Consider the following 144,179-nt stretch of genomic DNA (forward strand, 5'->3'; position numbering starts at 1 on the left):
ATTATAACTCTTGGAGAGCAGGTATTTTTTTTCCCAATTAAGGAAAGCAAATGGCGAACCCAGCAGTAAAGCGTAGCTGGGTGCGTATGATTTAGCAATGTTTTTCACGCAGCTCACACGTCTACACAGGCGTAAGGACGGACACAGGCTGGACAAATAGATTTGTTTTCAGTTTTTTCCCACCAACAGGCAGCACTGCGTATATTCAATGAACCTGCGAAGTTTAATAACTGCGCTGTGTCCCTGCTTATGTGTCACAGAACGTGAGGGTAGCAGAGTTATTATAACTCTTGGAGAGCAGGTATTTTTTTTTCCCAATTAAGGAAAGCAAATGGCGAACCCAGCAGTAAAGCGTAGCTGGCTGCGTATGATTTAGCAATGTTTTTCACGCAGCTCACACGTCTACACAGGCGTAAGGACGGACACAGGCTGGACAAATAGATTTGTTTTCAGTTTTTTCCCACCAACAGGCAGCACTGCGTATATTCAATGAACCTGCGAAGTTTAATAACTGCGCTGTGTCCCTGCTTATGTGTCACAGAACGTGAGGGTAGCAGAGTTATTATAACTCTTGGAGAGCAGGTATTTTTTTTTCCCAATTAAGGAAAGCAAATGGCGAACCCAGCAGTAAAGCGTAGCTGGCTGCGTATGATTTAGCAATGTTTTTCACGCAGCTCACACGTCTACACAGGCGTAAGGACGGACACAGGCTGGACAAATAGATTTGTTTTCAGTTTTTTCCCACCAACAGGCAGCACTGCGTATATTCTATGAATAATAACTGTGTTGTGGCCCTGCCTATACAATTCTTTCCCTGCAGTATCAATGGAGGGTGCAATGCTCTGCAGAGGCGATTTTGAGAAGCCCAAAAAAAATGCAGCACAGCCAACAGCAGCCTGGACAGTACTGCACACGGATAAATATGGCCCTAGAAAGGACCGTTGAGGTTCTTGAAGGCTACACTCACTCCTAACACTCTCCCTGCCTATGCAGCACTTCTGTCCCTAATGCCAGGTGCAACGGTCTGCAGAGGCGATTTTGAGAAAAAAAAAAAAATCCCACTGCTAACAGCAGCCAACACACAGCTATCAGTGGCCCTAATAAGGACCTTTGGGGGGTCTTGAAGCCTACACTAACTACCAATTCTTTCCCTACAGCAGCTCCGGTATAAACAGCACTGTCCCTCATCTAACTCACACCGCATCTGAGGCGAGCCGCGGGAGGGGCCGACTTTTATATTAGGCGAACACCTGATCTCGCCAGCCACTCACAGCAGGGGGGTGGTATAGGGCTTAAACGTTGCAGGGGGAAGTTGTAATGCCTTCCCTGTCTTTCAATTGGCCAGAAAAGCGCGCTAACGTCTCAGGGAAGGAAGTGAAAGTAACCAGAACACCGCATGGTGTTCGTCACGAATAACGAACATCCCGAACACCCTAATATTCGCACGAATATCAAGCTCGGACGAACGCGTTCGCTCATCTCTATTGCTTACATAATACTTACATTTTACTAGACAACAGTGACATTATAGCTTAGTGCTGCCAGCTTCTTAGGAAGCTATATTTTCTATGGGAATATAAAATGAATAATGTAACAATAACACGTGTAACACAGTATCAATATTGCAATAAATTTTAGAAATGGATAATAAATCACAATTGGCTAAGAAATTTACTATTCATGACAGGGCAATTGAAGTTGTTTGTACTGATATATAAAACAATATAATGTATAATAGTCTAGAAACTCTTATTAAAGTAGAAAATACTGCAGGTATTTATGTAACATGCAGTTATAAAATCGGAAAATCTACTTACAGGCCTGTTATAGTCACATTAACAACAATATTACGGATAATGAGCGTGTAGAACATATTGTATGAGTTATAGTGTCATGCATGACAGGCTGATCTAGTTATTATGGTCACAGACTATTAGTTAAGGGAGACTGGATGGCTGATTAATTTTGTCATAAATCTATTAGAGAGATCCTGTTAAGAGATAAATCTCTTACTGATGGCTAATCGGGATAAATGTTGATTTGATCAGTGGACTGGGTGGCATAATCGCTTATTTCTATCCCCCTTAGGAAGAGGGGCGCGGACACTAAAGCTGCTCATGTAAAGCCTGGTATTATTAATCTGAATTAATATTGTAATTAAATTAAAGCTGAATGACAGAGAATGACATTGTGTCCATACAGCAGCAGACTGTCGCGCTGGCAGAAGCAGCCGAACAACTCGTCTCTTCTTCACACCTTTCATTCTGTTCTTTTCCCTTCCTCTATCACATGTAGTTGTAGATTGTAAATGAATTGTGCTATGAGGTATAATAGCAGCTGAAAGTGATTGCATGACATACTTACATGCAAACTTGTATATTGTAGCCTATTGGTAATGGCTCAAGAGACTGGAAGCTAACGCCTGCAGTATAATGTAATATCACAGTATGCCACTACACTGCAGGAGTGATCAAATAATCACAAGTTCAAGTCCCCTATGGGGACTAAAAAAATGTAAAAATTAGTTTAAAAAAGTTTTAAAGATAATAAAAAGATATAAAAAAAATAAAAAAATAATAAGGACACATGCAGTTACAACTCCGTGTGGACCCACAGCATGGGTGGGTGCCAGGAAGCCACCGACGGTACATAAATATATCCCATTGCATTGCCCATCACAGCTGAGGTAATGTCATGTTTAATGCAAGTGGGCATGGGCCCACACTGCATGCCCTAGTCAGACTGGGGTTCTTTAGAAGTGGACACATGCAGTTACGACTCCGTGTGGACCCACGGCATGGGTGGCTCCCTGGAACCCACCGGCGGTACATAAATAAATCCCATTGCAGTGCCCAACACAGCTGATGTAACGTCAGCTGTAATGCAGGTGGGCTAAAAATTAATTGGATTACACTGTAGGCGAGGGCCCCCACAAATTGGTGTACCAACAGTACTAATGTACCTCAGAAAAATTGCCCATGCCCAACCAAGAGGGCAGGTGAAACCCATTAATCGCTTTGGTTAATGTGGCTTAATTGGTAACTAGGCCTGGAGGCAGCCCAGTTAAAATAGAAATTGGTTCAGGTGCAAGTTTCAACGCTTCAATGAGCATTGAAACGTATAAAAATTGTTTACAAAAATTATATGACTGAGCCTTGTGGGCCTAAGAAAAATTGCCCGTTTGGCGTGATTATGTGAGGTTTCAGGAGGAGGAGGAGCAGGAGGAGGAGGAGGAGGAGGAGGAATATTATACACAGATTGATGAAGCAAAAATGTCCCTGTTTTTGATGGTGATAGAGAACAATGCTTCCATCCGTGGGTGCAGCCTACGTATTGCTTAGGTATCGCTGCTGTCCGCTGGTGAAGAAGAGAAGTCTGGGGAAATCCAGGCTTTGTTCATCTTGATGAGTGTAAGCCTGTCGGCACTGTCGGTTGACAGGCGGGTACGCTTATCCGTGATGATTCCCCCAGCCGCACTAAACACCCTCTCTGACAAGACGCTAGCCGCAGGACACGCAAGCACCTCCAGGGCATACAGAGGGAGTTCAGGCCACGTGTCCAGCTTCGACACCCAGTAGTTGTAGGGGGCAGAGGCGTCACCGAGGACGGTAGTGCGATCGGCTACGTACTCCCTCACCATCCTTTTACAGTGCTCCCGCCAACTCAGACTTGACTGGGGAGTGGTGACACAGTCTTGCTGGGGAGCCATAAAGCTGGCAAAGGCCTTGGAGAATGTTCCCCTGCCTGTGCTGTACATGCTGCCTGATCTCTGCACCTCCCCTGCTACCTGGCCCTCGGAACTGCGCCTTCTGCCACTAGCGCTGTCGGATGGGAAGTTTACCATCAGTTTGTCCACCAGCGCCCTGTGGTATAGCATCATTCTGGAACCCCTTTCCTCTTCGGGAATGAGAGTGGAAAGGTTCTCCTTATACCGTGGGTCGAGCAGTGTGTACACCCAGTAATCCGTAGTGGCCAGAATGCGTGTAACGCGAGGGTCACGAGAAAGGCATCCTAACATGAAGTCAGCCATGTGTGCCAGGGTACCTGTACGCAACACATGGCTGTCCTCACTAGGAAGATCACTTTCAGGATCCTCCTCCTCCTCCTCCAGCCATACACGCTGAAAGAATGACAGGCAAGCAGCATGTGTACCCTCAGCAGTGGGACAAGCTGTCTCTTCCCCCTCCTCCTCCTGCTCCTCCACCTCCTCCTCCTCCTCCTCAACGCGCTGAGATATAGACATGAGGGTGCTCTGACTATCCAGCGACATACTGTCTTCCCACGCCTCCGTTTCCGAGTGCAAAGCGTCTGCCTTTATGCTTTGCAGGGAACTTCTCAAGAGGCATAGCAGAGGAATGGTGACGCTAATGATTGCAGCATCCCCGCTCACCATCTGGGTAGACTCCTCAAAGTTTCCAAGGACCTGGCAGATGTCTGCCAACCAGGCCCACTCTTCTGTAAAGAATTGAGGAGGCTGACTCCCACTACGCCGCCCATGTTGGAGTTGGTATTCCACTACAGCTCTACGCTGCTCATAGAGCCTGGCCAACATGTGGAGTGTAGAGTTCCACCGTGTGGGCACGTCGCAAAGCAGTCGGTGCACTGGCAGATTAAACTGATGTTGTAGGGTCCGCAGGGTGGCAGCGTCCGTCTTGGAGTTGCGGAAATGTGCGCTGACCCGGCGCACCTTTCCGAGCAGGTATGACAAGTGTGGGTAGCTTTTCAGAAAGCGCTGAACCACCAAATTAAAGACATGGGCCAGGCATGGCACGTGCGTGAGGCTGCCGAGCTGCAGAGCCTCCACCAGGTTACGGCCGTTGTCACACACGACCATGCCCGGTTGGAGGCTCAGCGGCGCAAGCCAGCGGTCGGTCTGCTCTGTCAGACCCTGCAGCAGTTCGTGGGCCGTGTGCCTCTTCTCTCCTAAGCTGAGTAGTTTCAGCACGGCCTGCTGACGCTTGCCCACAGCTGTGCTGCCGTGCTGCGCGACACCGACTGCTGGCGACGTGCTGCTGCTGACACATCTTGATTGCGAGACAGAGGTTGCGTAGGAGGAGGAGGAGGGTGGTTTAGTGGAGGAAGCATACACCGCCGCAGATACCAGCACCGAGCTGGGGCCCGCAATTCTGGGGGTGGGTAGGACGTGAGCGGTCCCAGGCTCTGACTCGGTCCCAGCCTCCACTAAATTCACCCAATGTGCCGTCAGGGAGATATAGTGGCCCTGCCTGCCTGTGCTTGTCCACGTGTCCGTTGTTAAGTGGACCTTGGCAGTAACCGCGTTGGTGAGGGCGCGTACAATGTTGCGGGAGACGTGGTCGTGCAGGGCTGGGACGGCACATCGGGAAAAGTAGTGGCAACTGGGAACCGAGTAGCGCGGGGCCGCCGCCGCCATCATGCTTTTGAAAGCCTCCGTTTCCACAAGCCTATACGGCAGCATCTCCAGGCTGATCAATTTGGCAATGTGCACGTTTAACGCTTGAGCATGCGGGTGCGTGGCGGCGTACTTGCGCTTGCGCTCAAACAGTGGCGCTAGCGACGTCTGGATGCTGCGCTGAGAGACATTGCTGGATGGGGCCGAGGACAGCGGAGGTGAGGGTGTGGGTGCAGGCCAGGAGACGGTAGTGCCTGTGTCCTCAGAGGGGGGTTGGATCTCAGTGGCAGGTTGGGGCACAGGGGGAGAGGCAGTGGTGCAAACCGGAGGCGGTGAACGGCCTTCGTCCCACCTTGTGGGGTGCTTGGCCATCATATGCCTGCGCATGCTGGTGGTGGTGGCTCCCCAGCTGATCTTGGCGCAACAAAGGTTGCACACCACTGTTCGTCGGTCGTCAGGCGTCTCTGTGAAAAACTGCCACACCGTAGAGCACCTTGACCTCTGCAGGGTGGCATGGCGCGAGGGGGCGCTTTGGGAAACAGTTGGTGGATTATTCGGTCTGGCCCTGCCTCTACCCCTGGCCACCGCACTGGCTCGGCCTGTGCCCACACCCTGACCTGGGCCTCCGCGTCCTCGCCCGCGTCCACGTCCTCTAGGCCTACACCTACCCCTCAGCATGCTGTATTACCTGTAGTGCAGAAACAGAACGCTGTAATTAAATATCCCACTTATTGGCCTGTGGTTGGAGGCTGACTTCGCTTACAAAACGCACAGCAGAGCCAGGAAATAATTTTGCGCAAGCCTGCTGTAACACTTAGCTGGCTGCGTATGAATTAGGAGGACAACTACACCCAGCGCAGACCCAGTACACTGAGCACAGTCACAGGCAGCCCAAATAGATTTTTTTTCCCAAATGTTTTTGGAAAGGCCCACTGCCTATATTCAATAAATATGTCTTCTGTCCCTGAATCACCACTACTGGCCCTGGAGTATGTAAAATAACTGCAGACTGTGGCACTGTGGACAGGAATACAGTGGTGATGTAAGAGGCAACACAGAGCCAGGAAATAATTTTGCGCAAGCCTGCTGTAACACTTAGCTGGCTGCGTATGAATTAGGAGGACAACTACACCCAGCACAGACCCAGTACACTGAGGACAGTCACAGGCAGCCCAAATAGATTTTTTTTCCCAAATGTTTTTGGAAAGGCCCACTGCCTATATTCAATAAATATGTCTTCTGTCCCTGCGTCACCACTACTGGCCCTGGAGTATACAAAATAACTGCAGACTGTTGCACTGTGGACAGGAATACAGCGGTGATGTAAGAGGCAACACAGAGCCAGGAAATAATTTTGCGCAAGCCTGCTGTAACACTTAGCTGGCTGCGTATGAATTAGGAGGACAACTACACCCAGCACAGACCCAGTACACTGAGGACAGTCACAGGCAGCCCAAATAGATTTTTTTTCCCAAATGTTTTTGGAAAGGCCCACTGCCTATATTCAATAAATATGTCTTCTGTCCCTGCGTCACCACTACTGGCCCTGGAGTATGTAAAATAACTGCAGACTGTTGCACTGTGGACAGGAATACAGCGGTGATGTAAGAGGCAACACAGAGCCAGGAAATAATTTTGCGCAAGCCTGCTGTAACACTTAGCTGGCTGCGTATGAATTAGGAGGACTACTACACCCAGCACAGACCCAGTACACTGAGGACAGTCACAGGCAGCCCAAATAGATTTTTTTCCACAAATGTTTTTGGAAAGGCCCACTGCCTATATTCAATAAATATATGTCTTCTGTCCCTGCCTCACCACCACTACTGGCCCTGGAGTATATATAATTACTGCAGGGCGCAATGCTCTGCACGGCCGATATACAAAAAAAAAAGTGCAACACTGCAAAAAGCAGCCTCCACACTACTGCACACGGTTAGATGTGGCCCTAAGAAGGACCGTTGGGGTTCTTGAAGCCTAAAATACTCCTAACACTCTCCCTATAGCAGCTCCGGCACCAACAGCACTTTCCCTCCTCTATGTCAGAACGCATCTGTGGCGAGCCGCGGGAGGGGCCGATTTTTATACTCGGGTGACACCTGATCTCGCCAGCCACTCACTGCAGGGGGGTGGTATAGGGCTTGAACGTCGCAGGGGGAAGTTGTAATGCCTTCCCTGTGTTTCTATTGGCCAGAAAAGCGCGCTTACGTCTCAGAGATGAAAGTGAAAGTAACTCGAACATCGCGTGGTACTCGTCACGAGTAACGAGCATCTCGAACACGCTAATACTCGAACGAGTATCAAGCTCGGACGAGTATGTTCGCTCATCTCTAGTCATAACCCTTCCCAAGCACTTGGGTGAAGAACATTTGATTTTATGGCACTCTATCAGGACTCGAACCCTCAAGTTCCTGTGTCCTAGGTGGGGACTCTTTCAGCTGTTATTCTGCCTCAGGTATCTCTTGATGGACTTTGTTCCCTGTTCCTTGCTCCAACTTCTGTTTCTGAGTAGGTTCCGCCCACTTTTCATTAATTAGTATGGCTATGTAAACTAGGCACTCCTCAGGCACTCCTCACTGATCAGGGAAATTTGGTGGAAAAAGTATATTTTGACTTTAGTAAAGCATTTGACAAAGTATCTCATACCATCCTAATTGGAAAAAATGTCAAAATATGGGATTGACAAGGCAACTGTTAGATGGATTCACAACTGGCTGAGTGATCGTACTCAAAGAATAGTCATAAATGGCTGCACAACCAAGTGGAAGAATGTATCCAGTGGGGTACCTTGGCCCAGTGTTGTTCAACATTTTTATAAATGATCTGGAGGAGGGAATTGATGGGAAACTGATCAAATTTGCTGATTACACAAAGCTAGGAGGGATAGCTAACACGAGGGAAGAGAGAGAGAGTATTCAAAAAGATCTAGAAAAGCTTGAACAGTGGGCGGGGACTAACAGAATGGTATTTAACAAGGAGAAATGCCAAGTCCTACATCTGGGCAGGAAAAATGAACAAAGCACATACAGAATGGGAGGAATTGGGCTAAGCAGCAGCACATGTGAAAAAGACTTGGGTATACTAATAGATCATAGACTGAACATGAATCAACAGTGTGATGCAGCAGCCAAAAAGGCAAACACAATTCTTGGATGTATTAAGTTTAGCATAGAGTCTAGATCACGTGAGGTAATTATCCCATTCTACTCTTCCTTAGGGTAGCTTCACACAAGCGTGTTTTTGTGCGTAGATAGAAGTGTACATAAGTGTGCACCCATGTACGTGCAAAAACACACGTGAATGCAGGTCCGTGCATTGCCTTCAATGGAGCCGCGGCTGCTACCGGCGGCTCCATTGAAGGCAATGGTCTGCAAGCACCCCTGAATTGTTTTTCAGGTAATAGCTTTACATATAAGCCCTTCCCTGAAAAAACAGAATTTTAGCGTAGAAAAAAAATAAAAATACTGCACACATTGTCTTCATCAATTCATTAATGGGTGAGTGAGTGCTGCCTCTGATTGGCTGTGTGCTGGGACCAATCAGAGGCAGCTCTCAGCTGTCATTTAATAGCTGAGAGCTGCCTCTGATTGGTCCCAGTGCTCAGCTAATCAGAGACAGCCCATTCAGCAGCCCATTTTAAACCCCCGCCTGCTGAATAGTCCTCACAGCAGTGCAGGAGAAGAGCCAGCTGGACGCGGCTGAGCCCCGGCAGCTGAAGAAAGGGGAGTATAGATTTTTTTAAAATTTCTATCACCATTTTTTCTTGATTTTTCAGGGAAGGGCTTATATTTAAAGCCCTTTCCTGAAAAACAATTACTGAATGCAGGCAGCTGGATCCCCTACCACAGCTGTCATCTGTGACAGCTGTGGTGGGGAATTCTTTATTCCCCACAGGGATGAAGAATTCCTTTGCTGCATCTGTCAAAGATGTGGCAGGTGCAGCAGGGAATTATTTTTCCTTGCAGGGATGAAAGAAACATCTGCCGCATGTGGCAGATATGTTCTTCATCCCCGCGGGGACACGGCAGCTGCGGACAGGTAAGTTTTGTTTTTTTTTACACTAAAATTCTTGTTTTTTAGGGAAGAGCTTATATGTAAAGCACTTCCCTGAAAAACAATTCAGGGGTGTCGGCAGACCATTGTCTTCAATGGAGCCATTGGCAGCAGCCGCAGCTCCAATGAAGACAATGCATGCATTTCTTATAGTGAACTCATGTCCTATCTTTACAGGCATGCACCTGTAAAACACAGACATGTGAACACACCATAGGGAATGCATTGGTTCTAATAGAAGAATGTTTTTGTGTGTGCGTACTCGGCTGAGCCCCGGCAGCTGAAGAAAGGTGAGTATAGACTTTTTAAAATTTCTATCACCATTTTTTCTTATTTTTCAGGGAAGGGCTTATATTTAAAGCCCTTTCCTGAAAAACAATTGCAGGATGCCGGCAGCTGGATCCCCTACCGCAGCTGTCATCTATGACAGCTGTTTTAGGGAATTCTTTATTCCTCGCAGGGATGAAGAATTCCTTTGCTGCATCTGTCAAAGATGTGGCAGATGCAGCAGGGAATTCTTTTTCCTCGCAGAGATGAAGGAAACATCTGCCGCAAGCGGTAGATGTGTTCTTCATCCCCGCGGGGACACGGCAGCGGCAGACAGGTAAGTATATATATTTTTTTACACTAAAATTCTTGTTTTTCAGAGAAGATCTTATATGTAAAGCTCTTCCCTGAAAAACAATTCAGGGGTGCCGGCAGACCATTGTCTTCAATGGAGTCATCGGCAGCAGCCGTGGCTCCATTGAAGACAATGCGTACATTTCCTATGGTGTACGCATGTCCTGTCTTTACAGGCACGCACCTGTAAAACAAAGACATGTGAATACACTAAGGGAATGCACTGGTTCTAATAGAAGTGTGTTTTTGTGCGCGTGTATGGGCGACTCGAGCATTTTTGTATATCACCGATGCTCTCTAAGGTTTTCATTGGTGAAAATCTGCAAAACCCAAGAAAGTGCTGGAAACAACACAGTAACGGATAGGGCAGGCGATGGGCAACATGCTGGGCTGCATTTCAGGTTCCCAGGTCCCACTATTCAGCCACAATAGCAGCAAGAGTGCCCCCCCCCCCCTAACAATTTTTACTTTGGACAAACCCTCATTAGCAAGGCATACCTTAGCTAAGCACCACACTACCTCCAACAAAGCACAATCACTGCCTGCGGGACGCACCCCTGCCTCTTCTCCTGGGTTACATGCTGCCCAACTCCCCCACACGACCCTGCATCCACAGCGCACACCAAAGTGTCCCTGCACAGCCTTCAGCTGCCCTCATGCCACATGTGGCCTCATAGCCACACCACCCTCATGTCTATTTATAAGTGCGCCAGTCATGAGGAGGAACCAGAGGCACACACTGCAAAGGCTTGGCAGGGCCAGGCAGCGACCCTCTTTAAAAGGGGTGGGGCGATAGCCCACAATGCTGTACAGAAGCAATGACACATCCAATCCTGTGCCACCTCCGTCAGGAGCTGCAAACGTGGGCATAGCAATGGGGAATCCATGTGCCACACAGTATTCATTCTGTCAAGGTGTCGCATAGCTCAATCCACACTGCAAGGGGAAAGCCGTCTGCGCTCTACCCTCTACCTAAGTCAGTCAGTGTCTTTGTGCCAGACAGGTCAAACACCGCGATGGGAATTAAGTTTGCACCAACAGCATAGGAGGGTCCTAGGAAGCCCAAGACATGAACAAAAAATTGATCTGAGCGGCCAAACATGGCAGACTTGCACCATGCCCACGACATAGGCCTCGGCCCACAGCTTCAGCAATCGTAGGCAGGAAGCAGACTTTCACTGCACCAAGGACATAGGCCTCTGCACAGACCCTCAGCAATTGCGGTCCTACAGTGGACTCCTATGCTAGCGTAGCTATGCACGTCTCATTAGCGCTGTATTGCTCCTGTAGTTTATCCCAATGCAGTGCCCCGGATAGTAGAGCTAACGTCAGATTAAATACAGGTGGGCTTCGGCCCACACTGCATGCCCCAGTCAGACCGGGGGCTTTTATAAGTAGTCACAGGCAGGTACAACTCCGCAATGGGAATTCCGTGTGCACCCACAGCATGGGTGGCTCCCTGGAACCCACCGGCGGTACATAAATATATCCCATTGCAGTGCCCTGGACAGCAGAGCTAACGTCAGATTAAATGCAGGTGGGCTTCGGCCCACACTGCATGCCTTAGTCAGACTGGGGTTCTTTATAAGTAGACACAGGCAGGTACAAATCCCCTATGTGAAGTCTGTGTGGACCCACAGCATGGGTGGCTCCCTGGAACCCACCGGCGGTACATAAATATATCCCATTGCAGTGCCCAGCACAGCTGAGGTAACGTCAGATTTAATGCAGGTGGGCTTCGGCCCACACTGCATTCCCCAGTCAGACGGGGTTTTTAATACATAGACACAGGCAGTTACAACTCACTAATGTGAAGTCCGTGTGGACCGACAGCATGGGTGGCTCCCTGGAACCCACCGGCGGTACATAAATATATCCCATTGCAGTGCCCTCGACAGCAGAGCTAACGTCTGATTAAATACAGGTAGGCTTCGGCCCACACTGCATGCCCGAGTCAGACTGGGGTTTTTTATAAGTAGGCACATGCAGTTACAACTCCGTGTGGACGACAGCATGGGTGGGTCCCAGGAAGCCACCGGCGGTACATAAATAAATCCCATTGCATTGCCCAGCACAGCTAAGGTAACGTCAGATTAAATGCAGGTGGGCTTCGGCCCACACTGCATGCCCCAACCTGACCGGGGTTTTTAAAATTGTTGTACCGACAGTACAAATGTACCCCAGAAAAATTGACCATGCTCAACCCAGAGGGCAGGTGAAACCCATTAATCACTTAGCGTACTGTGGCTTAATTTTTAACTAGGCCTGGAGGCAGCGCAGTCTAAAACACAATAGGTTCAGGTGGCAGTTTCAATCCTTTAATGAGAATTGAAACAGATAAATATTATTTAGCAAAGTTATATGAGCCTTTTGGCCCACAGAAAAATTGCCCATTCGCGGTGATTACGAGAGGTTGAGAGACATTGCTGGATGGGGCCGAGGACAGCGGAGGTGAGGGTGTGGGTCCAGGCCTGGAGACGGTCGTGCCTGTGTCCTGAGAGGGGGGTTTGATCTCAGTGGCTGGTTGGGGCCCAGGGGGAGAGTCCGTGGCGCAAGCTGGAGGCGGTGAACGGCCATTGTCCCACTTTGTGGGGTGTTTGGCCATCATATGCCTGCGCATGCTGATGGTGGTGAGGCTGGTGGTGGTGGCTCCCCGGCTGATCTTGGCGCGACAAAGGTTGCACACCACTGTTCGTCGGTCGTCCGGCGTCTCCGTGAAAAACTGCCACACCTTAGAGCACCTTGGCCTCTGCACGGTGGCTTGGCACGAGGGGGTGCTTTGGGAAACAGCTGGTGGATTATTCGTTCGTGCCCTGCCTCTACCCTTGGCCACCCCACTGCCTCTTCCAACCTGTCCTGCGGCTGCAATTGCCTCCCCCTCTGAAGACCGATCCTCAGTAGGCTTATCACACCAGGTGGGGTCAGTCACCTCATCGTCCAGCGGCTCTTCCTCTGTGCGCTCCTCCCTCGGACTTACTGCCCTTACTACTACCTCACTGATAGACAACTGTGTCTCATCGTCATCGTCCTCCTCACCCACTGAAAGCTCTTGAGACAGTTCCTGGAAGTCCCCAGCCTCATCCCCCGGACCCCGGGAACTTTCCAAAGGTTGGGCATCGGTCACGACAAACTCCTCCGATGGGAGAGGAACCATTGCTGCCCAATCTGGGCAGGGGCCCGAGAACAGTTCCTGGGAGTCTGCCTGCTTCTCAAAATGTGTCATTTTCATGGAGTGAGGAGGCTGGGAGGAAGGAGGTGCAGCAGCCAGAGGATTTAGAGTTGCAGCTGTGGACGGCGTAGAAGACTGGGTGGTCGTTAGATTGCTTGATGCACTTTCTGCCATCCACGACAGGACCTGCTCACACTGCTCATTTTTTAATAAAGGTCTACCACGTTGACCCAAAAATTGCGATATGAAGCTGGGGACCTCAGAAACTGTCCTCTCTCCTACTCCCACAGCAGCCGGCTGCGATTCACCTGGACCAGGAACTCGGCCTATGCCCACACCCTCACTTGGGACTCCGCGTCCTCGACCGCGTCCACGTCCTCTGCCCATACCCCTACCCCTCAGCATGCTGGATTAAGAATCGAGCAGAGACAGAGCGGTGTAAAAATGTTTGTGAATTATTGCCGTGCAGTTGCTGGCTGCCAGCGGTAATATAACACTAAATGAAGCCAGAGATAAATTATAAGGAAGGATGCAAGCAGGACTAGCAGTGCACCACTAGCAGTGACATTCACCTCCAGTCCCACAGGCCACGCAGTTATGCGCACTGGGTTACTAGCAGACGTACAAAAGGATCCCTTTTTTTAAAATTTGTATTTTCCAATGCAATGCAGGCAATGGAACGTGTATTGGACTCTCCCTCTATGGCTGTCTGGCACCATACACTGCGCCAGCAGCTGTCTGGTAACTGAGAGTGGAGAAAAATACGAGTGCTTTTTAAACGTGCACTTGGATGCAGAGAGCGCTTACGTAACGCTAACTGCCCCCAGCAAAAAATGACACGGAAGCGTAAACTGAGGCCTTGCTGTGCACTATGCAGTACACATTCACCTCCAGTCCCACAGGCCACGCAGTTATGCGCACTGGGTTACTAGCAGATGTACAAAAGGATCCCTTTTCTAAAATTTGCATTTTCCAATGCAATGCAGGCAATGGAACGTGTATTGGACTCTCCCTCTATGGCTGTCTGGCACCGTACACTGCGCCAGCAGCTGTCTGGTAACTGAGAGCGGAGAAAAACATGAGTGCTTTTTAAACGTGCACTTGGATGCAGAGAGCGCTTACGTAACGCTAACTGCCCCAGCAAAAAATAACACGGAAGCGTGAACTGAGGCCTTGCTGTGCACTATGCAATTGACATTCACCTTCAGTCCCACAGGCCACGCAGTTATGCACACTGGGTTACTAGCAGACGTACAAAAGGAACCCCTTTTTTAAAATTTGTATTTTCCAATGCAATGCAGGCAATGGAACGTGTATTGGACTCTCCCTCTATGGCTGTCTGGCACCATACACTGCGCCAGCAGCTGTCTGGTAACTGAGAGCGGAGAAAAATATGAGTGCTTTTTAAACGTGCACTTGGATGCAGAGAGCGCTTACGTAACGCTAACTGCCCCCAGCAAAAAATGACACAGAAGGCTGAACTGAGACCTGAGGTACTACAACTCCCAGCAACCACGGAGTTAAATGCACAGGTAGACAGGATTCCACACTACCACTGTCCCTGCCTCACCAATACTTCCCCTATACTACTTAGTACAGACTGCAGCCTGAGAACGCTATAGCTGTAATGGGGCTGCACGCCCGGTATAGCAAAAAAAAAAAATGGCTAAACGGCTCCCAGCACCCACCACGGTAGTGCACTAGGTGAGCTGTGGCCCTAAGAAGGACCGTTGGGGTTCTTGTAGACGCTAACACTCTTGGGGGTCACTTGATCTCGCCACCCACTCACTACATGGGGGTGGGATAGGGCTGGAACGTCACAGGAGGAAGTTGTAATGCCTTCCCTGCCTTTCTATTGGGCAGAAAAGCGCGCAAATTTATCAGGGAAGGAAATGTAATGGAGTCGAGTACCGCATGGTGCTCGCCTCGAGTAACGAGCATCTCGAACACCCTAATACTCCAACGATCATCAAGCTCGGACGAGTATGCTCGCTCATCTCTAGTTACCAAGCTGGTGAGCGGTCTGCAAATCATGTCTTATGAGGAACGGTTAAAGGACGTAGGAATTTTTAGCTTGCAAATAGAAAGGCTGAGAGGAGACTTAATAGCGGTCTACAAATATCTGAAGAGCTGTCAGAGTGCAAAGGGATCAGCCCTATTCTCATTTGTACAAGGAAAGACTAGAAGCAATTGGATAAAACTGAAATGGGAGAGACACAATTTAGGTATTAGAAAAAAACTTTCTGACAGTGAGGCTGGATTCAGACGAACGTATATCGGCTCGGTTTTCACGCCAAGCCGATATACGGTGTCCTCATCTGCAGGGGGGGGGGGAGGATGGAAGAGCCAGGAGCAGGAACTGAGCTCCCGCCCCCTCTCTGCCTCCTCTCCACCCCTCTGCACTATTTGCAATGAAAGGAGGCGGAATGGAATTTAGCCCTGCCCCCGTTCTGCCTCTGCTCATTGCAAATAGTGCAGAGGGGCGGAGAGGAGGCAGAGAGGGGGCGGGAGCTCAGAGCACTGCTCCTGGCTCTTCCAGGCTCCCCCCCTGCAGAGAGAGACGATGTATATCGGCTGGGCGTGAAAACCCAGCCGATATACGTTCGTCTGAATCCAGCCTGAGGGTGATCAATGAGTGAAACAGGTTACCCTGGGAGGTGGTAAGTTCTTTAATGGAAGTATTCAAGCAAAGGCTAGACAAATATCTGTCTGGGATGATCTAGTGAATCCTGCAGAATTAGCGTCCAAATTTTATGTACATAATCTAATTCTCTCACTTCCCGATGTCATAGAAACTTGAAATTTGGCATGAGCACTGATTATCTCATAAATAGGAAAATTTATTGGGTCCCAACTCGATTATTCAATTCTAAGCGCAAAAGAATTAGCGTCCAAATTTTACGTACGTAATCTAATTCTCTCACTTCCCAATGTCATAGAAATTTGAAATTTGGAACAAGCATTGATTATGTCATAAATAGGAAAAGCTAATGGGTCCCAACTCGATTATTCAATTCTAAGCGCAAAAGAATTAGCATCCAAATTTTATGTACGTAATCTAATTCTCTCACTTCCCGGTGTCATAGAAACTTGAAATTTGGCACTAGCATTGATTATGTCATAAATAGGAAAAGCTAATGGGTCCCAACTCAATTATTCAATTCTAAGCGCAAAAAAATAAGCGTCCAAATTTTATGTATGTAATCTAATTCTCTCACTTCCCGATGTTGTAGAAACATAAAATTTCGCACGAGCATTGATTATGTCATAAATAGGAAAATTTATGAAATAAATAATACGTAATAGTATGTAATCTAATTCTCTCATTTCCCGATGTCATAGAAACTTGAAATTTGGCACGAGCATTGATATGTCATAAATAGGAAAAGTTAATGGGTCCCAACTTGATTACTTAATTCTAGCGCAAAAGAATTAGCGTCCACATTTTATGTACATAATCTAATTCTCTCACTTCCCGATGTCATAGAAACTTGAAATTTGGCTAGAGCATTGATAATGTCATAAATAGGAAAAGTTAATTATTTAATTGTAAGCGCAAAGAGAATTAGCATCCAAATTTTACGTACCCAATGTAATTTTGTCACTTCCTGATGTCATAGAAACTTGAAATTTGGCACAAGTATTGATTATTATTAGAGATGAGTTAACGTACTCGGTAAGGCTGATTTCGCAATCGAGTACCGCAATTTTTGAGTACTTCACTACTTGGGTGAAAAGTACTCGGGGGCGCTGTGGGGCGGGGCGTGGCGTGGTGGAGCGGGGGGTAGCAGCGCGGAACAGGTGGGAGCTCTCACTCTCTCCCTCTCCCCTCCACTCCCCTCTGAAACCCCCCGCTCACCCACAGCGCCCCTGAGTACTTTTCACCCGAGTAGTGAAGTACTCGAAAATCGCGGTGCTCGATTGCGAAATCAGCCTTACCGAGTACGTTCGCTCATCTCTAATTATTATGTCATAAATAGGAAAAATTAATGGGTCCCAACTCGATTATTCAATTCTAAGCGCAAAAGAATTAGCGTCCATATTTTATGTACATAATCTAATTCTCTCACTTCCCGATGTCATAGAAACTTGAAATTTGGCTAGAGCATTGATAATGTCATAAATAGGAAAAGTTAATTATTTAATTGTAAGCGCAAAGAGAATTAGCATCCAAATTTTACGTACCCAATGTAATTTTGTCACTTCCTGATGTCATAGAAACTTGAAATTTGGCACAAGTATTGAATATTATTAGAGATGAGTTAACGTACTCGGTAAGGCTGATTTCGCAATCGAGTACCGCAATTTTCGAGTACTTCACTACTTGGGTGAAAAGTACTCGGGGGCGCTGTGGGGCGGGGCGTGGTGTGGTGGAGCGGGGGGTAGCAGCGCGGAACAGGTGGGAGCTCTCACTCTCTCCCTCTCCCCTCCACTCCCCTCTGAAACCCCCCGCTCACCCACAGCGCCCCTGAGTACTTTTCACCCGAGTAGTGAAGTACTCGAAAATCGCGGTGCTCGATTGCGAAATCAGCCTTACCGAGTACGTTCGCTCATCTCTAATTATTATGTCATAAATAGGAAAAATTAATGGGTCCCAACTCGATTATTCAATTCTAAGCGCAAAAGAATTAGCATCCAAATTTTACATACATATTCTAATTCTCTCACTTCCAGAAGTCATAGAAACTTGAAATTTGGCACGAGCATTGATTATTTCATAAATAGGAAAAGCTAATGGGTCCCAACTCAATTATTCAATTCTAAGCGCAAAAGAATTAGCATTCAAATTTTATGTACGGAATCTAATTCTCTCACTTCCCGATGCAACAAATAATTACACACATTTTTACCGCACAAATGTGCAATTTGCCATGACCATTCTTTGCATACTAAATATTTGAAATTTAAAGCGTTGCAATTTGATTATTCAATCCTATGCATAAAAGTAAGTGACCCCCTATGTCATATAACTAATAACACACATCTGTACTGCACAAACTTGAACTTTAGCATGACTATTCCTATGTTATGTAACTAATAACATATCTGTACCCCGCAATATATGATACAGTCATCTTCTCAGCAAAACAAAACGCATTTAGAAATATGAGTGTATACTGACAGGAATAAAACTGACTGTCGTATGTATTGAAAGGCTGTAGAGTACAAAAAGAAGTGGACATGGACTGCTGGAATGGAGTATGCCTTTAAGTATAACGAGGGGCTCCAACCTTCAGTCTGGGTAGGAAATTTGAATAAAAAGGGGCGTTACCTTTCAGGGTAAAAATGAGGAGAGTGTGTGAGGTGGCACATTCTGTGGGGTGATAGTTTCACATATAGTCTGAGATAAATGTCTCTCCTATCTGCCTATACACTGAGAGTAATCTAACACCAGATAAACACAAGTACCAAATTAACTCGGGCGAAGCCGGGTATATCAGCTAGTCTGGTATATAAGCTAGAGGCATTACAACAGGGTACTAGAGCCTCCATGCCCACCCATATCCCATCTTGTATCTTAGCTAGAGGTGGTACGACAGGGTACAAGAGCCTCCCTTCAAGTGTTCAGTTTTCCACAAACAATTATCCTTTTGCTCTAATATTGTAATTACTTACTTATATCAATGTTACAATCACACAGAGAGTTTCATTCCATTTCGACAACTCCTTCCAGGGGAGGGATTCTTTTTCACAATAATTGTATAAATAAACTACTAACGACCACTTGTTCAGTTTATGTATGTGTGTGAGTGCTTTTCATGCTCCGCCTCTAGTGATGTCATCGCTCCACCCCTGGTGACATAATCGCAGGTCCTACAACATATATAAAACACAGAGCCTGACCGACAGAAGAACAACAAAGTTAAAGCTCTTGGAAAGGGAGGACAAAAATAACAAAATGAGAATACAACTAAGCTGTTATTATCGCAGACACAACTCAGTGGTCCTGACAGAAGACACCAACCTACCAACACCACTGAGATCCAGGGGGCTGAAGGACCTTCAGTGACATCACTGCTGTGGGAGGAGCCATTGTGCAGTTTGGTAAAAGATTCAGTGGTCTGAAGGACCTGCGATGATGTCATTGCTGTGGGAGGAGCCATTGTGCAGCATGGTAAAACAGATCCGGTGGGCTGAAGGACCTGCAGTGATGTCACTTCTGTGGGAGGATCCATTGTGCAGTTTGGTAGAAAGTACTGTATACTGGATAAGACGGCAACAGCCACTAGGACTTGTGATGACATCACTGTCGTGTGATCATCTGTGTGGGTAGAGTCAGGGAGCACATGACCAGGGGCTAATCACTGTATCCAGAAGTCTGCTGAGCTGGTGCTGTCTGGAAATCAGCATGGATGTGATGTGTGTGAATCAGGATGCATGTAGTAGAGCTCTGTGTGTGATGTGTGGGGATCATAATGGATGTACCATGTAGCACAGCTGTGTGGCACATCGTACTATTAATTTCCTAATACTAGTATTGTTCATGTTTATTAATCCAGTAAGCTGTATCCCTAGAATTATCAAAGAAAAAAGTCTCTTCCTGCATCACAACTCTCAATGCCATACAAAATAGCACACTGAAATCAAATTTCGCACCTAGCAAACTAAAATTGGCAGTGAAATCATCCTGCCGTGCCCTCTTTCCCCAACTAATAGGTTGTTATTGTTGTTGGAAAAGAGGCTGCAAATGCTATTAAACATCTGTAACAAGAAAAAATGTTTCACTATCTACGTAACACAAGAAATAATTTTTACATTTTGTTATCTATTTACTTGAATGTCCCTGCTGCTTACAATACATTGGATCACCCAGACTTTAAGAAACTGGATCAATAAGCACAGATCTAATTCCACAAATGGCTTTTTAAAACATGGTATCTTTAAACACGCCACGATTACCCATAGCAAAGATTCTACCGTTTTCTCTGCCACCATTTTGGAACAAATTGCACCACATATAAGTGATAGATTAGAGGCGCTAACAAACAGAGAGAGATGTTTTGGATCTTCAAGCTCATCACCCTTGTTCCATTGGGGGTACAATGAAAGACTGTAAAATATTTATGAGGGATGACACTCATCCTCCCCTCATCCATCTTTCCCCTTTTTTTCTTTCTTCCTCCTCCTCTTTTATTTTATAGTCCCCAGTCATTCCTCCCACTTGAACTCTTTCCCTTTGTGCTTTACTTAACCATAACTATTTTTCAGAATTGTATTTATATATACATTCATATATTTGAATTAGAGATGAGCGAGCACCAAAATGCTCGGGTGCTCGTTACTCGGGACGAAATTATCGCAATGCTCGAGGGTTCGTTTCGAGTAACGAACCCCATTGAAGTCAATGGGCGACCCGAGCATTTTTGTATTTCGCCGATGCTCGCTAAGGTTTTCATGTGTGAAAATCTGGGCAATTCAAGAAAGTGATGGGAACGACACAGCAACGGATAGGGCAGGCGAAAGGCTACATGTTGGGCTGCATCTCAAGTTCACAGGTCCCACTATTAAGCCACAATACCGGCAAGAGTGGGCCCCCCCCCCCCCAACAATTATTACTTCTGAAAAGCCCTCATTAGCATGGCATACCTTAGCTAAGCACCACACTACCTACAACAAAGCACAATCACTGCCTGCATGACACTCTGCTGCCACTTCTCCTGGGTTACATGCTGCCCAACCCCCCTCCCCCCTGCACGACGCAGTGTCCACAGCGCACACCAAACTGTCCCTGCGCAGCCTTCTGCCCTTATGCCACACCACCCTCATGTCTATTTATAAGTGCGTCTGCCATGAGGAGGAACTGCAGGCACACACTGCAGAGGGTTGGCACGGCTAGGCAGCGACCCTCTTTAAAAGGGGTGGGGCGATAGCCCACAATGCTGTACAGAAGCAATGAGAAATAGAATCCTGTGCCACCGCCATCAGGAGCTGCACACGTGGGCATAGCAATGGGGAACCTATGTGCCACACACTATTCATTCTGTCAAGGTGTCTGCATGCCCCAGTCAGACCTGGCTTTTTAATTCATAGACACAGGCAGGTACAACTCCCTATTGTGAAGTCCCTGTGGACCCACAGCATGGGTGGGTGCCAGGAAGCCACCAGCGGTACATAAAAATATCCCATTGCATTGCCCAACACAGCTGAGGTAGTAATGTCGTGCTTAACCCCTTAACGACCGCCCCTCGGGAAACTACGTCCTCAGAAAGTGGGCCTTAATCCTAGAGGACGTAGTTTTATGCATCCTCTTTGGATTGATGCCCACTGGCCTGAGGACGTGACAGCTCCATGCTGTCGGTGCCTGCAGGTAGCCGACAGCATGGAGCTGTCATCCCAGGATGCGGGCAGTCCCCCCCCCCCCCCGGTATTGCGATCGGTGCTATAAAATGAATAGCGCCGATCGCAAAAAAGTAAATAAAGCAGTGTAAAAAAGTAGTAATTCAGCTGCTATGATGGATCGGATCCATCACGGCAGCTGAAAATACTCACACGGCTTGTCGGCGGTGTTCCCCGGAGATCTGGTCCTCCCGGACCCGCCGGCGGCCTTCTGCGCATGCGCGCCAGGCGATGACGTCACGCGCACGCGCAGAAGCCCGGGTGTCCCCGGCAAATTTAAAATCTCCTGGCTCCCGGGTCCTAAAGGTAGCCGGGAACCAGGAGGTGTTACCAGGGACCGCTGTGAGCGGTCCCCGGGCCTGCGATTACCGCTATCCATTGCGATAGCGGTGATCGCGAAAAAGTTGAAAAAGTAAAACAAAAGTAAAGTTTCACCTCCCCTCATGGATCGGATCCATGAGGGGAGGTGAAGATACTCACCCCCGGTCCTCTGCGATGTCCCGATGTCCCGGGACCCGAAATCCCCGTCTGCGCATGCGCGCCCGATGATTGACATCGGGCGCGTGCACAGAGGGGCTCGAGCCCCGGGAAATTCAAAATTGCTCTGCTCCTGGCTGCCATGTGTAGCCAAGAGCAGAGGGATGTCACCAGGGACATGATTTTTAAAGTTTTAAAAAGTTTAAAAAAACCTTGCGTTTCATCTCCCCCCACGGATCATATCCGTGAGGGAGGATGAAATGACGTACCTTATGCCCGCAGATTTATCCGCGGACCTCACCCCAGCTTCTGCGCACGCGCCCTTCGCCAATGTGGCAGGCGCATGCGCAAAAGCCGTGGTTTTTTAAAATCTCCCTGCTCCTGGCTACAAAACTTAGCCGAGAGCCTGGAGATTTCACGGAGAGCCGCGGTGAGCGGTTCCTGATCACGTGTTCGCCGTTATCCAAAGAATAATGGCGATCACGTAAAAGTTAAAAAAAGGGGAAGGTTCATCTCCCCTAACTGATGCGATCGGTGAGAGGAGATAAAACTTTTTACCGGAGGCCTCCATATTTGCACCCCAACGCAATCTTCTTCCGTGAACTTTCCCGTATTCTGCGCATGCGACCCCCGGCAAAACATCGCACACATGCGCAGGAGTCGGGGAGCCCAGGAAACTTAATATCTCCTTGCTCTCGGCGACCAACGGTCGCCGAGGGCCTGGAGCAGTGACGGGTGGCCTCGTTGAGCGTTCCCCGGTCACGTGATAAAAAGGTAGCGATCTACCGAAGGCCGGTCTCACATGACCGGATAGGAATTACGGATTCCGCATGCGTCTGATCCGCGGTAATACGCAGATCAATCGCATTGGATTACACAATTCCGCTCACATTAGCGGGTTGGAATTGTGTAATCCACTCACAGAAAAGAGAACGCAGCAGGTTCTATTTTACCGCGGATATCGGCAACATAGAGCCCATTGTGCTCCGTGCTCATGGATATACCTGCAGCCCATACGCAACTACATTGTATACGGGCTGCGGGTACCCGCATCATCGCTAAGCGACGGTGCGGGAAATACAAACAACAACAAAAAAAAAATGTACTGCGCATGACCGCCCGTGTAAGTACGCAGTTATGCGCAGTACATTACGCGGCCGTACGCAGGCTCACAGCCGGGATCCACCTATGGCTGCGTAAGTCCGGCGTTATTCAGACCGCTACCTGTAATACGCAATTTACAAGAAGCCCCGGGAACACTCGCCTTCCTGCAGTTCCAGGAGCACCTTGTTGAGCGCCTTCTGTGTTAGACCGCCGCACCTCAGCAAGCTTACGGAGACTCACGGAACGCCACTTTTTACACCCCATCCCCGCCACTGAGGTCAAAAAATGACCCCCAAAAAGCATGAGAGGAGGGGGGATACCCGATTTTATTGCCCTATGTGCCCATCCCAACCAGCCTCCGGAATTACCCGTCTTTGGAAATACCACACAGTTCACATTATTACTTTTATCTAAGATTTGGGGAACGCCGAAAAGGGCGTGGAGGGGGGGGGGATTTTTAGGGAGTCAATTTTTATTCCGTACAAATGAGCAATGGGGCCTGGAATGTATTCAGTTGTTCCCTGCAATCCAACGGGTGTTCCCTCCATTACAGGCCTTGCCATGTTTCCTGTAAGTAGATTAGGGCCACAATGGGTATGTTTTTGAACACGGGACAAACGGGGGGATCCATTTTGGGGTGAAGGTCTTCATTCCTATTTACACTGTACAAAAAAAACCTGTTTTTAAATTGACAAAATTGCCAAAAAAATGAAAATCGTAATTTTTTCCTTCTGCTTTGCTGAAATTTATTCAAATACTGTGGGGTCAAAATACGCAGTACACTCCTAGATGAATTTGTTAAGGGGTCTAGTTTTTAAAATGGGGTCATTTGTGGGGGTTCCTTATCGTTTTGGACGCTCAATGGCTCTATAAGTGGGCAATGGGGCCTGGAATTTATTCCGTTGTACCCTAAACTCCAACGGGTGCTCCTTCCATTATAGGCCTAGCCATGCGTCCTTTAAGTAGATTAGGGCCACAAGGGGTATGGTTCTGAACACGGGACAAACAGGGGTATCAATTTTGGGGTGAAAGTCTTCATTCCTATGTGTGCTGTACAAAAAAAACAGTTTTTAAATTGATACAACTGCCAAAAAAATGAAAATTGTAATTTTTTTCCTACTGCTTTGCTTAGATTTATTCAAAAATTGTAGGGTAAAAATACACAGTACACCCCTAGATAAATTCGTTAGGGGGTCTAGTTTTCAAAATGCGATCATTTGTGGGGGTTCTCTGTCGTTTTGGCCGCTCAAGGGCTCTACAAGTGGGCAATGGGGCCTAAATCACCTTCATGCTAAATTTCTGTTCTGAAAGCCACCGACTACTCCTTTCATTTTGGGCCCCGTTGTGCATCCAGACAAAAGATTAGGGCCACAATGGGTATGTCTCTGAACACGGGAGAAACAGGGGTATCCACTTTGGGGTGCAAGTCTTCATTCATGTGTGTGCTGTACCAAAAAAGCAGTTTTTAAAACGACAGAATTGCCAAAAAAACGAAAATCACAATTTTTTCCTTTTGCTTTGCTTCAATTCATTCAAAAACTGTGGGAACAAAATGGCCAGTACACCCCTAGATAAATTCGTTAAGGGGTCTAGTTTTCAAAATGGGGTCACTTGTGGGGGTTCTCTTTGATTTTGGCCGCTCAAGAGCTCTACAAATGTGCTATGGGGCCTAAAACGCCTTCAAGGAAAATCTATGTTCTGAAAGCCACCGACTACTCCTTTCATTTTGGGCCCCATTGTGCATCCAGACATGAGATTAGGGCCACAATGGGTATGTCTCTGAACACGGGAGAAACAGGGGTATCCATTTTGGGGTGAAAGGCTTCATTCATGCGTGTGCTGTACAAAAAAAGCTGTTTTTAAAATGACAGAATTGACAAAAAAACGAAAATCACAATTTTTTCCTTTTGCTTGGCTTGAATTCATTCAAAAACTGTGGGGTCAAAATGGTCAGTACACCCCTAGATAAATTCTTTAAGGGGTCTAGTTTTCAAAATGGGGTCACTTGTGGGGGTTCTCTTTGGTTTTGGCCACTCAAGAGCTCTACAAAAGTGCTATGGGGCCTAAAACGCCTTCAAGCAAAATTTATGTTCTGAAAGACACCGACTACTCCTTTCATTTTGACTCCCGTCATGCATCCAGACATGAGATTAGGGCCACAATGGGTATGTCTCTGAACACGGGAGAAACGGGGGTATCCATTTTGGTGTGTAAATCCTCATTTTCATGGGCTCTATAGGAAAAAAATATGTCTTTAAAATGACATATTTGCAAAAATATGAAATTTTATTTTTTTCTCCCCTAAATTGAACTAATTCCAGAAAAAAACTGGTGGGGTCAAAATGCTCATGACCCCCCTCAGTGAATACACTAGTGTAGTGTAGTTTTTAAAAAAGGGGCCATTTGTGAGTGTATCTATTATTCTGACACTTATGAGCCTTTGCAAACTTGCCTTGGTGCAGGAAAACAAAGTGCTCCTCAAAATGCTGAAAAGTAATGTTAAATTTATACGTCCTCTAAATGGTTAAAAAAAAACACAAGTTTTTCAAGTGTGCATTCAGAATAAAGTAAACAGATGGAAATACATATCCTATCAAAAATTTGTACAGTATGTTTGGACATATTTGAGATATTACGATTGAAAATGTGAAAAAATGACAATTTTTTCAAAATTTTTCCAATATTGGTACTTTTAATAAATATACACAAATTATATCGGTCTCTTTTTACAATCTAAATTAAGTACAACATGTGGTGAAAAAACAATGTCAGAATCACTGGGACATGTAAAGCCTTTACGGAGTTATGCCACGTTGTCAGATTTCCAAAATTTGGCTCCGTCACTAAGGCGCAAACAGGCTTTGTCACTAAGGGGTTAATGCAGGTGGGCTTCGGCCCACACTGCATGCCTCAGTCAGACTGGGGTTCTTTACAAGTGGACACATGTAGGTTAAACTCCGTGTGCACCTACAGCATGGGTGGCTCCCTGGAACCCACCGGCGGTACATAAAAATATCCCATTGCATTGCCCAACACAGCTGAGGTAGTAATGTCGTGCTTAATGCAGGTGGGCTTCGGCCCACACTGCATGCCCCAGTCAGACTGGGGTTCTTTAGAAGTGGAAACAGATGCATTTATAATTCTCTGTGGACCCACAGCATGGGTGGGTGCCAGGAAGCCACCGGCGGTACATAAAAATATCCCATTGCATTGCCCAACACAGCGGATGTAACGTCAGCTGTAATGCAGGTGGGCTAAAAATTAATTTGATTACACTGTAGGCGAGGGCCCACAAAAATTGCTGTATCAACAGTACTAATGTACATCAGAAAAATTGGCCATGGCCAACCAAGAGGGCAGGTGAAACCCATTAATCACTTTGGTTAATGTGGCTTAAGTGGTAACTAGGCCTGGAGGCAGCCCAGTTTAACGAAAAATTGGTTCAAGTTAAAGTTTCAACGCTTTTAAGAGCATTGAAACGTATAAAAATTTTTAAGAAAAATTATATGAGTGAGCCTTGTGGCCCTAAGAAAAATTGCCCGCTCGGCGTCATTACGTGAGGTTTCAGGAGGAGGAGCAGGAGGAGGAGGAGGAATATTATACACAGATTGATGAAGCAGACCGACACTGTCGGTTGACAGGTGGGTACGCTTATCCGTGATGATTCCCCCAGCCACACTAAACACCCTCTCTGACAAGACGCTAGCGGCAGGACAAGCAAGCACCTCCAGGGCATACAGAGCGAGTTCAGGCCACGTGTCCAGCTTCAACACCCAGTAGTTGTAGGGGGCAGAGGCGTCACCGAGGACGGTGCTGCAATCGGCTACGTACTCCCTCACCATCCTTTTACAGTGCTCCCGCCAACTCAGCCTTGACTGGGGACCGGTGACACAGTCTTGCTGTGGAGCCATAAAGCTGGCAAAGGCCTTGGAGAATGTTCCCCTGCCTGCGCTGTACATGCTGCCTGATCTCTGCGCCTCCCCTGCTACCTGGCCCTCGGAACTGCGCCTTCTGCCACTAGCGCTGTCGGATGGGAATTTTACCATCAGTTTGTCCACCAGCGCCCTGTGGTATAGCATCATTCTCGAAACCCTTTCCTCTTCGGGAATGAGAGTGCAAAGGCTCTCCTTATACCGTAGATCGAGCAGTGTGTACACCCAGTAATCCGTAGTGGCCAGAATGCGTGTAACGCGAGGGTCACGAGAAAGGCATCCTAACATGAAGTCAGCCATGTGTGCCAGGGTACCTGTACGCAACACATGGCTGTCTTCACTAGGAAGATCACTTTCAGGATCCTCCTCCTCCTCCTCAGGCCATACACGCTGAAAGGATGACAGGCAAGCAGCATGGGTACCGTCAGCAGTGGGCCAAGCTGTCTCTTCCCCCTCCTCCTCATCCTCCTCATGCTCCTCCTCCTCCTCCTCCTGAACGCGCTGAGATATAGACAGGAGGGTGCTCTGACTATCCAGCGACATACTGTCTTCCCCCGGCTCTGTTTCCGAGTGCAAAGCGTCTGCCTTTATGCTTTGCAGGGAACTTCTCAAGAGGCATAGCAGAGGAATGGTGACGCTAATGATTGCAGCATCGCCGCTCACCATCTGGGTAGACTCCTCAAATTTTCAAAGGACCTGGCAGATGGCTGCCAACCAGGCCCACTCTTCTGTAAATAATTGAGGAGGCTGACTCCCACTACGCCGCGCAAGTTGGAGTTGGTATTCCACTATAGCTCTACGCTGCTCATAGAGTCTGGCCAACATGTGGAGCGTAGAGTTCCACTGTGTGGGCATGTCGCACAGCAGGCGGTGCACTGGCAGATTAAACCGATGTTGCAGGGTCCGCAGGGTGGCAGCGTGCGTGTGTGATTTGCGGAAATGTGCGCAGAGCTGGCGCACCTTTCCGAGCAGGTATGACAAGTGGGGGTAGCTTTTCAGAAAGCGCTGAACCACCAAATTAAACACATGGGCCAGGCATGGCACGTGCGTGAGGCTGCCGAGCTGCCACCAGCTTACGGCCATTGTCACACATGACCATGCCCGGTTGGAGGCTCAGCGGCGCAAGCCAGCGGTCGGTCTGCTCTGTCAGACCCTGCAGCAGTTCGTGGGCCGTGTGCCTCTTATCTCCTAAGCTGAGTAGTTTCAGCACGGCCTGCTGACGCTTGCCCACCGCTGTGCTGCCACGCCGCGTGACACCGACTGCTGGCGACGTGCTGCTGCTGACACATCTTGATTGCGAGACAGAGGTTGCGTAGGAGGAGGAGGAGGAGGGTGGTTTAGTGGAGGAAGCATACACCCCCGCAGATACCACCACCGAGCTGGGGCACGCAATTCGGGGGGTGGGTAGGACGTGAGCGGTCCCAGGCTCTGACTCTGTCCCAGCCTCCACTAAATTCACCCAATGTGCCGTCAGGGAGATATAGTGGCCCTGCCCGCCTGTGCTTGTCCACGTGTCTGTTGTTAAGTGGACCTTGGCAGTAACCGCGTTGGTGAGGGCGCGTACAATGTTGCGGGAGACGTGGTCGTGCAGGCCTGGGACGGCACATCGGGAAAAGTAGTGGCGACTGGGAACCGAGTAGCGCGGGGCCGCCGCCGCCATCATGCTTTTGAAAGCCTCCGTTTCCACAAGCCTATACGGCAGCATCTCTAGGCTGATCAATTTTGCAATGTGCACGTTTAATGCTTGAGCGTGCGGGTGTGTGGCGTCGTACTTGCGCTTGCGCTCAAACTGTGGCGCTAGCAACGTCTGGACGCTACGCTGAGAGACATTGCTGGATGGGGCCGAGGACAGCGGAGGTGAGGGTGTGGGTGCAGGCCAGGAGACGGTAGTGCCTGTGTCCTCAGAGGGGGGTTGGATCTCAGTGGCAGGTTGGGGCACAGGGGGAGAGGCAGTGGTGCAAACCGGAGGTGGTGAACGGGCATCGTCCCACCTTGTGGGGTGCTTGGCCATCATATGCCTGCGCATGCTGTTGGTGGTGCCTCCCCAGCTGATCTTGGCACGACAAAGGTTGCACACCACTGTTCATCGGTCGTCAGGCGTCTCTGTGAAAAACTGCCACACCGTAGAGCACCTTGACCTCTGCAGGGTGGCATGGCGCGAGGGGGCGCTTTGGGAAACAGTTGGTGGATTATTCGGTCTGGCCCTGCCTCTACCCCTGGCCACCGCACTGGCTCGGCCTGTGCCCACACCCTGACTTGGGCCTCCGCGTCCTCGCCCGTGTCCACGTCCTATAGGCCTACCCCTACCCCTCAGCATGGTGTATTACCAGTGATTTGATTTCCCAGGCAGGAAAGAAATATGCGCAAGCCTGCTGTTAAACTTAGCTGGCTGCGTATGATTTTTTTTACGTTCTCCACCCAGCACACACGCACCCAGAACGCTGAGGACTGTCAGAGGCAGGCCAAATTGAATGTTTCCCTTTTTTTGGTAAAGAAAAGGCCCACTGTGTATATTCAATCAATAATATATGTCTTCTGGCCCAGCAAATGTGTCACAGAACTGCAGGGTTGCAGAGTTATTAACTACAGCAGAGCGGTGATTTTTCCCAGGCAGGAAAGAAATATGCGCAAGCCTGCTGTTAAACGTAGCTGGCTGCGTATGATTTCTGTTTACGTTCTGCACCCACCACACACGTACCCAGAACGCTGAGGACTGTCAGAGGCAGGCCAAATTGAATGTTTCCCTTTTTTTGGTAAAGAAAAGGCCCACTGCGTATATTCAATCAATAATATATGTCTTCTGGCCCTGCAAATGTGTCACAGAACTGCAGGGTTGCAGAGTTATTAACTACAGCAGAGCGGTGATTTTTCCCAGGCAGGAAAGAAATATGCGCAAGCCTGCTGTTAAACGTAGCTGGCTGCGTATGATTTCTGTTTACGTTCTGCACCCACCACACATGTACCCAGAACGCTGAGGACTGTCAGAGGCAGGCCAAATAGAATGTTTCCCTTTTTTTGGTAAAGAAAAGGCCCACTGCGTATATTCAATCAATAATATATGTCTTCTGGCCCTGCAAATGTGTCACAGAACTGCAGGGTTGCAGAGTTATTAACTACAGCAGAGCGGTGATTTTTCCCAGGCAGGAAAGAAATATGCGCAAGCCTGCTGTTAAACGTAGCTGGCTGCGTATGATTTCTGTTTACTTTCTGCACCCACCACACACGTACCCAGAACGCTGAGGACTGTCAGAGGCAGGCCAAATTGAATGTTTCCCTTTTTTTGGTAAAGAAAAGGCCCACTGCGTATATTCAATCAATATATATGTCTTCTGGCCCTGCAAATGTGTCACAGAACTGCAGGGTTGCAGAGTTATTAACTACAGCAGAGCGGTGATTTTTCCCAGGCAGGAAAGAAATATGCGCAAGCCTGCTGTTAAACGTAGCTGGCTGCGTATGATTTCTGTTTACGTTCTGCACCCACCACACACGTACCCAGAACGCTGAGGACTGTCAGAAGCAGGCCAAATTGAATGTTTCCCTTTTTTTGGTAAAGAAAAGGCCCACTGCGTATATTCAATCAATAATATATGTCTTCTGGCCCTGCAAATGTGTCACAGAACTGCAGGGTTGCAGAGTTATTAACTACAGCAGAGCGGTGATTTTTCCCAGGCAGGAAAGAAATATGCGCAAGCCTGCTGTTAAACGTAGCTGGCTTCCTATGATTTCTGTTTACGTTCTGCACCCACCACACACGTACCCAGAACGCTGAGGACTGTCAGAGGCAGGCCAAATTGAATGTTTCCCTTTTTTTGGTAAAGAAAAGGCCCACTGCGTATATTCAATCAATAATATATGTCTTCTGACCCTGCAAATGTGTCACAGAACTGCAGGGTTGCAGAGTTATTAACTACAGCAGAGCGGTGATTTTTCCCAGGCAGGAAAGAAATATGCGCAAGCCTGCTGTTAAACGTAGCTGGCTTCGTATGATTTCTGTTTACGTTCTGCACCCACCACACACGTACCCAGAACGCTGAGGACTGTCAGAGGCAGGCCAAATTGAATGTTTCCCTTTTTTTGGTAAAGAAAAGGCCCACTGCGTATATTCAATCAATAATATATGTCTTCTGTCCCTGCCTACACAATTCTGTCCCTGTAGTATTACTGCAGGGCGCAATGCTCTGCACAGCCGATTTAAAAAAAAAAAAAAAATGCAACACTGCTAACAGCAGCCTGCACAGTTCTGCACACGGTTAAATGTGGCCCTAAGAAGGACCGTTGGGGATCTTGAAGCCTACACTCACTCCTAACACTCTCCCTGCCTAACCACCACTTCTGTCCCTGTAGTATTACTGCTGGGCGAAATGCTCTGCACAGCCGATTTTGAAAAAAAAAAAAATGGGCAACACTGCTAACAGCAGCCTCCACACGGATAGATGTGGCCCTAAGAAGGACCGTTGGGGTTCTTGAAGCCTACACTCACTCCTAACACTCTCCCTACAGCAGCTCTGGCACCAGCAGCACTGTCCCTCAGCTAACTCACAAGGCATCTGAGGCGAGCCGCGGGAGGGGCCGACTTTTATACTCGGGTGACATCTGATCTCCCCAGCCACTCACAGCAGGGGGGTGGTATAGGGCTTGAACGTCACAGGGGGAAGTTGTAATGCCTTCCCTGTCTTTCAATTGGCCAGAAAAGCGCACTAACGTCTCACAGAGGAAACTGAAAGTAACCCGAACATCGCGTGGTACTCGTTAAGAGTAACGAGCATCCCGAACACGCTAATATTCGCCCGAGCATCAAGCTCGGACGAGTACGTGCGCTCATCTCTAATTTGAATATACATTCGTACATATTTTGCCTATTCCGACCCACCATCCCTTATGCTCACATGATATCAGCCATCTAGCACATTTACTCCATCATCTGTATCCCATGTGATTCTTATACAAAATTCCCCTAGTTCTGTGACTTCCTTGTTAGAGATGAGCGAACGTACTCGTCCGAGCTTAATGCTCGTTCGAGTATTAGGGTGTTCGAGATGCTCGTTACTCGAGACGAGTACCACGCGATGTTCGAGTTACTTTCACTTTCATCTCTGAGACATTAGCGCGCTTTTCTGGCCAATAGAAAGACAGGGAAGGCATTACAACTACCTCCTGTGATGTTCCAGCCCTATACCACCCCCCTGCAGTGAGTGGCTGGGGAGATCAGGTGTCACCTGAGTATTTAAATCTGCCCCGCCCGCGGATCGCCACAGATGCATTCTGACAGAGATCAGGGACAGTGCTGCTGATGCTGCTATAGGGAGAGTGTTAGGTGTTATTTTAGTCTTCAAGAACCCCAACGGTCCTTCTTAGGGCCACATCTGACCGTGTGCAGTACTGTTAAGGCTGCTGTGAGCAGTGTTGCACATTTTTTTTTTTGTATATCGGGCGTGCAGAGCATTGCGTCCTCAGTCTGCAGTAATTTTACATAGTATAGGGCCAGTAGTGGTGAGGCAGGGACAGTGGGAAAGGTGAAAGAGATATACTGTCTATATAAGCAGTGGGCTTTTTCAAACAAATTAGGGAAAAATACTATCTTTGGGCTGCCTGTGACCATCTTGAGTGTACTGTGTCTCTGCTGGGGGTAGTAGTCCTAATTAATACGCAGCTAAGTGTTACAGCAGGCTTGCGCAAAATTGTTTCCTGGCTCTGCGTTGCCTGTTACATCACTGCCGTCATCCTGTCCAGAGGGAAACAGTCTGCAGTAATTTTGCATAGTATAGGGCCAGTAGTGGTGAGGCAGGGACAGTGGGAAAGGTGAAAGAGATATACTGTCTATATAGGCAGTGGGCTTTTTCAAACAAATTTGGGAAAAATACTATCTTTGGGCTGCCTGTGACCGTCTTGAGTGTACTACGTCACTGCTGGGGGTAGTAGTCCTAATTAATACGCAGCTAAGTGTTACAGCAGGCTTGCGCAAAATTCTTTCCTGGCTCTGCATTGCCCGTTACATCACCGCCGTCATCCCGTCCAGAGGGAAACAGTATACATATATACGCTGCCTACAGTATCTGTCTGCTGTCTCAGCTCAGCCTTTAAAAAAATAGAAGCAAAATACATAAGGACTACTAGTGGCCTTTGGACACTTGACTGCTTCTGCGTTGTGAATTCCACTAGCTCAGTCATACGCACCGACGTCTCACTACAGGCTTGCGCAAAATTTTTTCCTGGCTCTGCTGTGCGTTCCGTAAGCGAAGTCAGCCTCCAACCACAGGCCAGTAAGCGGCACATTTAATTACAGCGTTCTGTTTCTGCACTACTGGTAATACACCATGCTGAGGGGTAGGGGTAGACCTAGAGGACGTGGACGCGGGCGAGGACGCGGAGGCCCAAGTCAGGGTGTGGGCACAGGCCGAGCTCCTGATCCAGGTGTATCGCAGCCGACTGCTGCGGGATTAGGAGAGGGGCACGTTTCTGGCGTCCCCAGATTAATCTCACAATTAATGGGTCCACGAGGTAGACCTTTATTAGAAAATGAGCAGTGTGAGCAGGTCCTGTCGTGGATGGCAGAAAGTGCATCCAGCAATCTATCGACCACCCAGAGTTCTACGCCGTCCACTGCTGCAACTCTGAATCCTCTCGCCGCTGCTCCTCCTTCCTTCCAGCCTCCTCACTCCATTACAATGACACATTCTGAGGAGCAGGCAGACTCCCAGGAACTGTTCTCGGGCCCCTGCCCAGAATGGGCAGCGATGGTTCCTATCCCACCGGAGGAGTTTGTCGTGACCGATGCCCAACCTTTGGAAAGTTCCCGGGGTCCGGGGGATGAGGCTGGGGACTTCCGGCAACAGTCTCAAGAGCTTTCAGTGGGTGAGGAGGACGACGACGATGAGACACAGTTGTCTATCACTCAGGTAGTAGTAATTGCAGTAAGTCCAAGGGAGGAGCGCACAGAGGATTCGGAGAAAGAGCAGCAGGACGATGAGGTGACTGACCCCACCTGGTTTGCTAAGCCTACTGAGGACAGGTCTTCAGAGGGGGAGGCAAGTGCAGCAGTAGGGCAGGTTGGAAGAGGCAGTGCGGTGGCCAGGGGTAGAGGCAGGGCCAGACTGAATAATCCACCAACTGTTTCCCAAAGCGACCCCTCGCGCCATGCCACCCTGCAGAGGCCGAGGTGCTCAAAGGTCTGGCAGTTTTTCACTGAGAGTGCAGACGACTGACGAACAGTGGTGTGCAACCTCTGTCGCGCCAAGATCAGCCGGGGAGCCACCACCACCAGCCTCACCACCACCAGCATGCGCAGGCATATGATGGCCAAGCACCCCACAAGGAGGGACGAAGGCCGTTCACCGCATCCGGTTTGCACCACTGCCTCTCCCCCTGTGCCCCAACCTGCCACTGAGATCCAACCCCTCTCTCAGGACACAGACAACGACCGTCTCCCGGCCTGCACCCACACCCTCACCTCCGCTGTCCTCGGCCCCATCCACCAATGTCTCTCAGCGCACCGTCCAGCCATCGCTAGCGCAAGTGTTTGAGCGTAAGCGCAAGTACGCTGCCACGCACCCGCATGCTCAAGCGTTAAACGTGCACATAGCCAAATTGATCAGCCTGGAGATGCTGCCGTATAGGCTTGTTGAAACGGAGGCTTTCAAAAACATGATGGCGGCGGCGGCCCCATGCTATTCGGTTCCCAGTCGCCACTACTTTTCCCAATGTGCCATCCCAGCCCTGCACGACCACGTCTCCCGCAACATTGTACGTGCCCTCACCAATGCGGTTACTGCCAAGGTCCACTTAAAAATGGACACGTGGACAAGCACAGGCGGGCCACTATATCTCCCTGACGGCACATTGGGTGAATTTAGTGGAGGCTGGGACAGAGTCAGAGCCTGGGACCTCTCACGTCCTACCCACCCCCAGAATTGCGGGCCCCAGTTCGGTGCTGGTATCTGCGGCAGTGTAAGCTTCCTCCACTAAACCACCCTCCTCCTCCTCCTCCTACGCAACCTCTGTCTCGCAATCAAGATGTGTCAGCAGCAGCACGTCGCCAGCAGTCGGTGTCGCGCGGCGTGGCAGCACAGCGGTGGCCAAGCGTCCGCAGGCCGTGCTGAAACTACTCAGCTTAGGAGAGAAGAGGCACACGGCCCACGAACTGCTGCAGGGTCTGACAGGGCAGACCGACCGCTGGCTTGCGCCGCTGAGCCTCCAACCGGGCATGGTCGTGTGTGACAACTGCCGTAACCTGGTGGCGGCTCTGCAGCTCGGCAGCCTCACGCACGTACCATGCCTGGCCCACGTCTTTAATTTGGTGGTTCAGCGCTTTCTGAAAAGTTACCCACGCTTGTCAGACCTGCTCGGAAAGGTGCGCCGGCTCAGCGCACATTTCCGCAAGTCCAATGCGGACGCTGCCACCCTGCGCACCCTGCAACATCGGTTTAATCTGCCAGTGCACCGACTGCTGTGCGACGTGCCCACACGGTGGAACTCTACGCTCCACATGTTGGCCAGGCTCTATGAGCAGCGTAGAGCTATAGTGGAATACCAACTCCAACATGGGCGGTGTAGTGGGAGTCAGCCTCCTCAATTCTTTACAGAAGAGTGGGCCTGGTTGGCAAACATCTGCCAGGTCCTTGGAAACTTTGAGGAGTCTACCCAGATAGTGAGCGGCGATGCTGCAATCATTAGTGTCACCATTCCTCTGCTATGGCTCTTGAGAAGTTCCCTGCAAAGCATAAAGGCAGACGCTTTGCGCTCGGAAACGGAGGCGGGGGAAGACAGTATGTCGCTGGATAGTCAGAGCACCCTCCTGTCTATATCTCAGCGCGTTGAGGAGGAGGAGGAGGGGGAGGAGCATGAGGAGGAGGGGGAAGAGACAGCTTGGCCCACTCCTGAGGGTACCCATGCTGCTTGCCTGTCATCCTTTCAGTGTGTATGGCCTGAGGAGGAGGAGGAGGATCCTGAAAGTGATCTTCCTAGTGAGGACAGCCATGTGTTGCGTACAGGTACCCTGGCACACATGGCTGACTTCATGTTAGGATGCCTTTCTCGTGACCCTTGTGTTACACGCATTCTGGCCACTACGGATTACTGGGTATACACACTGCTCGACCCACGGTATAAGGAGAACCTTTCCACTCTCATACCCGAAGAGGAAAGGGGTTCGAGAGTGATGCTATACCACAGGACCCTGGCGGACAAACTGATGGTAAAATTCCCATCCGACAGCGCTAGTGGCAGAAGGCGCAGTTCCGAGGGCCAGGTAGCAGGGTAGGCGCAGAGATCAGGCAGCATGTACAGCACAGCAGGGGAACACTCTCCAAGGCCTTTGACAGCTTTATGGCTCCCCAGCAAGACTGTGTCACCGCTCCCCAGTCAAGGCTGAGTCGGCGGGAGCACTGTAAAAGGATGGTGAGGGAGTACATAGCCGATCGCACAACCGTCCTCCGTGACGCCTCTGCCCCCTACAACTACTGGCTGTCGAAGCTGGACACGTGGCCTGAACTCGCGTTGTATGCCCTGGAGGTGCTTGCTTGTCCTGCGGCTAGCGTCTTGTCAGAGAGGGTATTTAGTGCGGTTGGGGGAATCATCACGGATAAGCGTACCCGCCTGTCAACCGACAGTGCCGACAGGCTTACAATCATAAAGATGAACAAAGCCTGGATTTCCCCAGACTTCTCTTCTCCACCAGCAGACAGCAGCGATACCTAAACAATACGTAGGCTGCACCCGCGGATGGAAGCATCGTTCTCTATCACCATAAAAAACGGGGACCTTTTAGCTTCATCAATCTGTGTATAATATTCCTCCTCCTCCTCCTGCTCCTCCTCCTGAAACCTCACGTAATCACGCCGAACGGGCAATTTTTCTAAGGCCCACAAGGCTCAGTCATATAACTTTTGTAAACAATGTTTATACGTTTCAATTCTCAATTCAATAAAGCGTTGAAACTTGCACCTGAACCAATTTTTATTTTAACTGGGCCGCCTACAGGCCTAGTTACAAATTAAGCCACATTAACCAAAGCGATTAATGGGTTTCACCTGCCCTCTTGGTTGGGCATGGGCAATTTTTCTGAAGTACATTTGTACTGTTGGTACAACAATTTTTTGGGGCCCTCGCCTACATTGTAATCGTAGTAATTTTTAGCCCACCTGCATTAAAGCTGACGTTACCTCAGCTGTGCTGGGCACTGCAATGGGATATATTTATGTACCGCAGGTGGGTTCCAGGGAGCCACCCATGCTGTCGGTCCACACGGAGTTGTAACTGCATGTGTCCATTTCTAAAGAACCCCAGTCTGACTGGGGCATGCAGTGTGGGCCGAAGCCCACCTGCATTAAACCTGATGTTGGCTCTGCTGAGCTGGGCACTGCAATGGGATTTATTTATGTACCGCCGGTGGCTTCCTGGGACCCACCCATGCTGTCGGTCCACACGGAGTTGTAACTGCATGTGTCCACTTCTAAAGAACCCCAGTCTGACTGGGGCATGCAGTGTGGGCCGAAGCCCACCTGCATTAAACCTGACGTTAGCTCTGCTGAGCAGGGCACTGCAATGGGATTTATTTTTGTACCGCCGGGGGCTTCCTGGGAGCCACCCATGCTGTCGGTCCACACGGAGTTGTAACTGCATGTGTCCACTTCTAAAGAACCCCAGTCTGACTGGGACATGCAGTGTGGGCCGAAGACCACCTGTATTAAACCTGACGTTACCTCAGCTGTGATGGGCACTGCAATGGGATTTATTTATGTACAGCCGGTGGGTTCCAGGGTGCACACGGAATTCTCATTGTGGAGTTGTACCTGCCTGTGACTATTTATAAAAAACCCTGATCTGACTGGGGCATGCAGACACCTTGACAGAATGAATAGTGTGTGGCACATGGGTTCCCCATTGCTATGCCCACGTGTGCAGCTCCTGATGGAGGTGGCTCAGGATTCGGATTTCTCATTGCTTCTCAACAGCATTATGGGCTATCGCCCCGCCCCTTTTAAAGAGCGTCGCTGCCTAGCCATGCCAACCCTCTGCAGTGTGTGCCTGCGGTTCCTCCTCATGGCAGACGCGCTTATAAATAGACATGAGGGTGGTGTGCCATGCGGGCAGCTGAAGTCTGCGCAGGGACACTTTGGTGTGCGCTGTGGACACTGGGTCGTGCGGGGGGGGGGGGGTGTTGGGCAGCATGTAACCCAGGAGAAGTGGCAGCGGAGTGTCATGCAGGCAGTGATTGTGCTTTGTTGGAGGTAGTGTGGTGCTTAGCTAAGGTATGCATTGCTAATGAGGGTTTTTCAGAAGTAAAAATTGTTGGGAGGGGGGGCACTCTTGCCGCTATTGTGGCTTAATAGTGGGACCTGGGAACTTGAGATGCAGCCCAACATGTAGCCGCTCGCCTGCCCTATCCGTTGCTGTGTCGTTCCCATCACTTTCTTCAATTGCCCAGATTTTCACAAATGAAAACCTTAGCAAGCATCGGCGATATACAAAAATGCTCAAGTCGCCCATTGACTTCAATGGGGTTCGTTACTCGAAACGAACCCTCGAGCATCGCGAAAATTTCGTCTCGAGTAACGAGCACCCAAGCATTTTGGTGCTCGCTCATCTCTATTCCTTGTCCATCCCAGACATATATACATATTGTTACTGTTTACATATACATTACCTCCCTTCTATCACACACACTAATGCCAACATAATCACAGTTTGATGCATCTACAAAATGTAGTTCTTTCCTACCCTTTATCCACTCATTTCCATGCATCCACACATCTACAATCATACATGCGCACATTTAAATGCCCCACATTTCATTCCACATAATCCTATGTGTTATTCGTATAGGTCCATGAAGTTCAGCGCTTTTTACACACATCCTTACCCCTACACACTTCATTAGATACATCATTCATTCACATTTCAACACTATATAATATACACATTCATACCTCCATCCGATTACACTTATTACACGTATCCTTTCTTAATCATTACATATTTTCTTTTATTTGTGGTTATAATATATATGGTTGTCACAATATCATTTTCTTCCCCAGTCCCCCACTTTATCCAACATACATTTTTATCCCTCTCTATCCAATGTAAATCCCCATCACTCCACCAGTACCTTGCATTAATACAGTTTTCATTATACAATATTCCTACAACGCTCTGCACCAGTGCATTATCCCCGACACCTCTGCTCCCCACTGCGCATACTCCTGCCCATCCAGCTCTTTTCCCCCTTTTGTTTAGTACATGCTCCCCTCCCTTCACTCTCAGACACTGCATCATCACAAGTTCCCAAAACCTCCTCTCCTGATTGCGCACACTTCCGCCTGTCTTTTCAGCTCCCATTTTAAATCCCTTCCCAGGCATCCCTGTTTACTTCTGCTTCTTTCCTGGTGTCACAGCTGCTCCTAGAAAATTACATTTCCTTTGCAGTCTCACCACTCAGACTTCCCCTATTAGTAATCCCACACAGCCCGTGTTCTGAAGTCTATTCAGTTGTTTTCCCTGCTTTTTCCTTTCTAGGTGTCACCAGCACTTTTGGGCCCATACCTCTGCAGTTCTAAGAGTGATAGTAAGTCCCTTTTCCTATCCCTACTAGCCCTCGATTCCCCTTCCATCTTACACAGCAATCCTCTCATTCGCCAACCACTACACTCACTTTGTTACTACCTATTTGGACAACTAAGGCCAGGCTAACACTGCCATATGCGGAATCTGCTTGTGGAGGCCTACAGCAAACTCCAGCTATGAGCCCAGCCATGGCCCTGTGTACAACCGCTTAATGTACTGTGTATGACCACATGCTCACCAGGCAATCTTGTGTAGTATACTTTTTTTAAAATTCATATTTTCCTCACCGTGGCTTAGCGATGATGCAGGTACCCGCAACCTGCGGATATATCCGCGACAATAGAGCACAATGGGCATTCTATTTTCCGCAAGCGGGTTACGCAATTCCAACCAGCTAATGTGAGCGGAACTGTGTAACATTTCATTGATCCGCGTATTAGCACAGTTCAAGTGCTCACGGTATCCGCTTGTGTGAGCCAAGCCTCAGGCTACCTATTTTTCTCATAAACACACCACATGTTTAGTTTTAATTCATATGTCATAGAATCATAGAATGGTAGAGTTGGACCTCCATGGTCATTGGGTCCAACCCCCTGCTCAGTGCAGGATTTACTAAATCATCCCAGACAGATATTTGTCCATCCTTTGTTTGAACACTTCCATTGAGGAAGAACTCACCATCTGCCTTGGTAACCTGTTCCACTTATTGATCACCCTCACTGTCAGAAAGTTTTTTCTAATATCTAATTTGTGTCTCCTCCCTTTCAGTTTCATCCCATTGCTTCTAGTCTTTTCTTGTGCAAATGAGAATAGAGCTGATCCCTCTGCAGTGTGGCAACCCTTCAGATGTTTGTAGACCGCTATTAAGTCTCCTCTCAGCCTTTTTTTTGCAAGCTAAACATTCCCAGATCCTTTAACCGTTCCTCATAGGACATGATTTGCAGACTGCTTACCATCTTGGTAACTCTTCTCTGAACTTGCTCCAGTTTGTCTATGTCTTTTTTAAAGTGGGGTACCCAGAACTGGACACAGTATTACAGATGAGGTCTGACTAAGTAAGAGTAGAGGTGGATAATTACCTCACGTGATCTAGACTCTAGGCTTCATCCTAGAATTGTGTTTGCCTTTTTGGCTGCTGCATCACATTGTTGACTCATGTTCAGTCTATGATCTATTAATATACCCAAGTCTTTTTCACATGTGCTGCTGCTTAGCTCAATTCCTCCCATTCTGTATGTGCTTTTTTCATTTTTCTTGCCCAGATGTAGGACTTTGCATTTCTGCTTGTTAAATACCATTCTGTTAGTCGCTGCCCACTGTGCAGGCTTTTCTAGATCTTTTTGAATACTCTCTCTTCCCTAGTGTTAGCTATCCCTCCTAGCTTTGTGTCATCAGCAAATTTGATCAGTTTCCCATCAATTCCCTCCTTCAGATCATTTATAAAAATGTTGAACAACACTGGGCCTAGGACAGAGCCTTGTGGTACCCCACTTGATACATTCTTCCACTTGGATGTGCAGCCATTTATGACCACTCTTTGAGTACGATCACTCAGCCAGTTGTGAATCCACCAAACAGTTGCCTTGTCAATCATATTTGTGGTCATTTTTTCAATAAGTATAGTATGAGATACTTTGTCAAATGCTTTACTAAGGTCGAGAAAAACTATATCCACCGCATTTCCCTGATCAACCCAGTCAGTGATACTATCATACAAGGAAATTAGATTAGTCTGGCATGACTTCTTTGTTATAAACCCATGCTGGCTCTGGTTAATTACTCCATTTTCATCCAAGTACTTGCATACATGCTGTTTAATAATCTTTCCTGGTATAGAAGTCAGGCTCACAGGCCTGTAGTTTCCTGGATCCACCTTCTTCCCTTTTTTGAAGATAGGGACAACATTTGCTCTTTTCACATCTTCTGGTACTTCTCCTGTTCTCCAGGAATTTTTAAAAATTATGGCGAGTGGTTCAGCAATTACCTCCGCTGCTTCCTTTAGTATCCTAGGATGTAATTCATCTGAACCTTGAGACTTGAATTTATTTAAGTTATCTAAGTGTTCCCTCACCATCTCTCTGCTTACAGATAGCTTGCATTCTTTTATTCCCCCAATAGCACAGGGAAGATCAGTTGATGTTCCATATAATTTCTGAGAGAAAACAGATACAAAATAAGAATTTAAAAGTTCAGCGTTCTCAACATCAGTCTTAACCAATTCACCATTTTCATCTTGTAAGTTTTCTAAATCACCGCTGGTGAAGCCTTTTTTTTGGATTAATTCTTATGGATCTCGTGAAGGACTACACGAATCACCGCAGAGAGTGAATACCCAGCCGCATAGTTGGAGTGGGGCAGTGGATAGGAGGTGGTGAGCATAACTTGTTTTTTCCTTGGCTAAGGGTTTATAGAGTATGAGATTCCATGCATCTACCCTTCTAGTCAGGGCTTATTCACACGACCATGTTTTTACCGCGTATTACGCACGTGATGCGAGGTGGATGGAGTCAATTAAAGTATATGGATTTTCATTGATCCATTCACATTAGTGTGTAAACATTAAATGTGTAGATACACATGTGAAAAAGAACTCAACATGCTGTATTTCCCTGCGTATCACCCAGGGACAGCCCTTGGCTCTTTCACACAAGCGTCTATTTAACGCTTAAATGGCAGCGCTAAAACAGCATGGCTATCTGAGCGTCAAATTAGGTGAATGAATAGGAGCAAGTATGCCGCTCCCCTTCCCTTTGCCAGCCAGCTCCCATAGGAGTTTATGGAAGCCGCCAGCGCTGTGCAGTCAAAAAATAGGACATGTTCTTTCTTTTGACGGAGAGAAATCTTTTGATACGTTTTTTTTTTCCAGCACGTCAAAAAAATTGTTCATCTGAGACAACCCATAGGAAACCATGGGTTCTTTTAGATGTGATTTTTTTTTTACACACCTACTCAGCGTCAAAACGACACTCATGTTAAAGAGCCCTTATTCTTTTCTATGTGTAGCATATGCAACACTGTCCATGCACAATACATTGCATATGAGCAATGTTGCACATGTAACGCCGCTATGAGACAGAGCGGGGAATTTAAAAAACTGCACAATAGTCACTCACTGCCAGCTCCACAGGCCAATTAAGCGTTGCCAATCCATCCACAGGCCAATCCATGTAGCGTTTTAAGCACATGGTAATATGAATGAGCCCTTACTTGTTTCTCTCACCATGACTGATGAAGAGGAAGACATGTCATTCACTGTCTTTTAATTCACTAAATAAAAGAGCAGTCGGATATTTCATCCTATTAGTTCACGACTTTCATTTGAGAACTGCACCAAAGATACCAGCTTTGTTGTTCCGCATCAAATAGTATGAGGCAGCTCGTAAAGCCCGTAACCTTCTCTTAACGTGTTGAAACTGTATCTGTTTTTTTTGTATGTCCACTGAATAACCTTGAAAGACAGTTACACTATGATGGCTGTCCATAGTTATCTCTTTCTTTTCTCTTGCTCTCTTCAAACTACTGCCCCGATCTTTATAATGCAGGAATTATATCTAAACAGTTCTCGGTGTGGCACCAGGTGGGGGGTGGGGGTGGGGTTCAGCAGAAAAAAGTATCCTCCCCAATAGTGGAATCCCACCAGTTACTTATTATTTATTCTTAGTCTATTTTCCAGATTTTCTACTTTAAATATACAAGGTACAGATAGACTGCTCACATTTACTAATTGTATCTGGCATAGCAACAGTTTTTTCTTCCAGTCCATTAATACATGTCCCTGCCTAAGGGCTCATTCACACTAGCCTGGTTTTAGCGCAGTATAGGCGCGTGAAAAGATTGCGGCCATACTGCACTAAAAATAGCGTGAACGGGCAATTTCCAGCCATCAAGTCCCGATCTTAAATAGCCGTGAAATGTTATCCAGCTCCCATAGGAGTCTATGGAAAATGCTGCACAGTATGCTGTAAGATCGATCAGGTCCTATCTTTTCTCGCAGCACGGACATTAGATGCAAGCATTGCAGTCGCATAATCTATCTTTGTTAGGCCGCAACTACACGGCCACTTTTCTTACGCGAGTTTGTAGCGATGCGACAGTGCTACAAATCGCATGCTTCCCTATGGGTTCGTCTACATGAGCGATGTTTTGTAGTCTGCTACATTGTGAGACTACATAATCGCGGCATGCTGTATAATGGCCTTTTTCACACGGGCTACAAGATTGTCACTACAAAATGCATGTATGTGAAGCTCAGGGTTTCCAATAGGTTCTGTCACATGAAAGATGCTTTGTAGCCTGAAGGAACCCATTGAAAACTACGGGCTTTACATACATGCATTTTGTAGCGATGATTTTGTAGCCCGTGTGAAATAGGCCTTACAACATACAAATCTCGCACAATTTTCTTGCCCGTGTGAAGGTAGCCATAGACAATCTTTCAGTAACTTTCTGCGAATGTCTTATAAATCCAACATCCTCTTTAAAGCTATCAACCTGAGCAGATAGGGAAGCCATAACAGTATTTTTTCCAGTTCACTCCACTTAGAATTTTTTAAACATTTTTCAGTGCATTATATGGTACATTAAATAGTGCCATTGAAAAATACAACTCATCCTGTAAAAAAATAAGCCCTCAGACAGCTACATTGATGGATAAAAAAAAGTTATGATTTTTAAAAAGTGGGGAGGAATAAACAAAAATTATGGGGAAATAAAGGGCCGCATACTTAACATGTTAAGGAGAATAAAAGTGTGGAGTCGACTATAAGTATTGAATTGGTGTTTGATAGCTGTTCATGGCAAATCTCAATATGTAGTTCAAAGACGTGTGAAAGATGTTCATGAAGGCCGCCTGCAGACGAGCGGGTCGGATCCGGCGGCGAGAATTCTCGCCGCGGGACCCGACCCGAGCGCCTGCAGAGACGAGCACGTACTCACCCGCACCCGGCGGCCCCGGCTCTTTCATGTGCCGGCTGCCAGGCAGCCGGCGCACGCGCAGACCGGAGCCGGCGGTCGGGTGAGTGACGTTTCTGTGCGAGGCTCTGCGAGCCCCGCACAAAAATAGGACATGCCGCGGTTTGTTTGCCGCATGAGATTTCGCGCGGCTAAACCGCGGCCGTCTGCATAGGAGTGCGTATTGTAATGCACTCCTATGCAGGCTTTCAGTGGCGGAAATCCCACGGGAAATCCCGCCGCGGGATTTCCGCCCGTGTGCAGGCGGCCGAAAGTGAAGGGCCCTATCATTAGTGCCATCATCATAAGGACACTAGTGAAGGGCACCATCATTAGGCTGGAAAAGAAAAGTGAAAGAAGAAAAGCACTTGCGGGGGTGTCCCATCCCACAGGAGAGTCCAGACATGAAGCACAGAGAGCAGCAAATTAGAACAACCTTTATTTGGCAACTGAATAATGATACAGTCACTTCAAGCTGCATACAAGAATTAACAGTGTGAGCACTTCAATCAGTAAACGTATTTTAATGATACAGGCATTTCAATAGGCTTTTAGGTTTCAGCAGTACGGGCTCAAAAATAAAACAGACACCGCTACAAAATCGAGGAGCTGAAAATCGCTGCAATTGAGCGGCTATCTAAACAGTCCCATTGAAAACAATAGGAGCGTTATACTGCAATTATCGTGGTGCTAAATGCGCCGTACTAATCGCGGTAAAAAACGTCTGTGTGAGGGAGGCCTAACACTGTATTGACTTGCCGGACTTTGCAGAAGAGCAGTCTCTTAATTATGCAGTAATTCCTTTGTACTAACACTGTTTTATTATGTACATATATAACAATACTCTCTTTGGTCCATGTGGCATACATTCTCACAGGAAACAGTGGTAATTAGTAATCTTAGTGGTTTAATATTCCCAGAGGTTTGTATCTGCAATCTTTGTATAATCTCAGTCTCTTGTTATTCAGTCACTTTAGTTACTCAGTTTCTTTCCTTACTTATCTTGGCTTTGTGCCTCTGTGGGCACTCAAATTGTTTGACTCTTTTGCTCTCACAGTCTTTACGATGCAAGTTTTTCTCTCATGGACCCCAATCCAACAGGTCCCTGACCAGAGCTAATGCAGCTACAATGGTCCACTGTTTTCTTCTGGACAGGAAGCTCCAGAATTTCCCTCAGCTAACATTCTCAAGCTGCACCTAGTCTTTTTACTCTCAGCAGGTGCCCAGGACTTCTTTCATGGCTCAGGACTACAGTCCACACCCAACTGCTACTTGGGTTCTTGCATTTTTTGTGTACTTAACCAATGCAGAAAATGCAACCTCTGCTTGTGCACCAAACCCTGCTTGTTATACCTCCACAGGCACCATCCTGCAGGACTAAATGTGCTCTCTGATTCATGGAATCTTATGCTCTATATTAATATCGAAAAATATAACTAAAATAACAACACACAGACGTCAGCATGGATTTGAAAGGCCAGAGCATTTATTTTAAACGGGGTTACCTTATAAATATTAATAACATAAATACCCAACATATATAACACATAGACTAAGTCATACATACTCAAGTCTACACTAATAACCAATCTTTAAAGCATCTTGATAAAGCATCTTGATACCCACCCACAGGCACCCCCATTTAGGCATGCCGCGACAAGTTGGAAAATAAACAAGAGGGCGGGCAGGCTGGACAATCTTGTGGTGCTGTATAAAAAACTGAATCCACTGTCCTGTCAGCACCTCCTTATATCAGCTTTCTCTTTCACTTATCAATCACTCCCACCAATCAGCTCTTGTTGCTTGGGCCTGAGCTTCACAGGAGGATCCCTCAGGCTTCTTCCTGCCATTTTCTTCAGACGAATCACCATCCATCCTAGGGCTCCAAAGATTTCCCTGCAACCTCCAGCACCTTCCAGCTTGCTCACAGTTGACCCTGTAGTGAACTCAAAGAACATCTATTAAATACCTACCTAATAAGCCAATACTGTAATAATTAACACCCAAAAGACCTTTTAAAACCATTTTCACTCAGATTCCATGAGGCCTCAGTCCCTAATTGGCCTTCGGCCGTACATTAGACTCACTTGCTCCTCCTGGTAGTCAGTGAAGACTTGTAGCATGGTAATCAGTGAAGAGCACCAAAAACATGACTATTGCATCTGGGTAAAGGGCCAAATCACAGAATGTCCACCCCCAGCCACAACAGAGAACATCACACTTCTCTAGCTGCCTGGTTACACATAGTACACATCATCAGTCGATTGTAGCCATCAGTTGGCATGTCTCTAATAAACATCAGTAACTACATCATTCAGTTATAACATACACATTTACAAATACCTTATTTACCTATATTATAATATACAATAAACAACATAGCATTTGCTATATCTTAGCATATCTTAGCATTAATCAATTATCACTGTGGTATAACTTGTAATAGGCCTAAGCAATACTCACTATCATTATAGCTTTTGTGCAATAAACACTATGTTTACAGCATCTTTCTCAGTAAACATAATAGCATCACTTTCTTATACATGCATTATCAAATGCCCTGCTCTTTTCACTAAACACTAACATTTGTATTACTCTAGCTAATTTCTGTACAAATACATGCTATCTATAATAACATTTGATTATCTAGTTAGGGTTAACTTTTCACATCTCCCTTACATATGCCCTTGCTTAAACATTGCCATAATCTGCAAACTGCCTGGTATATGCACTTTTATTTATAACACATGACTTTATATACAGTACTTATAGCACATTGGGTATTATTGTATCTTGACGCCACCAGGAAGCTAGAGGTTTGACAGGAGACGGTTAGGGTTAGGGATGTTTTACCTGTTAGCCTTACATCCTTAGCTCTAAATGCTTCCATGTTACACATGTAACATGGAAGCATTTACAGTTAACAATGTTAGGCTAATAGGTCAAACATCCGTAAGTGTCCACGGCAGCCAACAGTCAATACACACTAAGTAGCAAGACATCTAGCACTGCCGTTGATCGGCTGCCACCGCCGCCCATGACAGAGGGGAGAGTGTCAGTGGAGATGAGATTCAGCAGCAGCACGGCCCGCTGAAAACACTTCAGCAGCGTGAACCGGGTAAAGAACTCGGGATGGCAGTTTTGAAGTTGGCTGGCAGCGGCGATGAGGAACGAACGTCAGGTGAGTAAACTGGAGGAGCGGGGAGCACTGCGCCGGGGACAATACAGCAAGAGCAGGGATTATAGTGGCCGAAAGTTACCAATACCACCTGGGAGCAGAGGGCCGGGAGGCTGCAGCAGGAGGGGTGAGAACAGCGCCGGGGACGAAAGGACAGGAGATGGGAGCAGAGGGCCAGGGGCGCTACAGCAGGAGTGGGGACCACAGCGCCGGGGACCAAAGTGCAGCAGCTGCAAACTAAGGGCCATGGAGCACAGTTAATGGCCTGAGAGCCGGGACATGACAGTTATACTGGCCTGGCAGGACCTGCAGCCAAACCTTTTTTTTCCAGCCAATCAGGTACAGGGGGGTGTCACCCCCTGTCACTCTTCTCCCCACCAGGACTTCCTGATGGTGTCAAGATACAATAGTACAAGTATATTGTAAGCACTGCTGCACTCTGTTGGTATTGTCACACAATATTGAAAACCCTTTAACAGAGAGACTCCTGTCCGATCCCTTTATACTATATTGATTTTCAGTTGGAATGCCATCCTATATTTGCTGTTGCACTCATTTTTACTATATATATTAGTTATTGATTACATAAAGATTTTATTAATTATTATTGGTATGCACTCTTTTTTGTAGGTTATATATGTTTGCTGCGAAACCTAATAAAAACCTGTTATGAAACTAAACAAGCAGCAACTGAAGGCAGCTGCAGTAGAAGCCTGGCAAAAAATCTCATGGGAGGAAACAGCATTTGGTGATGTCTGAGTTCCAGGCTTCAGGCAGTCATTGACAGCAAAGAGTTTATATGCCAGTATTAAAACTAATTCTTATATTTAGAATTATGTTAGTTCAAGTATTTTGAGCCTGTGAAATGGATGGATTATAATTCCTGAACAGTCAATGAAAAAAAATTGTTAAGTCCCTGAAAGTACAGCTGAAAGTCTACATGTCAATCACATATTGATGGCTTTATTTCAAAGCCATTATGGTGGTTCCACTTCCAATTCTATATGTTCAGTCGTGTCTGACTCTTGGATACTCTGTAAGCCAGTCCTCTCCATGCTTCTCTATTCTCTATGGCTGCTTTGCAATTGCCTGATGTCCAGTAACATGTTTCTGTTGATGGTGTCCAGCCAACACATCTTTTGTCTTCCCTATTTCTTTTTACCACTGACCATTGCAGGTAGCATCTTTTTCTAGCAAATTCACCTCATCACAAAGTCCAAAGTAAGTCAGTCTCTATCTTGTGATCTTGCCTTCCAGGGATGCCTCTGGGTTGATACGGTGTAGGACAGCTTTGTTGGTGACCCTAGGTGTCCAGGGAATTTGTAGATTTCTCCAAGACCACAGCTCGAAAGCATCAATTTTTCTTCTGTCTGCTATCCTCAACATCCATGTCTCAAAGTCATATGTTGAAATCGGGAAAACGATAGCTGTGATTAACCTTTGTTTGATGGTGACTGAGATATCCTTACACTTCCATATTGACTCCATGCCGCTTTATAATAATAATAATAATCTTTATTTATATAGTGCCAACATATTCCGAAGCACTGAAAAGCTGTCACTCACTATCATTGATAAGGGACCTAAGGCATAAAAAACTTTTGAAAAAAACTGTTTGATTTCATCGTTGTTGACTTTTATTTGGACTTCCTTGTTCGAATATTAGTATTCGATTGTTTTTGGTGGAAAATGACGCTTGGATCTTTCTTCTGTAAGAAACATTACTTTCCCTCTGTAAGAACCAGCAAAAGTCACCCACCATATTTGGATTGTACTTCCCTTTGTAATAGTCTTCAATGACTGAGATGTCTTGTGTGCATAATACAAAGTTAATAGAACTAGAGATGAGCGAACGTACTCGTCCGAGTTTGATACTCGTTCGAGTATTAGCGTGTTCGAGATGCTCGTTACTCGAGACGAGTACCACGCGATGTTCGAGTTACTTTCACTTTCATCTCTGAGACGTAAGCGTGCTTTTCTGGCCAATAGAAAGACAGGGAAGGCATTACAACTTCCCCCTGCGACGTTCAAGCCCTATACCACCCCCCTGCAGTGAGTGGCTGGCGAGATCAGGTGTCACCCGAGTATAAAAATCGGCCCCTCCCGCGGTTCGCAACAGATGCGTTCTGACATACTTTAGGGAAAGTGCTGTCTTGGTGGAGTTGCTATAGGGAGAGCGTTAGGAGTATTTTAGGCTTCAAGAACCCCAACGGTCCTTCTTAGGGCCACATCTAACCGTGTGCAGTAGTGTGGAGGCTGCTTTTTGCAGTGTTGCACTTTTTTTTTTTTTGGTATATCGGCCGTGCAGAGCATTGCGCCCTGCAGTAATACTCCAGGGCCAGAAGTGGTGGTTAGGCAGGGACAGAAGACATATATTGTGAGGCAGGGACAGAAGACATATTTATTGAATATAGGCAGTGGGCCTTTGCAAAAACATTTGGGGAAAAAAATCTATTTGGGCTGCCTGTGACTGTCCTCAGTGTTCTGGGTTTGTGCTGGGTGTAGTAGTCCTCCTAATTCATACGCAGCCAGCTAAATGTTACAGCAGGCTTGCGCAAAATTATTTCCTGGCGTTCCGTAAGCGAAGTCAGCCTCCAACCACAGGCCAATAAGCGGCACATTTAATTACAGCGTTCTGTTTTTGCACTACTGAGGGGTAGGGGTAGGCCTATAGGACGTGGACGCGGGTGAGGACGCAGAGGCCCAAGTTAGGGTGTGGGCACAGGCCGAGCCAGTGCGGTGGCCAGGGGTAGAGGCAGGGCCAGACCGAATAATCCACCAACCGTTTCCCAAAGCGCCCCCTCGCGCCATGCCACCCTGCAGAGGTCAAGGTGCTCTACGGTGTGGCAGTTTTTCACAGAGACGCCTGACGACCGACGAACAGTGGTGTGCAACCTTTGTCGCGCCAAGATCAGCTGGGCAGCCACCACCACCAGCATGCGCAGGCATATGATGGCCAAGCACCCCACAAGGTGGGACAAAGGCCGTTCACCGCCTCCGGTTTGCACCACTGCCTCTCCCCCTGTGCCCCAACCTGCCACTGAGATCCAACCCCCCTCTGAGGACACAGGTACTACCGTCTCCTGGCCTGCACCCACACCCTCACCTCCGCTGTCCTCGGCCCCATCCAGCAATGTCTCTCAGCGCAGCGTCCAGACGTCGCTAGCGCCACTGTTTGAGCGCGAGCGCAAGTACGCCGCCACGAACCCGCACGCTCAAGCGTTAAACGTGCACATTGCCAAATTGATCAGCCTGGAGATGCTGCCGTATAGGCTTGTGGAAACGGAGGCTTTCAAAAGCATGATGGCGGCGGCGGCCCCGCGCTACTCGGTTCCCAGTTGCCACTACTTTTCCCGATGTGCCGTCCCAGCCCTGCACGACCATGTCTCCCGCAACATTGTACGCGCCCTCACCAACGCGGTTACTGCCAAGGTCCACTTAACAACAGACACGTGGACAAGCACAGGCGGGCAGGGCCACTATATTTCCCTGACGGCACATTGGGTGAATTTAGTGGAGGCTGGGACAGAGTCAGAGCCTGGGACCGCTCACGTCCTACCCACCCCCCGAATTGCGTGCCCCAGCTCGGTGGTGGTATCTGCGGCGGTGTATGCTTCCTCCACTAAACCACCCTCCTCCTCCTCCTCCAACGCAACCTCTGTCTCGCAATCAAGATGTGTCAGCAGCAGCACGTCGCCAGCAGTCGGTGTCGCGCGGCACGGCAGCACAGCGGTGGGCAAGCGTCAGCAGGCCGTGCTGAAACTACTCAGCTTAGGAGAGAAGAGGCACATGGCCCACGAACTGCTGCAGGGTCTGACAGAGCAGACGGACCGCTGGCTTGCGCCGCTAAGCCTCCAACCGGGCATGGTCGTGTGTGACAACGGCCGTAATCTGGTGGAGACTCTGCAGCTCGGCAGCCTCACGCACGTGCCATGCCTGGCCCATGTCTTTAATTTGGTGGTTCAGCGCTTTCTGAAAAGCTACCCACACTTGTCATACCTGCTCGGAAAGGTGCGCTGGGTCAGCGCACATTTCCGCAACTCCAAGACGGACGCTGCCACCCTGCGGACCCTGCAACATCAGTTTCATCTGCCAGTGCACCGATTGCTGTACGACGTGTCCACACAGTGGAACTCTACGCTCCACATGTTGGCCAGGCTCTATGAGCAGCGTAGAGCTATTGTGGAATACCAACTCCAACATGGGCGGCGTAGTGGGAGTCAGCCTCCTCAATTATTTACAGAAGAGTGGGCCTGGTTGGCAGACATCTGCCAGGTCCTTGGAAACTTTGAGGTGTCAACCCAGATGCTGAGCAGGGATGCTGCAATCATTAGCGTCACCATTCCTCTGCTATGCCTCTTGAGAAGTTCCCTGCAAAGCATAAAGGCAGACGCTTTGCACTCGGAAACGGAGGCGGGGGAAGACAGTATGTCGCTGGATAGTCAGAGCACCCTCATGTCTATATCTCAGCGCGTTGAGGAGGAGGAGGAGGGGGAGGAGCATGAGGAGGAGGGGGAAGAAACAGCTTGGCCCACTGCTGAGGGTACACATGCTGCTTGCCTGTCATCCTTTCAGCTTGTATGGCCAGAGGAGGAGGAGGAGGAGGATCCTGAAAGTGATCTTCCTAGTGAGGACAGCCATGTGTTGCGTACAGGTACTCTGGCACACATGGCTGACTTCATGTTAGGATGCCTTTCTCGTGACCCTCGCGTTACACGCATTCTGGCCACTATGGATTACTGGGTTACACACTGCTCGACCCACGGTATAAGGAGAACCTTTCGACTCTCATTCCCGAAGAGGAAAGAGGTTCGAGAATGATGCTATACCACAGGGCGCTGGTGGACAAACTGATGGTAAACTTCCCATCCGACAGCGCTAGTGGCCGAAGGCGCAGTTCCGAGGGCCAGGTAGCAGGGGAGGCGCAGAGATCAGGCAGCATGTACAGCACAGGCAGGGGACCATTATCCAAGGCCTTTGCCAGCTTTCTGGCTCCCCAGCAAGACTGTGTCACCGCTCCCCAGTCAAGGCTGAGTTGGCGGGAGCACTGTAAAAGGATGGTGAGGGAGTACGTAGCCGATCGCACGACCGTCCTCGGTGACGCCTCTGCCCCCTACAACTACTGGGTGTCGAAGCTGGACACGTGGCCTGAACTCGCGCTGTATGCCCGGGAGGTGCTTGCTTGTCCTGCGGCTAGCGTCTTGTCAGAGAGTGTGTTTAGTGTGGCTGGGGGAATTATCACGGATAAGCGTACCCACCTGTCAACCGACAGTGCCGACAGGCTTACACTCATCAAGATGAACAAAGCCTGGATTTCCCCAGACTTCTCTTCTTCACCAGCGGACAGCACCGATACCTAAGCAATACGTAGGCTGCACCCGCGGATGGAAGCATCGTTCTCTATCACCATCAAAAACGGGGACCTTTTTGCTTCATCAATCTGTGTATAATATTCCTCCTCCTCCTCCTCCTGCTCCTCCTCCTGAAACCTCACATAATCACGCCGAACGGGCAATTTTTCTTAGGCCCACAAGGCTCAGTCATATCATTTTTGTAAACAATTTTTATACGTTTCAATGCTCATTAAAGCGTTGAAACTTTCACCTCAACCAATTTTTATTTTAACTGGGCTGCTTCCAGCCCTAGTTACCAATTAATCCACATTAACCAAAGCGATTAATGGGTTTCACCTGCCCTCTTGGTTGGGCATGGGCAATTTTTCTGAGGTACATTAGTACTGTTGGTACACCAATTTTGGGGGGCCCTCGCTTACAGTATAATCAAATTAATTTTTAGCCCACCTGCATTACAGCTGACGTTACATCAGCTGTGTTGGGCACTGCAATGGGATATATTTATGTACCGCCGGTGGGTTCCAGGGAGCCACCCATGCCGTGGGTCCACAGGGAGTTGTAACTGCATGTGTCCACTTCTAAAGAACCCCAGTCTGACTGGGGCATGCAGTGTGGGCCGAAGCCCACCTGCATTAAGCACGACATTACCTCAGCTGTGTTGGGCACTGCAATGGGATATATTTATGTACCGCCGGTGGCTTCCTGGCACCCACCCATGCTGTCGGTCCACACGGAGTTGTAACTGCATGTGTCCACTTCTAAAGAACCCCAGTCTGACTGGGGCATGCAGTGTGGGCCGAAGCCCACCTGCATTAAACATGACATTACCTCAGCTGTGATGGGCAATGCAATGGGATACATTTATGTACCGCCGGTGGGTTCCAGGGAGCCACCCATGCTGTGGGTGCACACGGAATTCCCATTGCGGAGTTGTACCTGCCTGTGACTATTTATAAAAAAACGCGGTCTGACTGGGGCATGCAGACACCTTTACAGAATGAATAGTGTGTGGCACATAGGTTCCCTATTGCTATGCCCACGTGTGCAGCTCCTGATGGCGGTGGCACAGGATTATATTTCTCATTGCTTCTGTACAGCATTGTGGGCTATCGCCCCACCCCTTTTAAAGAGGGTCGCTGCCTAGCCGTGCCAACCCTCTGCAGTGTGTGCCTGCGGTTCCTCCTCATGGCAGACGCACTCATAAATAGACATGAGTGTGGCGTGGCATGAGGGCAGCTGAAGGCTGCGCAGGGACAATTTGGTGTGCGCTGTGGACACTGGGTCGTGCAGGGGGGGGGGGGGTGGGCAGCATGTAACCCAGGAGAAGTGGCAGCAGAGTGTCATGCAGGCAGTGATTGTGCTTTGTTGGAGGTAGTGTGGTGCTTAGCTAAGGTATGCATTGCTAATGAGGGCTTTTCAGAAGTAAAAATTGTTGGGAGGGGGGGGCCCACTCTTGCTGCTATTGTGGCTTAATAGTGGGACCTGGGAACTTGAGATGCAGCCCAACATGTAGCCCCTCGCCTGCCCTATCCGTTGCTGTGTCGTTCCCATCACTTTCTTGAATTGCCCAGATTTTCACAAATGAAAACCTTAGCGAGCATCGGCGATATACAAAAATGCTCGGGTCGCCCATTGACTTCAATGGGGTTCGTTACTCTAAACGAACCCTCGAGCATCGCGATAATTTCTTCCCGAGTAACGAGCACCCGAGCATTTTAGTGCTCGCTCATCTCTAAATAGAACCCATTGATTTCAATGGGTTTGTTCCCATGAGCATATTTTTTGCACAATGTACTATCACATGAAAAAAATATGCACCATGAGCTTGTTGGAACGCATTACACATTGCAATAAGCCATTAGTAGTGTAACATCTAAATGTTACATCAAAATGCCCCCTTTTAGAAAAGTTACAGGTACCACGCCCCCTTTCCTTTTTATGGCCCTTGTGATAGTATGATCGACAGAGTATATTACGATTATGGATGGCTTTATCTACAGCATTTAGGTAAAGTGCCATGGTTGCCAATGACCGTAGAAGGTATATTAATCTCGGCCATCGATCGCATAAAAGCGTCCCAATCCAGAGGCAGAATTTTCATGATAGCGCTATGGCTCTGTGTAGCCTGACGGATCAAGTGCAATATGTTGGAGCCTTGGATGGTGTCCCCCTTATATATGAACTCATATTTCCTGTTCCAGGATGTAATATTGATACTCTGCAACAACCTATTTAGCAAATGTTCTGCATTCTTTTTGAACATGACTAAAGCCCCATTTAGACACAATGATTATTGTGCAAAATCCGCTCAAAAGCCATGTTTTGAGTGATAATCTTTTGTGTCTAAATGTGCCCATCTTTCAGTTTTCTGATGAAGTATGGTTTTCAGTTCTGCTTGAAAACCCTTGTTCAGTAGAACAGCTGATAAGCAGGATAGCAAGCTGTGCTCAGACAATGGAGATCTCATAACAGCTGATAACATTGTTACAGTTGTTCTCAGTTCTCACCCTCACCAGCAGAAGAGCTGATTAGCAGGACCCCAAGCTGTGTCTGCTGTCCATGGTGATGAATTCTCCAAAGGAGCCTACAGCTAATTACAAAGCTCAGACCTCCTGCAGAGTTCTGTAACAGCTCCCAGAAGCTCATTTGCATGCAAATGAAGCTGATAAGTACTAATAGCAATGATCTTTCAATCTTTTGAAAGATATCTGTGTGTGTAAATGGCTTATTACAATTACAGGAACTGTATTTCTATCATCAGGTTCAGTAATTGACATTTGTTGATAACCAGTCTCATTCGAAGTTAAAATGTACAAAGTTGTTAGCTCTTTTGCAGTCTGTTTAGCATGAACCAAGCATCTTTGTAAACCATTGGTGTATTTTTTAATTTTCACATCATCTGGTAAGTCGCTACACTGTAAAATAGCGTGTATATTGCACGTGTTGTGTAAAATAAACTTTCTGATGCCAGGTTTTTCTTTACCAAGCTTTTTAAGTGATCTCAAATGCGGCGTATTCTCTCAGACATCTTGCCATCATAACGTGCAGCGAATAAAATAGGCCGCAAAATGGGAAACTCACTTTATTGAGGTGTTTTTCTTGTGATTTATGCACAGCTGGTAAAGCTGGTGGAAACATACCCATTCTCCAGCAGAGTTCCTCTGGCGTATTGCCTGTTAACCCCTTGAGTGGCAGGTTTCCTACCCCCCTGTCGTGCCAATCAGGGCAGGTTTTTTAAATGGGCCAATCATTTAATTTCAACTAATTTTTCAGTCGCGTTCCAAGAGCCATAACTTTTTCATTTTTCCATTGACACGGCCATGTGAGGGCTTGTTTTTTACTGGAGAAGTTGTACTTTTTGCTGCTATCATTTTTGGGTATATATAATGTATTGTATAACTTTTGTAAAAAAATTTGTAGGGAGATTAGGGAAAAAAAGTAATACAAGTTAAATCACCCTCCTTTTGCCATATCTATAATAAAAAAATCTAAATCATAAAAGAAAAAAATATATTTGGTATCACCGCATCCGTAAATGTCTGATCTATCAAAATAGTGCATTATTTACCCCCCACGGTGAACGTAATCCGAAAAAAATAAAGAATGCCAGAAATGCACTTTTTCAGTCACCCTGTCTCCCAGAAGAAATGCAATAAAAAGCGATCAAAAGTCGTATGTATTCCAAAATGGTACCAACATTAACTACAGGACGTCCCACAAAAAATGAGCCCTTGCTCAAGTACGTCGATGGAAAAATAAAAAAGTTATTGCACGCAGAAGATGCAGCAAAAATTATTTTTAAAAAATTAAATGTCTTTGAAAAAAAATACAAGTGCTATAGTAAAAAAAGTATACACATTTGGTATCGTAGTAATCGTACTGAACCATAGAATAAAGTTATCAGGTCACTTTTATTGCAGTACGTGTGCCGTAGAAACAAAACGCACTGAAAGATGGTGGAATGTCATTTTTCTTTCATTTTACTCCACTTAGATTTTTGTAAAAGTTTTTCAGTACATTATATGGTACTTTAAATAGCACCATTGAAAAATACAACTCATTCCGCAAAAAAACAAGCCCTCATACAGCGACGTCGATGGATAAATAAAGGATTTATGATTTTTTAAACAGGGGGATGAAAAAAAGAAATGGGGAAAGAAGAAAAAAGGGACCGTGTCATTAAGGGGTTAAATAATGTACTAACTTCTTTCTCTGTCTCATTATGATGCAGGGATACCACATGTGTAATTTTATTTTTAATTTTTCACAAAGTAAAGGGAGACAAGTGTTTTTCATTTTATTTATTTTATTTTTTTAATAATTTTTAACTTTTTTTTTTCCCTTTTTTTTTTCCTTTTTTTTATTTTTGTCCCTTTAGGGGACTTCCACAGAGACCCATCAGGACTCCCTGATCACATTCTGGGTGGGGTCCCATGGTGGCAGCCCTTTACATGCTGCAGTCACATAGACTGCAGCATGTAAAGGGTTCAGCAGAGATCAGAGGTTATCTCTGATCTCTGCTGTAAGAGCTGGTACCTAGCTGTCTTCTGACAGGCCCAGCACCAGCTCTCCCTGCAACAGAGACCATCGGCTTGCTTCTGACAAGCCGATGGTCTCTATAGCAACCTGTAAACAAAGCAGGATATTAGAAGCAGGAGATTGCCGGCATATCGGTAATATCTTCCTGCTTCTCAATGTCCTGCTTTGTTCTCTGCGGGACAGTGCAGGCAGAGCACAATGTCACAGCTTGCGGCATTGTGCTCTGCAGCTTCCTTAGTGATACATAGCCCGGAAATCTTCCGGGCTATATCGATATGAGCAGTGGAGCTCGTCCCGGAAAATTTCTGGGCGTGCCACTCAAGGGGTTAAATCTACTAACAAAAAGCCGTAAGGGCTGCATGTCACATCCTCAAAAGCTTCTAAGAAGAAGCGCATCTTCCTGGGGTACATCTGTCTTGCTAGCGTGACAATTTGCAATTTATCGCGGGGATTGTTAAAAAGGACCATGTACTTGGTGTTTAAATTTATCGTTCGGCTATTTTTACCTTGACAGAATATGTTCTGTACAAGATTAAAAATGCTTAGATTTCTGTAATGTACATACTTGGTAAATACTTTTTCTATTCCGCAGTCTTCACTAGCGCTCTCCATGAGATCATCAACAATCATTAAATTTACCTTGTAGGAAGTAAACAAGTCGTCATCCATTGCGGAAGACCCTTAATAAACCTGATGTTAGAATAATTAGAAACTTCATCATACAGTTTCTGCCAGCATGCGTAAAACCAAACAATATTATCGGGCTTGTGCAATGTGTGTGTCTCAGAATTATGTAACAATTGTTTTACAAAGTAACTTTTCCTAGAGTTAGAGGGACCAGCTAAAATACACGAGAAGGGGTGTTGCAAGCATGTGTCCATTATTTCTGCACTAATAACAGCAATATCATACTGTAAATTTGTCCAATAATCGTCTCCTCACACGTTTTTGTACTTTGCATAGCGCAGCCGCACCAAAGACCTGATATTTTTTATGTCTTACAAAGCCTGGTTAGGAAAAGAAGCAGACAGGTCATTGTACAGTTTCAGCCAACATACATAAACTCAAACGATATTACAGGAGCTGCATACGAGTGTGTCAGATGGCCGTCTGACACACAAACTAATAACTGAAAGGCAACATTGTAAAGTCATCTAACAAGTGCCTCTATGTAAATGCATCTTTGCGTTTTGCACAGCAGTCTTGTTTCAATGTTCCAGTATTTCTTATGTGATTGTTCCCAGTGAGAGAAATCAAGTAATCTTGTAGATATGATACCATATATACAAAAATACATGATGTTACAGTAAGCTTTGGGGGATATCTCGCCACCTTCATCAGGCTAATGAATGAAACTAGTTTGGATGGCACATAATTCTAACATACAGATGCAGATGTGCCATCCAAACTAGTTTCATTCATTAGCCTGACGAAGGGTAACATCATGTATTTTTGTTAGCCATTAAAAGGTTACAAGATTACTTGGTTTCTCTCAGTGAGAACAATCACACTTTACTGGGTAACAAGGTACCAAACCTTTTTTCATAGTATTTCTTATTTCTCACAATCTCCAGCTGTAATACTCTAATAGATTTCTGTATTTCAGGGGAGGAGTTGCGCTGATAATCCAAACCCAGAACTTTTAGACTGTCAAAATTTACCTGTTGCGTATTAGCAATGTTTAGAGTTATGCCTTTAACCTTTAAGACTGTTTTACCCATTTTCAGATTGCATTCGTAAGGTTTTGGGACCCGCAGACACAAACTCTGTGATGTATGTGTCATCCGGTATTCACTGGTAAACTCACCCAGATAATCTCCTAACGGCGGATTTCACTCACCTTCTCGGTGCACAAAAATGACTCAATCTGTGTCGTGATAAAGACACCTCTCCTTCAGTCGGTTTAGAAGAGAGTATTTCTCTAGTCCGGTGGAAGCGGTGGTAAAACAAGCTATAAAGATGTTTATGTTCCTGTTGATCTTGTGATGTTCTTTTGTGTATTTACAGGTGATGTTCTCCGTCTCATCCTCAATAGAATTCAGCCTTGAAATCTCATAGCAGGGAATAAGTCAGCAAAATGGAAACATCAGAACAGATTACAATGCTACTTCCTTTGTAGGTGGCAATCCAGGACTATCACCATTAAGTAAGCAAAATGGGAACGTCAGATGCAACGCTCTTTTGTCGATTTCTTCGATGGTTGAAAGTCGGAGTAGCAACAGAAATAACAGTCAGTATTGTGGTCTCTTTGTTCTCGCCAAACCAGCGGAATAGTGAATGGCATTCTATTCTTTCCTTTCAGCCACTGTGTGAGATTAGGGTTACATGACACATAGATCATGTGTGGTGCTGCTTCTTATCTTGGTCACCAAGCTTTATTCCGAAATAGTTGTGATAGGCACACTTTACCAAGGATGTTATTTCCCTCTTCTGTGTCTTTGTTGAGAACTGTACACAGACATAGCAAAAATTGTCTGGGTTGTTCAGACATCCGCGCCGTTCAGCCATATTGTTATTAAATTTAGAAAAATAGTCCCAGTCAAACCAATGACCTGTAAAAACAACACAGTTCATTAATTACATCTTACTGGTGGATGATCCGCAGCATTTCAGCTACGTAGAAAATTACCCTATATGTTACATGAACACCCTTATAGTGTTCAGCCAGCCCTCGGTGTATAACAGCAATTGCAAAATAGTTATGCAATTACTTTTCTTTTTTTTATTTAGCAAGGTTAACTGCAGGCCTACTGGATTAATTGTATAGGCATATTTCCAAAAAATAAAGTACAACGGCAATTGATTACATTATTCCCCATAACTGGAAAACCTTACGTGGCAGGAAAAAAATGGATATCATATTTTAATTCAACACACTAAAGTTACTATGAGCCACATATCTGCTTATCTGTTACAAAATTGTGCTGCACAGTGTTATTGTTCAAAAAAATCGTTCAAGTGAGCAAAAGTGAATCGTTCAGTATAAATACGAGCCAACAACGGAATGCAGGCATAAAAATGATAGTTGGTTTAAACAGCGCTCATTCAGGCTTTCAAATTTACTTATACGGCAAATGTGAATGAACTATACTGAATGATGCTCATTTGAACAAGCCAACGATGTATCTGCATGTTTAAACAGACTTTTAGTATCATGACTTACATATGTTCTATGTTGTGTCCATGACTAAAATTGGAATTTCGTTTAGAAAAAAAGACGGCTGAAGGGCAACCTAATAACTATGTATAAATATATCAAGGAATGGAACAGGATTCTAGAGGTGAACAACTGGCTACATCGATGGTGCCATCAACAAAGATTCGGATTTCTAGACCATGGAGTGAATTACCTATATGATGGACTGTTTGCTAAAGACGGGTTGCACCTTACAAAAATAGGTAAGCATATATTTGTTGGGCGCCATGCTTCACTCATTAGGAGAGCTTTAAACTAGAACAATATGGGAAGGGAAGTGAAAGGCCAGGTAAAAAAATATAGCTAATACATTTGAGAACCTTGCAATTAAAAGTGGAAATAAAGAAAAGAGACAAAAAATTTAGAAGGAAAGTAGAGACGTAAAAGACACCGATCACAAACTAAAATGTTTCTACACAAATGCACAGAGCATGGGAAACAAACAAGGAGAATTGGAGCTCCTAACACAGGAAGAGAAATATGAGGTCATAAACTTGGTGGAGTGATACACATGATTGGAACACAAGGCTTGAAGAGTACAGCTCATTTATAAGAAACAGACCTAAAAAAGGGGATGAGGTATTGCATTGTATGTTAGGAAAATATTAATCTCCACAAAGATTCAAGCTTCAGAGCATGGTAGTTCTGTAGAAACTGTTTGGGTAAGAATTAGAGATGAGCGAACGTACTCGTCCAAGCTTGATACTCGTTCGAGTATTAGCGTGTTCGAGATGCTCGTTATTCGAAACGAGCACCACGCGATGTTCGAGTTACTTTCACTTTCATCTCTGAGACGTTAGCGCGCTTTTCTGGCCAATAGAAAGACAGGGAAGGCATTACAACTTCCCCCTGCGACGTTCAAGCCCTATACCACCCCCCTGCAGTGAGTGGCTGGCGAGATCAGGTGTCACCCGAGTATATAAATCGGCCCCTCCCGCGGCTCGCCACAGATGCATTCTGACATAGTTCAGGGAAAGTGCTGTCTTGCTGGAGTTGCTATAGGGAGAGTGTTAGGAGTTATTTTAGGCTTCAAGAACCCCAACGGTCCTTCTTAGGGCCACATCTAACCGTGTGCAGTAGTGTGGAGGCTGCTTTTTGCAGTGTTGCACTTTTTATTTTTTGTATATCGGCCGTGCAGAGCATTGCGTCCTGCAGTAATTTTACATAGTCCAGGGCCAGTAGTGGTGAGGCAGGGACAGAAGACATATTTAGTGTATATAGGCAGTGGGCCTTTCCAAAAACATTTGGGAAAAAAAATCTATTTGGGCTGCCTGTGACCGTCCTCAGTGTACTGGGTCTCTGCTGGGGGTAGTTGTTCTAATTCATACGCAGCCAGCTAAGTGTTACAGCAGGCTTGCGCAAAATTCTTTCCTGGCTCTGTGTTGCCTGTTACATCACCGCTGTATTCCTGTCCACAGTGAAACAGTCTGCAGTAATTTTACATAGTGCAGGGCCAGTAGTGGTGAGGCAGGGACAGAAGACATATTTAGTGTATATAGGCAGTGGGCCTTTCCAAAAACATTTTGGAAAAAAATCTATTTGGGCTGCCTGTGACCGTCCTCAGTGTACTGGGTATCTGCTGGGGGTAGTTGTCCTAATTGATATGCAGCCAGCTAAGTGTTACAGCAGGCTTGCGCAAAATTCTTTCCTGGCTCTGCTGTGCGTTCCGTAAGCGAAGTCAGCCTCCAACCACAGGCCAATAAGCGGCACATTTAATTACAGCGTTCTGTTTCTGCACTACTGGTAATACAGCATGCTGAGGGGTAGGGGTAGGCCTAGAGGACGTGGACGCGGGCAAGGACGCGGAGGCCCAAGTCAGGGTGTGGGCACAGGCCGAGCCAGTGCGGTGGCCAGGGGTAGAGGCAGGGCCAGACCGAATAATCCACCAACTGTTTCCCAAAGCGCCCCCTTGCGCCATGCCACCCTGCAGAGGCCAAGGTGCTCTAAGGTGTGGCAGTTTTTCACAGAGACGCCTGACGACCGATGAACAGTGGTGTGCAACCTTTGTCACGCCAAGATCAGCTGGGGAGCCACCAGCATGCGCAGGCATATGATGGCCAAGCACCCCACAGGGTGGGACGAAGGCCGTTCACCGCCTCCGGTTTGCACCACTGCCTCTCCCCCTGTGCCCCAACCCGCCACTGAGATCCAACCCCCCTCTGAGGACACAGGCACGAGTGCCTACCGGCCTGCACCCACACCCTCACCTCCGCTGTCCTCGGCCCCATCCAGCAATGTCTCTCAGCGCAGCGTCCAGACGTCGCTAGTGCAACTGTTTGAGCGCAAGCGCAAGTACGCCACCACGCACCCGCACGCTCAAGCGTTAAACGTGCACATAGCCAAATTGATCAGCCTGGAGATGCTGCCGTATAGGCTTGTGGAAACGGAGGCTTTCAAAAGCATGATGGCGGCGGAGGCCCCGCGCTACTCGGTTCCCAGTCGCCACTACTTTTCCTGATGTGCCGTCCCAGCCCTGCACGACCACGTCTCCCGCAACATTGTACGTGCCCTCACCAACGCGGTTACTGCCAAGGTCAACTTAACAACAGACACGTGGACAAGCACAGGCGGGCAGGGCCACTATATCTCCCTGACGGCACATTGGGTGAATTTAGTGGAGGTTGGGACAGAGTCAGAGCCTGGGACCGCTCACGTCCTACCCACCCCCAGAATTGCGGGCCCCAGCTCGGTGCTGGTATCTGCAGCGGTGTATGCTTCCTCCACTAAACCACCCTCCTCCTCCTCCTCCAACGCAACCTCTGTCTCGCAATCAAGATGTGTCAGCAGCAGCAGCACGTCGCCAGCAGTCGGTGTCGTGCGGCGTGGCAGCACAGCGGTGGGCAAGCGTCAGCAGGCCATGCTGAAACTACTCAGCTTAGGAGAGAAGAGGCCCACGGCCCACGAACTGCTGCAGGGTCTGACAGAGCAGACCGACCGCTGGCTTTCGCCGCTGAGCCTCCAACCTGGCATAGTCGTGTGTGACAACGGCCGTAACCTGGTGGCGGCTCTGCAGCTCGGCAGCCTCACGCACGTGCCATGCCTGGCCCATGTCTTTAATTTGGTGGTTCAGCGCTTTCTGAAAAGCTACCCACGCTTGTCATACCTGCTCGGAAGGTGCGCCGGGTCAGCGCACATTTCCGCAAGTCCAAGACGGACGCTGCCACCCTGCGGACCCTGCAACATCGGTTTAATCTGCCAGTGCACCGACTGCTGTGCGACGTGCCCACATGGTGGAACTCTACGCTCCACATGTTGGCCAGACTCTATGAGCAGCGTAGAGCTATAGTGGAATACCAACTCCAACATGGGCGGCGTAGTGGGAGTCAGCCTCCTCAATTCTTTACAGAAGAGTGGGCCTGGTTGGCAGACATCTGCCAGGTCCTTGGAAACTTTGAGGAGTCCACCCTGATGGTGAGCGGCGATGCTGCAATCATTAGCGTCACCATTCCCCTGCTATGCCTGTTGAGACGTTCCCTGCAAAGCATAAAGGCAGACGCTTTGCACTCGGAAACGGAGGCGGGGAAGACAGTATGTCGCTGGATAGTCAGAGCACCCTCCTGTCTATATCTCAGCGCGTTGAGGAGGAGGGGGAGGAGCATGAGGAGGAGGAGGAAGAGACAGCTTGGCCCACTGCTGAGGGTACCCATGCTGCTTGCCTGTCATCCTTTCAGCGTGTATGGCCTGAGGAGGAGGAGGAGGAGAATCCTGAAAGTGATCTTCCTAGTGAGGACAGCCATGTGTTGCGTACAGGTACCCTGGCACACATGGCTGACTTCATGTTAGGATGCCTTTCTCGAGACCCTCGCGTTACATGCATTCTGGGCACTACGGATTACTGGGTGTACACACTGCTCGACCCATGGTATAAGGAGAACCTTTCCACTCTCATACCCGAAGAGGAAAGGGGTTCGAGAGTGATGCTATACCACAGGACCCTGGCGGACAAACTGATGGTAACATTCCCATCCGACAGCGCTAGTGGCAGAAGGTGCAGTTCCGAGGGCCAGGTAGCAGGGGAGGCGCAGAGATCAGGCAGCATGTACAGCGCAGGCAGGGGAACATTCTCCAAGGCCTTTGCCAGCTTTATGGCTCCCCAGCAAGACTGTGTCACCGGTCCCCAGTCAAGGCTGAGTTGGCGGGAGCACTGTAAAAGGATGGTGAGGGAGTACGTAGCCGATCGCACGACCGTCCTCGGTGACGCCTCTGCCCCCTACAACTACTGGGTGTCGAAGCTGGACACGTGGCCTGAACTCGCGCTGTATGCCCTGGAGGTGCTTTCTTGTCCTGCGACTAGCGTCTTGTCAGAGAGGGTGTTTAGTGCGGCTGGGGGAATCATCACGGATAAGCGTACCCGCCTGTCAACCGACAGTGCCGACAGGCTTACACTCATCAAGATGAACAAAGCCTGGATTTCCCCAGACTTCTCTTCTCCACCAGCGGACAGCAGCGATACCTAAGCAATACGTAGGCTGCACCCGCGGATGGAAGCATCGTTCTCTATCACCATCAAAAACGGGGACCTTTTCGCTTCATCAATCTGTGTATTCTATTCATCCTCCTCCTCCTGCTCCTCCTCCTTAAACCTCACGTAATCACGCCGAACGGGCAATTTTTCTTAGGCCCACAAGGCTCAGTCATATCATTTTTGTAAACAATTTTTATACGTTTCAATGCTCATTAAAGCGTTGAAACTTGCACCTGAACCAATTTTTATTTTAACTGGGCTGCCTCCAGGCCTAGTTACCAATTAAGCCACATTAACCAAAGCGATTAATGTGTTTCCCCTGGCCTCTTGGTTGGGCATGGGCAATTTTTCTGAGGTACATTAGTACTGTTGGTACACTAATTTTTTTGGGCCCTCACCTACAGTGTAATCCAATTAATTTTTTGCCCACCTGCATTAAAGCTGACGTTACATCAGCTGTGCTGGGCACTGCAATGGGATATATTTATGTACCGCCAGTGGCTTCCTGGGACCCATGCATGCTGTCGGTCCACATGGACTTCCCATTAGGGAGATGTACGTGCCTGTGTATACTTATAAAAAACTCGAGCCTGACTGGGGCATGCAGTTTGGGCCGAAGCCCACCTGCATTTAATCTGACGTTAGCTCTGCTGTCCAGGGCACTGCAATAGGATACATTTATGTACAGCGGGTGGGTTCCAGGGAGCCACCCATGCTGTGGGTGCACACGGAATTCCCATTGCGGAGTTGTACCTGCCTGTGCCTATTTATAAAAAACCGCAGTCTGACTGGGGCATGCAGACACCTTGACAGAATGAATAGTGTGTGGCACATAGGTTCCCCATTGCTATGCCCACGTGTGCAGCTCCTGATGGTGGTGGCACAGGATTATATTTCTCATTGCTTCTGTACAGCATTGTGGGCTATCGTCTTGCCCCTTTTAAAGAGGGTCGCTGCCTAGCCGTGCCAACCCTCTGCAGTGTGTGCCTGCGGTTCCTCCTCATGGCAAACGCACTTATAAATAGACATGAGTGTGGCGTGGCATGAGGGCAGCTGAAGGCTGCGCAGGGACACTTTGGTGTGTGCTGTGGACACTGGGTCGTGCAGGGGGGGGGGGGGTTGGGCAGCATGTAACCCAGGAGAAGTGGCAGCGGAGTGTCATGCAGGCAGTGATTGTGCTTTGTTGGAGGTAGTGTGGTGCTTAGCTAAGGTATGCATTGCTAATGAGGGCTTTTCAGAAGTAAAAATTGTTGGGAGGGGGGGGCCCACTCTTGCTGCTATTGTGGCTTAATGGTGGGACCTGGGAACTTGAGATGCAGCCCAACATGTAGCCCCTCGCCTGCCCTATCCGTTGCTGTGTCGTTCCCATCACTTTCTTGAATTGCCCAGATTTTCACAAATGGAAACCTTAGCAAGCATCGGTGATATACAAAAATGCTCGGGTCGCCCATTGACTTCAATGGGGTTCGTTATTCGAAACGAGCCCTCGAGCATCGCGAAATTTTCGTCCCGAGTAACGAGCACCCGAGCATTTTGGTGCTCGCTTATCTCTAGTAAGAATACAAGGAGAGAACAACAGAAGGGACATTGTTGTAGGCATTTACTATAGGCCACCTAGATAAGCAGAGGATATGGATGAACTCTTTCTATATCAGATGGCCAAGCTCTCAAAAAAGCATGACATAGTGATTATGGGAGATTTTAACTAGCCAGACATTTGTTGGTAATCTCTCTCAGGTAAAAGTAATGGATCCAACAAATTCTTATCCGCTCTTGATGACAATTTTATCTTCCAAAAGGTAGAAGAGAAAACAAGGGCACCTGCTATCTTGGACCTAATTCTTACCAACAGGGAGGGAATGGTTGAGGAAGTAAGAGTGGCTGGGACCTTAGGAGGCAGTGATCAAGCTATCCCTAAATTTTGCATAAAAAGGGGAGGAAGACCTGAGAAAACTCAGACCTCAAGGTTGGATTTCAGAAAGGCAGATTTTATTGGACTCAGAAAGAGGATAGGAAGAATCCAATACCTAAATGTTCTTAAAGACAAAAATGTCCAAGAAGGTTGGGAAATATTGCAAAATGAGATTCTGAAAGCCCAATCGTTAACAATCCGTAAAAGAAGGAAGAAAGGGAAACGTTTAACCCTTTCCAATCCAATTTGTATCCTGGTTTTCCTAGGGAGATTACTCTTTTTCTGCCATTATACAATGCTGCTATATGCTGGCTAAGGCCAGTACTGCATGAGGTGACACGTTGGATAGGCTCCGACAGCAGAGAGGCTGGCAATATACAATAAGAGAACCCCGACGGACGTCTTCCAACATGGGAGCTGTACAGCCTTAAATCACAATGTCTTTAGAGGTCAGACAGTGAATTGGAAAGGGTTAAAGAGACCAGGATGGATGAACACAGAACTTGCACACATGTTGAAACAAAGAAAAGCATGTTTATCAAATGGATAAAAGGGGGAATATCCAAAGAAGAATATAATGCTGTCTGCAGAAACTGTAGGGCAAGTGTCAGAAAAGCTAAAGCCGATAATGAGTCGATGCTTGCAAAAGAGGCCAAAAGCAATAAAAAAGGATTTGGGGGTATGTCAAAAGCAAAAGAAAAGTCAGTAAAAAAGCTGATAAGCAGAGTAGTAGAAAGTAGATGGAACATCAACTAATCTTCCCTGTGCTAATGGGGGAATAAAAGAATGCAAGCTATCTGTAAGCAGAGAGATGATGAGAAAGCACTTAACTAACTTAAATGAATTCAAGGCTCACGGTCCAAATGAATTACATCCTAGAATACTAAAGGAAGCAACGGAGATAATTGCTGAACCACTCGCCAAAATCTTTGAAAATTCCCGGAGAACAGTAAAAGCCCCAGAAGATTGGAAAAGGGCAAATGTTGTCCCTATCTTCAAAGAAGGGAAGAGGGTAGATCCAGGAAACTACAGGCCTGTGAGTCTGACTTCTATAGCGGGAAAGATCTTTCAACAAATTATTAAACAGCATGTATGCAAGTATGGAGTAGTTAACCAAAGCCAGCATGGTTTTGTAACAAACAAGTCATGCCAGATGAATCTAATTTCTATCTATGACAGAATCACTGACTGGGTTGATCAGAGAAATGCGGTGGATACAGTATATCTTGACTTTAGTAAAGCATTTAACAAAGTATCACATACCATACTTATTGAAAAAATGACCAAATATGGGACTGACAACTGGCTGAGTGATCACACTCAAGGAGGGGTCATAAATGGCTGCAAAGTGAAAGAATGTATCAAGTGAGGTACTACAAGGCTCAATCCTAGGCCCAGTGGTGTTCAACATTTTTTATAAATGATCTGGAGGAGGGAGTTGATGGGAAACTGATCAAATTAGCCGACGACACAAAGCTAGGAGGGATATCTAGCACTAGGGAAGAAAGAGAGAGTATTCAAAAAGATCTAGAAAAGCTTGAACAGTGGTCGGCGACTAATAAAATGTTATTTAACAAGGAGAAATACAAAGTCCTACATCTGGGCAAGAAAAATGAAAAAAAGCACATACAGAATGGGAGGAATTGGGCTAATCAGCAGCACATGTGAAAAAGCCTCAGGTATACTAATAGATTACAGACTGAACATGAATCAACAATGTGATGCAGCAGCCAAAAAGGCAAACACAATTCTGGGATGTATTAAGAGAAGCATAGAGTCTAGATCACGTGAGGTAATTATCCCCCTCTACTCTTCCTTAGGCCACCTCCACATGGCCGTAGGCGTTTTTACATGTGCCGACCGATGCCATAAAAACATGTGAACGGGTGCACAAATCTAACGTTTGTGTGCCCGTTCAGATGGCATGGGCCCTGGCGCATATACGTAATGCCAATGCTTTCCCTTCCCCTCACCGGCTCGCCTACTCTTTCCTTCCCTCTGGCTGTTGGCAATGGGAGTGGGCAGAACGGGGGTGGAGCTAAGCACCTTCCCCCTCCCCGCCCCTTGTCCGCAGCCAGCAATGAGAGGGGCAAACAATCGGAGGGGATGAGAGAGGAGGAGAGAAGAGGGAGGGAGTTTAGCAGTCACGCTGCTAAACTTCCTCCCACCTCCCTTCTCCTGCCGCTGTCATTGGCTCCCATATAAGATCATACATCGGACGACATATTTCAGACCAAAAGATAGTCCCAGGACTATCTTTTCGGCCCAGCGTGAAAGTGCCTGGTGCTATATTGGCCCAGAAGGCGCTTTTACGCTGCGGGAATATGGTCATGTGATCTGATGCATTGGAATCCAATGCACTAGATTGAAGCGTATATCGGCCGGCTGTGAAAAGGGTGGACAATACTTGTGTAAAAAAGAGCCCTTCATCAGACCTCATCTGGAATACTGTGTCTAGTTTTGGGCAACTCACTTTAAAAAAAACTTGCAAAAAAGAAGACTGAGAAGAGACTTAATAGCTGTCTACAAATATTTGCACAAAGAAAGAGCAGAAGCAATGGGATGAAACTGAAAGGGAAGAGTCACAAAATAGAAATTAGAAAAAAACTTTCTGACAGTGAGGATGATCAATGAGTGGAACAGTTTACCATGGGAGGTGGTGAGTTTTCCTTCAGTGGAAGTGTTCAAATAAAGGCTGGACAAATATCTGTCTGGGATGATTTAGTAAATCCTGCACTGAGCAGGGGGTTGGACCAGATGACCCTGGAGGTTCCTTCCAACTCTACCATTCTATGATTCAATCTCTGCCACAATCCCTTTATACTCAGGACTGTGACTGTAGCAAGGAAGCATCCTCAACATCAAGAGGAAAGAAGTTTTATGCACTGACATTGAAGAGGGTTGTTTACTGTAAGAGCAGTGAGACTTTGGAACTCTCTGCCTGAGGATATGGTGATGGCAAATTTGCTGAAAGAATTCAAGAGGTGCCTGGGCGTCTTTCTTGAGTGATACAATATTATATGTTATAATTAGAGATGAGCGAGCATACTCGTCCGAGCTTGATGCTCGTTCGAGTATTAGGGTGCTCGAGATGCTCGTTACTCGAGACGAGCACCACGCGTTACTCGTCTCGATTAAACGAGCACTGACCATTGAATTCAATGGAGCCGGCAATACAGCCGGCTCCATTGAAAGCAATGGGCTGCCGGCGAGCGCGGGATGCATTTTCGGGAAGGGCTTAAAAATATAAGCCCTTCCCTGAAATTCATTGAGAAATGTGTAAAAACAAAAAATATATATATACTCACCCGGTCCCAGCAGATGGAGTTCAGCCGCGGCCGGCAGCAGTTCTCCTGAACTGCTCTGAGTAGTATTCAGCAGCCGGGGATTTAAAATCCCCGCCTGCTGAATGAGCTGCCTCTGATTGGTCACAGCCTGACCAATCAGAGGCAGCTCTCACTCACCCATTCATGAATTCACACACACACACACACACCTCCTCACTTTGTTTGTTTGTTTGTCCAGAGGAAGGCAAAAAAAACAAACAAGCCCATTTTGCTCAATTGGAGGAAAAAAATTCCTTCCTGATTCCATAATGGTAGCCAGAGTAATCCCTGGATCAACATTTAAGATCAACAACCCCGCTGGTCACCTAGTGTCTATATCCTGTAATATCATAGTGCTCTAGAAAGACATCTACTCCCCTCTTAAACTCCTTTATGGATTTTGCCATCACCACGTCCTCAGGCAGAGAGTTCCACAGTCTCACGATTCTTACAGTAAAGAACCCCCTTCTGTGTTGGTGATGAAACATGCTTTCTTCTAGACGTAAATGATGCCCTCTTGTTATTGCCGCAGTCCTGGGTATAAACAGATCGTGGGAGAGATCCCGGTATTGTTCCCTCATGTATTTATACATAGTTATTTGGTCGCCCCGTAACCCTCTTTTTTCCAGGGTAAATAATCCCAATTTTGAGAGCCTCTCTGGATATTCCAGTCCTTCCAATTTGTTTATTAGTAGAGATGAGTGAGCACCAAAATGCTCGAGTGCTCGTTACTCGAGTCGAACTTCCCGCAATGCTCGAGGGTTCGTTTCGAGTAACAAACCCCATTAAAGTCAATGGGCGACCCGAGCATTTTTGTATATCGCCGATGCTCGCTAAGGTTTTCATTTGTGAAAATCTGGGAAATTCACGAAAGTGATGGGAACGACACAGAAACGGATAGGGCAGGCGAGCGGCTACATGTTGGGCTGCATCTCAAGTTCCCAGGTCCCACTATTAAGCCACAATAGCGCCAAGAGTGCCCCCCCCCCCCCCGCACTGTCAGCATAAAGATCGTTCTCCTCTGCCACAGCTGTAACAGCTGTGGCAGAGAAGAACGATGTTAGCCCATTAAATTCAATGGAGCCGGCAATACAGCCGGTTCCATTGAAAGCAATGGGCTGCCGGCGAGCGCGGGATGAATTTTCGGGAAAGGCTTAAAAATATAAGCCCTTACCTGAAAATCATCCTAAAATGTGTAAAAATAAAAAAATGTATACTCACCTTTCCGCTGAAGCCAGAGTTCAGCCGCGTCTGGCCAGCAGTTCTCCTGAACTGCTCTCTGTAGTATTCAGCAGCCGGGGATTTAAAATCCCCGCCTGCTGAATGAGCTGCCTCTGATTGGTCAAAGCCTCACCAATAAGAGGCAGCTCTCACTCACACCCATTCATGAATGGGTGTGAGTGAGAGCTGCCCCTGATTGGTCCCTGCGCTGAGCCAATCAGAGCCAGCACTCACCCATTCATGAATTCATGAATGGGTGTGAGTGAGAGCTGCCTCTGATTGGTGAGGCTGTGACCAATCAGAGGCAGCTCATTCAGCAGGCGGGGATTTTAAATCCCCACCTGCTGAATACTACAGAAAGCAGTTCAGGAGAACTGCCGGACAGACATGGCTGAACTCCGGCTGCAGCGGAAAGGTGAGTACACATTTTTTTTTTTTTTTTTACACATTTTAGGATAATTTTCAGGTAAGGGCTTATATTTTTAAGCCCTTCCCGAAAATTCATCCCGCACTCGCCGGCAGCCCATTGCTTTCAATGGAGCCGGCTGTATTGCCAGCTCCATTGAATTCAATGGGCTAACATCGTTCTTCTCTGCCACAGCTGTTACAGCTGTGGCAGAGGACGACGATCTTTATGCTGACAGTGCGGGGGGGGGGGGGGGTTCTCACTCCCGCGCTCGCCGGCAGCTGCCTCTCATCTGATTGGTCCCGCTGAGCCAATGAGAGGCAGCAGTCACTCACCCATTCATAAATTCATGAATGGGTGTGTGAGTGAGATCTGCCTCTGATTGGTCAGGCTGTGACCAATTAGAGGCAGCTCATTCAGCGGGTGGGGATTTTAAATCCCCGGCTGCTGAATACTACTCACAGCTATTCAGAGCAGTTCAGGAGGACTGCTGCTGGCCGCGCTGAACTCCGTCTGCCGGGACCAGGTGAGAATATATATATTTTTTTTTTTACACATTTCTGGATGAATTGCAGGGAAGGGCTTATATATTTAAGCCCTTCCCGACAATTCATCCCGCGATCGCTGGCAGCCCATTGCTTTTAATGGAGCCGGCTGTATTGCCGGCTCCATTGAATTCAATGGGCTAACATTGTTCTTCTCTGCCACAGCTGTTACAGCTATGGCAGAGGAGAACGATCTTTATGCTGACATTTTTTTTTTTTTTTTTACACATTTCGGATGATTTTCAGGTAAGGGCTTATATTTTTAAGCCCTTCCCAAAAATTCATCCTGAGATCGCCGGCAGCCCATTGCTTTCAATGGAGCTGGCTGTATTGCCGGCTCCATTGAATTCAATGGTCAGTGCTCGTTTAATCGAGACGAGTACTGCGTGGTGCTCGTATCGAGTAACGAGCATCTCGAGCACCCTAATACTCGAACGAGCATCAAGCTCGGCCGAGTATGCTCGCTCATCTCTATTTATTAGTTTAGCTGCCCTTCTTTGAACCCTTTCAAGCACTGCAACATCTTTCCTCAGCACTGGTGTCAAGAACTGTACACAATATTCCATGTGGGGTCTGACAAGTGTCTTATCTAGTGAAAGAATTATTTTCTAGTCCTTCGTCCCTATACCTCTTTTAATGCACCCCAAGACTTTATTTGCTTTTGCAGCAGCTGAATGGCATTGATTGCTCCAGTTAAATCTCAGTCTATTAGTGCCTTCAGGTCTTTTTCCATATCACTTTTCCCTAGCAGTGCCCCATTTAGTGTATATTGGTGACATCCATTTCTCCTGCCCATGTGCATAACCTTACATTTATCAACATTGAACTTCATTTGCCATTTTTCTACCCAAGCCCCGTCATGTTAATCATTGCCAAATATATCTCTACTACTCAATAAGTAAATAAACCAAGTAAAAGTAAAATGTCACAATCAAAAGTTATAAACATTTAACAGACTTGATTTAACACTTAATAAGTGAAATAACACAATGATAAAGAAATCAATAACATGACCAAATCCATATTAGAAAATTTAAAAGATAAAAGGAAAGATCCCCCAATGAATAATGTGGAAAACTAATAGCTATCAACCATGCAATCTTATAATCAAACATAAGTATGATGAGCAATAACGATATCCCTAACAAAATTACAAAATCTAATTACTATGTAGGGAATGATTAAAGACCGGTGGAAAGCAATAAAAGAAATCAAATAATATATAAGCACACAAAGCTATGCTTCATAGCAATATAATGATCCCAGAATAAATGAGAAATTGATTTCCCCAAGGTGGATGTAATCCCTAAGAGCTACAGGTAGAGTAGACATTAGAAAACTCTGGGTATAAAGGTCAGTGGAGTTTACAGGAAGAAGCTGGAGAAACAGGCAATCTAGAAAACCAAACACACAATGAGAAGGTAGTATTACAACTGAAATAGATTATTCCAGTCATTGGAGTATATTGCATTAAGGATAGAAGTGACAGGTGTGAATTTCCTTCTCCAACAAATGAGAATGTAAACCAGGATCTTGTCCATAACACTTACTAAGAAAAACAAAGCATAATTGTAGAATTTAATAACACAGCCCGACTCTAGCATGAAAAATACTGCCAAGCTTCTGTTCTCCCTTTCTGCTATCGGCACAGTGCCAGTCTAGCTATGAGCTGATTAGCTTGATCAGCCATGTCTGTCAGCCTGGTTGCTATAGATACATTTCCTAACAACCATGGAATTCTGCATTTTTTTTTTACTATAGTGCTGTGCATTGCGGGGAATATGGTGATAATAGAAACGTTTTGGTATTTAACTTGTTGAGCCTGTCACGTTATGAGCTGAAACCACCTCACATTTTGCTGTGCGATAAGGAGTTAACTGCCAGTGGCAAAATGACTCTTTTTATACCCCATTCGATTAATAAAAGTTATACATTACATGTTCCCCCAAAATACTTTCATTAAAAATACAACTCATCCTGCAAAAAAATATATGGCTATGTCAACATAAAAATAAAGTTATAGCTTTTGAAATGCAGGAATGCAAAAAAAATATCGCCTCATCATTAGCAGAGATGTGATCTCTGAAGTAATATACCATCGGGCAGCTATAAAGCACATTACAATATGCAACCAAACTAGTGTATATGTAGTGACTGAGGTGCAGGGCCTACACCTGAGGACATGGCGAGGTAGCTGTTAGGGATGTCATGGTGGCACTACCATCTCCTCCCCTGAGGGACATGTGCAACCCTTTGCCAAGGCCCTGACAGGCCTCTCTCTAGGCAACACTGGTGGTGCGGTTACCTGTATAAAACTCTGTATTAAAACTTCGGTACTTGTCATGGGTGACGCCACCATTCCATCCACTACGGTGAACTCCGATGATGGTACAATAAATAGTCCACAAACAAAGGGCTGTACTTTAAATAGACTGAACCGGGAATGATCGGTAAAGCCTTTCTTTACTAGAGCATCCAGCAGGGATAATACCCAACAGTTCTTGCAATGTAGGATTGGCTTTAGGACAACTTCTATTTGTGAGGAGGCAGTGAGGCTACTTGGGGAATCTTTGTGCATACAGTCCTTGTTATCTGTAAAATCACTCTCTTGGACGACTTCTCTCACTCTTAATCTCTACACCGGCCAACGCTGATTGTTTCGTTGTCTATTAGGGCACTCTCTCAATCCTACTATTGTAGCTTCGGGACTCTATAACAACTGGGGATAAAACGGGGTATTCTCCATTCTCAGTAGATGGGATATTGCTCCTCTTCTTCCATATTGGATAGGCCTAGGTGGGGCTTTCTCCTTTCTCTCACACTCATCTTACAAACAGATTGTAATCCACGGGTAGACTCAATTGAATCTCACTCAATTTCTGTAAAGACTGACTGTCTTGCACACCTTGCAAACATATATATCTTTCATGCTCACGTGACAACACTGGATACACACAAACTGTTACATTTTTCAGACATACCTAGACATTAGCCTCTCCTATGCTGCAGCTGTGCAATACACATAAGTCACTGACAAGACAATTGCACGTGCATCCACATTAAGGGCTCACACCCAATGGCATTTTTATTTCTTGTGCTGCGAGAGCGAGTGAAAACACTCGCCTCTCACTGCCAAAAAAATGCTGGGATATTGCCAGTGTTTTTAATGGGGCCAGCGGCAGCAGCGCTAGCCCCATTGAAAACATAGGGAGAATATCACGGACCTCTGCCACGGCTGTGACAGCTGTGGCAGAAGTCTAGGATGCTATCCCATTGCTTTCAATGGGGTCGGCGTTGCTGCCGGCCCCATTGAAAGCAGTGGTTTTGTGGCAGCTGCCGCAGCATGATTTTCGGGGAAGGGCTTGAAATATAAGCCCTTCCCAGAAAATCATCCCTAGCTGGTTAACCCCTTAGTGACCAAGCCTGTTTGCGCCTTAATGACCAGGCCAAATTTTGCAAATCTGACACGTGTCACTTTAGCATGGAAAAACACCAGAAAGGTTTTGCATATCCAAGCGATTCTGACATTGTTTTTTCGCCACATATTGTACTTCATTTAGGCGGAAAAAAAAGACCGATAGAATTTGTGTTTATTTATTAAAAGCGCCAAAATTGGGAACATTTTGAAAAAATCGTCATTTTTTCACATTTCCAACTGCAATATCTCAAATATGTGCAAACATAATATAGAAATTTTTGCTAAGATATATATTTCCATCTGTTTACTTTATTTTGGGTGCACATTGGAAAAACTTTCGTTTTTTTTTAACCATTTAGGAGACGTACAAATTTAACATTACTTTTCAGCATTTTGAGGAACACTTTGTTTTCCTACACCAAGCCAAGATTGGAAAGGCTCATAGGAGTCAAAATGATAGATACCCACACAAGTGACCCCATTTTAAAAAGTACACCCCTTAACGTATTCACTGAGGGGTGTCGTGAGTATTTTAACCCCACAGTTTTTTTTCAGGAGTCAATGCAATTTAGAAGAGAAAAACTAAAATTTCATATTTTTGCAAATATGTCATTTTAAAGACAGGATTTTTTTCTATAGTACACATGAAAATGAGGATTTGCACCCCAGAATGGATACCCCTGTTTGTCCCATGCTCAGAAACATACCCATTGTGGCCCTAGTATTATGTCTGTATGCACAATGGGGCCCAAAATGAAAGGAGCAACCGGTGGCTTTCGAAACAGAAATTTTGCTTGAAGGAGATTTAGGCCCTATTGCACACTTGTAGAGCCATTGAGTAACCAAAACGATGGAGAACGCCCACAAGTGACCCCATTTTGAAAAGTAGACCTGTTAACGAATTTATCTAGGGGTACGATGACTTTTTTGACTTCACAGTTTTTGAATTAATTTAAGCCAAGCTGAAGGAAACAAATTACGATTTTCATTTTTTTGGTAATTCTGTCATTTTAAAAGCTGTTTTTTTGTACAGCACATATATGAATGAAGACTTGCACCCCAAAATGGGTACCCCTGTTTGGCCTGTGCTCAGAAACATACCTATTGTGGCCCTAATCTTATGTCTGGATGCACAATGGGGCCCAAAATGAAAGGAGCAACCGGTGGCTTTCGGAACAGAAATTTTGCTTGAAGGAGATTTAGGCCCTATTGCACATTTGTAGAGCCATTAAGTGACCAAAACGATGGAGAAGGCCCACAGTGACCCCATTTTGAAAAGTAGACCCCTTAACGAATTTATCTACGGGTACGATGACTTTTTTGACTTCACAGTTTTTGAATGAATCTAAGCCAAGCAGAAGGAAAAAATTATGATTTTTATTTTTTGGCAATTGTGTCAATTTAAAAACAGGTTTTTTTTGTACAGTGTACATAGGAATGAAGATGTTCACCCCAAAATGGATACCCCCGTTTGTCCCGTGGTCAGAAACATACCCATTGTGGCCCTAATCTACTTAAAGGAAACATGGCTAGACCTATAATGGAAGGAGCACCCGTTGGATTTCAGGGTACAACGGAATAAATTCCAGGCCCCATTGCACACTTGTAGAGCCATTGAGTGGCCAAAACGATAAAGAACCCCCACAAATTACCCCATTTTGAAAACTAGACCCCTTAACAAATTCATCTAGGGGTGTACTGCATATTTTGACTACACAGTATTTGAATGAATCTAAGCAAAGCAGAAGGAAAAAATTACGATTTTCATTTTTTTGGCAATTTTGTCAATTTAAAAACAGGTTTTTTTGAAGTGTACATAGGAATCAAGACATTCACCCCAAAATGAATCCCCCCGTTTGTCCCGTGTTCAGAAACATACCCATTGTGGCCCTAATCTACTTACAGGACACATGGCTAGTCCCATAATGGAGGGAGCACCCGTTGGATTTCAGGGCAGAACTAAATAAATTACAGGCCCCATTGCCCACTTATACGGAAAAAAATTCACTTCCTAAAAATAATCCACCCTGCTCCCGCCATCCCCATTTTTTGGCATTCCCTAAATATTAGATAAAGGTAATAATATAAACTGCGTTTTATGTCCGACGTCAGGGGTAATTACGGAGGCTGGTTGGGTTGGGCACATGGGGCAAGAAAACCAGGTATTCCCCCTCCTCTCATGCTTTTTGGGGGGGTATTTCGTGACCTCAGCGGCGGGGATGGGGTGTAAAAAGTGGCGCTCTGTGAGGCTTTGTAATCTTGCTGCGGTGCAGTGGTCTCACAGAGAAGGCGCTCAACAAGCTGCTCCTGGAACTGCATGAAGGCGAGCGTTCCCGGGGCTTCTTGTAAATTACGGATTACAGGTAGCGGTCTGAATAACGTTGGGCTCACACGGCCGTATGCAGAATCCGCTTGCGGATGCCCGCAGCGAATTCCAGATGTGAGCCCGGCTGTGACCCTGTGTACGGCCGCGTAATGTACTGCGCATAACTGCTTATTCACACAGGCGGTCATGCGCAGTACACCATTGTTTGTTTATATTTCCCGCGCCATCGCTTAGAGATCACCCGGGTACCCACAGCCCGTACACAATGTATTTGCACATGGGCTGCGAGTATATCCGCGGTCATAAAGCACAATGAGCTCTAGGTCACGGATATCCGCGGTAAAATATAGCATGCTGTGTTCTGTTTCTGCGAGGGGATTACGTAATTCCGACCCACTAATTGGGGGGAATTGTGTAATCCAATGCATGTGATTGATCCATGGATTACCGCTGATCAAGCGCATGCAGAACCCGTAATTCCTCTCCGGTCATGTGTGACCGGCCTATTCTTAGATCGCTACTTTATCACGTGACTGGGGACCGCTCAATGAGGCCACCGGTCACTGCTCCAAGCACTCAGCGACCGTTGGTCGCTGGGAGCAAGGAGATTTAAAATTTCCTGGGCTCCCCGGCTCCTGCGAATGTGTCCGGCATTTTGCCAGCGGGCGCATGCACAGCAGCCGGAAGGGTCCATGGAGGATAATTGCATCTGGATTCAAATGCGGAAGCCTCCGAGAAGATGTTTCATCTCCCCCACCGATCGCATCGGTGAGGGAAGATGAAACTGCCACTTTTTAAAGAACTTTTACATGATCGCCATTATGCATTGGATAACGGCGATCACGTGACCAGTAACCGCATACCGCGGCTCCCCATGACATCTCCAAGCTCTTGGCTACCTTTGGTAGCCAGGAGCAGGGAGATTTTAAATTTCTTGGGCAATATTTCACTTTTGCGCATGCGTCCGCCATCATGCTGACGGGCGCATGCGCCGAAGCTGAGGTAAGGTCTGCGAATCAACATCCCATCAGGGAACAAATTCGGGGACCTTGGGTACGTAATTTCATCCCCCCCATACGGATACGATCCCTAAGGGGAGATGAAACTTTAACTTTTTAAACTTTTTTTAACTTTTAACTTTTTTTTTTTTACTTTTTAACTTTATATGATCACCGTTATCCGTCATATAACTGGAAACCGCATACAGCGGTCCCCAGTCATATCTCCCTGCACTCGGCTATCTGTGACAGCCGGGTGCAGGGAGATTTTGAATTTGCCGGGCTCACCGGCCTTCTGAGGGGAAGTGAAACTTTTCTTTTTTTGACATCTTTCTTCACTTTTCCGCGATCGCCGTTATCCATTGGATAACGGCGATCGCGGTACTGGGGACCGCTCACCGCGGTCCCCGCTGACATCTCCTGCCTCCTGGCTACCTACAAGAGCCGGGAGCCAGGAGATTTTGAATTTCCCGCGCCGCCGGGCCTTCTGCGCATGCAGCTGACATAATGCCGCCTGGCGCGCATGCGCAGAAGGATGGCTTCGGGGCCTGGAGGACCAGGACAGCGGGGAGCAGTGCGCCGGACCCGGGTGAGTAATTTTGGATCCATCAGGGCAGCTGAATCTTTAACTTTTTTAAAACTTATTTTAACTTTTATGCGATCGGCGCTATTCATTGGATGGCGCCGATCGCATTGCCGGGGGGGGGGGGTCCCCGCAGCCCGGGATGACAGCTCTATGCTGTCGGCTACCTGCGGGCACCGACAGCATGGAGCTGCCACGTCCAGAGCCCGAGGGGCTTTATTCTCTGCAGGACACATGTTTTTACGTCCTCAGAGGATAAAGCCCACTTCGGGAGGACGTAAAAAGGCTATGGCCCGGTCATTAAGGGGTTAAAAAAAAAAAACCTTTACCCACCTCTCCGCTGCTCAGATGTGTTCTCCAGCTGGCTCCCCTGCACTGCTGTCCAGCACTTTCAGCAGGCGGCGATTTAAAAATCCCCCCTCCTGAAAGGACTGTGCTGATTGACTGAGCGCTCAGCCAATTACAGGCAGTGCTTAGCTATTTATCAATGGCCTGTAATTGGCTGAGCGCTAGGCCATCAGCACAGCCCTTTCAGGAGGCGGGGACTTTTAACCCGTGGTCCCAGCGGGGATGAAGGAAGCTCCTGCCACAGCTGTGGCAGAAATCTGCAATATTCTCCCTATGTTTTCAATGGGGCCAGCGCTGCTGCCGCTGGCCCCATTGAAAACACTGAGCAATATTGCAGATTTCTTCTCTGCAATGCGAAGCTCTGCTGAAACATCGCAAATGAGTATGAAACCATTGAAAATGATTGGTTTCATAATCATCGCTGTCGCATCGCAGGGAAAAAAATCACAAGTGGGTGTCCACCCTAAAGACATGACAGACATTTAGGGACACATCTATGGACATTTATAGACAGTTATAGAGGGGCCAGTTATGCATTCTTCAGGCCACTACATATACAGCAGGATAACTGCATTAAAGGGGTTGTCCCGCGCCGAAACTGTTTTTTTTTTTTCTTTAACCCCCCCCCCCGTTCGGCGCGAGACAACCCCCATGCAGGGGTTAAAAAAACAAACCGGAGAGTGCTTACCTGAATCCCGGCGGTCCGGCGTCTTCATACTCACCTGCTGAAGATGGCCGCCGGGGTCTGCTCCCTCCGTGGACCGCAGCTCTTCTGTGCGGTCCATTGCCGATTCCAGCCTCCTGATTGGCTGGAATCGGCACGTGACGGGGCGGAGCTACACAGAGCCGGCATTCTGCACGAGCGGCCCCATTGAAGACAGCAGAAGACCCGGACTGCGCAAGCGCGGCTAATTTGGCCATCGGAGGCCGAAAATTAGTCGGCACCATGGAGACGAGGACGCCAGCAACGGAGCAGGTAAGTATAAAACTTTTGATAACTTCTGTATGGCTCATAATTAATGCACAATGTACATTACAAAGTGCATTAATATGGCCATACAGAAGTGTATAGACCCACTTGCTGCCGCGGGACAACCCCTTTAAGTTTGGGAATCTCTAACAAAATCAATTCTCCTTGAGAAATATTGATGAACTGGAACAGATTTAGGCCTAATGTCCAGGGCCAGAATTGAATTGTGAAATCCGCAGTTTAAGCCACCCCTAGAGAAACATGGTCGTCTGCACTGGAATTAAAGCATGCAGATTTGTTTTGCGGACCTTTTGGTCCAGAAAACAAATCGCAGCATGCTTCATTTTAGTGCAGATCCCGGACGGACAGCTTCCATTGAAGTCAATGGAAGCTGTCCAATCTGCTCCCTGTCCGCAATTGAATTAAAAAAAAATTGTAATGCACATGTGCGGTGGTGCATCAGCCGGCACTTCCACACACATCTGCAGTACAGAAATTAGAAGGCTCGGACAGGTAATGCAGGGTCCTTGGCCGCGGACAGGGTTGGTTTCCGCTGCGGGCTCCCACTTGTGGAATCAGATATGCCCGTGAAAATGAGGTCTTACAGGGAGGAACAGTCCAAAATTACTCCACAATGTTGTGCAAATATTATGTGCAGCTGCAGGAAACATTTTGTGAAGATGATTTCTGCTAACGGGGGATCTACATGTAAATACACTGTTTCCAGTCAATCTCCCCAAAACACTAGAGTTAAAAACAATTGCTGATTGTTTGAGTGTTCATGGGAGAAAAGTTGGTCACATTTTGGAAATTTGGATGGGTAGCTTTAGGACAGTACAGACTGTATGGAACAGGTACCCTGCTGCATTCAAACAATTAGTAAGGCTTCTCAAGACAAAACACAGATGACAAGTTAGAGGTCAAAACGCACTAGCCTTTATGATCCTCATGAGTAATTTGATTTTTAAAAGATCTTGCTCTCGTTGTATAATGCTCTGGGAGAAGTGTCCATCCTTTAATTAACGGTACAAGACAAAGCTTGCACAGTAAGGCCCCCTGCACACGTGCGGAAATTCCGCGGCAGGATTTCCCGCAGAATTTCTGCCCCTTGAAGCTGCCGTAGGATTGTGTTAGAAAACACAATCTTATGCAGATGGCCGCGATTTGTCCATGCGAAATCTCGCACAGAAAACAAATCGCGGCATGCGCAGAAATTCACTCCCTGGCCGCTGGCTCCGCTCTGCGCATGCGCCGGCTGAGCGGCAGCCGGCACATCACAGAGCCTGAGCTGCAGGAGCAGGTGAGTGCCGCCCTGGTCCCTGCAGGGGCTCTGGTCGGGTCCCACTTTGATGAAAAACAAACCAGATGAAAAAGAATGTAATATTACAAGTTAAAACAAGGATGCAGTTAAACGTGTTACACGGTCCCACAATATGAGAAAGGTAAAGATCAATGGGTTGCAGCTCCCGACTACTCTTCCCAACAATTTGGAGACTACAGGCGTTTATGAAAATAATGACAAATCTAGACTTGACAATCAACAGCTGTGTGTCTTAATTATTTTGATAAGCCCTCGTATGTGCTTGTGCATGGTTATTAAAGTGTTCATCAACTTGTCATGACAATGCTCAGATAATAAAATAATAGTTTCTTAGCTATTGTGAAATTAATCAAGAAACACGGACAGAATATACAGAAAAGATCCTTGTCTTGGAGCTCTTTCTTTAGATTAAACAATACAAAAGATTACATTTTTGGTTTAAAATATTTTCATAAGGAGGGGAGGGAAAAAAAGAGAAAAAAATTGCAAAACGTCCATGTATTACAGCAGTGAATGTGAAAGTGGATTAAGTGCCATGAATCTGACAGCATGATTGCTTCATACCAGATTGTTTCTGAATATGTTGCTTTTTCGATGTTATTAATCTAAATGGGCTACTACTCTTTTCACAGCATGCTACAAGTTAGGCCTCGGTCAGACGGGCGTTTTTTCGCACGATTTGCGGATCGCATAACGGATGCGCATTCGAAAATCGCATGACCGGGGCAGACGATTCGCTGAACAATTTGCACCTAGCAGCGTTTTCAGCGAAACAGGCCCGAACAAAGGAGCGCTGTCCGCTGTTCGCCCATTGAATTCAATGGAGGCGGCAATACAGCTGGCTCCATTGAAAGCAATGGGCTGCCGGCGAGCGCTGGATGAATTTTCTGGAAAGGGCTTAAAAATATAAGCCCTTCCCTGAAAACCATCCTGAAATGTGTAAAAATTAAAAAAAAAAGTATACTCACCTTTTCCCTGCAGCCGGAGTTTAGCCTTTGATTGGCTGAGCGCAGGGACCAATCAGGGGCAGCTCTCAGCTGTCATCCAATAGCTGAGAGCTGCCTCTAATTGGTCCTTGCGCTCAGCCAATCAGAGGCAGCACTCACTCACCCATTCATGAATGGGTGAGTGAGAGCTGCCTCTGATTGGTGAGGGCTGTGACCAATCAGAGGCAGCCCATTCAGCAGGCGGGGATTTTAAATCCCCGCCTGCTGAATACTACACAGAGCAGTTCAGGAGAACTGCCGGCCGGCCGCGGCTGAACTCCGGCTGCAGGGAAAAGGAGAGTATACTTTTGTTTTATTTTTACACATTTCAGGATGCTTTTCAGGGAAGGTCTTATATTTTTAACCAATTAGAGGCAGCTCTCAGCTATTGAATGACAGCTGAGAGCTGCCCCTGATTGGTCCCTGCGCTCAGCCAATCAGAGGCTGAACTCCAGCTGCAGGGAAAAGGTGAGTATACTTTTTTTTTAATTTTTACACATTTCAGGATGGTTGTCAGGGAAGGGCTTATATTTTTAAGCCCTTTACAGAAAATTCATTCTGCGCTGGCCGGCAGCCCATTGCTTTTAATGGAGCCGGCTGTATTGCCGGCTCCATTGAATTCAACGGGCAAACATCATTCTTCTCTGCCACAGCTGTTAAAGCTGTGGCAGAGGATAACGATCTTTATAGTATATGTTCTCAATGGGGTCAGCGCTGCTGCCGCCGGCCCCATTGAGCGCGTATATAGAACACAAGGAATCGCAGAACGCAGATAGGCGCGTTGTGCGAATCGTTGTGTTCTATAATTTATTGCACATCAGCATAAAAAGCGGACATGTGACCGATCCCATTGCGAAGCATTGGGTGTATATATGCGCAGATCGCATGCGCAAATCGCGCGAAAAAACGCCCGTCTGACCGAGGCCTTAGGCTGTATTCACATGTGTGAGTGTAATATAGGTCAGTGAGATTCTGACTTAAATTCAAATTGTTTACCAGCGATTTTACACCATGTACAATGCGTTTTGGTGTTAAACATGAGTACTGTACGTGCTATTTTACAAATGCGTGAAAAAAAAAATTGCATGTGGTTCCAATACTTAAAATGGTAAAAAAACACATGACACTCTAATGCAAATCTCATGGAATGCAAGTGTGATGTCTTTTATTTTCCATTCCTCTAGCAAATAATGATTTGGCAAAGCATGAATTGGCAAAAGTTGAATATGCAGTAATTGTTCAAACTCGGACCATTGGTCCAAGTGAGAAATGGCTCAGGTGAGTTAACCCATTGAAATAAATGGGTACTTCTGACAAGCAAATTCTGTCCCTCTCGCAATTGGTCAGAACACGCGTGTGAAAATTGTTCATATAAATACATGCTTATGTGAAAACATGAGTGCAAAATCACAGAAATGCAGAGGACACAAGGTTCTGGTATGTAGATTATGAAACACAAGGTTTAAAAAGGAAACCTGTAGTACCATTTTAATTTTATTAATTCTTTACATTTTGAATTCTTGATATTCCACTTAAAGTTTACTGGTGCTACTATTGGATTAAGTGTGAACATCACCCTGTACCCGTGCTCATCATGGTGCTCACGTGCTGCAGGGACGTGACACAATAAGCAGCCAGACATTTCCTCAGTGGGTTTTTGTTTTTTTCTTGCAGGGTCATGGATCACATTGAGGCCTTATCCAACCAGCTTAGGTCTCTGGCTAGTCAGTTGCTGTGGTTAAGCAACAACGCTTAGGCAGTATGGGTTTAGTTAAAGGGGTTGTCCCGCGCCGAAACGGGTTTTTTTTTTTCAATAGCCCCCCCGTTCGGCGCGAGACAAACCCAATGCAGGGGTAAAAAAAAAAAAGTCCAGTACTTACCCGAATCCCCGCGCTCCCGCGACTTCTTACTTACCTTAGTAAGATGGCCGCCGGGATCTTCACCCACGATGCACCGCGGGTCTTCTCCCATGGTGCACCGTGGGCTCTGTGCGCTCCATTGTCGATTCCAGCCTCCTGATTGGCTGGAATCGGCACACGTGACGGGGCGGAGCTACAAGGAGCAGCTCTCCGGCACGAGCGGCCCCATTCGGAAGGGAGAAGACCGGACTGCGCAAGCGCGTCTAATCGGGCGATTAGACGCTGAAATTAGACGGCACCATGGCGACGGGGACGCTAGCAACGGAGCAGGTAAGTGAATAACTTCTGTATGGCTCATAATTAATGCACGATGTACATTACAAAGTGCATTAATATGGCCATACAGAAGTGTATAACCCCACTTGCTTTCGCGGGACAACCCTCTTTAAAGAACCTAAGCTGAATCTGCCAGATCGTTGTTCTGGTAAAAGGCAGGACTTTTTTGCATTCAAAGAATCCTGCAAATTATACTTTAAACTGCGCCCTGTTTCCTCAGGTGATGAGTCACAGAAAGTAGGGTTGGTGATCTCCAGGTTGCAGGTAGATCCTCAGGCCTGGGTGTTCATCAGAGCCCTACGTCAGGGTAAATTAACCATTAAAGACTTCTGCGTGGAGTTTCGCTGTTGGTCTAATGATCTACAATTGAATGACCCCGCATTGCGCAGTCAATTTTGCTTTGCGACAAGATAAAAGATCTCATGATTTCACATCCCGCACCTAGAACTCTTGACAAGGCCATGTCCATAGGCATACGGATTGGTCGGTGGGTTAGAGAGTGGGCAAGTGAGCTATCCTTTGCCTCTTCCATAGAACTCGTGGAGCGTGATGAACCCATGCAATTATGCTCTTTATCTGGTGGAGCGGTGAGAAGGAAAAAGCAGAGGGGTAGAGGTCGCTGTTTTTTCTGCAGCCATAAAGGACACTTTATACAGATATGTCCTTTTTGGGGGTCTCAGTCGGGAAACTAGCTGGCCTGGTGGTTAAGCTGAAGTTCTCTTTGGGCCCGCAAATTGCCTGGATATCATCCTCCAGGTTGGTCCTTCCCGCAAAGATTATTATTGCTGGACATAGTTGCTCTGTGACAATTTTTTTAGATAGTGGAACCGGAGTCAATTTAATTCATTATGAGGTGGCCAAACGTCTAAAACTTGATATTAGACCCTTGGACTGTCTGATACCTGTGTCAGCCATTGATTTCGCCCCACTGTCCCAGAAGTGCTTAAATTGTTTTGTTTCAGATGTTTCTTCAAAGATTTGGTTATTCCATACAGGGAAAATTGTATTATTTGTCATGGAGTCTCTCCCTACACAGGTGGTATTGGGATTGCCATGGTTGAAGTTGTACAATCCTGTGGTGGACTGGGAAAAGGGGGACGTTATTCAATGGAATCCATCCGGTAGACAGAACTGCGTGTCAGTTAATGTCTCTGTGATACAAACCGAGGAATTACCTGAGTGCATCAAGGATTTTGCTGACATGTTTTCTAATGAGGGTGCGGATAAATTACCACCTTATATGCAGGGAGACTGCATTATTGACCTCATTCCAGGTTCCAAGCTACCCAAGAGTCGCATGTATAATGTGTCAGGTCCAGAAAGGCAGTCTCTTACGGAGTATATTGCGGACCGCTTGAGAAAGAGACACATACGTCCATCCAATTCGCCAGTTGCTGCCATTTTTTTTTCTGTAAAGAAGAAACATGGGGGTCTGCGACCATGTCTGGATTTTAGGGAACTTAACAAGATCACTAAGCACAACCCTTATCTGTTACCACTCATTCCTGATTTGTTTAGCCAGTTAATGGGTGCTCGCTGGTTTTCTAAGCTAGCATTGTGGTGGGGCGTACAACTTAATATGGGTCACAGAGGGGGATGAATGGAAGACAGCCTTCAATACTCCTGAGGGTCATTTTGAAAATCTTGTGATGCCTTTTGATTTGACCAATGCTCTTGCAGTGTTTCAGGCTTTCATAAATGAGGTACTTCAGAAGTTCATTGGACATTTTGTGTTGGTTTACTTGGATGACATTCTTCCCCTGATTATGATTGTCATATTGTGCATGTTTGACAGGTGTTGCAAGCTCTCCGTGAAAACGACCTATTTGCCAAGAGAAAGAAGTGTATTTTCGCCGTACAGGAGATTACTTTATTAGGGAATGTTATAACCCCAGGGGGATTTAAGATGGACCAGGGGACGGTCCAAGCTGTTCTAGACTGGGTTCAGCCTGAGAATTTGAAGGCTCTTCAAAGATTCTTGGGGTTCACGGATTACTATTGTAAGTTTATATGTGGGTTTTCGAAAAAGGTCAAACCTTTGACCGATATGATGAAAAAAGGGTCTTTTTCTTCTGAATGGTCTACAAAAGCAATTCATGCATTTGAGACTTTGAAGAGGTGTTTTGCTTCTGCTCCTATTCTTTTACAGCCAGACTCATCCAAGTCTTTTGTTGTTGAGGTGGATACTTCAGAGGTCAGGGTGGGGGCTGTTCTGTCTCAAAGCATTGGCGAACTGAAGAATCTTCGTTCTTCTGTATTTTTCTCACAAAAGTTTACCTCTACTGAACAGAATTATGACATAGTGGACAGAGAGTTGTTGGCCATTAAATGGGCTTTTGAAGAGTGGCGACATCTTCTGGAAGGGGTTCAACGTAAGGTGACAGTTATTTAGAATCCGCAAAGAGACTTAACCCTAGACAAGCATGGTAGTGGTTGTTTTTCACTCATTTTGATTTTGTGGTCACATACCAGCCTGGTAGTCATAATATCAGGGCGGATGCTTTCTCTAGGAGTTTTGTCTTGGTGGTCTCTGATGAACCCCCTGCACCCATTCTGTCTAAGAGGGTGGGGGTGTCCGCGGTGTCCGTGGATCTGGAGAAGCAGATCCATAAGGCACAAGATTTGGCGCCTGCTGCCCTGCCTAAAGGCAAACTTTTTGTTCCGCTACATTTGAGGCTTCAGGTGCTCTCTGAAATGCATAGCTCTGTTCTGGCAGGTCATCCAGGCATCAAAAATTTTCGTAAGTTGATAAGTAGAGCTTTTGGTGTCCGTCTTTAAGACGTTATGTTTTTCGTTTTGTTTCTGCATGCGAGGTCTGTGCTAGAGCCAAATTGCCTCGGCATCTCCTTGCTGGGAGGTTGTTGCCTCTACTGGTACCGGAGAGAGCCTGGACTGATTTGTCCATAGATTTCATCACTGACTTGCCACCCTCCAAGGGAAACACGGTTATCTGGGTGGTGGTTGATCGCTTCAGCAAATGTGTCATTTTGTTGCTTTGCCTGGTCTACCTAATGCTAAGAAATTAGCAAAGCTGTTCATAGCTCATGTTGTTAGGTTACACGGGGTACCGTCTAATATTGTCTCTGATTGAGGGGTTCAGTTTGTATCTGGGTTCTGGCGTTTTGTGTGTCGCCAGTTAAGTATACAACTGTCTTTCTCATCCGCTTACCATCCTGAGACAAATGGCCAGGTGGAGAGGTGTAACCAGAATCTCAAACAGTACCTGCGATGCTTTGTTTTGGAGAATCAAGATTGCTGGTCTGGGTACTTACCTCTGGCAGAATTTGCTCTGAACAACCAAACTTTAGAGTCTACGGGCACATCTCAGGTTTTTTTTTTCAATTATGGGTTCCATCCGTGTTTTGGTTCATTTGCTAAATTCATGTCAGAGGTACCCTAAGAGAATGAATTTTCTTCCAGCCTCGAGACAGTTTGGGAGGAAGTGCAGAGAACTCTTAAGAGATCGGTAAGAAGCTATAAGAGGGTCGCGGATAACAATCGGTTAGAGGGGGTTAGTGTTCAGGTTGGTGATTTGTTCTGGTTGTCCACAAGGAATATAAAGCTTAAACAACCATCTCTTAACCTGGGTCCACGTTTAATTGGTCCTTTTTAAGATCACTAAGAACATTAACCTGGTGTCCTTTAGATTAGAGATTCCCAGATCACTAAAGATCTCTGATGTGTTCCCCAAGTCTTTACTTAAAGGGTTGTCCAGCTATGACAAGTGCATCTATACACTTCTGTATGGCCATTACAAAGCACTTTGTACTATAATGTGCGCTTTGTAAATGAGGCATACAGAAATTATATACTTACCTGAACAGGTGCCCCCTCATGCTTACCATTCCATCGTCCCTGGATACGACAAATTCAGTCCGGCAGTCTTCTCTTCTAGTCATGCAGGCGCAGTCCTCTTCTCCTCTTGTCGACTCTTCGTGAGCGTGCTTCTCCCTTGCCACGCATGTGCAGTTCATTGACGTCCTGCTCTCGCTGACAGTCTGGAGCTGAAGTCGATCCTGACAACAGCGTCCACTGGCTGACGGAAGGGTAAGTGGAGGGTCACTATTCTTACTGGGGGCAGTATTGGGGGTCACTATTACTAGTACTGCCGGGGGATGGGGGGTGTCACTATTAATACTGGGGCATCTATTGGGGGTGTTACCATTACTGCTGTGGCAACTACTGGGGGTCACTATTACTACTGGGTCATCTATTGGGGGTCACTATTGCTGCTGTGACAACTATTGGGGTCACTATTACTACTGTGGGATCTATTTGGGGCATTACGTTATTGCTGTGGCAACTATTGTGGGGTCACTATTACTACTGGGGCATCTATTGGGAGTCACCATTACTGCTGGGGCAACTATTGGAGTCACTATTACTGGTGGGGCAACCGTTGGAGGCATCACTATTACTGCTGGGTAAAAAGAAAAAGATTTCCTGCGCTCATATAGTAGTCCTCGTATCCGCAAAAAACAAGGGAAAAGGCAAGATCCAATCCCAAGTAGTTTTATTTTCCAACTCAAAGGATTCAAATATATGCTTGAAACACGTTGCACCGCATTCATAATTGTGGCAGAATTGGTTTATTTATTATTATGTTATGTATTGAATTTGAAATAAAACTACTTGGGATTGGATCTTGCCTTTTCTCTTGTTTTTTGGTGATACGAGAACTACTATATGTGTGCAGGAAGTCTTTTTTTCTTTTTATCTGGTGATTGATAATCCCCATATTGTGTATCAATTTGGGTTTTTCTGAATGCTGCTCTCCATGCATGTCATATGGATAACTGTAGACCTCTAAAGAAACCGTGATAAGTCTTCCAGGACCTTTGGTGCAAGCGGGTATCTCCTATATTGGGAGACGCACTTTACACCGGGTGAGTCTACCTTTATATCATTTTACTTCTATAAATTTATATCAAGACGCTATCCTGATAAATCTATTTTTATTACTGCTGGAGCAAGTATTAGGGGTCATTATTACTGCTGGGGCAATTATTAGGGTCACTGTTACTGCTGGGGCAATTATTGGGGGTCACTATTACTGCTGGGGCAACTGTGGGGGGGTCAGTATTACTGCTGGGGCAATTATTGGGGGTCATTTTTACTGCTAGGGCAATTATTGAGGGTCATTTTTTCTGCTGGGGCAACTATTGGGGGTGACTATTTCTGCTGGGGCTACTATTGGGGGTCACTATTACTGCTGGGGCAACTGAGGGGATTCAGTATTACTGCTGGGGCAACTATTGGGGGGGGTCTGTATTACTACTGGGGCAACTATTGAGGGGGCTATATTACTACTGGGGCAACTATTGTGGGGAATCTGTATTACTACTGGGGCAACTATCATGTGTGATACTGTCTGCTGAGCTGCTGTCTCTAAGCAGATCTTGTGTGATACATCTGCTGAGCAGACATATTACGCATGATCTGCTTAGATACAGCAGCGCAGCAGACGTATCTAAGCCAATTCTGTGTGATAAATCTGCTGGAACACTGTATCTAAGCAGATCCAGTGTGATACGTCTGCTAAGCATACATATCACACAGGATCTGCTTAGATACAGCTGCTCAGCAGACGTATCTAAGCCGATAGTGTGTGATACACCTGCTGAGCAGATGCATCACACAGGATCTGCTTAGATACAGCAGCTCAGCAGACTATCTAAGCCAATCGTTTGTGATACGTCTGCTGAGCAGATGCATCATACAGGATCTGCTTAAATACAGCAGCTCAGCAGATGTATCTAAGCAGATCCTGTGTGATACGTCTGCTGAGCAAACATATCACACAGGATCTGCTTGGATACAGCAGTTCAGCAGACATAGTGTTGCAGCCATCCTGAGGTTCCCACCTTGCTGTCAGGCCAAACCAGGGTTTAGTTGCATTCCTACCTCTCCTGGAGCTGAGAGGTGTGGTAGTGACAAGATTAATGTCAGTCATCACCTGGTGTTAAGTAGCTCTGCTGCTATTTAAGCAGGGCTAACGGTTACTCCTGTGCTGGTCAATGATTCTCTGCAGTTCCATGTTGGACAGCGATGGAGCAACACAGTGTGGTGGAAGCTCTGCTGGATAAGCTGAATTCTTTGCTGTTTTGTTTGGTTTTGTTCTCCTTTTGTTTTGCGCTAGGGCTCCCAGTTAGGGACTGGTCAGTGGCCCAGGTTCGAGTGTGGGCTCGCACTTTTCAGCGCGGTTAGTCTGCCGAGTAGGCAGGGTCCCCTCCCGGGTTAGGGGACGATAGGGAGAGCATTCCCCTTTAATTTCTGTTTTCCTTTTGCACAGTTGTGCCTTTGTTATTGTGGTTGCACGTTCGTGAATGCAACACATAGCTAAGCCGATCGTGTGTGATACATGTGCTGAGCTGATGTATCTAAGCAGATCCTATAACACAGGATCTGCTTAGATTACAGCGTCTCAGCAGATGTATCACACGTAAGCGGTTTTGGGCCTACCTCACACAGGCGTTTGCAAAAATGCAGCATTTGTGTGTGGTTTGGGTGCGGCCTGTGTGCAAGGTTTTGGGTGCGGTTTAGGTACGGTTTTGGTGCAGTTCAGATGTGGTTTTGGGTGTAATTCGGGTGCAGTTTTGTTTTTTTTTTTAAAGGAATTTTATTTAGCCAGAAATTAACAAGCATATAAACACGGATAACTGGCACCGCAGGTGTCAGATTCAGCAGATAGTACATTGCATGAAAAACAGGGTAGAGATAACCTTCGCCTGCGTACATATACATATTTCTTCTTGGCATGCTATACCTGGCTAGTACTTTTTATTTCTTTCGCCCCCCCTTTAAACTCTTAACTTTATCAGTTATTGCTAAACAGTAGTTTAACCTTGAATAGATCAGCTATGATCAATCAGGAGAGAAAGCAAAAACTTAAACTTAGACACCCCCCCCCCCCCCCACACACCCCTTGGCGCGACTCTCTTAAGAAGAACTGTGGGAATAGAGGAGAAAAAAATTGTTTTCTGAGCATAGGGTTTTATCATAGAAAGCAGATTTAACAGGTGTCTCTCTTTTTATCCTTCTCTCTCCCTCACTCCCCCCTACCACCTGGCTTGGCTCTCCTGATGCGGTCACGGAGCAACTCACCCAGCTATCCCAAATCTTGTCTAATTTTTCAGGGCACCCCCTGGCCATGTATGTCAATTTGTACATTGGGATTTCAGCATTAACGGCCCGGACCCATGCGCTCCTAGTCGGCCTCCCAGGGTGTTTCCAGTTAAGTAGGATCACTTTTTTTGCATAGAAGAGTAGCAGCTTGTATAATGTACGTGTTGCTGCGGCCACCGGCAGGTCTTCCACAAGCCCAAAGAGGCACGTTCCAGGATGCATGATCCTTGGTGCCCCTAGATGCGTTTCCATGAAGACAAGCACGTCTCTCCAGAACACATGCATGACCGTCCCATCCGCCACCAAACATCGTGGGCACGTTGCAGTGGGGAGCAGGCCCATAGTGCACAACCTGGAGGGGGTATAATATATGCGGTGCAGAAACTTAACTTGGATGAGCTTGTCTCTAGCACTAACCAGGGGGGGACCAGAACCACCCAATATATCCTCATCCTCCCCTGAGGTCAGGTCAGGGATATCCCCCTCTCATCTCTGTACGGCCCTTTCGCCTAGCGGGGCCAGGTGTTGCACTGTATGGGCATAAAAACTCGACAGTGGTTTGACAAGATTGCACATCTGCGCCAGGCTTTCCAGTCGTGTCATGGATAGTGGGATAGATAAACCTCCAAACTGAGCCCTGGTTACATCTCGCAGTTGATAATACCTAAAGTAGGAGTTTTCGGGCAGGCCGTGGGCTATCCGTAGCTGCATAAAGGTGCAACTCTTGCCCTCGCTGACTATGTCAGAGAGGACATTGACGCCCCGGCGTCTCCAGAAGGCAGACTCCGGGAAGCGCTGGAAGTGTGGCAGTTTGGGGTTATTCCAGAGGGGAGTGTGTGGGGATCGCACAGTCTCCTCTGTAGTGGACAGTCTTGTGACCCGTTGCCAGGTCTCCAGTGTCACCAGCATGGGAGTAGGCAGAGGGGTGACCGAGGATGAGGGGCCGCTCAGTAGCAGCCCCCGTAGGTTCTGAGCAGGGTCCACCATTCTACGTTCCAGGCCCACTGCCGGGTTGTAATTTGACGAGCATAGCCACCATCCCGCGTATAACAGTTGGCTGGCCAGGTAGTAGTAATAGAAATGTGGTAGGGCCAGTCCCCCTCCGTTCGACGGGAGGCACAGAGTCTCCAATTTAATCCTGGGTGTAGTGCCCCTCCACAGTATGCGCAGTACGATCCCGCGGAGCTTAGTGAAGAATTTTTTTGGGACTAACATAGGAGAATTATGCAGTATATACAGGAATTTTGGTAGCAGTTTCATTTTTAGTAGGGTTATTCTGCCCACCAGTGTGAGTGGGAGAGAGACCCAGCGTGTCGCCGCCTCCCCGGCCCAGGCCAGGAGAGGGACCAGGTTCGAGTTGTAAAAGGCGGATAGTTCCGCTGAGACCTTTACGCCCAAGTAGGTGGTCTGGGTTGTCCAGCTCAGCGGGGCGGGCAAAGGGAGCTCGGCGGCCGCAGGGTCCACCGCCAGCAAATGAGTCTTGTCCCAGTTGACCTTAATGCCAGAGTGTGCGCCGAATGCGCCGAATATAATCAGGGCTACGTCTAGAGACGCTTCTGGGTCTTGGAGGAAGAGAAGGGTGTCATCTGCATAGAGTGCATAGCTTCGTAGTTGTTCAGTTTAAATCCCTTCACTGTTGGTGACGTTCAGATTTGGATCGCAAGAGGCTCTATGGCGAGGGCAAACAAGGAGGGGGACAGAGGGCAGCCCTGTCTTGTGCCTCTGCTCAAGGAGAACTGGGCAGAAACATGTGTATTAGTTTTAATGTTGGCCACCGGGGAGTTGTATAGGATCTTGATCCATTTAATAAAAGTTGGCCCGAATCCAAAACGCCGCATCACTGCCCATAGGTACTTCCACTCTACTGAGTCGAAGGCCTTTGCCTGATCTATAAATACCAGGGTGCGCTTCCCGCAATTAGTGTGCTTGTACGACAAGTGGTTAAAGAGCCTCCTCAGGTTCATGTCCGTGCTTTTGCCAGGCATGAAGCCGGACTGGTCCGCGTGTATGATCTCTTTTAGTACCGAGTTTATACGCGTCGCCAGAATTTTTGCGATTATTTTTACGTCGTTGTTGAGAAGGGAAATGGGGCGGTAAGAGCCGCAGTCCATAGGATCTTTTCCGGTTTTAGGGATCATTATTATGAGAGCTTTACGCATTGTGTCCGGTAGTGCCCCTTCCCGCAGAATAGAGTTATATAGTGTGAGGAGTCGTGGGGTCAGGGTTTCCACATTTTTTTTATACCATTCCCCGGGGAGCCCATCCACGCCTGGTGATTTCCTATTGGGAAGTGCCTTAATGGCCTTCGTTATTTCTTCTATACTTAGATCCCTATCCAGGTGGGCTGCGCTGTCTCCACTCAGTGTGGGGAAGGGAATGTCATCCAGGTACGCCAAGAGCTGCGCTTCAGTGTAGCTCAGTCTGGAGGTGTACAAATCTCCATAGAATTGGGCAAACGTTTGATTAATTAGTTTGGGATCATTTAATAGAGTACCCGTGCCGTCCCGCACCGCCGTAATTGGTGGCAGTGTCTGATCCTCTCTAGCCAGGTAGGCCAGTAAGTGGCCGTTCTTGTCTCCCTGATCAAAAATCCGGTGGCGGGAATACAGGAGTTTCTTCTTGGTGTATTCGATAAGCAGTAGTTTGTATTCCCGTCACAGGGCACCCAGAATTGTAGTAGTTTCCGGGGAGGGGTGTGCTATGTGTCTTGTCTCTGCTAAATCAAGGCGCCGTTCCAGGTCCAAGCGGCGGGCTCCCAGGGATCTTCTATGCTCGGCAATAGCCGAGGTGAAGGATCCCCTGGTGAAGGCTTTAAATGCGTCCCATACCACTAGCTCCGAGGCCGTCCCCTCATTGACTTCCCAGTACATTTCAGCCTCTTGTTCTACATACTCATGCACTTCTCTCTGTTCCAACCACAGCGGACTCAGTCTCCACGGAGGGCGACTGCCCTCAACTCCAAGGTCAAGAACTAATTGGAGCGGGGAGTGATCTGAAATGCCTCTGGGTAGATAGGATATATCACGAACTATAGGGAGGCAGTCCGGGGAGCCAAAACAGAGATCTATGCGCGAGAAGGCATTGTAGGTCGGAGTGTGGCATGAGTAGGCTCTGTCATGTGGATGTCGCGTGCGCCATATTTCCTGCAGTGAGTAGGAGTCAGCCCACCCAGGCAGCCGAGCCTGTGTGGAGGCGGCTGGAGTGAGACGGTCCCGCACCGGGTCCAAAATCAGGTTGAAGTCTCCCATGATTACTATCGGGGCCACCTCAAGGAGGACCACTCGTGCCATCACCTTGTGAAGTATTTTAATGTTAGCAGGTGGTGGCAGGTAAACATTTACTATCGTGAGGAGGCGGCCATGGAAGGTTCCCTGTAGGATCAGGTAGCGCCCCCCAGAATCTATGTGTATTTGGAGGAAGGCAAACTAGGCCGATTTGGCCACCAGTATACTGACTCCTCGAGCATAGTTTGAGGAAGTCGCGTGATACGCTGGGCCTATTGTTGCTCGTTTAAGTGCCAGCGTCTTTGAGCCCCTAAGGTGTGTTTCTTGAAGTAGTATCATGTGGGGGGAGTGAGTTTTAAGGAAGTCAAAAAATGTGATTGTTCTCAGTAAGAGAAACAACGTAGTCTTGTAGATATGATACCTTTTAATGGCTAACAAAAATACATGATGTAATAATAGCGAGCTTTCGTACCAACGCAGGGTACTTCTTCCGGCTAATGGATTGGATCTGAAGAGGCATGCATATTTATACACACTTGTTATAAGTGTGTATAAATATGCATGCCTCTTCAGATCCAATCCATTAGCCGGAAGAAGTACCCTGCGTTGGTACGAAAGCTCGCTATTATTACATCATGTATTTTTGTTAGCCATTAAAAGGTATCATATCTACAAGACTACGTTGTTTCTCTTACTGAGAACAATCACATTTTGCGCTACTGGCTAACACGGTACCAGATCTTTGTTTTCATTAAGGAAGTCAAAAACGAATGCTCTTTTAATTTTAGAGTTTAGTCCCCTGACATTCCAGGAGACCAGTTTTAAATATGTGCTAGCCATTTTCAAGGAGGTGGCCATTGTTCCCACGAGTTCTTATAAAGCATCCGAAAGAGAGTCGCGCCAAAAATAACAACAAATAGAAAATTACAAAGCAATTCACATTTACCAACCTCAAACCAATCCCTCCCCTCCCACCCTACCCATCCTCCCTGAACTTTGGACAGGTTTCGATCCCATAACTCACAACTTTGTAGGGGGCGTGAGACCTAGCCCCAATCAAGAGTCACCAACAGACTATAACAGAAAAATGTAGAACAGTAACAGCAGTTACGAGCATGAAAATAAAGTCCCCCTGTGAAGAAACAGAGACAGGGTTATGTGAGTGTGGGCTGCGTCAGTATGGGCTATAGGTACCCGGCATGGGCCGCGGGCGCTGCGTAGGACCCCAGTCCAGTCGGGCCCCCACAGTCTAAGTAGAAAAAAAGTAACTTTATCGCAACCCACATCGTTTGGCATTTTCATTATCTTCAGCTGCCGGCCTTCTTATCTAGAGTGGAGGGAGAGGGGATGGGAGGGGGGTGTGTGAGAATGGGAAATGAGGAGGGGGAAAGGGAAAGGAAAAAAAGGGGGGGGGAGTGGGAGAAAGGGGGGAGCCACCCTCCACCATTATGCTGCAATAATTCTGAGAAAGCAACGACCGGCCAGCCGCATCAAGTACGCATTTATGAAAGTCTCACGGCGTAGGTCAATTTTGTTCAAGCCAGTTTAGGACATCCTCTGGGTTCTCAAAGAAATGGGAACGGTTATCCTTGATCACCTTTAGTCTGGCAGGGTATAACATGGCGTAGACAAGTTGTTTTGAGTGCACCATTTTCTTTGCCTCTACAAATTTCTGGTGCCTCTGTTGTACGTTCTCTCAGCGTTTGGACGTCCGCTCACAGTAGACCAAAGTCCGACTGTAGTGCGTCGATTTTTTTTTTTTTTTCTCTGTGAGGGCAGAGCGTGATTCTGTAATCGCTTTCAGCACATCGGCGATAGTTGGGCCAGATGCAGGGGGTGAAGCTGGTGCTGTTGCCTCAGGCGGCGCACTTTGCGGGCTGGATGGCGCGTTAGGTCGGGGGTCCATTGAGGTGCTGGGCCGTGAATATTGCTGCAGCTTGCTAGTTATTTTGGCTTGCTTGGCGCCATCTTGTCAAAGGATAGTAGTAGGGGATGTCCACAGGTCCGAACTTATAGAATGTCACGGGGGGGATTCATGCGCAGTTTAAACTTTAATGCATAGCTGTTGGGGTGCAAACATAGTGTAGTAGCATTTATGCACCTTTAGTGCGACACTTTCAGGCGGCAGCTCCGGGCTTGGTTCCTGGGTGCGCATGAAGCAGTCAGTTGCAGTCTCAGGGTACCACGTTTGTTAAAAGGTGGGGTACGCAGAAAGAGGGGGCTGCCAACTGCCTCTGCACCTCTCTGTTCGGGAGTAGAGTGCTCCCCTGAGGGAGAGTGGCTCCGTGCGTGGTACTCCTCGCTGTGTGCGTGGTTCTCTGCTGTGTTTCCCCTCCACTTCCTTCCCCCACATTGCCTCCGATTTTTTTCCCCTCTTGCACCCCCTGTCTTCCCTTGCCTAGGTGGTGTCCGGCTGGGGGGAGGGGTCCTCTTAATGTGTCTGCCTGTCTGGAGTGCTTACCGGGGGGCGCAGGTTCCGGTGGCCGCAGTCACGGCGTCACTCACCCAGCCTGCTGTTTTGTGGGCCTGCCGTTCTCTCTCCTGCTTCTTCTGCCCGCTCCCCGGCTCTCTTCAGGTCCCAGCAGCTGCCCCTTCTTCTCCGCTGCTCCTAGGCGGGGGTTTGCCGTTGTCTTCCACGGCCGTCCCTCACTTCCGATCGGCCGCGTCTGTAAATTTAGGCCTCAAAATCGCGGTTTCAGCTAGAGACCCGCGGAGGGTCTCTTTCTGCAGGTCTCGGTCCGGAGGTGCCCAGGGTAGTGGTTTCGGCGCGGTGGAAGCCTCCAGGCACGGCAAAAACTTGCCGGTATGCCCCTGCTGCCAGGAGCCCCGGTCTGTGCGTGCGCTCCTGTTGCCGGCTAGCCACGCCCCCTCGGGTGCAGTTTTTGGTAGGTTTTTGGTGCGGTTCGGGTGCAGTTTTGGATGCAAAGATGGTCGATATATGCATGGTTTTAACTTTTTTTTTTTTTTGCATTGCTGCTAATGCTGCCCATTCATTGCAATGAGCAGAGCCAGGAGAGATGGACAAGGAGTTCAATGGTGGTGGGTGGGAGCTCGGTGGCGCCCGGACACTGCCAATGAGTTCAATGGAGGTGGGTGAAGCCTGGGCGGGGACAGGAGAGACTGCTTTTTTTGTTCTGTTGTCAGCGGGAGCACGCACACAGAAGGGGGAGGCGCAGGGCATTGTGGAAATGCAGCACAACAGCGCCATTTTTGAAAGCTGCTTACAACATCAGTTTGCAAAGCAAAAAACAAATATTACAGCTTATATTCCCGCCGTTCTGAATCCATGTATGCTGTGTTTTACAACACTTAGTAAAAGGAAAGCATTATTATTATTAAAAAAAAATTCACCCTGCATGGTCGGACAGCCCCTTTAAGAAGGTGGTGAATCCCAGACGTAGGTCAGCACCTCCTTCTCCAGTGTTGGTGGTTGAGAATCTGCAGTTCGAGGTGAGCTGCATCATGGACTCTCGTCAATTCAGGAACTCGCTGCAGTATCTAGTGCATTGGCGAGGGTACACTGCTTATTCAGTTCTCTAGAGGAGAGGTTGTGTTGGTGTTGCTCTAGCCTGGGTGAATTTCTCTTTACTCAGATAAGTGCTGCTGCATCCTGTCAGTTGTATTTTGGTTACCTTAATTGTCTTGCTCTGTGGCGTCAGTTCATCTCTCTAGGGGTTCTTATAGGGATAGCCAAGGAAGAAGACAGTGGGTCTGTCCTTATCAGGATAATGACTCTGCTTTCAGGCAGGGACAGGCTTCTATCTTCCTGGAGTGGTGCTCACTGTCCAGCATAGCGTGGTGTACTACTATTACCATCAGTGTGTACGTCACCCTGCGCCCGTGCTGAGTTTGGTGCTCTTGTGCCACACAAATAAGACATACAGGCTTTCATCTTCCTGGAGTGGTGCCTACTCTCCTACAGTGCATGGTGTACTACTATTGCATTAAGTGTGAACGTCATCCTGTGCCTGTATTGAGTGTGGTGCTCAGATGCCGCATGGACGTGACAATAGGGCTCTTTAGCTTTCAACCACTCCTGTTTATTTTGTAAATTTGAGGTAGATTGAAGTTGTTTTGTCTGAAAATGACGTGCTGGACCTGCACCTGTGATTATGCACAATAATAGCCCAAAGTGCAACAACTGAAATAAGCAACACAAAAATACGTGACGACGAGGGAGAGGGCCCTGCCTAGCGAGGCAGACTAATCGCTTCAATAGATGTGGGCCTGCACTCGTTCCTGGGACCTAAGTAACCCTACTTGGCCAACAAAATAAAGGACAAAGCAAACCCCAAAAGGAAACTGAAATGAAACACCACACTTAGCTGGTGGTAAACCCGCAGCACATGGAGCCTTCCTCTGTTCACGTCACAGTGGAGACCACGCTGTCCATGGGAGACACTTACTACCAGCTCAGAGAGCAAGCAACTGGCAATTCACAGCACTTTAGCTCAGTATCCAGCCCAGGTAAATACCCAGCTACTTACCCAAAAATGTGACTACATTACGTCCCACCTACTGAGCTAGAACGTGCAGAACCAAATCTAAAACCCGCACCAGACTTCATTAAAGGGGTTGTCCCGCGAAACAAAGTGGGGGTATACACTTCTGTATGGCCATATTAATGCACTTTGTAATGTACATTGTGCATTAATTATGAGCCATACAGAAGTTATCAGAAGTTATTCACTTACCTGTTCCGTTGCTAGCGTCCTCGTTTCCATGGTGCCGTCTAATTTTCAGCGTCTAATCGCCGGATTAGACGCGCTTGCGCAGTCCGGTCTTCTTCTTTTCTGAATGGGGCCGTCACGTGCCGATTCCAGCCAATCAGGAGGCTGGAATCGGCAATGGACCGCACAGAGGCCCTGCGGTCCACCGAGGGTGAAGATCCCGGCGGCCATCTTCACCAGGTAAGTAAGAAGTCACCGGAGCGCGGGGATTCGGGTAAGTACTGTGCGGTTTTTTTTTTAAGTCCCTGCATCGGGTTTGTCTCGCGCCGAACGGGGGGGCTATTGAAAAAAAAAAAACCCGTTTCGGCGCGGGACAACCCCTTTAATCCGGCAGCGATCTCAGCACTGCTGCAACAGAAATGTTGTATATGCCATACGTAGTGGAGAGCTGTAATGATCTACTTTGTTCTTGATTTTCCTCTTTAGTCAAATTATATATGAAATTAATCTGCCTCTAATAACTACTATAACTGTATCCCACAGTATCTAGGGGTTATCAGAGAGTATCTCATATACACCCTAAACTCCAACCACCATCCCTGTATCAGTGACTGAAATATCACGTCTTTAGCTAGATATGTGAGGAATCTCCACAACATGTCAGTGACTTTAGGAATTTTGTCTTGTATTGTCATCGCCACTGGGGCATGATCTAAAAACGTGGATCAGGAGTCGTGTACATGAGAGTAGTGTTTAATTCACAGCCTTCTGGGTTGTGTTCTCGTCAAATATCTCTAAATTGTTGTGTATTGAGAAAAGTGTGAAAAGCGGTGTCCTAGTATCTACAGGGATTCCCATATGCAGCCCGACTACAGCAATACTCCATTGCGTTAAGTACTGAATTAAAGTCGCCTCCTATCAGTTTTAAGTCTAATACGTCTGTCAGAAGCTGATCTGATAGCTCTGTAAAGAATTGTTTATTGTTACTATTTGGGCCATATAAGTTGTAGATACTAAATTCTTCCAAATTATTCTTAATACGGACATGTAGAATCTTGCCAATGATCTATTACTGTCAAACCGGATCCCTTTTTTATGAGTAGCATAACTCCTGCCTTTGATTGGACCGCAGGCAAACAATAAATTTCCCCCATCCATAGCTTTCGCATGCGAAAGTAAACGGCCTCGATCAAATGCGTCTGTTGGAGGAGAGCAATATCTGCTTTCAACCGTGAGGAATTATAGTAAGCAAAAATTCTTAGCCGTAGCCTGAGCTGTCTTTGGAGTTGCGCTTGAGTTCACGTCTGGTTGCTTTCCTTTAGAACGGACCATTTTAAATATGACTTCCTCCATGCATTGTAGTAACGGTATTATATATGTAAATGTATGTGGTCTATGGCTCTAAGCGTAGTATCTCAAAATTATTCCTTGCTATGGTAGTGCACTGGACCAGGTTGACTGTGTCCCTTAATGTAGAGTAATATTGTCAGGTAGATTTTTATGTACTATCATTCATATATAGTGCCTGCAGTCCACATATCGGCTTTTTTAAAATCCACTGCTCCTCCGTCGTTTCCTTTTCTTTTCCTTCCCCCTTCGCCCCTGGTTTTTATGTTCGCTATAGGAGAATACTTGGTACAATTATACAAAGTCTAGAGTGTTTTTTCTTATCATTTTTTTCTCTTTCCTCTCCCTCTTTTTTATTATATCCTTTTACTAGCTGCAGTAGAGAGATTACTTTTTTTCTCCTCTCTTTCTTTACTTTCTTTTTCCTCCTTCCTTCCTTCCTTCCTTCCTTCTTTATAGATTTATTCATTTCCCCTTACCCCCAAGGAGCAGCTCAGCTTTCAGGGACTGTACCATTTTCCTGGCTTCAGACTTTATGAAGGCTATCGCCTCAGCTCCCCTATCTCGCGGGCACCATACAGAGCCTCTCTCCTCTCCCAAGATGGCCACCACTAACATGTGGTATCCAGCGGCAAAAACGTGAAAGCCTTAGTTCCCTAGCACAGCCCCCCCCCCCCCTCTTTCAGGGCAGTGGGACAAGTACTTTCGACTGGCACCTCACTCACCTGGCCTGTTATGATGCAGGAGGAGTGAGATCTTTGGCAGGAGCAGTCCCCGGCATGGCAGATCCACTTACTGGTTTGCTGCAGCCATTAGTCAGGTGAGCACTGCTGTAGGGCTGTGAGGTTAGTGCCACTTAGTTTCCTGCCCCTGTGCCCTGCTGAGCTCCATTGACGTAGCAGTTAGCCAGCAGGAGAGTACAATTCTTTCAGCAGCTGTGAAATAGGGTTTTCCTTGGAGTGTTGTGAGCAGAGATGGTGCCCTTTGCTGCTCACTCCATGGTGCCGGAACCAGAAGTCTGTAGCATCCTTTTTGGTGTTAAGAATCCCCCGTTATAAATAGATATCAGAAGGACAAGTCCAAACCTGGGATCCCCTCCATGTCGTATCTTTATTTGGCACTAATTGCCAAATTGCTCTGGTTTTAATCTCAGTCAATAAAGGTTATTATTAGAGACGAGCGAGAACCAAAATGCTCGGGTGCTCGTTACTCGGGGCGAAAATTTCGCGATGCTCGAGGGTTCGTTTCGAATAACGAACCCCATTGAAGTCAATGGGCGACCCGAGCATTTTTGTATATCGCCGATGCTCGCTAAGCTTTCCATTTGTGAAAATCTGGGCAATTCAAGAAAGTGATGGGAACGACACAGAAACGGATAGGGCAGGCGAGGGGCTACATGTTGGGCTGCATCTCAAGTTCCCAGGTCCCACTAGTAAGCCACAATAGCGGCAAGAGTGCCCCCCCTCCCAACAATTTTTACTTCTGAAAAACCCTCATTAGCAATGCATACCTTAGCTAAGCACCACACTACCTCCAACAAAGCACAATCACTGCCTGCATGACACTCCGCTGCCACTTCTCCTGGGTTACATGCTGCCCAACCCCCCCCCCCCCCCTGCACGACCCAGTGTCCACAGCGCACACCAAATTGTCCCTGCGCAGCCTTCAGCTGCCCTCATGCCACACCACCCTCATGTCTATTTATAAGTGCGTCTGCCATGAGGAGGAACCGCAGGCACACACTGCAGAGAGTTGGCACGGCTAGGCAGCGACCCTCTTTAAAAGGGGCGGGGCGATAGCCTACAATGCTGTACAGAGGCAATGAGAAATCCAATCCTGTGCCACCTCCATCTGGAGCTGCACACGTGAGCATAGCAATGGGAAACCTATGTGCCACACACTATTCATTCTGTCAAGGTGTCTGCATGTCCCAGTCAGACCGCGGTTTTTTATAAATAGTCACAGGCAGGTACAACTCCGCAATGGGAATTCCGTGTGCACCCACAGCATGGGTGGCTCCCTGGAACCCACGGCTGTACATAAATGTATCCCATTGCAGTGCCCTGGACAGCAGAGCTAACGTCAGATTAAATGCAGGTGGGCTTCGGCCCACACTGCATGCCCCAGTCAGACTGGGGTTCTTTATAAGTAGACACATGCAGTTACAACTCCGTGTGGACCGACAGCATGGGTGGGTGCCAGGAAGCCACCGGCGGTACATAAATATATCCCATTGCATTGCCCATCACAGCTGAGGTAATATCATGTTAAATGCAGGTGGGCTTCGGCCCACACTGCATGCCCCAGTCAGACTGGGGTTCTTTAGAAGTGGACACTTGCAGTTACAACTCCGTGTGGACCGACAGCATGGGTGGGTGCCAGGAAGCCACCGGCGGTACATAAATATATCCCATTGCATTGCCCATCACAGCTGAGGTAATGTTATGACAAATGCAGGTGGGCTTTGGCCCACACTGCATGCCCCAGTCAGACTGGGGTTCTTTAGAAGTAGACACATGCAGTTACAACTCCCTGTGGACCCACAGCATGGGTGGCTCCCAGGAAGCCACCGGCGGTACATAAATATATCACATTGCATTGCCCATCACAGCTGAGGTAACGTCCGATTAAATGCAGGTGGTCTTCGGCCCACACTGCATGCCCCAGTCTGACCGGGGTTTTTAATACATAGACACTGGCAGGTACAAATCCCTAATGTGAAGTCCCTGTGGACACACAGCATGGGTGGCTCCCTGGAACCCACCGGCGATAAATATATCCCATTGCAGTGCCCAGCACAGCTGAGGTAACGTTAGCTTTAATGCAGGTGGGCTAAAATTTACTAGGATTACAATGTAGGCGAGGGCCCCAAAAAATTGGTGTAACAACAGTACAAATGTACTTCAGAAAAATTGCCCATACCCAACCAAGAGGGCAGGTGAAACGCATTAATCGCTTTGGTTAATGTGGCTTAATTTGTAACTAGGCCTGTAGGCAGCCCAGTTAAAATAAAAATTGGTTCAGGTGCAAGTTTCAATGCTTTATTCAATTGAGAATTGAAACGTATAAACATTGTTTACTAAAGTCATATGACTGAGCCTTGTGGGCCTAAGAAAAATTGCCCGTTCGGCGTGATTACGTGAGGTTTCAGGAGGAGGAGCAGGAGTAGGAGGATGAATATAATACACAGATTGATGAAGCTAAAAGGTCCCCGTTTTTGATGGTGATAGAGAGAGAACGATGCTTCCATCCGCGGGTGCAGCCTACGTATTGTTTAGGTATCGCTGCTGTCCGCTGGTGGAGAAGAAAAGTCTGGGGAAATCCAGGCTTTGTTCATCTTTATGAGTGTAAGCCTGTCGGCACTGTCGGTTGACAGGTGGGTACGCTTATCCGTGATGATTCCCCCAGCCGCACAAAACACTCTCTCTGACAAGACGCTAGCCGCAGGACAAGCAAGCACCTCCAGGGCATACAGCGCGAGTTCAGGCCACGTGTCCAGCTTCGACACCCAGTAGTTGTAGGTGGCAGAGGCGTCACGGAGGACGGTCGTGCGATCGGCTACGTACTCCCTCACCATCCTTTTACAGTGCTCCCGCCGACTCAGCCTTGACTGGGGAGCAGTGACACAGTCTTGCTGGGGAGCCATAAAGCTGTCCAGGGCCTTAAAGAGTGTTGCACTGCCTGTGCTGTACATGCTGCTCGATCTCCGCACCTCCCCTGCTACCTGGCCCTCGGAACTGCGCCTTCTGCCACTAGCGCTGTCGGATGGGAATTTTACCATCAGCTTGTCCGCCAGGGTCCTGTGGTATAGCAACACTCTCGAACCCCTTTCCTCTTCGGGAATGAGAGTGGAAAGGTTCTCCTTATACCGTGGGTTGAGCAGTGTGTACACCCAGTAATCCGTAGTGGCCAGAATGCGTGTAACGCGAGGGTCACGAGAAAGGCATTCTAACATGAAGTCAGCCATGTGTGCCAGGGTACCTGTACGCAACACATGGCTGTCCTCACTAGGAAGATCACTTTCAGGATCCTCCTCCTTCTCCTTAGGCCATACACGCTGAAAGGATGACAGGCAAGCAGCATGGGTACCCTCAGCAGTGGGCCAAGCTGTCTCTTCCCCCTCCTCCTCATGCTCCTCCACCTCCTCCTCCTCCTCAACGCGCTGAGATATAGACAGGAGGGTGCTCTGACTATTCAGCGACATACTGTCTTCCCCCGCCTCCGTTTCCGAGCGCAAAGCGTCTGCCTTTATGCTTTGCAGGGAACTTCTCAAGAGGCATAGCAGAGGAATGGTGATGCTAATGATTGCAGCATCGCCGCTCACCATCTGGGTAGACTCCTCAAAGTTTCCAAGGACCTGGCAGATGTCTGCCAACCAGGCCCACTCTTCTGTAAAGAATTGAGGAGGCTGACTCCTACTGCGCCGCCCATGTTGGAGTTGGTATTCCACTATAGCTCTACGCTGCTCATAGAGACTGGCCAACATGTGGAGCGTAGAGTTCCACCGTGTGGGCACGTTGCACAGCAGTCGGTGCACTGGCAGATTAAACCGATGTTGCAGGGTGGCAGCGTCCGTGTGGGACTTGCGGAAATGTTCGCAGAGCCGGCGCACCTTTCCGAGCAGGTCTGACAAACGTGGGTAGCTTTTCAGAAAGTGCTGAACCACCAAATTAAAGACGTGGGCCAGGCATGGCACGTGCGTGAGGCTGCCGAGCTGCAGAGCCGCCACCAGGTTACGGCCGTTGTCACACACGACCATGCCCGGTTGGAGGCTCAGCGGCGCAAGCCAGCGGTCGGTCTGCTCTGTCAGACCCTGCAGCAGTTTGTGGGCCGTGTGCTTCTTCTCTCCTAAGCTGAGTAGTTTCAGCACGGCCTGCTGACGCTTGCCCACCGCTGTGCTGCCATGCCGCGCGACACCGACTGCTGGCGACGTGCTGCTGCTGACACATCTTGATTGCGAGACAGAGGTTGCGTAGGAGAAGGAGGAGGAGGAGGGTGGTTTAGTGGAGGAAGCATACACTGCCGCAGATACCACCACCGAGCTAAGGTCTGCAGTTCTGGGGGTGGGTAGGACCTGAGCGGTCCCAGGCTCTGACTCTGTCCCAGCCTCCACTAAATTCACCCAATGTGCCGTCAGGGAGATATAGTGGCCCTGCCCGCCTGTGCTTGTCCACGTGTCCGTTGTTAAGTGGACCTTGGCAGTAACCGCGTTGGTGAGGGCGCGTACAATGTTGCGGGAGCCGTGGTCGTGCAGGGCTGGGACGGCACATCGGGAAAAGTAGTGGCGACTGGGAACCGAGTAGCGCGGGGCTGCCGCCGCCATCATGCTTTTGAAAGCCTCCGTTTCCACAAGCCTATACGGCAGCATCTCCAGGCTGATCAATTTGGCTATGTGCACGTTTAACGCTTGAGCGTGCGGGTGCGTGGCGGCGTGCTTGCGCTTGCGCTCAAACACTTGCGCTAGCGACGGCTGGACGCTGCGCTGAGAGACATTGGTGGATGGGGCCGAGGACAGCGGAGGTGAGGATGTGGGTGCAGGCCAGGAGACGGTAGTGCCTGTGTCCTGAGAGGGGGGTTGGATCCCAGTGGCAGGTTGGGGCACAGGGGGAGAGGCAGCGGTGCAAACCGGAGGCGGTGAACGGCCTTCGTCCCACCTTGTGGGGTGCTTGGCCATCATATGTCTGCGCATGCTGGTGGTGGTGAGGCTGGTGGTGGTGGCTCCCCGACTGATCTTGGCGTGACAAAGGTTTCACACCACTGTTCGTCGGTCGTCTGCACTCTCAGTGAAAAACTGCCAGACCTTTGAGCACCTCGGCCTCTGTAGGGTGGCATGGCGTGAGGGGGCGCTTTGGGAAGCAGTTGGTGGATTATTCGGTCTGGCCCTGCCTCTACCCCTGGCCACCGCACTGGCTCTTCCAACCTGCCCTGCTGCTGCACTTGCCTCCCCCTCTGAAGACCTGTCCTCAGTAGGCTTAGCAAACCAGGTGGGGTCAGTCACCTCATCGTCCTGCTGCTCTTCCTCCGAATCCTCTGTGTGCTCCTCCCTCGGACTTACTCCAATTACTACTACCTGAGTGATAGACAACTGTGTCTCATCGTCATCGTCCTCCTCACCCACTGAAAGCTCTTGAGACTGTTGCCGGAAGTCCCCAGCCTCATCCCCCGGACCCCGGGAACTTTCCAAAGGTTGGGCATCGGTCACGACAAACTCCTCCGGTGGGAGAGGAACCATTGCTGCCCATTCTGGGCAGCGGCCCGGGAACTGTTCCTGGGAGTCTGCCTGCTCCTCAGAATGTGTCATTGTAATGGAGTGAGGAGGCTGGGAGGAAGGAGGAGCAGCAGCCAGAGGATTCAGAGTTGCAGCAGTGGACGGCGCAGAACTCTGGGTGGTCGATAGATTGCTGGATGCACTTTCTGCCATCCACGACAGGACCTGCTCACGCTGCTCATTTTCTAATAAAAGTCTACCGCGTGGACCCATTAATTGTGAGATGAATGTGGGGACGCCAGAAATGTGCCTTTCTCCTAATCCCGCAGCAGTCGGCTGCGATACACCTGGATCAGGAGCTCGGCCTGTGCCCACACCCTGACTTGGGCCTCCGCGTCCTCGCCCGTGTCCACGTCCTCTAGGCCTACCCCTACCCCTCAGCATGGTGTATTACCAGTATTGCAGAAACAGAACGCTGTAATTAAATGTGCCGCTTATTGGCCTGTGGTTGGAGGCTGACTTCGCTTACGGAACGCACAGCAGAGACAGGAAAGAATTTTGCGCAAGCCCGCTGTAACACTTAGCTGGCTGCATATTAATTAGGACTACTACCCCCAGCAGAGACGCAGTACAGTCAGGACGGTCACAGGCAGCCCAAATATATTTTTTTGTCCCAAATTTTTTTGGAAAAGCCCACTGCCTATATAGACAGTATATGTCTTTCACGTTTTTCACTGTTCCTGCCTCAGCACTACTGGCCCTATACTATGTAAAATTACTGCAGTGCAGACTGTTTCCCTCTGGACAGGATGACAGCAATGATGTAAGGGGCAACGCAGAGCCAGGAAAGAATGTTGCGCAAGCCTGCTGTAACACTTAGCTGGCTGCGTATTAATTAGGACTACTACCCCCAGCAGAGACGCAGTACAGTCAGGACGGTCACAGGCAGCCCAAATATATTTTTGGTCCCAAATTTTTTGGGAAAAGCCCACTGCCTATATAGACAGTATATGTCTTTCACGTTTTTCACTGTCCCTGCCTCAGCACTACTGGCCCTATACTATGTAAAATTACTGCAGACTGAGGACGCAATGCTCTGCACGGCCAATATACAAAAAAAAAAAAAGGTGCAACACTGCAAAAAGCAGCCTCAACAGTACTGCACACGGTCAGATGTGGCCCTAAGAAGGACCGTTGGGGTTTGTGAAGCCTAAAATCACTCCAAACACTCTCCCTATAGCAGCTCCAGCATCAGCAGCACTTTCCCTGAGCTATGTCAGAATGCATCTGTGGCGAGCCGCGGGAGGGGCCGATTTATATACTCGGGTGACACCTGATCTCGCCAGCCACTCACTGCAGGGAGGTGGTATAGGGCTGGAACATCACAGGAGGAAGTTGTAATGCCTTCCCTGTCTTTCTATTGGCCAGAAAAGCGCGCTAACGTCTCAGAGATGAAAGTGAAAGTAACTCGAACATCGCATGGTGCTCGCCTCTAGTAACGAGCATCTCGAACACGCTAATACTCGAACGAGCATCAAGCTCGGACGAGTACGTTCGCTCATCTCTAGTTATTATCAATCCTGTTTTGTGAAGAGATAATCAGTATAGGGACTAAAATTCGAGATGTCACTGGTAGGATATATTTACTAGGTGGTCTCCCACTGCTTCTCAAACTTTCAGTTGGATGCTGCATCCTATGCTAATTGTATTAATATTATTTATTTAATTACTATATGGAATTGCTGTATAGCCTATGGAATATGCATACGTACTCCGGAAATGATACCTTTTAGCTATAATATGTATAGCCCAAATAGCCAAGGGTGGATTGTGATAGAAGTGATTAAGGTGGCTATTTGTAGCCTCCATTTTGTATAGTTACAGCTATACATATACTTTCTATAAACTATGCTTTTTGGGTCGTTTGTTGTAGATTCCCTAGGACCTTGAAAGAATCTGGGCTTAGTACCATTCTTGTCTGAGGCTTAAGTCTTGTGATCCTGACTCCCTTGCAACTGGTAATTGGCCACTACCAGGAGGGATGGTTTCCGTAAACAACACATCACCATTGATACATAAACACTTGGTTAGAGTATAAAATAAGCTGGGGAGCCCCAATTGAGTTGGCAGCTCTGTATGTCTTTGCTGGCGTTTCCCCAGCTGATGACCAGACAGATGATGTGTGATTAGCTCTTGGTAAATATGTACTTAACCTTTGCTAGAAATTATTGCAAAAGTGTACGCAATATCATTTGCTACATGCAAATATATGTACAGCTCATGATGTGTATAGTATACTTAATCAAGTCCAGCCTCGCCATATTTCTATGGCCAGACAGTTACTGTTACCATGCAGGGCGGCACGGGGTCCCACGGTCAGCACACGTCGCTCCGGTGTCGGCTCCGGCATCCTGGAGCTCTGTGTCGGGGCTCTCCCGGCGGCTTGGGGCGGCCGGTGGGCGGCGGCGGCGTGGGCGTGTCTGCCCGTAGGGTGCCGCGCGCACTCCTCCATCCTTCTTATACAGCAATGGGAGGAGTTGCCTCCTCCCACTCTCCACCCCCGGGCGGAGCCTTGTAGTTAAAAGACTGGCAGTGATCTGAGCTCACTGCCAGTTATTGGTTCTGCCTGCTTCTAGTTAGTCTGTCTGCAGCTAGTCTCAGCCAGCTCCTAGTTTGCTAGTCAGCTTCCTCCAGCTTGCCTGTAGCTCAGTTTTTGTTCTGTTGGTCATTCCATCTGCCTTTGCTGTTGGCACTCTGTCCCCCGTCAGTTAGTTCCATCTAGGCAGTCGCCAGGTCCCTAGCCAGAGTAGGGACCGCCGCCCAGTTGTCCGCCTGGGGTTAGCCAGGTCGAGGCAAGTAGGCAGGGACAGTGGGGTGCGGTAAGTTCAGCGCACCCCATCTGGCGCTCGGCGGTCAGAGTGCCGTAACAGTTACATTTACAATGCGCCTTATTTCGCCCCCCAAATGTTACACTGAAGCGTTGTACAACTCTAAACCTAGCTGCATTGCTTTTGCTTGATTTTGAAGGGGGGACGGAGGTTAAGAACACTTTGTATTTTAAATCATTAGAGGCATCAGAATAACAGGATGAATTGCACTCAAATGACTGCATTGCCCTCATGTCACAAGACATTGTGAGATTTGAACATGTAAAGGATGAACCCATTGCTAACCCAGATTTTGAGGTTTTTTTTGTAGATGGCTCAGGATATCAGGAAAATAGCACGTTCTACACTGAATATTCAGTGGTGACACAGAATGAGGTAACAAAAGCAGAAGTACTTCCACCCCATCTGTCAGCACAGATGACACTGACCGAAGCATGTAGAGCAGCAGAGGGTAAGACAGCAAACATATACACAGATTCCAGGTATGCTTTTGTTATAGCACACAACTATGGTCCAATATGGAAGACATGAGCTTTCGTTACTTCAAGTGGAAAGCCCATTAAGAATGCTCAGACAGTGAAACAACTCATGGAAGCTCTTATGTTACCTACAGAACCAGGGATGATAAACATAAAGGTACATACTTAGGAGGACATTCTAGAAGCAAAAGGAAATGCATGTGTGGACACTGTTGCCAAGGCAACTGCAGTAGGACCTAGGGTAGTAGGGCAGCTCAACATTCAGTGAGCTTTGATCTGCTCAAGTCTTTTCAGAACCAAGCTACATAGTCTGAAATGGGGAGCTAGACGAGGGCAGGGGCAAGCCAGACGGACAACGGCCTGTGGGGAAGAGACCACCAATTATGTCTCCCTCGTGCCCTCTACTCCATGATGGCCCACTGTGCACATGAACAAATGTATCAGTCAAAGATAACATTGGATTGCCTCTGGATTCATCTAGGTCGCAGCCAGGTATACCCAGGCATGTATGAACTGTGCTCTACACAACACAGGGAAAGTAGTAAAGACCCCACAAATGCACACCCCTAGGCCACTCTATCCTTTCCAAAGGCTGCAAATTGACTACATACAGTTGACAAAGACTGGCATATATCGTTGACATCTTTTGAGGGGTTGAACATCTTTTCTGGGTTACATCTCATTATCATTAAATAATATTATCAGATTGATGAAGTATACAAAGCAAATTCAAAAATACCAAATTTAATGCGATGGCTGTGATTGGTTCATCGAGCTCTGTCTCTGATTGGCTGAGCCGCAGTGTTCAAGAACCAATCCGAGCCAGCGCTTCCTGGAGGAGGGGATTTGGAACCCCTGACTAGGAAGCGCTGGTTGAAAACTACAAGCAAGTCTGACAGAGCTGCTGAGGAGATGCGTGGTGGAGCCGGACAGCGCCTCTTAAGTGATGTATTATGTTTTTTGTTGTTTTTTTTTTGTTTTCTAATGCAGCCAGGGCTTATTTTCGGGGGAGGTGTTATATTTCAAGCACCCCCAAAAATTCCAGGAAAAGAGCGCAACAATGTCGCGCCTTTGTAGCGACACAAAATCGTGATATCGCCGTGAGAAAATGCAGCGATATCACACAGATGCGATATCGATGCGATTATCTCGCTGCGTTATCGATGTTGCACGTGTGAAAGAGCCCTTAAACAGAGACATAGGATGGAAAATACTCACCCTTCTCAGCCAAATGCACAAGAAGCTAAAAACACAATCCTTAATGCCCCTTCCTCTAATAAGCCTGCTTCAGAAGTCTTTATAAAGTACATGATTCTAGCATTAAAAGGGTTCATACAAAATGATTTGCAGAAACTAACATCCTCCTTAAAGTCTTCCATATCTGAGCTCGACATCACGGTAAGCCACTACGAAAATAAAATAAGCGAGTTAACTAACTCACATAATGAGCTAATTGACGCCCATTATGCTTTGAGCGAAAATGTGGAACGTATTAAAAATAAATTAGCTGATCTTGAAGACCGGAACAGAAGGAACAATGTTGAATTCTGAGACATTCCAGAAGCAATTCCTCCATCTGAACACAAAGAGTTCCTAACCAAATTATTTAAAGCTATGTTGCCTTCGTGCTCTGTACAAAAGCTTCTAATTGACAGAGCACAGAGGCTGCAGAAACCAATATTTCTTCTTGAAAATGTAACATGCGTTGCCATCACCAGGATCCATTTTTATCATATCAAAGAAGCCCTTTTGCTTGCAGCTCGCTCCAACAAAAAGTTGCCTAGTCCCATCACTGACAATCCGCTATTCTCTGACTTATCATCAGCTACTATGCAGGCTAGAGGATCATTCGCGGAGATTACAGAAGGTCAGGGATTTCAAGACCCCCTGCAGGTGGGGTTTCCCTACCAAATTGCTTGTACAAAAGGATAAATCCCTAAAAGTGATCGCTAGAGATGAGCGAGCAACAAAATGCTCGGGTGCTCGTTACTCGGAACGAACTTTTCGCGATGCTCGAGGGTTCGTTTCGAATAACGAAGCCCATTGAAGTCAATGGGCGACCCGAGCATTTTTGTATTTCGCCGATGCTCGCTAAGGTTTTCATGTGTGAAAATCTGGGCAATTCAAGAAAGTGATGGGAACGACACAGCAACGGATAGGGCAGGCGAGGGGCTACGTGTTGGGCTGCATCTCAAGTTCACAGGTCCCACTATTAAGCCACAATAGCGGCAAGAGTGGGCCCCCCCCTCCCAACAACTTTTACTTCTGAAAAGCCCTCATTAGCAATGCATACCTTAGCTAAGCACCACACTACCTCCAACAAAGCACAATCACTGCCTGCATGACACTCTGCTGCCACTTCTCCTGGGTTACATGCTGACCAACCGCCCCCCCTCCCCCCCACAGCGCACACCAAAGTGTCCCTGCGCAGTCTTCAGCTGCCCTCATGCCACACCACCCTCATGTCTATTTAGAAGTGCGTCTGCCATGAGGAGGAACCGCAGGCACACACTGCAGAGGGGTTGGCACGGCTAGGCAGCGACCCTCTTTAAAAGTGGTGGGGCGATAGCCACAATGCTGTACAGAAGCAATGAGAAATAGAATCCTGTGCCACCGCCATCAGGAGCTGCACAAGTGGGCATAGCAATGGGGAACCTATGTGCCACACACTATTCATTCTGTCAAGGTGTCTCTGCATGCCCCAGTCAGACTGGTATATGTACCTTAAAGGGGTTGTCCCGCGGCAGCAAGTGGGTCTATACACTTCTGTATGGCCATATTAATGCACTTTGTAATGTACATTGTGCATTAATTATGAGCCATACAGAAGTTATCAAAAGTTTTATACTTACCTGCTCCGTTGCTGGCGTCCTCGTCTCCATGGTGCCGACTAATTTTCGGCCTCCGATGGCCAAATTAGTCGCGCTTGCGCAGTCCGGGTCCTCTGCTGTCTTCAATGGGGCCGCTCGTGCAGAATGCCGGCTCCGTGTAGCTCCGCCCCGTCACGTGCCGATTCCAGCCAATCAGGAGGCTGGAATCGGCAATGGACCGCACAGAAGAGCTGCGGTCCACGGAGGGAGCAGACCCCGGCGGCCATCTTCAGCAGGTGAGTATGAGTGAGTACACTAAGCCCACGGATCGGAATAATATTCTCCGTTATGATAGTTTTCACCCAAGACCCATGTTGACATCTCTCCCTTGGAGTCAGGTTTTGAGAGTAAAACGTATAACGAATGACGCAGCCTTTGAGAATCAATTAGAACGGATGTGTTCCAAATTTAGGTCTAGGGGCTACCCGATGCCCATACTTGATAATGTCAAGAGAAAAATTAGAAATGTGGATAGAGAACAACTTCTTATGCCCAAGGTAATAGTAGAGAACAAGAGAATTCCTTTTGTGACGACATACAGTGATATGAGTCACAAGATTGCAGCGGTTGTAAAGAAGTATTGGCCGATAGTACAGAGAGGCTGCAGAGACATACGGGAGTTCGATACTAAACCCATGTTAGCATACAGGCGGGGAAAGAATTTAAAGGATAGTCTGGTCAGCACTGTGATTAATGCGGGCAAAATGGATAGACAGGGGGTGTTGGCATCAACACGTTTGGGCAACTTCCCATGCTTATCATGTGTGTGTTGTAACAATATGGTTAGAGGGGACACCTTTAGACACCCTTTGACGGGTCGTGCGTTCTCAATAAAGGGAAAATACACATGTAACAGCAGTTATGTCGTTTATTTGTTGACTTGTCCTTGCGGTATTGCTTACGTAGGGGAAACTATACAGGAGGTTAAAAAATGGATTATACAGCACAAGAGTAATATACGCACGAGACAAAAAGACTTACCGGTCTCTAGACATTTTTTAGAATGTCGACATGCTGTTAACCAGCTTCGTTTTAGGGTGATTGATAGTGTCCCTGAACTAAGCAGAGGAGGTGATAGATCCTTGTTGTTAAAACGCAAGGAATTGATGTGGATACACACGTTGGATACTATGCACCCGAAAGGGCTGAATCTAGAATATTGTTATTTACCGCATATATGCTGCCTGTACCGTTTATGGATTTGGAATAAAAGAACTTTGTTTTACTTCATCCTCTGGTCTGCTGCGGATCTTCTTTATTTTTTTGGACTGCAATATATAAAGGTTGGTTCACCCTTATTGATCGGCTGTGCAGAAGTTCTTCCCCTAAGATTGGGTACTGAAAGTGGTGCTGCAGGACCTCTTCATCTATATTGTGGCTTTACTGAACCAGTCCAAGCGTGCACCACATAGAAGAACTGGGATGGATCCGAATCCGGAGCGTAATGTGAGAGATATATCCACCTTTTTTTATACGACGGCAGACGTGGAGAGAATTTTGGCTCCGTCAACAACGAACTGTGTTTTTCTGGGTTCCCCAACCATTGATATGTTACAGAGAAAATGGGAAGGTGAATTAAAACGAGCAATATCGTCGGAGCTGCACCTACTGACTCTGGTGGAATATTGTAAAGTTGGTAGGATACCCAGAGGGTTGCGGACACATATTAAACCCACTTTACTACCAGGGAACATTCCCTTTTGCAATAAGTTTGAGGCGATTTGCAATAAGTTTGCTCTGGACATCATGTTGCTGAACATTGAATTTTTGCGAGAAGAGGTGGCAGCCTGTAATGAAAGGGCTGTGATGACCGAAAGGCAACTCAGAGAATCTGTCCCCCCGCAAGATTGGGATATGCGTTATAAGAAGAAAGATGATTTGTTGAAAAAATATAAAGAAGACTTGGAGCTCACGAAGAGGAAGAAGTGGTTCCGAGATCTAGAGGACTATAATCAAAACCAGGTCTATAGCTGGCATGGTCCAAAGGCTGCGGTTTCACTGTCGACCGGAAATAGGAGGCGGAGACAAAGGAGGAGATTTCGTCCACGTAATGATTTTGGTTTTTCATCAATGGGCTCTAGTTCAGCTGAAGATCTTAATGATGATGGCCAGAGAGAGGGATCTTTTTTGCCGACTGGTGGACCACCTCGGAGGAAGAGGAAAGAAAACCCAAATTCAGGAGAAGACGGGGTGGACGTAAACACCGGAGGTCGCGGAAGATCGGCAGCCGGCATGTGGACCAGGTCGAATGGAAGGCCCCCGCAGATGGAGGAGAGAGTTGCGAGGACCCCCAGGAGAACTTAGTTGTAAACATCTCATCGGGAGAACTCTCTGATGTTGAGAATAAGGTACTCAGTAAGGGCCTAACATTTTGTCCAACGAATCGGGTTGATTGGTTCCAGACTGACTTGGACCTGAAAAGGTTTTTTAGATCTTTGCGTTTAAAGGTGCATTTTTCTGGTATGCAGGGTGGTGCGGCGTTTGCTGCGCAGTCCAACACCCGTGAGAGTTTTTCTCTCGGTGGTGTTGGACTGCGCAGCAAGAGCTGTTTTCAGCCCCCTGCGAATAATCATGCTGTGGAAACATATGTTAATTTGGTTGAGGAAGACATTCAGAAATTGAGATCTAGAAGTTTCATTGGCAGGAGGAAGTATGATAGCAATATCTCTAGAAGGGAAAGGGAGGCTGTTAAATCTTTATCTGAAGACAAGACAATTACTATACGGTCAGCTGACAAAGGGGGTGCAATAGTTGTTCTTAACACGGAGTATTATACTCAGGAGCTAATGAGTCAACTGGCTGATATACAAGTGTATGAGAAACTTGATAGGAACCCCACTTTTGCCTTTCAGAAGGATTTAAAGATCATGCTGAATGAGGCCCTTGTGAATGGCATTATTGACCAGCCACTAGCGGAATTTTTGGAGGTTAAACATCCTAGGGTCCCCATAATATATACCCTCCCTAAAATTCATAAGGACCTCCAATACCCTCCGGGTCGCCCCATAGTGTCGGGTTGCGATTCGATCTTTTCAAACATCTCCAGATTTCTTGATAGAGTTTTGTGTCAGTTTGCTTTTGATGCCGAATCTTACATCAGAGATACAAGTCATTTTCTTGAGAGGTTAAAGACTATTGAAGTATCTGACACAATGGTGTTGGCGACGTTTGATGTGGTGGCGTTGTATACGTCCATTGAGCATTGTAAAGGGATTAGTGCTGTGAGACGTTATCTTGAGCGATCGGATGTCTCTAGTGGGTGTGTGGCTTTTACCCTGTCGCTGCTGGAGTACATCCTCACCAATAACTATTTTGTTTTTGGGGGGGTGTACTACCGGCAGCGGCAGGGTACTGCAATGGGGTCACACGCAGCCCCCAGTTATGCTAACATATACATGCGAGCCTTTGAAGAGGACTTTATATACACCTCAACATTTTGGACATCTATTAAAGCGTGGTGGCGCTTTATAGATGATGTATTTGTAATCTGGGAGGGCTCCGTTGACGACTTGTTGCAGTTTCAAAGCTCTATAAATGCGGTGTGCACTGAATTAAAATTTACCTTAACGCACTCGGTAACTGACATCCAATTTTTGGATGTTCGTGTGTTGAAGGTTCAGGATGCCTTGATCACTGATTTATACACTAAGCCCACGGATCGGAATAATATTCTCCGTTATGATAGTTTTCACCCAAGACCCATGTTGACATCTCTCCCTTGGAGTCAGGTTTTGAGAGTAAAACGTATAACGAATGACGCAGCCTTTGAGAATCAATTAGAACGGATGTGTTCCAAATTTAGGTCTAGGGGCTACCCGATTTTTAGGGTGATTGATAATGTCCCTGAACTAAGCAGAGGAGGTGATAGATCCTTGTTGTTAAAACGCAAGGAATTGATGTGGATACACACGTTGGATACTATGCACCCGAAAGGGCTGAATCTAGAATATTGTTATTTACCGCATATATGCTGCCTGTACCGTTTATGGATTTGGAATAAAAGAACTTTGTTTTACTTCATCCTCTGGTCTGCTGCGGATCTTCTTTATTTTTTTGGACTGCAATATATAAAGGTTGGTTCACCCTTATTGATCGGCTGTGCAGAAGTTCTTCCCCCAAGATTGGGTACTGAAAGTGGTGCTGCAGGACCTCTTCATCTATATTGCAGCAGGTGAGTATGAAGACGCCGGACCGCCGGGATTCAGGTAAGCACTCTCCGGTTTGTTTTTTTAACCCCTGCATCGGGGTTGTCTCGCGCCGAACGGGGGGGGGGGGGGGGTTAAAAAAAAAAAAAAACCCATTTCGGCGCGGGACAACCCCTTTAACAGTAACCGCGTTGGTGGTAATGTGGTGGTGACTGCGGACCTAGTAGCGCGGTTTTATTTTGTTGGTTTTCGGAATGTGGCCAGGATTAAGTGGGCCGTGGCGGGGGGATGGTGGGGGGGCTCTCTTGTAGTGTCGGTAAAGGTGAAATTCTTGGACTGCCACCAGACGAACCAATGCAAAGGCATTTGCCAAGAATGTTTGTTTTCCCTGTTGGAGGAGGAGGGGGATGTTTTTGAGGCACTACGTGTCCTCTACACGTGTCCGTGGTTATATGCACCTTAACATTAACCGCGTTGGTGGTAATGTGGTGGTGACTGCGGACCTAGTAGCGCAGTTTTATTTTGTTGGTTTTCGGAATGTGGCCAGGATTAAGTGGGCCGTGGCGGGGGGATGGTGGGGGGGCTCTCTTGTAGTGTCGGTAAAGGTGAAATTCTTGGACTGCCACCAGACGAACCAATGCAAAGGCATTTGCCAAGAATGTTTGTTTTCCCTGTTAGAGGAGGAGGGGGATGTTTTTGAGGCACTACGTGTCCTCTACACGTGTCCGTGGTTATATGCACCTTAACATTAACCGCGTTGGTGGGAAATGGCCTCGCCACCATCATGTCTTTGGGAAGCCTCTGTTTCCACACCCCAGAGACATACCATTACCAGCGGTATAGGCAGAGCCCAGAATTCGTAACATTTCAGCCGTAGCATTAGGACAGGCCCCACTAACATATCACTAGCAGCATTATAGCGGGAGCGCAGTCTTCGTTCCATGTCAGCAATAGTAGCACTCAAGACAGGCCCCAGTAACAATTCCGAAGCAGCATTATAGCGGGAGCGCAGTCTTCGTTCCATGTCAGCAATAGTAGCACTCAAGACAGGCCCCAGTAACAATTCCGAAGCAGCATTATAGCGGGAGCGCAGTCTTCGTTCCATGTCAGCAATAGTAGCACTCAAGACAGGCCCCAGTAACAATTCCGAAGCAGCATTATAGCGGGAGCGCAGTCTTCGTTCCATGTCAGCAATAGTAGCACTCAAGACAGGCCCCAGTAACAATTCCGAAGCAGCAGTATAGCGGGAGCGCAGTCTTCGTTCCATGTCAGCAATAGTAGCACTCAAGACAGGCCCCAGTAACAATTCCGAAGCAGCAGTATAGTGGGAGCGCAGTCTTAGTTCCATTTCAGTAGCTGCAGTATAGCCAAGGCCCAAGTTACATTTATGTAGCTAAAGTGTAGGCCAACCCCACACACACTTCTGTACCATGAGTGCAGGTGAAGAACATACAAATTGCTATGATTACACTGTAGGTGAGGGCCCCAAAAAATTGGTGCACCAACAGTACTAATGTACCTCAGTAAAAATTGGCCATGCCCAACCAAGATGGCAGGTGAAACCCATTAATCGCTTTGGTTAATGTGGCTTAAGTGGTAACTAGGCCTGGAGGCAGCCCAGTTTAACGAAAAATTGGTTCAAGTTAAAGTTTCAACGCTTTTAAAAGCATTGAAACATATAAAAATTGTTTCGAAAAATTAGATGAGTGAGCCTTGTGGCCCTAAGAAAAATTGCCCGTTCAGCGTGATTACGTGAGGTTTCAGGAGGAGGAGCAGGAGGAGGAGGAGGAATATTAGACACAGATTGATGAAGCAGAAATGTCCCCGTTTTGGATGGTGAGAGAGAACGTAGCTTCCATCCGCGGGTGCATAATACGTATTGCTTAAGTATCGCTGCTGTCCGCTGGTGGAGAAGAGAAGTCTGGGGAAATCCAGGCTTTGTTCATCTTGATGAGTGTTAGCCTGTCGGCACTGTCGGTTGACAGGCGGGTACGCTTATCTGTGATGATTCCCCCAGCCGCACTAAACACCCTCTCCGACAAGACGCTAGCCGCAGGACAAGCAAGCACCTCCAGGGCATACAGCGCTAGTTCAGGCCACGTGTCCAGCTTCGACACCCAGTAGTTGTAGTGGGCAGAGGCGTCACCGAGGATGGTCGTGCGATCGGCTACGTACTCCCTCACCATCCTTTTACAGTGCTCCCGCCGACTCAGCCTTCACTGGGCTGGCCAGGCCCTTAAAGACTGTTGCACTGTCTGGGCTGTACATGCTGCTCGATCTACGCACCTCCCCTGCTACCTGGCCCTCGGAACTGCGCCTTCTGCCACTAGCGCTGTCGGATGGGAATTTTACCATCAGCTTGTCCGCCAGGGTCCTGTGGTATAGCAACACTCTCGAACCCCTTTCCTCTTCGGGAATGAGACTGGGAAGGTTCTCCTTATAGCGTGGGTCGAGCAGTGTGTACACCCAGTAATCCGTAGTGGCCAGAATGCGTTGAATGCGAGGGTCACGAGAAAGGCATCCTAACATGAAGTCAGCCATGTGTGCCAGGGTACCTGTACGCAACACATGGCTGTCCGCACTAGGAAGATCACTTTCAGGATCCTCCTCCTCCTCCTCCTCCTCAGGCCATACACGCTGAAATGATGACAGGCAAGCAGCATGGGTACCGTCAGCAGTGGGCCAAGCTGTCTCTTCCCCCTCCTCCTCATCCTCCTCATCCTCCTCCTCCTCCTCCTGAACGCGCTGAGATATAGACAGGAGGGTGCTCTGACTATCCAGCGACATACTGTCTTCCCCCAGCTCTGTTTCCGAGCGCAAAGCGGCTGCCTTTATGGTTTGCAGGGAACTTCTCAAGATGCATAGCAGAGGAATGGTGACGCTAATGATTGCAGCATCGCCTCTCACCACCTGGGTAGACTGATCAAAGTTTCGAAGGACCTGGCAGATGTCTGCCAACCAGGCCCACTCTTCTGAAAAGAATTGAGGAGGCTGACTCCCACTGCGCCGCCCATGTTGGAGTTGGTATTCCACTATAGCTCTACGCTGCTCATAGAGCCTAGCCAACATGTGGAGCGTAGAGTTCCACCGTGTGGGCACGTCGCACAGCAGTCGGTGCACTGGCAGATTAAAGCGATGTTGCAGGGTGCGCAGGGTGGCAGCGTCCGTGTGGGACTTGCGGAAATGTGCGCAGAGCCGGCGCACCTTTACGAGCAGGTCTGACAAGCGTGGGTAGCTTTTCAGAAAGCGCTGAACCACCAAATTAAAGACGTGGACCAGGCATGGCACGTGCGTGAGGCTGCCGAGCTGCAGAGCCGCCACCAGGTTACGGCCGTTGTCACACACGACCATGCCCGGTTGGAGGCTCAGCGGCGCAAGCCAGCGGTCGGTCTGCTGTGTCAGACCCTGCAGCAGTTCGTGGGCCGTGTGCCTCTTATCGCCTAAGCTGAGTAGTTTCAGCACGGCCTGCTGACGCTTGCCCACCGCTGTGCTGCCACGACGCGCGACACCGACTGCTGGCGACGTCCTGCTGCTGCTGACACATCTAGATTGCGAGACAGAGGTTGAGGAGGAGGAGGAGGAGGAGGAGGGTGCTTTAGTAGAGGAAGCATACACCGCCACAGATACCACCACCGAGCTGGGGCCCGCAATTCTGGGGGTGGGTAGGACGTGAGCGGTCCCAGGCTCTGACTCTGTCCCAGCCTCCACTAAATTCACCCAATGTCCCGTCAGGGAGATGTAGTGGCCCTGCCCGCCTGTGCTTGTCCACGTGTCCGTAGTTAAGTGGACCTTGCCACTAACCGCATTGGTGAGGGCGCGTACAATGTTGCGGGAGACGTGTTCGTGCAGGGCTGGGACGGCACATCGGGAAAAGTAGTGGCGACTGGGAACTGAGTAGCGCGGGGCCGCCGCCGCCATCATAGCTTTGAAGGACTCCGTTTCCACAACCCTATAGGGCAGCATCTCAAGGCTGATAAATTTGGCTATGTGGACGGTTAACGATTGAGCGTGCGGGTGCGTGGTGGCGTACTTGCGCTTGCGCTCCAACACTTGCGCTAGCGACGGCTGGACTGTGCGGTGCGAGACATTGCTGGATGGGGCCGAGGACTGCGGAGGTGAGGGTGTGGGTGCAGGCCATGAGACGGTTGTGCCTGTGTCCTGAGAGGGAGGTTGGATCTCAGTGGCAGGTTGGGGCACAGGGGGAGAGGCAGCGGTGCAAACCGGAGGCGGTGAACGGCCTTCGTCCCACCTTGTGGGGTGCTTGGCCATCATATGTCTGCGCATGGTGGTGGTGGTGAGGCTGTTGGTGGTGGCTCCCCGGCTGATCTTGGCGCGACAAAGGTTGCACACCACTGTTCGTCGGTCGTCAGGCGTCTCTGTGAAAAACTGCCAGACCTTAGAGCACCTCGGCCTCTGCAGGGTGGCATGGCGCGAGGGTGTGCTTTGGGAAACACTTGGTGGATTATTCGGTCTGGCCCTGCCTCTACCCCTGGCCACCGCACTGCCTCTTGCAACCTGCCCTGCTGATGCCCTTGCCTCCCCCTCTGAAGACCTGTCCTGAGTAGGCGTTGCACACCAGGTGGGGTCAGTCACCTCATCGTCCTGCTGCTCTTCCTCCGAATCCTCTGTGCGCTGCTCCCTTGGACTTACTGCCCTTACTACTACCTCACTGCAAGACAACTGTGTCTCATCGTCATCGTCCTCCTCACCCACAGAAAGTTCTTGAGACAGTTGGCGGAAGTCCCCAGCCTCTTCCCCCGGACCCCGGGAACTTTCGAATGGTTGGGCATCAGTGACGATAAACTCCTCTGGTGGGAGAGGAACCACTGCTGCCCAATCTGAGCAGGGGCCCGAGAACAGTTCCTGGGAGTGTTCCCGCTCCTGAGCAGGTGTCATTGTAGTGGAGTGAGGAGGCTGGGAGGAAGGAGGAGCAGCAGACAGAGGATTCGGATTTGCAGCAGTGGACGGCGCAGAACTGTGGCTGGACGATAGGTTGCTCGAAGCACTTTCTGCCATCCAGGACAGGACCTGCTCACACTGCTCATTTTCTAATAAAGGTCTCCCGCGTGGACCCATTAATTGGGCGATGAATGTGGGGACGCCAGAAACGTGCCTCTCTCCTAATCGCGCAGCAGTCGGCTGCGACACACGTGGATCAGGAGCTCGGCCTGTGCCCACACCCTCACTTGGGCCTACGCGTCCTCGGCCACGTCCACGTCCTCTAGGCTTACCCCTACCCCTCAGCATGCTGTATTACCAGTGATTTGATTTCCCAGGCAGGAAATAAATTGGCGCAAGCCTGCAGGCCAAATATAATGTTTTCGCTTTTTTGCAAAGGGAAGGACCCACTGCGTATATTCAATGAACAATAACTTTTAGAACTGTAGTGTGGCCCTGAAAAAGTGACACACAACTTTAGTGTAGCAGAGTTATTAACTCTAGCAGAGCAGGTATTTGCCAGTCAGGAAAGACAATGGCGCAAGCCTGCAGTAAACCGTAGCTGGTTGCGTCTGATTTTTGTACGTTGTCCACGCAGCACACACGTACACGGAGACCTTAGGACTGACACAGGCAGGCCAAATATAATTTCTTTTCCTTTTTTGCAAAGGGAAGGACCCACTGCGTATATTCAATGAACAATAACTTTTAGAACTGTAGTGTGGCCCTGAAAAAGTGACACACAACTTTAGTGTAGCAGAGTTATTAACTCTAGCAGAGCAGGTATTTGCCAGTCAGGAAAGACAATGGCGCAAGCCTGCAGTAAACCGTAGCTGGTTGCGTCTGATTTTTGTACGTTGTCCACGCAGCACACACGTACACGGAGACCTTAGGACTGACAGAGGCAGGCCAAATATAATTTCTTTTCCTTTTTTGCAAAGGGAAGGACCCACTGCGTATATTCAATGAACAATAACTTTTAGAACTGTAGTGTGGCCCTGAAAAAGTGACACACAACTTTAGTGTAGCAGAGTTATTAACTCTAGCAGAGCAGGTATTTGCCAGTCAGGAAAGACAATGGCGCAAGCCTGCAGTAAACCGTAGCTGGTTGCGTCTGATTTTTGTACGTTGTCCACGCAGCACACACGTACACGGAGACCTTAGGACTGACACAGGCAGGCCAAATATAATTTCTTTTCCTTTTTTGCAAAGGGAAGGACCCACTGCGTATATTCAATGAACAATAACTTTTAGAACTGTAGTGTGGCCCTGAATAAGTGACACACAACTTTAGTGTAGCAGAGTTATTAACTCTAGCAGAGCAGGTATTTGCCAGTCAGGAAAGACAATGGCGCAAGCCTGCAGTAAACCGTAGCTGGTTGCGTCTGATTTTTGTACGTTGTCCACGCAGCACACACGTACACGGAGACCTTAGGACTGACACAGGCAGGCCAAATATAATTTCTTTTCCTTTTTTGCAAAGGGAAGGACCCACTGCGTATATTCAATGAACAATAACTTTTAGAACTGTAGTGTGGCCCTGAATAAGTGACACACAACTTTAGTGTAGCAGAGTTATTAACTCTAGCAGAGCAGGTATTTGCCAGTCAGGAAAGACAATGGCGCAAGCCTGCAGTAAACCGTAGCTGGTTGCGTCTGATTTTTGTACGTTGTCCACGCAGCACACACGTACACGGAGACCTTAGGACTGACACAGGCAGGCCAAATATAATTTCTTTTCCTTTTTTGCAAAGGGAAGGACCCACTGCGTATATTCAATGAACAATAACTTTTAGAACTGTAGTGTGGCCCTGAAAAAGTGACACACAACTTTAGTGTAGCAGAGATATTAACTCTAGCAGAGCAGGTATTTGCCAGTCAGGAAAGACAATGGCGCAAGCCTGCAGTAAACCGTAGCTGGTTGCGTCTGATTTTTGTACGTTGTCCACGCAGCACACACGTACACGGAGACCTTAGGACTGACACAGGCAGGCCAAATATAATTTCTTTTCCTTTTTTGCAAAGGGAAGGACCCACTGCGTATATTCAATGAACAATAACTTTTAGAACTGTAGTGTGGCCCTGAAAAAGTGACACACAACTTTAGTGTAGCAGAGTTATTAACTCTAGCAGAGCAGGTATTTGCCAGTCAGGAAAGACAATGGCGCAAGCCTGCAGTAAACCGTAGCTGGTTGCGTCTGATTTTTGTACGTTGTCCACGCAGCACACACGTACACGGAGACCTTAGGACTGACACAGGCAGGCCAAATATAATTTCTTTTCCTTTTTTGCAAAGGGAAGGACCCACTGCGTATATTCAATGAACAATAACTTTTAGAACTGTAGTGTGGCCCTGAAAAAGTGACACACAACTTTAGTGTAGCAGAGTTATTAACTCTAGCAGAGCAGGTATTTGCCAGTCAGGAAAGACAATGGCGCAAGCCTGCAGTAAACCGTAGCTGGTTGCGTCTGATTTTTGTACGTTGTCCACGCAGCACACACGTACACGGAGACCTTAGGACTGACACAGGCAGGCCAAATATAATTTCTTTTCCTTTTTTGAAAAGGGAAGGACCCACTGCGTATATTCAATGAACAATAACTTTTAGAACTGTAGTGTGGCCCTGAAAAAGTGACACACAACTTTAGTGTAGCAGAGTTATTAACTCTAGCAGAGCAGGTATTTGCCAGTCAGGAAAGACAATGGAGCAAGCCTGCAGTAAACCGTAGCTGGTTGCGTCTGATTTTTGTACGTTGTCCACGCAGCACACACGTACACGGAGACCTTAGGACTGACACAGGCAGGCCAAATATAATTTCTTTTCCTTTTTTGAAAAGGGAAGGACCCACTGCGTATATTCAATGAACAATAACTTTTAGAACTGTAGTGTGGCCCTGAAAAAGTGACACACAACTTTAGTGTAGCAGAGTTATTAACTCTAGCAGAGCAGGTATTTGCCAGTCAGGAAAGACAATGGCGCAAGCCTGCAGTAAACCGTAGCTGGTTGCGTCTGATTTTTGTACGTTGTCCACGCAGCACACACGTACACGGAGACCTTAGGACTGACACAGGCAGGCCAAATATAATTTCTTTTCCTTTTTTGCAAAGGGAAGGACCCACTGCATATATTCAATGAACAATAACTGTGTTGTGGCCCTGCCTACACAATTCTGTCCCTGTAGTATCAATGGAGGGTGCAATGCTCTGCACAGACGATTTTTAGAAGAAAAAAAAAATGCAACACTGCTAACAGCAGCCAGCACAGTACTGCACACGCTTAAATTTGGACCTAGAAAGGACCGTTGAGGTTCTTGAAGGCTACACTCACTCCTAACACTCTCCCTGCCTATGCACCACTTCTGTCCCTAATGCCGGGTGCAATGCTCTGCACTGCCGATTTTGAGAAAAAAAAACAAAAAAACACTGCTAGCAGCAGCCTGCACACAGGTAGATGTGGCCCTAAGAAGGACCTTTGGGGTTCTTGAAGCCTACACTGACTCCTAACGCTCTCCCTACAGCAGCACCAGCACGATAGTACTTTCCCTCAGCTAAGTCACAAGGCATGTGTGGCGAGCCGCGGGAGGGGCCGACTTTTATACTCGGGTGACATCTGATCGCCCCAGCCACTCACAGCAGGGGGGTGGTATAGGGCTTGAACGTCACAGGGGGAAGTTGTAATGCCTTCCCTGTCTTTCAATTGGCCAGAAAAGCGCGCTAACATCTCAGAGAGGAAACTGAAAGTAACCAGAACACCGCGTGGTGCTCGTTACGAGTAACGAGCATCCCGAACACCCTAATATTCGCACGAATATCAAGCTCGGACGAGTACGTTCGCTCATCTCTAGTGATCGCCAAACCATAAGAGGGACCCAAACTCTTTGAATCATGGGGGATCCCCTGCTCGCATGGCAGCCAAATCCTTTCTCAAGGAAGCCAACAAGGCTAACACCAGATTGGAATGAAAAGACTCTGAACCGTTGAAGCCCTAACCCTATACGAGGTGGTAAATCCCTTCCAGACGAACACTTCCCTCCACACAGAGAGCAGACAGTAAATTCTGCTTACTTCCTTTTTGTTTCCTTGCTACCCTCACCAGGGAGGGTTGCTACTAGAGATGAGCGAACGTGTCCGTTACGGACACATCCGCACCCGGACACCGGCTTTAGCGAACACTGCAGTGTTCGCGCGTAAGTGTCCGGGTGCCGCCGGGGGGCGGGGAGATGCGCGGCGGCGCGGGCGGCAGTAGCGGGGAACAGGGGGGAGCCCTCTCTCTCTCCCTCTCCCCCCCACTCCCCGCCGCACCCCCCCGCGCTGCCACGGCGGCCCCCGAACTTTTTCGCCCGAACACCGAGGTGTTCGCAAAGTTCGGTGTTCGGGCGAAAAAGGGGCGGGGCCGAACGTGTTCGCTCATCTCTAGTTGCTACCCTTTTGCAAAAATGGTACCCAAATCGTACCTCAAAATATGTACACTATTTACCTACTACTCGCCATGGTTACATATATATATATATACGCATTCCTTCTTTGTCTTTCATGTCAATTAAATTTATGTCGCTGAATATGAAGGGACTTAAAACTCTCTTTAAGAGGGCCTCTACGTGAAAAGACGCTTCTCTCTTCAAACCAGACATCTTATGTCTACAGGAAACTCATTTTTCCTCCCTTTCCACCTTGAAATTCTCGCATAAAAATTACCCAAAGATCTTTATGGCCTCTTCTGACAAGAAAAAGATAGGAGTTCTAGTTGCCTTCCAGGATAGTGTAGATTTCCTACTGAATCAAGCGCACATAGATCCCAGTGGGAGATTTATCATACTTACTGGCTCTATCAACAATACATCTATCACTATAGTTAATATTTATGCGCCAAACGCCTCACAAATTAATTTCTAAATAAAGTACTAAAGAAAATACTTAAACTTCATAAGGGGAACCTATATGTCAGAATTCAAACCTGCAACCTCCTTCATACTGAGCTATTCAGAATGCTGGATAGCTACCTCTGATTCTTAGTATAATTATTCTTGTCTCCTGGTCCTTATTCTGTGTCTTCCCTGTCTAGTCCACCCCATGTTTTGTTCCTTCCCAATTAGCCCTCTATATAAACCTTGCCCTGCAGCTCCCTACTTGCGTGATTATTCTGCTTCACAGCACTGTTTGGTCAAGCTTCTCGTTACCTGCTCCCCCACTATTTCTCAAGACTCCTGGCTTCCATCTGACTACACTTCCACCTCATCCATTGTACTACAACTGTAACTATCTGCTTACGACCTCTAGCTTCCTCCTCACTACTCTCTGGTCTCGCACAGCTACTACACCCATGGCTCCTATCCAGCACCAGTAAATTGTTACACAAAATATATGTGGTGATTTTAATATTGCATCCAATAGGACTCTTGACTCCACGGCCCTTCCAGAGGAATAGCCCCATCTCTTCATCCATGGCTATATAAAGAATCCTTATTTGACACATTTTCAGATGCCTAAATGCCTCATCTAAAGAATATACATTTTATTCAACACCCTATAAATCCTTTTCCTTTATAGATTTTTTTTAACAGATAGATGGTCTTTCTCATCATTTTCCTCTTCATCTATAGTAACCGTAACCTGGTCTGACCACTCTTCCATCTCTTAACCCCTTAGTGACGAAGCCTGTTTGCGCCTTAGGCCTCATGTCCACGGGGAAAATCAGGCCCGCTCCGGATTCTCCATGTAGAATCTGCAGCGGGTCCCTCCTTCCCCGCGGACATGAGGGCTGAAAATAAGAATAAATCAGAATTAACTCACCTCCCGCCCGCTCCGGATACTTCCTTCGCTGCGGCGTCATCTTCTCTGCGTCGCGGCCAGATCTTCTTTCTTCGGCTCGGCGGATGTGCAGGATGACGTCGGTGACGTGCCCCGCGCATGCGCCGTCCCGAAGCAAAATGATCCGGCCGCGACTGAGAGAAGATGGCGCCGCGGCGAAGAGAAGAACCGGAGCGGGTGAGTAAAATCTGATTTTTGTCTCCCGCGGATCCGGACGGCTTCCATAGGCTTCAATAGAAGCCCGCGGGAGCCGTCCCCGCGGGAGACCCGCACGAAAATGGAGCATGGTCCGGATTTTTTCATGCTCCATTTTTTTTTAAATCACTTTTATTGACCATCCGCGGGTATTTATCTACCCCGCGGGTGGTCAATGCATCCCTATGGGGTGCGGATCCGCGGGCAGGAGAAGAGTTAAAATCTGCTGCGGATTTTAATTCTTATTTTGCCCGTGGACATGAGCCCTTAGTGACGGAGCCAAATTTTGGAAATCTGACATGTCACTTAACATATGATAACTCCGTAAAGGCTTTGCATATCCCAGTGATTCTGACAATGTTTTTTCGCCACATGTTGTACTTCATTTAGGTGGTAAAATAGACCCATAGAATTTGTGTATATTTATTAAAAGTGCCAATATTGGGAAAATTTTGAAAAAATTATAATTTTTTCAAATTTTCAACTGTAATATCTCAAATATGTGCAAACATACTGAACAAATTTTTGCTAAGATATATATTTCCATCTATTCACTATATTTGGACGCAAATTTGAAAAAACTCGTTTTTTTTAACCATTTAGGAGCCGTACAAATTTAACATTAATTATCAACATTTTGAAAAACACTTTATTTTCCGGCACCAAGCCAAGATTGCAAAGCCTCATAGGTGTCAGAATTATAGATACCCCCACAAGTGACCCCATTTTAAAAACTACACCCCTTAGTGTATTCACTGAGGGGGGTCAGGAGTATTTTGACCCCACAGTTTCTTTTCAGGAATTAATGCAATTTAGAGTATAAAAAATAAAATGTCATATTTTTGCAAATACGTAATTTTAAACACAGGATTTTTTTCTATCGTGCACATAAAAATGAGGATTTACACCTCAAAATGCATACCCCCGTTTGTCCTGTGTTCACAAACATACCCAATGTGGTCCTAATCTTCTGCCCGTATGTACAACTGGGCAAAAAACCGAAAGGAGCAGCCGGTGGCTTTCAGATCAGACATTTTGCTTGAAGGCATTTTAGGCCCCATTGCTCACTTGTAGACCCCTTGAGCGGCCAAAACGATAGAGAACCCCCATAAATGACCCAATTTTAAAAACTACAGTCCTTAACGCATTTATCTAGCGATGTACCGCGTATTTTGACTCCACTGTTTTTAAATGAATCGAAGCAAAGCAGAAGGAAAAAAATATGATTTTTGTTTATTTGGCAATTATGTCATTTTAAAAATAGGTTTTTTTGTACAGCATACATAGAAATAAAGACTTTTACCCCAAAATGTATACCCCCATTTTTTTGTTGTGGGGACAGCAGACATGTGAATGGAGGCTTTCATCCAAAAATGGATACCCCTGTTTGTCCCGTGTTCAGAAACATACCCATTGTGGCTCTAATCTTCTGTCCGTAAGCACAACGGGGCCCAAACCGAAAGGAGCAGCGGGTGGTTTTCAGAACAGACATTTTGCTTGAAGGTGATTTAGGCCCCATTGCCCATTTGTAGACCCCTTGAGCGGCCAAAACGATAGAGAACCCCCATAAATGACCCCATTTTAAAAACTACACTCCTTAACGCATTTATCTAGCGATGCACCGTTTTTAAATGAATCGAAGCACAGCAGAAGGAAAAAAATACGATTTTTGTTTATTTGGCAATTATGTCATTTTAAAAATAGTTTTTTTTGCACAGCATACATAGAAATAAAGACTTTTACCCCAAAATGTATACCCCCATTTGTCCCGTGTTCAGAAACATACCCATTGTGGCCCTAATCTTCTGTCTGGATGCACAACGGGGCCCAAACTGAACGGAGCGTCAAACCTTAACTGTCTTTTAACTTTTACATGATCGCCATTATCCAATGGATAATGGCGATCACGTGACCGAAGACCGCTCACCGCGCCCCCTGAGACATCTCCAAGCTCTTGGCTACCTTTAGTAGCCAGGAGCAAGGAGATTTTAAATTTCCTCTTGCCCTCCCCAGCTTCTGCGCTTGCGCCTGCCATTTTGGCAACGGGCGCATGCGCCAAAACTGGGAAAAGGTCCACGGATAAGGATCCCATCAGGGGACATCGCCGGTGGTCTTATTTAAGTAATTTCACCTCCCCTTACGGATCCGATCCGTGACGGGAGGTAAAAATTGAGCTTTTTTTTACTTTTACGTGATCGCCGTTATTGCACACTTGTAGAGCCCTTGAGTGACCAAAACGATGGAGAACCCTCACAAGTGACCCCATTTTGAAAACTAGACCCCTTAACAAATTTATCTAGGGGTACAATGTCTTTTTTGACTTCACGGTTTTTGAATGAATCTAAGCCAAGCAGAAGGAAAAAATTACGATTTTCATTTTTTTGGTAATTCTGTCATTTTAAAAGCGTTTTCTTTGTACAGCACATATATGAATAAAGACTTGCACCCCAAAATGGATACCCCTGTTTGTCCTTTGCTCAGAAACATACCGATTGTAGCCCCAATCTTCTTAGAGGGCGCATGGCTAGGCCTATAGTGTATGGAGCACCCGTTTGATTTTAGGGCGCAACTGAATAATTTACAGGCCCCATTGCACACTAGTAGAGATAATAAACTGCCAAAATAATAAAATGCCCCTCACAAGTGACCCAATTTTGACATCAAGACCCCTTAGCTAATTTATCTAGGGGTGTACTGGGCATTCTGACGCTACATTTTTATTTTTTAAAATAATGATAATGTGAGTGAAATATAAATGTGATTTCATTTTTTTTCACCAAATTTGACACTTTTAGGACCGTTTTTTTGGTTTCAAGCAGGAAAAACTGGGGAGATGCACCCCAAATATTATAGCACTAGGTTTTCTGTCTTCAGCAATACCCCCATTGTAGCCCCAATCTTCTTAGAGGGTACATGGCTAGGCCTATAGTGTATGGAGCACCCGTTTGATTTTAGGGCGCAACTGAATAATTTACAGGCCCCTTTGCACACTAGTAGAGATAATAAACTGCCAAAATAATAAAATACCCCTCACAAGTGACCCAATTTTGACATCAAGACCCCTTAGCTAATTCATCTAGGGGTGTACTGGGCATTCTGATGCTACATTTTTATTTTTAAAATAATTATAATGTGAGTGAAATATAAATGTGATTTCATTTTCTTCACCAAATGTGACACTTTTAGGAAAGTTTTTTTGTTTTTTTGTTTCAAGCAGTAAAAACTGGGGAGACGGACTAATAAAAGTAAAACTGATTCCCTAAAAAGACTCCCCCCCCCCACCCACACCCCCTTTTGGCGTTTTTTATATGTGAAATAAAATTAATAATGTAAAACTGTATGGCAAATTTCAAAGCAGGGGTAATTACAAAGGCCAGGGTGAGATGGGCACGTGGGACAATAAAAACGCGTATCTCTCCTCCTCCCTTGCTTAGTGCATACGCGACACTTTTTTGGGGGGTATTTTTTGCTCGCAGTCTCGGGGATGGGGTGCATAAAATGACGCTCTGTTAGCCTCCGCACCTCCCCCGATTGCAATGCGTCTTGTGGTGCGGTGGTCCCAAATAAAAGATTTTCTACGAGCTCCTCCTGAAACTGGAGGAAGCTCAGTGTGCCCCCAGACGATTTATAAATTACGTGAGCGTTATACGTAGCCATCTGTATAAGGTAGATGGCTACCTTCTTGTACCAAGCTCGCGTTTTACGCTTCACAAGGTAGGGCTGTAGAGCTTGGTCTGACAGATCTACGCCCCCCCCATAAATTTATTATAATCTGTGGCGCAGACCGGTTTAATTTTCTCCGCTGCAGCCCCCCTCTCCCTAACTGTAACGGAGGTGTCTGAGTGCACAATGGACAACATAAAGATGTCCTTTCTGTCAAGCCATTTAACTGCCAGCAAGGGGTCATAGGCCAGTGCGCAAGACGCGCCTTTGGCGACACGCTTGGAAACAAGGGGTTGTGGGAATCCTACCCTATTTTTTACAGATAGTTCCGCAGGCCCCTGTACCTGCGGCGTGTAACGCTTTAAAAAGGGGGACGCTCGTATAATAGTTGTCAGTATATATGTGGTACCCCTTATTTAAAAAAGGGCCCACGAGCTCCCACACAATTTTCCCGTTGACGCCAATGTCTTCTGGGCAGTTGGGGGGGTTTAATTGGGGATCCCTGCCCTCATAAATAAAAAAGTCGCAAGTATAACCTGTGGCGCTCTCACAGATTTTGTACAGCTTTACGCCGTATCTTGCGCGCTTTGAGGGAATAAACTGGCGGAAAGATAAACGCCCTTTGAAACTCATCAGCGATTCATCTACCGCCAGATTTTTTGGGGGGGTATAAATGTTTTTAAAGGCGTCCCTTAATAACAATATAAGGGGCCTTAATTTGCCCAGTCTATCGTACGCTGGGTCACTTCTCGGGGGGATTTGCGTATTATTCGCAAAATGAAGAAAACGCTGAATGTTTTCATATCTGCGTCGGGGCATTATCGACACAAATACGGACGTCGCGTGAATGGCGCTCGTGGACCAATAGGACCGTATTGATGACTTTTTTACGAGTCCCATTAGTAAAATAAGTCCCAAAATTTTTTTAGCTCAGGGACATCTACAGTGGTTCACATCGCTGAATAAACCGATGTGGGGTGCGTGCTCACGTATTGTCCAGCGTATATAGTTGTCTGCTGGACAATTAACTGCAGCACATCGTCGGTAATGAATAAATTTAAAAAATTATACGGGGGGAAATTTGCGACATCCAGATTAACGCCTGGAGCCGCTAAAAATTCTGGGATGCGGGGCGCAAACAAACTTGCAGCACTCCACACAGTGGCGGGCGCCACATAACTTGGCCCTGCTGCCCCAATGACTTCCTCTACCTCCATAGCGCTGGAGGCAGAGTCGTCACTCTCAAACAAAACCTCCTCCGACTCGCTGGTAGCATCGCTACTGGAGCTTGACGCAAAGAGCAGCGCGTACGCTTGCTCGGCGGTGTAGCGCCTAAGCTCCATTTTATTAAAAAAAATTTTAATGGGGGTAAAAAAAAAATAGCCCCCAAAAAAGTGGACAGGGATAAAATAGGGTAATAGGGGTATGAGGGAAGGTGAAGGCGGGTAATAACGTTGTTTTTTCTTCTTTTTTTAACTCACTATATGGCACACGATTTTTCTCAGCTATCTCTCTCCTGTCACAAATCGCTCTGAGTGACAGGGGAGAGATACCAGGACTCATCGTGTGCCATATTTATTAAACAAATGACATGGGTGGCTGTGATAGCTTTCAGCAGATGTCAGCAGGGACCAATGACTTTGGTCCCTGCAAGCTACTATGCCTAAGGCAACTTTTGCCTTAGGCTCTACTGCGCATGCGCTGCCATTTTGTTCGGCGCATGCGCAGTAGAGGGTAATGCCCTGTGCTTTGGGGGGGCTTTTGGGGACCTTGGGGGAGCATTTTCATCTCCCCCCATGGATCGGATCCATGAGGGGAGATGAAACTACAAGTTTTTTACACTTTTTTAAACTTTTTTTTGATCGCCGGTATCCGTTGGATACCGGCGATCGCGTGCCTGGGAACCGCACTCCGCGGTCCCCGGTGACATCTCCTGTCTCCCGGCTACTGAAAGTAGCCGGGAGACAGGGGTTTTTCAAATTCTGCGGCACTTCGGCGCTTCTGCGCATGCGCCGCCATTTTCCCCTAGGCGCGCATGCGCAGAAGCCCGTGGCGGCTCCAGATCACTGGAGACATCGTGGAGGATGGAGGTGAGTATTTTTAGCTGCCCTCATGGATCCGATCCATGGATAATGGATAATGGCGATCGCGGTACCGGGGACCGCTCACCGCGGTCTCCGCTGACATCTCCTGCCTCCCGGCTACCTACAGGAGCCGGGAGCCAGGAGATTTTAAATTTCCCGCGCCGCCGGGCCTTCTGCGCATGCGGCTGACGTAATGCCGCCTGGCGCGCATGCACAGAAGGACGGCTACGGGGCCCAAAGCATCGGGTCAGCGGGGAGCAGTGCGGCGGACCTCGGTAAGTAATTTCAGATGCTCCGATGGATCCGATCCATCAGGGCAGCTGAATATGTCACTTTTTTTCAACTTTTATTTACTTTTTTTCGCCGTTCGCAATTCCGGGGGGGGGGGGGGGTCCGAACAGCCTGGGATGACAGCTCCATGCTGTCGGCTATCTGCGGACACCGACAGCATGGAGCTGTCACGTCCAGAGCCCGAGGGGCTTTATTCTCTGCAGGACACATGTTTTTACGTCCTCAGAGAATAAAGCCCACTTCGGGAGGACGTAAAAACACTATGGGCTGGTCGTTAAGGGGTTAAACCATAGGCGTAGCGTCGGGGGGTGCTGGGGTCGCCATGGCGACCCGGCCCCTGCGCTCAGGGGGCCCCGTGGCCGCCCTCCGCCATACCCACATGCACAATCAGTGCATATACCCGGCCCTTGAGCTGAGGGGGCCCGGGGGATCGGCGCTGTCGGCCGCATGATGGCTGAGGAGAGAGACGGGAGGCAGCGCCGCAGGTCGGCAAGAGCAGAGGGGAGGGCTGTTACACGTGGAGCCGGCAGCTAATTACAGGCTGCAGACTCCCACGGCGCGGCCCTCCAACTGATAGACTGCAGCTGTGAGTGGTCACAGCTGCAGTCTATCAGTCTCTGCCGGTCAGCGATTACCAGGGGGAGGGGCTACTGCGGCTCTACTCACCTCCGGAGCGCTGTATGCACAGGACCTGGGAGAGGACCTGTGGCTGCAGATCACATGACCAGGCTCTGGTCATGTGATCAGCCTGGTCATGTGATCAAAAGACGGGGGACTTTCCATTACAGGCTGCCCAGAGACTGCTGCAGAGGTGAGTAGAGAAGGAATTATAATTATATATGTATAGCTGGTATAAGTTATATCAGCTGTATATATATAATTATATACAGGGAATACACAGGTTACACCAGCATGGGACATGCCACTATATACAGGGGGATACACATCCTGTATATAGTGATATGGACCATGCTGGTGTAACCTGTGTATCTACTGTATATAATTATATATGTGCAGCTGCTATAACACATACCTCTCCTGTATGTATATATATATATATATAATTATATACAGGAGATACACAGGTTACACCAGCATGGGGCATACCACTATATACAGGGGGATACACATCCTGTATATAGCTATATGTACCATGCTGGTGTAACCTGTGTATCTCCTGTATATAATTATATATGTGCAGCTGGTATAGGTTATACCTCTCCTGTATATAATTATATATGTATAGCTGGTATAACCTGGGTATATACTGTATATAATTATATATGTACAGCTGGTATAGGTTATACCTCTCCTGTATATAATTATATATGTATAGCTGGTATAACCTGGGTATATACATGCATTAAAATACAGCACGCCATGCTTTTTCTTCCGTGAGTGGAAAACCGCAATTTCTTTCCGCTCGTGTAGAGAAAAAAAGGCTTTTCCATAACATGCTATGGGCAGTACATGCTGCGGAATCCGTAGGCGGACGCCCGCTCCATATTCCGCAATGCAGATCCAGCCATGTGCAGCCGGCCTTAGGCTAATTTCACAGGAGTGAGTCTGATATCAGGCCGTGAAACTCTGCCCCCTATCACACTCACCAACGTGTGTCGTCCCCGTGGATGTGAGCGGTTGTTGTGTTAAAACCAGCTCGCATCACATCATCATATTCTCGTGCGATGCAGAGAAAAACAAAACATCGCTCCTGTGTATGATTGTATTCAAAACAATGGGGTTCATATTCATGTGTGATTTGTACATCTTGCAACGCACAAATCTCACGCAATTTGTGCGGCCGTGTGAAAGCGGCCTAAGACATTACCAACAGGTTTTTTGTAGTCAAGGAAAGGAGTCATAATGAGAAGGCTTACACCAAGGGGCTAGATCATGTTTGTAAATTAGCACGGTTTAGGTATAGGTACGGGTACAGATGGAGGGGGGCCCAGCTGAACTTTTGCACCCGGGCCCCTTAGGCTTTAGGTACGCCCCTGGGTTAAACTACTTCATGAGCTAAGATCGTTGCTCTTAGAGAACGTTGCAAAACATCGAAGATTCTAACAAGCAACAAATTATCCCTGAAAGCTTGCTGTAACATCATGTATTTTTGTTAGCCATTAAAAGGTATCATATCTACAAGATTACTTGGTTTCTCTCACTGAGAACGATCACACATTCCTCCAGATTAATGGCATCTTTAGCCAAACAGAAATCCCCAAGGACAAAAATCCTGTATTTACTAAAACAGACTAAAACAGGATGGTTGACGAATTAAGATTACCCACCCTCAAAACATCGCAAATGAGTTTAGTAAGTTCCATGTCAAGCTCTACAATCTACAAAATGACACATCTTGTCATCAACCCACTCCACCATTAATTAATGATTTTCTTCAGAAAATTAATCTTCCAAGTATCTCTCCTAAACAACTCAAAACGCACCTATCCTACCCCAGGAAATCTCTAAAATAATTAAATCCCTCAAAACGCTAAAATCTCCAGGCACTGATGAATTTACGAATGAATATTATAAAGTATTTAAACAGGTTCTTACTCCTCATTTAGCTAAGACTCTTAATAAAGCCGCTTGGAGTGGACACCTTTCTGAAGGGATGCTCCTTGCTACAATTGTGACAATAGCGAAACCTGATAAATCAAGAGACTCTCTGGTCAATTTCAGACCTATTTCCCTTCTCAACTGCAATACAAAAATATACTCTAAATTGATTGCCCAGAGACTTCTCGAAATCCTTTCTGATCTCATACATAGTGATCAGGTGGGATTAATGAATGAAATGCAGGCCAATAGGCATATGATTCATATTATAGAAGTAGTGGGACTCTGCTCCTCACACTGGATGCATAGAAGGCATTTAATAGGATAAATTGGGGTTTATCCTTTGCAACACTTCAAAAATTTGGTTTCCAAGGTAATAGTATTACAGACATCCAAGCGCTCTATAGTTTCCCCTCTGCTAGGGTCCTGGTGGATGGCACCCTCTTCAAGACTTTTAAAATTACTAATGGAACTCATTAGGGTTTCTCCTTTACTAATATCCTTAGTGATTGAACCCCTCGATGAGACAATCAGGTCCAACATAAATATTAGGAGGATCCTGGGTGGGTCTAAGCAACTTAAAATAGGGTTGTTTGCTGATGATATAAACTTGACCCTTGCTGACACAATCCCTTCCCTGAGAGCGGCCCATAACTCTATCTCCCACTTTAGCCAAGTCTCTTATTATAAATTAAAATTGGTTAAATCCCAAATTCTGGGTATTAACGTCCCGATATCCCTGAGGAGGGACATTCAATGGGAATTCCCCTTTAATTGGCAACTAAACAATTTTCCCTATTTAGAAGTCCAGTTGTATTTCCCGATCTCTAATCTTATAACAGCCAACAGTATGTCTTTCTTATTGTTACTCCAAAAAGAACTTAATTCACCTCTCTGGTTAGCTAACGCCAGGAAAACTTTACCAGCCAAAGTAATTTTAGATAATAACATCATATCTGCTGGTGTTTGTTTGGATAGTGGGTCAGACATTAATGCAATTACTTCTCAGTTTTCTCTGAAATCCGGGTTGAAGATAGAACCCAATTTCTATTTCCACTATAGATTCTTCCCCGTTACTCCTGACGTACATTGTTTCAGGGTCACATGGCACACAACATGATACATTTCCCATACATAATCCATTCAGTGCTGCAGAGGTTCAATACATATCCCAAATACATACACATAGAAGACGCTAACAATACAATTGCACAAAACAAACACATTCACACTGAGGCCTTAGTCAGACGGGCGGTTTTTCGCGTGATTTGCGGATCGCATGACGGATGCGCATCCGCAAATCGCGTGACCGGTGCGCGCAAGTCGCCCGCAAATCGCCCGAAAATCTGCTCCTAGCCGCGTTTCATTAGAAACGGGCCTGAGCTGTCCAGCGCATTGCATTCAATGGAGACGGCAATAGAGCCGGCTCCATTTAAAGCAATGCGCTGCGGGCGAGCCCGGGATGAATTGTCGGTAAGGGCTTAAATATATAAGCCCTTCCCTGCAATTCATCCTAAAATGTGTTAAAATAAAAAAAAATTGTATACTCACCTTCTCCCGGCAGCCGGAGCTCCGCGCGGCCGTCCTGCAGTGGGTGTGAAGGGGTGTGAGTCAGACCTGCCCCCTGATTGGCTCAGCGCTGAGCCAATCAGAGGCATGCCTCACTCACACCCATTCATGAATTCATGAATGGATGTGAGTCAGACCTGCCCCTGATTGGCTCAGCGCTGAGAGGCAGCAGTCACTCACCCATTCATGAATTCATGAATGGGTGTGTGAGTGAAACCTGCCTCTGATTGGTCAGGGCTGTGACCAATCAGAGGCAGATCATTCAGCAGGCCGGGATTTTAAAGCCCCGCCGGCTGAATAGTGCCGAGAAGCAGTTCAGGAGAACTGACAGCGGCCGCGGCTGGACTCCGGCTGCAGCGGAAAGGTGAGTATACAATTTTTTTTTATTTTAACACATTTTAGGATGAATTGCAGGGAAAGGCTTATATATTTAACCCCTTCCCGACAATTCACCCCGCGCACGCCGGCAGCCCATTGCTTTCAATGGAGCGGCTGTATTGCCGGCTCCATTGAATTCAATGGGCAAACATCGTTCTTCTCTGCCACAGCTGTTACAGCTGTGGCAGAGAAGAATGATTTGTCTTCTATATGTTCTCAATTGGTTTGGCGCTGCTGCCGCCGGCCCCATTGAGCGCATATACAGAAGAGAACAGGAATCGCAGATCGCAGATAGGTGCGATCTGCGATTTTTTTGTTCTATAATTTATCGGACGAGCGCATAAAAAGCGCTCATGTGTCCGATACCATTGCAAAGCAATAGTTTTATAAAATCGCCAGACGCATGCGCATGCGCAAATCGCACGCAAAAACGCCCGTCTGACTAAGGCCTCATGGAGGGCCCCACATGTGTAAGGCGCAACTTTGGGCCACTACATGTGTAATGCGCAATAATTTTGTCCAGGGTGTCACGAATTGTATACTCACTCCTGATTATGACATAAATGCGTCTGTACCAGGCTTGTATGAATAAGTCTAGGAGGTTCAGTGTGCCCCGCTCTGACCGGTACCCCTTGGCTCTATCTGCTCCTGCATCTAGCCACCTTAGTAGCAAGCATATACACCTATCCTGACTGCTCAAGTACCAAATCACCCATGATTTTATCACCAGTCCAAGACCAATGTGACAGTTCAAAAAATTGTATGTATCCCAAAAAAGTACCAAAGCAAAGCACAATTCTCCCCACAAAAAACAAGACCTCATGCAGATTCTCTGGTGAAAAATAAAAATGTTAAGGATCTTGGAATGCAGTGAAGGGAATACAATTTTTGAATGTGGTTTTTTTTTGTGCAAAAACAGTAAAACTTAAAAATAACTACTTCAATTTTATTTTTTGCATAATCGTACAAATCCAGAAAATATAGTTATCTTATCTTAGAACACATGGTCAATGCTTTAAAACCCAAAAGCAATGGCAGAAATTTTTTAGGTTTCAGTCTACCTTCCCCCCCCCCTCCCCCTCCCCCCAAAAAATTAAGAAATACATTATAAATATACCAAAGTGGTGTAATTAAAAATTACAACTCGCCTCACAAAATACAAGTTCACATATGGCAATGCTGAAAAAAAATATTAAAGACATGGTTCTTGGACTATGATGAAGAAAAAAATAAATAAATCATTTGGTCATTAAGACACAAAAAAGTCCAGTCACTAAGGGGTTTAAGGGTATTTACTATGACAAAGAGATGACATATTGGTCATGAGTATGAAGGGGCTACAGCACTGTTTTTGTATTTTTGTCCCCTTCAAAGTTTTTTCCTACACGACACTGTTTCTATACACCAGCTGTGAAGGGGACTGCAACATAGTTCCATCTAAGGACCCATTTACACATAACGATTGTTGCTCAAAATTCGCTTAAATGAGCAAAAGTGCGTGATAATCGTTGCATCGATGCGTAAGCCACCGTGTACTTTTAGTTTACTTTTTGTTTGTTGTTCAGTTTCAGCCTACACAAAATCTTCGCCGGCACACTCCTTGCTCAGTGTTTCACATCTATGCACACATCATTCTTAGGATCTGTGGGGGAAGTCCTTCAGTCAAACCCCCATTAATTACAAATTAATAGAATACCTTAGGGAATAAACCTTTTACCATACACTGAGAGGAGTAAGGATCTGAGGATTGATTTTCCAAAGCTTTTAAGCAGCAGTCTCAAGAAGAAGGAGTCCTATCTCTGCCAAAATTTCTGGGTGACAGCAGCAGATTCATCATCAGACAAGATAGTTTGGTTTCTAGATGACGGTCTGAGCCCAAACTGCTTCCCCATCTTAGCATGAAAATCTCTTTTAAGTAGAGATGAGCGAGCACCAAAATGCTCGGGTGCTCGTTACTCGAGTCGAACTTTCCGCGATGCTCGAGGGTTTGTTTCGAGTAACGAACCCCATTGAAGTCAATGGGCGACTCGAGCATTTTTGTATATCGCCGATGCTCGCTAAGGTTTTCATTTGTGAAAATCTGGGAAATTCAAGAAAGTGATGGGAACGACACAGAAACGGATAGGGCAGGCGAGGGGCTACATGTTGGGCTGCATCTCAAGTTCCCAGGTCCCACTATTAAGCCACAATAGCAGCAAGAGTGAGATCCCCCCCCCCCCCCCTCCCAACAATTTTTGAAAAACCCTCATTAGCTAAGCACCACACTACCTCCAACAAAGCACAATCACTGCCTGCATGACACTCCGCTGCCACTTCTCCTGGGTTACATGCTGCCCAACCCCCCCCCCCCCCCGCACGACCCAGTGTCCACAGCGCACACCAAAGTGTCCCTGCGCAGCCTTCAGCTGCCCTTATGCCACACGCTGGCCTCATAGCCACACCACCCTCATGTCTATTTATAAGTGCGTCTGCCATGAGGAGGAACCGGAGGAACATACTGCAGAGGGTTCGCAGAGCCGGGCAGCGACCCTCTTTAAAAGGGGCGGGGCGATAGCCCACAATGCTGTACAGAAGCAATGAGAAATCCAATCCTGTGCCACCTCCATCAGCAGTTGCACACGTGGGTATAGCAATGGGGAACCCATGTGCCACACACTATTCATTCTGTCAAGGTGTCGCATAGCTCAATCGATACTGCAAGGGGAAAGCTGTCTGCGCTCTGCCCCCTACCCAAGTCAGTCAGTGTCTTTGTGCCAGACAGGTCAAACACCGTGATGGGAGCTAAGTTTGCACCAACAGCATAGGTGGGTACTAGGAAACCCAAGACATGAACCAAAAATTGATCTGACCGGCCAAACATGGCAGACTTGCACCGCGGCCACGACATAGGCCTCGGCCCCTAGCTTCAGCAATCCTAGGCAGGACATATGCCTCTGCACAAACCCTCAGCAATCGCGGGCCTACAGTGGACTCCAATGCTAGCGTAGCTGTGCACGTCTCATTAGCGCTGTATTGCTCCTGTAGGTTGTCCCAATGCAGTGCCCCGGATAGTAGAGCTAACGTCAGATTAAATACAGGTGGGCTTCGGCCCACACTGCATGCCCCAGTCAGACCGGGGTTTTTTATAAATAGTCACAGGCAGGTACAACTCCGCAATGGGAATTCCGTGTGCACCCACAGCATGGGTGGCTCCCTGGAACCCACCGGCGGTACATAAACAAATCCCATTGCAGTGCCCTGCTCAGCAGAGCTAACGTCAGATGAAATGCAGGTGGGCTTCGGCCCACACTGCATGCCCCAGTCAGACCGGGGTTTTTAATACATAGACACTGGCAGGTACAAATCCCTAATGTGAAGTCCCTGTGGACCCACAGCATGGGTGGCTCCCTGGAACCCATCGGCGGTACATAAATGTATAGGGGGAGCACAGTCTTAGTTCCATTTCAGTAGCAGTAGCAGTCAAGACAGGCCACAGTAACATTCCCGTTGCAGCAGTTTAGGGAGATAACAGTCTCTTTCACATTTCAGTAGTTGCAGTATAGACAAGGCCCCAGTTACATTTATGTTGCAAAAGTGTAGGCCGCCCGACACACCTTGCTGTACCATGAGTGCAGACGAAGCCCATAAAAATTACTAGGATTACACTGTAGGCGAGGGCCCCAAAAAATTGGTGTACCAACAGTACTAATGTACTTCAGAAAAATTGCCCATGCCCAACCAAGAGGGCAGGTGAAACCCATTAATCGCTTTGGTTAATGTGGCTTAATTTGTAACTAGGCCTGGAGGCAGCCCAGTTAAAATAAAAATTGGTTCAGGTGCAAGTTTCAACGCTTTAATGAGAATTGAAACGTATAAACATTGTTTACAAGTTATATGAC

Source organism: Eleutherodactylus coqui, chromosome 11 (assembly GCF_035609145.1).
Source record: "Eleutherodactylus coqui strain aEleCoq1 chromosome 11, aEleCoq1.hap1, whole genome shotgun sequence".
Taxonomy (NCBI): domain Eukaryota; kingdom Metazoa; phylum Chordata; class Amphibia; order Anura; family Eleutherodactylidae; genus Eleutherodactylus; species Eleutherodactylus coqui.